The 137,616-nt window shown below is 45.1% G+C and overlaps 6 protein-coding genes across 14 annotated transcripts; 5 read left to right on the forward strand and 1 right to left on the reverse strand.

Moving 5' to 3' along the window:
• The first annotated feature begins 27,781 nt into the window (after positions 1-27,781).
• Positions 27,782-29,568, forward strand: MRPL17 (mitochondrial ribosomal protein L17). Of its 2 annotated transcripts, XM_025357950.1 has the most exons (3): positions 27,782-28,269; positions 28,577-28,645; positions 28,987-29,568. In XM_025357950.1, the coding sequence occupies exons 1-3, from the start codon at positions 28,096-28,098 to the stop codon at positions 29,269-29,271; spliced, it is 528 nt and encodes a 175-aa protein (XP_025213735.1). In that variant the 5' UTR covers positions 27,782-28,095; the 3' UTR covers positions 29,272-29,568. The 2 variants fall into 2 exon arrangements, with proteins under 2 accessions (XP_025213735.1, XP_025213736.1); XM_025357951.1 differs by lacking the exon at positions 28,577-28,645.
• Positions 29,569-55,019: 25,451 nt separating this feature from the next.
• On the forward strand, positions 55,020-88,745 carry DCHS1 (dachsous cadherin-related 1). The gene is made up of 21 exons (XM_025358276.1): positions 55,020-55,309; positions 69,170-71,077; positions 75,745-75,933; positions 76,031-76,262; positions 76,403-76,639; positions 76,982-78,007; positions 78,229-78,422; positions 78,630-78,726; positions 78,827-78,984; positions 79,191-80,055; positions 80,142-80,381; positions 80,476-80,601; positions 81,223-81,432; positions 82,400-83,278; positions 83,402-83,515; positions 83,687-83,898; positions 83,988-84,142; positions 84,336-84,466; positions 84,581-84,864; positions 85,205-85,343; positions 85,683-88,745. The coding sequence occupies exons 2-21, from the start codon at positions 69,290-69,292 to the stop codon at positions 88,292-88,294; spliced, it is 9,888 nt and encodes a 3,295-aa protein (XP_025214061.1). The 5' UTR covers positions 55,020-55,309; positions 69,170-69,289; the 3' UTR covers positions 88,295-88,745.
• A 1,874-nt stretch (positions 88,746-90,619) lies between these two features.
• On the forward strand, positions 90,620-97,309 carry TPP1 (tripeptidyl peptidase 1). Of its 3 annotated transcripts, none has more exons than XM_025357408.1 (13): positions 90,620-90,691; positions 90,808-90,879; positions 91,160-91,299; positions 92,309-92,459; positions 92,657-92,784; positions 92,932-93,110; positions 93,204-93,402; positions 93,555-93,743; positions 93,995-94,064; positions 94,506-94,626; positions 94,739-94,897; positions 95,077-95,202; positions 96,808-97,309. In XM_025357408.1, exons 1-13 carry the CDS (start codon positions 90,648-90,650, stop codon positions 96,847-96,849), a joined length of 1,620 nt encoding a protein of 539 aa, XP_025213193.1. In that variant the 5' UTR covers positions 90,620-90,647; the 3' UTR covers positions 96,850-97,309. The 3 variants fall into 3 exon arrangements, with proteins under 3 accessions (XP_025213193.1, XP_025213192.1, XP_025213194.1); XM_025357407.1 differs by having other exon boundaries at positions 95,382-97,302; XM_025357409.1 differs by lacking the exon at positions 92,309-92,459 and having other exon boundaries at positions 90,636-90,691; positions 91,160-91,262; positions 92,667-92,784; positions 95,382-97,302.
• A 106-nt stretch (positions 97,310-97,415) lies between these two features.
• TAF10 (TATA-box binding protein associated factor 10) lies at positions 97,416-99,265 on the forward strand. 3 transcript variants are annotated; one of them, XM_025356256.1, is made up of 5 exons: positions 97,416-98,121; positions 98,260-98,414; positions 98,630-98,694; positions 98,779-98,893; positions 99,071-99,265. In XM_025356256.1, exons 1-5 carry the CDS (start codon positions 97,890-97,892, stop codon positions 99,158-99,160), a joined length of 657 nt encoding a protein of 218 aa, XP_025212041.1. In that variant the 5' UTR covers positions 97,416-97,889; the 3' UTR covers positions 99,161-99,265. The 3 variants fall into 3 exon arrangements, with proteins under 3 accessions (XP_025212041.1, XP_025212040.1, XP_025212039.1); XM_025356255.1 differs by having other exon boundaries at positions 97,416-98,136; positions 99,071-99,240; XM_025356254.1 differs by having other exon boundaries at positions 97,416-98,414; positions 99,071-99,240.
• Positions 99,209-106,337, reverse strand: ILK (integrin linked kinase). 4 transcript variants are annotated; one of them, XM_025356241.1, is made up of 13 exons: positions 106,231-106,337; positions 105,663-105,797; positions 101,869-102,034; positions 101,591-101,686; positions 101,292-101,388; positions 101,118-101,201; positions 100,929-101,014; positions 100,677-100,786; positions 100,446-100,573; positions 100,233-100,354; positions 100,047-100,146; positions 99,804-99,934; positions 99,209-99,620 (listed from the first exon to the last, which is right to left on the reverse strand). In XM_025356241.1, the coding sequence occupies exons 2-13, from the start codon at positions 105,749-105,751 to the stop codon at positions 99,471-99,473; spliced, it is 1,359 nt and encodes a 452-aa protein (XP_025212026.1). In that variant the 5' UTR covers positions 105,752-105,797; positions 106,231-106,337; the 3' UTR covers positions 99,209-99,470. The 4 variants fall into 4 exon arrangements, with proteins under 4 accessions (XP_025212026.1, XP_025212027.1, XP_025212028.1 ...); XM_025356242.1 differs by lacking the exon at positions 106,231-106,337 and adding an exon at positions 106,149-106,220; XM_025356243.1 differs by lacking the exon at positions 101,869-102,034.
• Positions 106,338-106,409: 72 nt separating this feature from the next.
• RRP8 (ribosomal RNA processing 8) lies at positions 106,410-110,034 on the forward strand. The gene is made up of 7 exons (XM_025356245.1): positions 106,410-106,648; positions 107,829-108,192; positions 108,443-108,896; positions 108,990-109,119; positions 109,270-109,376; positions 109,463-109,559; positions 109,780-110,034. The coding sequence occupies exons 1-7, from the start codon at positions 106,550-106,552 to the stop codon at positions 109,897-109,899; spliced, it is 1,371 nt and encodes a 456-aa protein (XP_025212030.1). The 5' UTR covers positions 106,410-106,549; the 3' UTR covers positions 109,900-110,034.
• The last annotated feature ends 27,582 nt before the right edge of the window (positions 110,035-137,616 follow it).

Raw genomic sequence — 137,616 nt, forward strand, 5'->3', positions numbered from 1 at the left:
GAGGCCTTAGTTTGGCTTCTGGCTAAAACTACATGGAAGTTGCAGGCAGTTCTCTCACCACCAGATGGTGATAAAGAGCCTATGAGGATAATGAAGTCTGAGATTTCCCAACCGCGGCATAGTTAACATTTAGAGCCAGATAATTTATTGTAGGAAATTCTCTGTGCGTTACAGGATGTATAGCAGCACCTCTAGCCTCCATCCATTAAATGTGAGTAGCGCCACTCACAGTTATGGCAACAAAAATGTCTCTAGACATCGTCAAATGTCCCTGAAACATTTGCATTGCCCCTGTGGAGAACCACTGTGAAATGAGGTGGGTGTTTAAGAGTTTTAAATGGGAGAAAGAAAATGAATGCAATTTTGATGAAATTTTTGAAAAGCTTTGTTATTTTTTACAATACTACATTTATTGAAAAAATTCAAAGGTGTGGAAAAACAAGAAAATCAAAGACACCCAAAATCCTGTCACCCAGATTAACTTTGGTGAACATTTTTATACTCATCCTTCTAGGCATATGGACACATAGTGAAAAACATACAATTTTGTATACATGGCAATGTATAATATACATACTCCTAAATTTCACTCATAAATAGCACTGCATTTAACATACATCTCTGAACTTTTTTTTTTTTTTTTTGAGATGGAGTCTCACTCTGTCACACAGGCTACAGTGCAGTGGCGCAATCTCGGCTCACTGCAACCTCTGCCTCCTGGGTTCAAGCGATTCTCCTGCCTCAGCCTCCCAAATAGCTGGGATTACAGGTCCATGCCACTATGCCCAGCTAGTTTTTGTATTTTTAGTAGAGACAGGGTTTCACCATGTTGATCAGGCTGGTCTTGAACTCCTGACCTCAGGTGATCTGCCCACCTCAGCCTCCCAAAGTGCTGGGATTACAGGCATGAATCACCCTGCCTGGCCTGAACATACATCTTTGCACAGCTTGAGTGTGACAGTTTTTCATTCCACACTTCCTGTATATCTACAATTTTGCCACGACAGGACCCAGAGCTTTACAAAGTAATTTGGACATAGATATTCTTCCAAAGATGTACAAAAACTGCTGGAAAGAATGTGAACATACCCAGTGCAGTGGCTCACGCCATCTCTACTAAAAATACAAAAATTAGCCAAGCGTGGTGGCAGGTGCCTATAATCCCAACTACTCAGGAGGCTGAGGCAGGAGAATCATTTGAACTGGGAGGTGCAGGTTGCAGTGAGCTGAGATTATGCCACTGCACTCTGGCATGGGCAACAGAGCAAGACTCCATCTCAAAAAAAAAAAAAATGTGTGAATAGAAGATAGAATAAATATAATTTGTGACATGGAAATGCACGGTGGAAATTTTGGCAAAAATTGAGCAATAACTGATTAGATGTCAGGGATATCTTCACAGACATGGGCCTAGATATAAGCAATATAAAAGTTAGTCTCAGCCAGGTGTGGTGGCTCACATCTGCAATCCCAGCACTTTGGGAGGCCAAGGCAGGTGGCTCACTTGAGGTCAGGAGTTTGAGACAACCCTGGCCAACGTGGTGAAACCCCATCTCAAAAAAAAAAAAGTCTGAGCTCCTTTTTCTTCAACCACAGTACTTAGAAAAATTATTTATTTGTTTAAATATTCGCTGGACACAGTGGCTCTCACTTGTAATTCCAGTGCTTTGGAAGCCTGAGACAGGAGGATCACTTGAGGCCAGGAGTTTGAGACCAGCATGGGCAACATAGCAAGACTCTATCTGTACAAAAAAAAAATTTAAATAAAGAAAAAATGCATATTTCCCCTGCACCCCTGCATACAGGCTAGGGCCAGCTTTCTCTTCTTATATATCCTGTGTTTATTACAGGGCCTCCCATTTATCAAACCTTTAGTAAACATTCACTGAATGGAGGTATTTATTGGAAACTTTCCTGCTTGAAGAGCATTCGTCAAAACAAAGAGAAAGGTGGATCCATGTAGGAGACAGAGGGTTATGGATTTAAGTTCAAATTCCCTCCAACTTCCCACACTCAAAACATGAACTCATGGATAAGAAACAGAGGAGAGAGGAAGCGAAAAAGGTAAATTGATATGCACTTCTGTGATCTCCTGCTCTTTCTGTGATTCTCTTTCCTTTTCTGGCAACCTTATCCAAGGAAAAATCTCAGTGACCTTGCAGTAGGGCAATTGGGGATGATCCTAAGTCTTACACTACACTCAGATGATGTACAGAAACATTTTACTCTCTTTATTTAGTCTACAATCTGATCTCCCTGCCAAACCCCTATCTACGGGTTAGCAGGAGGAAAAAAAAAACCTAATAGTTCAATCTAATTTTAATTTAGTCTAACCTGACACAATGTAAATATGCCTTCAGAAATTATTATTTCTATTGGCTAAAATAATGCTTGATCATTCAGAAAGCCTCTACTTCCCCTGCTTCTCTCCCAAGTGTATGATGGAGAGACTATGGTTATGCAATCCCCTGGCACAGAGAAGGAACCTCAGGCTGGTTTTTATGTTGTGGCAACTCCATCTGCTGGTCTCTGGGGAACTGTCCTTTGGGCACCAAATTATTCAACATTCTGCAGGACACCACTGCTGAATTGGCTAATTCACATGTACTTTCTGCAGGGACAATGTTCCTGAGTTGCTAAGGCTGTTAAGAAAAAATTTGCTGTCTGCAGAACCCTGAGTTGATTGCCACATCCTCCAGCCTGCAAGTTGGTCCAGCAGTCCACATTACCTTATTGTTGAGTCAACTCATTCTACTATTGTAGGCCTATGACAGTCCACTGGGTTTCAATTCGGTATCCAAACCACATAAAACTCAAGGCACCTTTGTAAAATTAAGCCTCCTTCTATCTGACCATGATGTGCTACATTTCTGTGAATGACCCTAAAGTTGATGCATGGCATAATCCATTTGGATGTCAAAAGACTAATATTACCTCAGTCTTATATTTTTGGAAAAAATTCTAACCTCCTCCAGACAAATGAATGCCTCTGATAGACTAAGGAGAAGCCCTAATCATGACATTTTTATCTACATCCTCATCTTCAACTTTGTTTTCTGATGAGTTCAAAGCCTGTGCTCTGTTCACTTCACCTCCAGACCTTGGTCTGGAAAGGTCCTTGAGGTCTGGGAGATTAGAGGAGAGAGACAAAAAAAATTGCCTGGTCACACTACACAATACCGGTCTTGAATTCTCACAGACAAAAACACCTTTATTTATTTCTAAAATTCCTTCATCATAATTAAGAATCAGACATGTTGGAAGCTTGGCCATTCATTCAATACACACTCACGGAATACCTATTACATGTGATGTATTCTGATGGGCACAATATGTAACCCACTGTGTTAGTTTCCTCTTCCTACTATAACAAATTATCACAACCTTGATGACTAAAAACAATGAAACAACAGATTCATCTTACAGTTCTAGAGGTCAAAGTCTTACGGAATTAAAAACAAGGTATTGCCAGAGCTTCATACCTTCTAAAGACACTCAGGAAAAAATCTTTTTTTTTTTTTGTTTTCCTTTTCTGCTTCTACATTCCTAGACTCATGACCCCCTTCCATCTTCAAAGCCAGCAACGAGAAGTCAAGTTTTCCGATGCCTCATTCCAATGCTTGACCCTACTGACTCCTTCTTATAAGGACCCTTGTGATTACATTGGGCCCACTGGATAATCCAGGATAATCTCCTCGTCTCAAGATTGTTAATTTAATCACATCTGCAAAGTCCTTTTTGCCATCTGAAGTAACATTCACAGGTTCTGGGGAGTAGGAGGTGATATCTTCAGGGTACCTTTATTTATCAGTATTAAACTCAAAGAAAGGATAACTCTCCATCAGTTGGACAGCTATAAAAGATGTGGCTAATCTTTTTTAACTTCTTTTTTATTGAAATATAACAGTTACACTAAAAAGACTATACAGATTTTATGTGTACAGCTCAATGATCTGTAACAAAGCAAACACACTCCAGTAACCAGCATCCAGATCAAGTTACAGAGCATTGCCAACACTCTAGAACTCATCCCTCATGCCCTCCTCTAATCACTGTACCTTCTCTCCACTCCCCAAAGCAGTTTAATACATAGATTAGCTCTGTTTTCAGACAAGCAGTCGGAATGATACAATGTGTACGTTTTGTACCTTACTTCCTTTACTCAACATTATGTTGGTAAGATTTATCCATGTTACTATGTGGAGCTGTATTAGTTCATTTTCATTGTTGTATAATGCATTATATGACCAAATGACAATTATTTTATCCTTTCTGCCAACAAACATGTGTGCTGTTTCCACCTTGGGAATGTTTTAGCTTTGCTATAAGCATTGTTGCATACCTTCTAGTGCACATATATACACATTTCCATTAGGCATGTGTGTATATACTAGGAGTAGGATTTCTGGGTCATAGCATATACATTTTCAACTTCTGTAAAGAGTACCAACCAGCTTTCAAAGTGTATGTTGCAATTTATGCCTTTATCAGAAATGTATGAGAATTCCAGTTGCTTCTCATACTCACCAAGACTTAATTTTATCAGATAGTCTTTTTAAATTTAGCCATTCTGGAGTATATAGTACTATTTCAATATGGTTTTAATATGCGTTTCCTTAATTAATAATGAAATTTTACATTTTTGTCCTTTATTGGCTATTTGAATATTCACTTTTATAAAATGCCTGCTCAAGTTTTTCACCCATTTTTATCTTGTGTTGATTTTATAGGAGTCCTTGACATATTCTGTCCACAACCCCTTTTTCAGTTATAAGAGTTGCATACATGACTTGGGCCACAAAATATCTGTATAAATTTGAAATGTAAATTTCAACTGATTTCTTACAGGTTTAGTTACCATTTCAGTTTTATAGTATAGAACTAAGCTATACAAAGTATCTTACAAATCTGTGATAAATAATTCTTGAACAGAAAGAGTACACTTTTTATTAAAATACGTCTTCTAAAGACAAGAACAGGGCAAGTTTTTTTTTTAATTCGTTCACTTATCCTTAAATGAATAAAATACCCAGTGTTAAAATGTGACTGGATTTAGTAGAGATTAAGAGCAAAAAGTAAAGGTACTGGACCGCTTAGAAGTGCAGGGGCTTAAAATGTGTATTAATTATTGTTACAGAAGGGTTTTTACAATAGGATTAACAAAATATTCAAATAAAGCTACTCTGAATTTCTTAAACCAATGGTAAGAATGAATAAATTACAAGAAAATTGGTTGAAGAGTAACAGGTAAGTCATTAGTCAGGGTAAAAATAAATGTGTATTTATAGGACCCAAACCTTTATCAAAAGCTAATGAAAGAATCTTATGGTATGTGAATTTAGTTCAATAAAGCTTTACAATAAAAATGTTTCTCCCATGAGTTTGAATAAATGTACATGGTTAACTTACTTCCGATATATATTGTATTTTCTCTTACATGCAACATTAAGGTGGTAGAAGCAGACCAGGCGCAGTGGCTTACGCCTGTAATCCCAATGCTTTGGGAGGCTGAGGTGGGCAGATCACCTGAGGTCAGGAGTTCGAGACCAGCCTGACCAACATGGCCAAACCCCGTCTCTACTAAAAATACAAAACTTAGCCAGGTACGGTGATGGGTGCCTGTGATCCTAGCTACTTGGGAGACTGAGGCAGGAGAATTGCTTGAACCTGGGAGGCGGAGGTTTCAGTGAGCGGAGATGGCACCACTGCACTCCAGCCTGGGCAACAGAGCCAGACTCTGTCTCTAAGTAAATAAATAAATAAAAATAAAGTGGTAGAAGCAAACATAAAATTTCTTCTTCTAATTACTGAAAGTATATGAAATATGCAACTAGACCTACGTGAACAAAAATACTCATTAAGCTTTTTCTCATTTATGAAAGTAATGAAAATGCAAAGGATATATGTTATAGAATGTATATTATACTTCCCAGCATGATTTTTATAAATCTTGAATATTCTAATTATGGGTAAGTGATGTTGCCAAAAATATGTCATATGAATTAAATTAGTATCACCTTCACTACTTCTTAACAGTAATCTCTATGATTTTCTTAACAGAACTTTCCTTTAGGAATCATGTTTTTGTTTGTTGGTTTGGTTTAGCAATTGTCAGGAGTCAAAAGAGATGAAATCGTTCAACAAAAATTATTATTCTTGCTGTCCTTACTACAATATATCTGGTTTTAGTATAGTCTATCGTGAGCCAAAAATACCATTTCTTTTTTTTTTCTTTTTCACACAAGAAGATTTAGAAGAGACAAAAATACCACTTCTAATGCCACATTTTTTTTCTTAACAGAAATTATGTATAAGCAAGGAAAAGGAGGCTTCATATACACCAATATTTTGATTTGTTCCTCTGTTTTACCCCTTGGATATTTTATTCAGGACAATATACCATAAATTCAAAATGGGCAAGAGGAATAACCTTCTTTTTTAAAATAAGTGAAGGGTCAATGTGTAAGGGGAGGTGGGAAAGAAGAACAACAATGCTATTTCTACTATAGACATATTCTTGGGCAGATCAATTTTGGAAAAGAAATATATGGATGTTGAGGACTTGAAAGAAATTACTGTAAAACTATCTATGCAGGCGTATCTCCTAGAAAGTCCCATGAACCCCCCGGGTGTGCATACCTAAGTTTGAAGAGAACTTTCCTAAAATATAAGCCCTATGAATGTAGGGGATTGGTATGGTTTTGAGATGGAGGCTGGAGTAAAGTGGTGCCATCTCCGCTCACTGCAACCTCCGCCTCCTGGGTTCAAGTGATTCTCCTGCCTCAGCCTCCTGACTAGCTGAGACTACAGTGGTGTGCCACCATGCCCAGCTTTTTGTATTTTTAGTAGAGACAGGGTTTCACCATGTTGGCCAGGCTGGTCTTGAACTCCTGACCTCATGATCTGCCTGCCTCAGCCACCCAAAGTGCTGGGATTACAGGTATGAGCCAACATGCCTGGCCGGTTTTTTTTTTTTTTTTTAATTGTTTGTGGCAAATATTTTCTGTTTGTGTCCCAGATACACTCTCCATCCTTTTGTGTCCTGTTGTGTGCCCTGAAACTGGGCTCCATTGCCCTCTGGTTTCTGAGTGGGTGAGGCCACAAGGAAGTACCAGCAAAAGATCAAAAGGAAAAAGGAGAGTGAGTTCTGGCTACCGATTCCCCTAGGTCCCTTCCCACACTTCCTTCCCTCCCCCTGCATCACTCCCACCATGCAGTGACCGTCCCCCAGGGAATTGTTCCCCCCCCCTTGCCTCTTCAAGCCTCAAGGTTGTAATGGTTCTGATACTGCTAGCCTGAGGTCTTGCACTATTGTTTTTGTTGGCTTTCCTAAATCCAGTCCATATCTTACAAAATTTAAATGTGTCATCTGTTGCCTATCAGGACCCTAAAAATACTATGTAAGCATTTGTTGAATGAATGAATGAATGAATCCTTACGCCTACCAAGTCACCATCTTCTTATCTGCACTACAACAAAAACTTCCTAACTGGTTTTCCTGACTCTGCTCTTGCTCCCTCTCTCCATTTTCCACAACCTAAGCTAAAGAGACCCACAATTGTGTGCTGCTTAGTGACAGGAATGTGTTCTGAGAAATGCGTCATTAGGTGATTTAGTAGTTGTTTGAACTTCATACAGTGTACTTACACAAACCTAGATGGTATAGCCTACTACACATGTCGGCTATATGGTATAGCCTATTGCTCGTAGGCTACAAACCTGGATAGCATGTTAATGTAGTAAATACTGTAGGCAAAAGTAACACAATGGTAAATATTTGTGTATCTAAACACATCTCAACATTTTTTTGTTTTTTTTTTTTTTTTTGGTGACAGGGTCTCACTCTGTCACCCAGGCTGGAGTGCAGTGCAGTGATGCAATCATGGCTCATTGCAGCCACTACCTCTTGGGATCAGGTGACCCTCCCACCTCAACCTCCTGAGTAGCTGGGATTGCAGGCGTACGCCACCATGCCCTGCTAATTTTTTTTTTTTTTTTTTATCTTATAGAGATGGAGTTTCACCATGTTGCCCAAACTGTTATCAAACTCCTGGGGTCTAGTGATCTGCCCACCTTGGCCTCCCAAAGTGCTGGGATTATAGGCATGAACCACCGTACTTGGCCAACCCACAGTATTATCATTTTATGTGACCATCAAGTTATGTCATCATTGACTGAAAGGTGTATTGTGAGGCCTGTGACTATATTTAAAATGGAAATTGATCATGTCATTTCTCTACCTAAAATGCTACAGTGGCTTCCCACTACCTTTTAAGACAGAGTTCAAAATCATTAAAATGATTTACAGTATATATTTATACACAATGGAATCCATGTCTCACTCCAGCCTCAATGCTCACCCCTTTCCATTCACTCCTCCAGCCACAGTGAACTTTTCTTCAGTCCAGAAAGGATTTTTCTTCTAGGCCTTCAAACATGCCATTTCTTTCATTCAGAACACTCTTCCCCTACTTTTTCATCTCGACTACTCCTATTTTCTTTAGGTGCCAGCTTAGACATCACTTCCTCAGAGAAGCCTTCCACAACCTACTAAACTGGACATACTTTAAATGTCCTCCATTATCTATTCCAGAAAAACTCATATTGTTCCTTTCTAAGCATGTAAATCCACTTCTACATATCTGTTTAATGTTTAACTCCTCACTAAATTATACACTTTATAAGAACAGTTATCCAGTGAATTCCAAACGGCTAATTCAATGGTTGGTGCATAGTAAGTTTCAACACATATTGAATGAATGAAAGAAACCTAGGCCGGGCACAGTGGCTCATGCCTGTAATCCCAGCACTTTGGGAGGCTGAGGCGGGTGGATCATTTGAGGTTAGGAGTTCAAGACCAGCCTGACCAACATGGCGAAACCCCGTCTCCACTAAAAATACAAAAAACTTAGCCGGGCATGGTGGCAGGTGCCTGTAGTCCCAGCTACTTGGGAGGCTGAGACAGGAGAATTGCTTGAACCTGGGAGGCGGAGGTTGCAGTAAGCCAAGATCATGCCACTGAACTCCAGCCTGAGCAACAGAGTGAAACTCCATCTCAAAAAAAAAAAAAAGAAAAAAAGAAAGAAACCTGGGGTGGGGTTGAAGGTAGTGACTTGATATTTACTGAGCTTTACTGGAATTCAAATATAGTTCTTCTCTTTCAAGGAATAAAACCTCTCTTAACTTTTTTCACAAGGGCTTTCCTCAGTTTCTTCACCTGCACAATAACTCAGGTGTTCTTAATCTGGAGGTCTGATACCCAAGGGGTCAATGAATAAAATTCAGGAGGTCCATAAGCTTGAATGGGAAAAAAATATATATGTCTTTATTTTTATTCACCTGTTACTGCAATGTAGCATTTTCTTCCATTTGTATGTAGGTGGCAAACCACAATAGTCTCAATTATTCTAATTCTAAACAGCACATATTATGATGTCACCAAATGGAGATTTTTTAAAAATATTTTGAAAACAACATAATTGGCTTCCTTTGTATTCCTTTGTATCTTCTTTCATGCATTTAAAAGCATTATTCTCAGAAGATTAAGATTTCTCAGTCTTGGTCAAAAGGCACAACAAAAGTTAAGAGCCCTTTGACTGGATGATCAGTAAGTCTCCCTCCAAATGAATCCAGTTTATAGCTATTATCTCCTCCGATGTGCCTATTGCCCAACTTTTATCTGATTCAAAGGTTTCCAAAGTAGGTAAGTAGGGAATAAAGAAAAGAACCAATTTCTGGCGGTGCAGAAATATATGAGTGAGGATGAGAGAAAGGACTCAAAGCAAAAACAAATCAGATGCTTTGCAAATAGTACAGTAAGAGGTAAGCTGGAGAGATCTTTTTGATAATTTAAACCCAGTAGTGAAAGATCACAGATAATGGGAAATACCACACAGAGGCACAATCAGAGAGATAGTTGGTGTTGAGGTATAATGAAAGCTAGCTGACAAGAAATGGGCCTAGCCACACAATAAATTCTCAATAACAGGCCAGGTGTAGTGGCTCATACCTATAATTTCAGCACTTTGAGAGGCTGAGGTGGAAGGACTGCTTGAGCCCAGGAGTCTGAGACCAGCTTGGGCAACACAGTGAGACCCCATCTCTACCAAAAAAAAACAAAAATTAGCCGGGTATGGTGGCGCATACCTGTAGTCCTAGCTACTCAGGAGGCTGAGATGGAAGGATCTCTTGAGCCCAGGAGGCAGAGGTTGCAGTGAGCAGAGATCTCACCACTGCACCCCAGCCTGGGCAACAGAGTAAGACCCTGTCTCAAAAGAATAAAATATAAATTAAAAATTCCCAATAACTAGCAAATGAAAGAGAAAGGAGAGGATAAATAATTGTGCTTAGTAAAGGTAAAGTCATCAAGAAACACAAATAAATCAAAGTTTTATATTTTTTAAGATTTTTTAAGGTTTTTTTCCTCTTTTATGAACTCGTAAACTTGTAAACTTTTCTTTTTTACAAACTTATAAAAGCACAGTGCTAGCTTGGGTACAAAAGGGAGGGGAGAGGAAATGGGATACATGAGTCAGAGTCCTTCTTTGACCTTGAAAGACCTTATAATTTCTGCAGCAGACATTTCATCTCACTAATAATAGAAGGAAATAAAGCAGGGAGGGGAAAGAACACCACATGAAGAGAATAAGCCAAGTTGGAAACAGCTAGTCACCATTTCCAGAATGAAGTCACTGTAGAGGATTGTGCTGATTCTATCCAAATTCTGCCCCTCTATCACCCTGGACCATCTCAACTTTAGTTACATGTAAATCAGGAGTTAATTTTCCTAAATTCAATTGCTTACAAGGCTTATTGTTTCCGCTTGGGGTGTGTTTTGATTTGTTGTTATCCTCAATATCCTGGTGACTCTGAAAAAGTCATTTTAACTGATCACCTAATATGATCATCATTCCATAAGATACTAGAGATAGGCTGTGTCTTTGTCCAGTGCCTCCCAAAACATTGGATTCAGAGAGGGGTTAAGACCCTGCTCTGAGGGTAAGAATTAATATATATCAAGAAAGAGCCAGTTCCTAGGATATTTGACATTCAGGATTCTAGAGACAGAATCAGAACTTGGCTTGGGATTTAATCAATAATTGCTTCCTACCATCATCACTAAACCCCTGATCGAACACTTTGCTGTGCTCCCCTAAACTGGCTCCCCAAACACTGCTTCACAGAGGCTCCTGCAGAATGGGATGCAGGCATTTAAGGGTTCTCTGCAGTGATATCAGCAGATCCAACCCCCTTCTTCCAGTAGAGGTTACGGACAATACTTCTTTTAGAGGCTGGGATCTCTTTTCTTCAGCTGCCTCCCAAAACATTGATTGGGACCACTTTCCTCAATCCTGCCAGACTGACTGTGGTCACTACCAACACCTCCTCAGGGGCTCCACCTGGACTCTCATCAGAGTCACTCCAAGTCCTGTCCCAGGCAGAATACTCAGATCTATTCCAAGCACCTTCCCTGGGATCTCAGGCACATACTGAGGACCAGTGGGTAACAGGGTTGAGAGGTAAGAGCAGCCTGGCCCGGGTGCAGAAATAAGGGGTGAATTGTCTGTAAAAAAATGTTTAAATAGTAATAAAACTAACTAAAAGTCAATCTGATTTTTATTATCACCTTGTACAACAATTCTAGGCAATGTTAGTGATACAATAACCCTCACCAAAAAAAAAATTGTTAATCTAAGTTCCAAGCAATTGCTACAGTTACTGTTGCATTATAATAATATGTATGTAAGCTTCAAATTATCACTTTTTAAATTTATTCACTAAAAAATATTTTATTCTACATGGAAGTTAATTTGGAGAACTACTAGTTACACAAACTCTGCCACATATATTTTTCTCTCTTTTTTTTTTTTTTTTTTTTTGTCAGGAGACCAGAGTTTTATTATTACTCAAATCAGTCTCCCTGAGCATTCATGGATCAGAGTTTTAAGGATAACTTGGTGGGTGGGGGAAAAGTTAGTGAGCTGGGAATGCTGATTGGTCAGGTCAGAGATGAAATCACAGGGAGTAGAAGCTGTCTTCTTGCACTGAGTCAGTTCCTGGGTGGGGACCACAAGATCAGATGAGCCAGTTTATCCATCTGGGTGGTGCCAGCTGATCCATCAAGTGCAGAGTCTATAAAATATCTCAAGCACTGATCTTAGGAGCAGTTTAGATAGGGTCAGAATCTTGTAGCCTCAGCTGCATGACTCCTGAACCATAATTTCTAATCTTGTGGCTATTCTGTTAGTCCTACAAAGGTAGTTTAGTCCCCAGGCAAGAAAGGGGTTTGCCTTGGAAAAGGCCTGTTATCATGTTTGTTTTAAACTATAAACTATAAGTTAAGTTCCTCCCAAAGTTAGTTCAGCCTATACCCAGGAATGAACAAGAACAGCTTGGAGGTTAGAAGCAAGATGGAATTGGGACTGTCTCAGTTACAATTTTGCAGTGGTGGTTTCAATATCTCCCTTTGGATTTTACAACACTTTAATCTTAAGGTGTCAGCTAATGAAGATGGAAAAAGGGCAAAGACCCCTCTAATTTCTTCCTGCTGACCAGGGGTGTAGTGGGGGTAGGTGTTGACCCCAAGGTGAGAGGAGTGAAATCACTTTGCAACTGTCTGAGCATATTCAAACAGTCCTGGCTGGGATTCTAAGGCTTATATGACAAAGGCATTAGTATTGCCATCTATAATTTTAGTTCCATATTTAAGGGAACGGCATACTATAAGGTAAATAATGAGTACTAAGATAAGGAGTGTGATTTCCAGTTTGAAAAATAAAGATTTGAAAGCTCTAGTTTTCAAAATGGGGACTTGCAGCCCACAAAGAATTTAAGATTTAGTCCAAACTGCAGAAAAAATCTGAAGAACAACTAACCACAGGTGTACTATAGTTTTTTTGAAGCATAATTTTTCTCTCTCCAGTCCCTATTTTTATCCAAAACACATCATGATAGAACTGATTTGTTCACAAAATAAACTTTAGTCTTAGCATACTTGGCCTGATTATTTGCATAAAGTGCAGCAAGAACAATTATTTTTCACATAGGCTCTTTTTAATATTGGCTTTTGAAACTGTTCTACAAGGAATCTCAATTTGTACTTTTTAAAAGCCTTGAAGCCCAGCCATGGATTTATCTTGTCTACAAATTACCTGTGAATTCCTCACCTCAAAGTCTCAAGATAACTTGGGGCTCCTGGGTCTGTCAGAAAGTGACATTCTTTACTTACCACTGGTCAGGAACTCTGTACAAGGACTATGAGACCTCAACTCTGTATGAGGCCAGCTTTCCCAAGGGGCTTTATTGGCTGTATAAGTCAACTTTGATTCCTTAAAGAAAGCATGTCATTTTAGTCAAAGCCTTGGTAAAATAACCAGTTTCTCCAATTGTGTCTTGTTTCAAAAGAGAACAGATTCTCATTGCACTTATTCAAATAACTATACTGCCATAAGTTGAGAATACTCACAAATAGTTTCTAAATTCCATAGAAATCACATAAAGAGAAAGCAATATGCTTCAAATTTTGTTCTCAGGAGTATACTTTACTCACTTGCTAAAAGTTGTAAATAGCTCAAAAGAAATAAGTTTCCTTAACTCTGAAAACAAAAGGATTAGCAATGTTTAACACATCAGCTCTCCATGAGAGTCCCAGAAGTTTCAGTTTTTCTCTATTCCAATTGCAGAATTTTTAAAGTTATCAGAGGCCTGCACTCAGAGTCTATATCTGACTATAAACTGCCTTTTGAAAAGAACCAAAGCCAGACAAAATGTCTGGTGATGATGAAAGTCTTACAACAGCCACTATTAAAGCTACAATTGACTAGAAATTTTGGTTACTTCTGTGGCATACAACAATTTTACATAACAATTATAATTATTAATAATGTACCCTAAATCATTTCAGAATTATAGAAGTTTCCCATAATTTTGGAAAAATACTAAAAACATGTTTATATAAATACAGCCCAAAGATAGCCAAACACCATTTCATATTTGACAATGCTTCCTATATGATTGTTATACCAAATAAGCCAAACACATCATTTTTGGACTTCAGAGGACCTAATGTCTAAAAGGATTGATAAGGTCAGAAAATGATATACTTCATAATTTAATTTTGGAAAGTTTATCAAATATCAAAGGTTTCGAACACTATATCACAAAATGGGATCACAGATTGCTCATTTATCTGAAGTGGTAACTCAAAAAAATTTTTTAAGATGAAAACCTTTGCTCTGATAGAATAGACTTAGCTTTCCAAACAAAAACCCAATGAAGATAGCATGAGGTCAACTGAATCTGTCTCTTCTCTCTCCTCCTCAGTTTCCCCTGCCATTTACCCAAAGGAGAAAACAAAAACCTTTCATTATCTTTTAATATTACATAAAAATATTTTTCAAAAGAGAAATCCAGGAAAGAGCAAGACTGTCTCAAAAAATAGAAATTAAAAAATTAAAATAAAAACCTTGATTTATTGGAAAAAAAGAGAGAAAACCAAACTTCATGTTTGCATTATTGCATCTTTAATGCTATAGCTAGTTTCTAAATAAAAGTTTATCAATCTATTCAGTTTTAATTAGTTTGACCATAAGGTAATATTTTTATAAATTTTTTAAAACTCTTTACAATTTTCTGTTAAACAGCAGATCAGTTTTCTAAGAAAACTCTGTTATTCAGACACATAGGCCCAGATTCTGGCCCTGCATTAATGTGCTTTTATTTTAATATTCAGCATATGGAAAAAAATTAAATAATTCCCTTCAAATGTTAGCCAAGTTACTCATACCCACAGAACTTTCCTCATAAGACCAAGCCTTCACAAACCCTTTTCAACTTGCTTAAACCTTCAGTTTCATCCCAATACTCTTTTAGGATAAGACAATCTTTAAATTCCTCTAAACTAGACAAAATTACATTCTCTTTAACAAAAGCCACATTTCCATGCCGACTTATCATCTTTTACCAAAAACACATCCTACTGTCCTTACACACTTTGGATGTAAAACCATTTCTCCAGTAGTCTCAATCACATGTAACAATGTTAACCCTTAGCAACTTTCATTTTTGGTGAAAAGCATGACATGTAAGAGATTTTAATTATGTACTAGGTGTGGGGCCTAGGATGTCAGACAGAAATGAAGATAAGATCTGACTCTTTCTAGCATAGCTATGGGGATGGCTAACTCCACATGTCCCCAGGCCTTATCTAGAGTCGAATGCTCCAAAGTAGGTAAACTGAACAATTTTCAAGTCAAAGAAGCAGTTTACAACCTTAAAGAATTTAGCACATCTGATATCTGACCTTTAGACCAAATGTCTACATTTTGAAGACATTTTTATTTTACCAATAATCTTTAAAACTGTCTTTATTTCCAAAAGATTACTAAAGTCACATGAACAAAAAGGCATTAAAGTTTCTATTTTTCTAACAAAATATTTTATTTAAGTGCTTATTTTTCTAAGTCAATTAATCAGAGCCCTTTTTATATAAACATTACACACATAACCCACATATAAATAGACAGACAGAAAGAAGGTTCAGCACTTGTAAGGTTTTTCATTTGTCAGTTTCTTTTTTTTTTTTTTTTTTTCCTCGCTCTGTCACCCAGGCTGGAATGCAGTGGTGCGATCTAGGCTCACAGCCAGCTCTGCCTCCTAGGTTCATGCCATTCTCCTGTCCTGCCTCAGCCTCCCAAGCAGCTGGGACTACAGGCGCCTGCCACCATTCCCAGCTAATATTTTGTATTTTTAGTAGAGGTGGGGTTTCACTGTGTTAGCCAGGATGGTCTCGATCTCCTGACCTTGTGATCCACCCACCTCAGCCTCCCAAAGTGGTGTGAGCACTGGCTTACAGGTGTGAGCCACTGTGCCCAGCCCCTCATTTGCCAGTTTCTTAACTGGAGTACTAGCTGCAGGGTGGAGCCCTTGGAAGTACAGGGCCAGGAAAGCATGCAGTTTCTAGAGTCTAATAAGCAGGCACTGCTGGAAGGCAAAGACAGGTCCCCAAGATTAAGGGTGCCATCTTATACTGTATCCTAGATCCCCAAAAGAGAGGGAAATACTACAGGAGAAGATAGTGCAGTACTTTTACCATGCATTTCATTGTAAGGCAGCCCAAAGCCAATCAGCCCATTTTACACTCAGCCCATTCCCCATGGGAGTCTCATCTCTCAGTGAGGGTTGGAGATGTTTCCATATCTTCCAGGGGGCCAACAACATGCTTCTCTAATTAAAACATCAAAGAGCCAAGTATCCCCCCATAACTGCCGTTAGCCATCCCCAAAGGTAATTTCCTACCTAGTTATTACACACCAAATTTCTCTCATAATGCAAAGTAATTTCTGATACCCACAAAAGTCAAAACTTACAGCTAATGCAATACAAAACAGAATACAGCCTTAGATTTTGAAAGGGATCTATTCTCTTTCAATTCCTGGGCTTCTGTGAGGAAAGCAGAGCTTTATCCCAGAATAGCATCTGTGGTGCCTCCTCTGCTTTTCCCCAGGAGTCCCAGGCTGTTAGAATGTATCTTAGATTCTCTCATGTGGGCATCAAGAGTGGCAAGAAGACAAAATGGAAAAGAACAATTCTGTCTACTGAGAAAAAAAAAACTTTTTTCAGAAAAACACAATTCAAGAAGAGGAAGAAGATAAAGTCCTCTTAAATACATGTAGCTTGGATATTTCTTTTTAATTCAGCTGATTTTAGCCATAGAGCTCTTTTTTAAAAAAAATAAATAAATCCTTTTAAATCTCTTATTACTAGACTCTAGCCAGGACAGCCAATATTTCTGGCTTTTGATTTCTACCACAGGTAACTTTCCACATGAAATTAATAAGTTTTAGCTAAGGTTATAACTTAACCATGGACATATAAGGTGTCTCAAAGAGATGATAAGCAGTTTCTTTTTTTTTTTTTTTTTTTTTTTTTTTCTTGCAAGATTTACAATCTCCCCAAGGGTAGTTTAGAGAAAGGAAAATCCCAGACAGGAAATCAGAAGTTATCCATGGGGGGAAAACCCTCAATAAATAGCAAAATTACACAAATAACAAACCAGAAAGGAAACATTCCAGAAGCGAAGAATTGAACCCAGGCCACCACTGTCGAAAGAAAAAGCTTCAGTTACCGAGCCACACAGCATTGAGCAGTTTCTATTGCTCTTCCCAGAAGCAGTCTAGAGCAGTCAATTTCAAGCTTGCAAAGGCTCTTAACTCCTTAAGATAATTTTTAGGGCTAACATGAACCCCAAAATTCCTGTCCTCTGCATGGCAGAAACCAAGAGAAAATATCTTCACATGGTCACAAGGTTAAGCTCTTAAGGACACTAAACAAGACAGAGAAATTTCATCCGGTATTGGTTTCAGGGACCCTCAACAAAGTTTGTTACTGACCAGTCTGCTGGGCTGGCTTGTAAAGCAGGCTTATTGGGGTCCTAAGCCTACGTTCTATCCTGTGATACCCCTCTCTCCATTACAGAAAGACAAATTCTTAGCACAAAGTCAACCAGATTTCCTACAGCCTAAGACTAGACTCACAAATGCTTTTTTCTAGTAATCAAACCATTGCAGAGAAGGCAAATAGTGATGTTTACCATTTACACACACACGTGCACACACACACAGACGGGGAGGTGCAGAAACCCAGCTGGTAAGAATTTCTTACCCTTTTTGCCAGCACACCAGGTTTTGAGATTCCCTTTCTCTGCAGCTTCCAGAAGAACAGAGCAGATTTTGATGACCCTGCTAGTTGTGCCATAGCACATGTAAAGGTCAAGCCACTTTACAAAAGAAAATCACCCTTTTCTCTCTTATGGAACCATAAGCAAAAGATTCTCAATTTTGCAAGATGCTGCCTAAGAGGCTGCATAGGGAACCAAACTAATATTTTCCGTCCCCGTAAAAGCAAAATATACATAACAAAACAGACACTAGTCACCTCATTCACCACCCAGTATTGACCTGGCAAGGCTCAAACTTTCTCACATTGGTCACATTGTCTTTGATCCACTCCAGGTGGGGAGGGATGACCTCTGACCAGTAATCTGATGGGTGGTCTCTGGGAAAGACGAAGAGCAGATAGTCGCCCGAGCCAGGTCTGTTGAGCTTTCTTTGGGGCTCACCTTGTGATAGGGCTACAGTTATAGGACATCTCCCCAAGACTATTTCTCTATTGCAATTAAACCCATGCACATTGGGTCGCCAGTGCCCCATCAGTGGAGACAGTACCAGAGTCAGCCCCCAGTCCAAAACAACTAGGCAGCTGCTTGGGCTGGCATCTGAATCCATCACCAGAGGGGGACTACCAAACTATGGGCAGGTAGCCACATGGGAAATCCTGGACAAGACTCCAAATTTGTAACCACCCAATGGGTTCACATTCCCTGCTGCCTAGACAGAGCTGATTTATCAAGACAGGGGAATTGCAATACAGAAAGAGTAATTCACACAGAGCCAGCTGTGCAGGAGACCGGAGTTTTATTTACAGTTAGAGACATAAATTCATAAGAGTTTAATTAGCTTTCAGGCACACTTCAAGTACATTTCATGTCTCCAACTCCTGTTGTACAATATATCCCTGCTTTTAAACAGTAGATTTAAAACAAACAACTTTGGTTTTGTGGGATTTTTCTTTTATGAGTTTTTTTAATGAATGTGAAGTTTCAAAGAAGGCCAATCAAACACAAAAATATCTGCAAAGAGCCAGAATAAGCCTTGAACAACATACAGTGAATAAAACATCAAGGTTTATTTTCTTTTAATTTATTTATTTTTTATTATTATTATACTTTAAGTTCTAGGGTACATGTGCATAACGTGCAGGTTTGTTACATATGTATACTTGTGCCATGTTGCTGTGCTGCACCCATCAACTCGTCAGCACCCATCAACTCGTCATTTACATCAGGTATAACTCCCAATGCGATCCCTCCCCCCTCTCCCCTCCCCATGATAGGCCCCGGTGTGTGATGTTCCCCTTCCCGAGTCCAAGTGATCTCATTGTTCAGTTCCCACCTATGAGTGAGAGCATGCGGTGTTTGGTTTTCTGTTCTTGTGATAGTTTGCTTAGAATGATGGTTTCCAGCTGCATCCATGGCCCTACAAAGGACACAAACTCATCCTTTTTTATGGCTGCATAGTATTCCATGGTGTATATGTGCCACATTTTCTTCATCCAGTCTGTCACTGATGGACATTTGGGTTGATTCCAAGTCTTTGCTATTGTGAATAGTGCTGCAATAAACATACGTGTGCATGTGTCTTTATAGCAGCATGATTTATAATCCTTTGGGTATATACCCAGTAATGGGATGGTTGGGTCATATGGTACATCTAGTTCTAGATCCTTGAGGAATTGCCATACTGTTTTCCATAATGGTTGAACTAGTTTACAATCCCACCAACAGTGTAAAAGTGTTCCTATTTCTCCACATCCTCTCCAGGACCTGTTGTTTCCTGACTTTTTAATGATTGCCATTCTAACTGGTGTGAGATGGTATCTCATTGTGGTTTTGATTTGCATTTCTCTGATGGCCAGTGGTGATGAGCATTTTTTCATGTGTCTGTTGGCTGTATGAATGTCTTCTTTTGAGAAATGTCTGTTCATATCTTTTGCCCACTTTTTCATGGGGTTGTTTGTTTTTTTCTTGTAAATTTGTTTGAGTTCTTTGTAGGTTCTGGATATTAGCCCTTTGTCAGATGAGTAGATTGCAAAAATTTTCTCCCATTCTGTAGGTTGCCTGTTCACTCTGATGGGAGTTTCTTTTGCTGTGCAGAAGCTCTTTAATTTAATTAGATCCCATTTGTCAATTTTGGCTTTTGCTGCCGTTGCTTTTGGTGTTTTAGACATGAAGTCTTTGCCCATGCCTATGTCCTGAATGGTATTACCTAGGTTTTCCTCTAGGGTTTTTATGGTATTAGGTCTAACATTTAAGTCTCTAATCCATCTTGAATTAATTTTTGTATAAGGAGTAAGGAAAGGATCCAATTTCAGCTTTCTCCTTATGGCTAGCCAATTTTCCCAGCATCATTTATTAAATAGGGAATCCTTTCCCCACTTCTTGTTTCTCTCAGGTTTGTCAAACATCAGATGGTTGTAGATGTGTGGTATTATATCTGAGGACTCTGTTCTGTTCCATTGATCTATATCTCTGTTTTGGTACCAGTACCATGCTGTTTTGGTTACTGTAGCCTTGTAGTATAGTTTGAAGTCAGGTAGCGTGATGCCTCCAGCTTTGTTCTTTTGTCTTAGGATTGTCTTGGAGATGCGGGCTCTTTTTTGGTTCCATATGAACTTTAAAGCACTTTTTTCCAATTCTGTGAAGAAACTCATTGGTAGCTTGATGGGGATGGCATTGAATCTATAAATTACCTTGGGCAGTATGGCCATTTTCACGATATTGATTCTTCCTATCCATGAGCATGGTATGTTCTTCCATTTGTTTGTGTCCTCTTTTATTTCACTGAGCAGTGGTTTGTAGTTCTCCTTGAAGAGGTCCTTTACATCCCTTGTAAGTTGGATTCCTAGGTATTTTATTCTCTTTGAAGCAATTGTGAATGGAAGTTCATTCATGATTTGGCTCTCTGCTTGTCTGTTACTGGTGTATAAGAATGCTTGTGATTTTTGCACATTAATTTTGTATCCTGAGACTTTGCTGAAGTTGCTTATCAGTTTAAGGAGATTTTGGGCTGAGACATTGGGGTTTATACAATCATGTCATCTGCAAACAGGGACAATTTGACTTCTTCTTTTCCTAACTGAATATCCTTGATTTCTCTCTCTTGCCTGATTGCCCTAGCCAGAACTTCCAACACCAGGTTGAATAGGAGTGGTGAGAAGAGGGCATCCCTGTCTTGTGCCAGTTTTCAAAGGGAATTTGTCCAGTTTTTGCCCATTCAGTATGATATTGGCTGTGGGTTTGTCATAATTAGCTCTTATTATTTTGAGGTACGTTCCATCAACACCGAATTTATTGAGCGTTTTTAGCATGAAGGGCTGTTGAATTTTGTCAAAAGCCTTTTCTGCATCTATTGAGATAATCATGTGGTTCTTGTCTTTGGTTCTGTTTATATGCTGGATTATGTTTATTGATTTGCGAATGTTGAACCAGCCTTGCATCCCAGGGATGAAGCCAACTTCATCATGGTGGATAAGCTTTTTGATGTGCTGCTGAATCCGATTGGCCAGTATTTTATTGAGGATTTTTGTATCGATGTTCATCAGGGATATTGGTCTAAAATTCTCTTTTTTTGTTGTGTCTCTGCCAGGCTTTGGTATCAGGATGATGTTGGCCTCATAAAATGAGTTTGGGAGGATTCCCTCTTTTTCTATTGATTGGAATAGTCTCAGAAGGAATGGTACCAGCTCCTCCTTGTACCTCTGGTAGAATTCAGCTGTGAATCCATCTGGTCCTGGACTTTTTTTGGTTGGTAGGCTATTCATTATTGCCTCAATTTCAGAGCCTGCTATTGGTCTATTCAGGGATTCAACTTCTTCCTGGTTTAGTCTTGGGAGAGTGTAAGTGTCCAGGAAATTATCCATTTCTTCTAGATTTTCTAGTTTATTTGCATAGAGGTGTTTATAGTATTCTCTGATGGTAGTTTGTATTTTTGTGGGGTCGGTGGTGATATCCCCTTTATCATTTTTTATTGCGTCTATTTGATTCTTCTCTCTTTTCTTCTTTATTAGTCTTACTAGCGGTCTGTCAATTTTGTTGATCTTTTCAAAAAACCAACTCCTGGATTCATTGATTTTTTGGAGGGTTTTTTGTGTCTCTATCTCCTTCAGTTCTGCTCTGATCTTAGTTATTTCTTGCCTTCTGCTAGCTTTCGAATGTGTTTGCTCTTGCTTCTCTAGTTCTTTTAATTGTGATGTTAGACTGTCAATTTTAGATCTTTCCAGCTTTCTCTTGCGGGCATTTAGTGCTATAAATTTCCCTCTACACACTGCTTTAAATGTGTCCCGAGATTCTGGTATGTTGTATCTTTGTTCTCATTGGTTTCAAAGAACATCTTTATTTCTGCCTTCATTTCTTTATGTACCCAGTAATCATTCAGAAGCAGGTTGTTCAGTTTCCATGTAGTTGAGCGGTTTTGATTGAGTTTCTTAGTCCTGAGTTCTAGTTTGATTGCACTGTGGTCTGAGAGACAGTTTGTTATAACTTCTGTTCTTTTACATTTCCTGAGGAGTGCTTTACTTCCAATTATATGGTCAATTTTGGAATAAGTGTGATGTGGTGCTGAGAAGAATGTATATTCTGTTGATTTGGGGTGGAGAGTTCTGTAGATGTCTATTAGGTCTGCTTGCTGCAGAGATGAGTTCAATTCCTGGATATCCTTGTTAACTTTCTGTCTCGTTGATCTGTCTAATGTTGACAGTGGGGTGTTGAAGTCTCCCATTATTATTGTATGGGAGTCCAAGTCTCTTTGCAAGTCTCTAAGGACTTGCTTTATGAATCTGGGTGCTCCTGTATTGGGTGCATATATATTTAGGATAGTTAGCTCTTCCTGTTGAATTGATCCTTTTACCATTATGTAATGGCCTTCTTTGTCTCTTTTGATCTTTGATGGTTTAAAGTCTGTTTTATCAGAGACTAGTATTGCAACCCCTGCTTTTTTCTGTTCTCCATTTGCTTGGTAAATCTTCCTCCATCTGTTTATTTTGAGCCTATGTATGTCTCTGCGTGTGAGATGGGTCTCCTGAATACAGCAGACTGATGGGTCTTGACTCTTTATCCAGTTTGCCAGTCTGTGTCTTTTAATTGGAGCATTTAGTCCATTTACATTTAAGGTTAATATTGTTATGTGTGAACTTGATCCTGCCATTATGATATTAACTGGTTATTTTGCTCGTTAGTTGATGCAGTTTCTTCCTAGCCTAAATGGTCTTTACATTTTGGCATGTTTTTGCAATGGCTGGTACCAGTTGTTCCTTTCCATGTTTAGTGCTTCCTTCAGGGTCTCTTGTAAGGCAGGCCTAGTGGTGACAAAATCTCAAGCATTTGCTTATCTGTAAAGGATTTTATTTCTCCTTCACTTGTGAAACTTAGTTTGGCTGGATATGAAATTCTGGGTTGAAAATTCTTTTCTTTAAGAATGTTGAATATTGGCTCCCACTCTCTTCTGGCTTGTAGAGTTTCTGCTGAGAGATCTGCTGTTAGTCTGATGGGCTTCCCTTTGTGGGTAACCCGACCTTTCTCTCTGGCTGCCCTTAAGATTTTTTCCTTCATTTCAACTTTGGTGAATCTGGCAATTATGTGTCTTGGAGTTGCTCTTCTCAAGGAGTATCTTTGTGGCGTTCTCTGTATTTCCTGGATTTGAATGTTGGCCTGCCCTACTAGGTTGGGGAAGTTCTCCTGGATGATATCCTGAAGAGTGTTTTCCAACTTGGTTCCATTTTCCCCCTCACTTTCAGGCACCCCAATCAGACGTAGATTTGGTCTTTTTACATAATCCCATACTTCTTGCAGGCTTTGTTCATTTCTTTTTCTTCTTTTTTCTTTTGGTTTCTCTTCTCGCTTCATTTCATTCATTTGATCCTCAATCGGTGATACTCTTTCTTCCAGTTGATCGAGTCGGTTACTGAAGCTTGTGCATTTGTCACGTATTTCTCATGTCATGGGTTTCATCTCTTTCATTTCCTTTATGACCTTCTCTGCATTAATTACTCTAGCCATCAATTCTTCCACTTTTTTTTCAAGATTTTTAGTTTCTTTGCGCTGGGTACGTAATTCCTCCTTTAGCTCTGAGAAGTTTGATGGACTGAAGCCTTCTTCTCTCATCTCGTCAAAGTCATTCTCCGTGAAGCTTTGATCCGTTGCTGACGATGAGCTGCGCTCCTTTGCCGGGGAAGATGTGCTCTTATTTTTTGAATTTCCAGCTTTTCTGCCCTGCTTTTGCCCATCTTTGTGGTTTTATCTGCCTCTGGTCTTTGATGATGATGGTGACATACTAATGGGTTTTTGGTGTAGGTGTCCTTCCTGTTTGATAGTTTTCCTTCTAACAGTCAGGACCCTCAGCTGTAGTTCTGTTGGAGATTGCTTGAGGTCCACTCCAGACCCTGTTTGCCTGGGTATCAGTAGCAGAGGCTGCAGAAGATAGTATATTTCTGAACAGCGAGTATACCTGTCTGATTCTTGCTTTGGAAGCTTCCTCTCAGGGGGGTACTCCACCCTGTGAGGTGTGGGGTGTCAGACTGCCCCTAGTGGGGGATGTCTCCCAGTTAGGCTACTCAGGGGTCAGGGACCCACTTGAGCAGGCAGTCTGTCCCTTCTCAGATCTCAACCTCCGTGTTGGGAGATCCACTGCTCTCTTCAAAGCTGTCAGACAGAGTCGTTTGGGTCTGCAGAGGTTTCTGCTGCGTTTGTTATTGTTTACTGTGCCCTGTCCCCAGAGGTGGAGTCTACAGAGACAGGCAGGTTTCCTTGAGCTGCTGTGAGCTCCACCCATTTCGAGCTTCCCAGCGGCTTTGTTCACCTACTTAAGCCTCAGCAATGGCGGGCGCCCCTCCCCCAGCCTCGCTGCTGCCTTGCCGCGAGATCACAGACTGCTGTGCTAGCAATGAGGGAGGCTCCGTGGGCGTGGGACCCTCCTGGCCAGGTGTGGGATATAATCTCCTGGTGTGCCTGTTTGCTTAAAGCGCAGTATTGGGGTGGGAGTTACCCGATTTTCCACGTGTTGTGTGTCTCAGTTCCCCTGGCTAGGAAAATGGATTCCCTTTCCCCTTGCACTTCCCAGGTGAGGTGATGCCTCGCCCTGCTTCAGCTCTCGCTGGTCGGGCTGCAGCAGCTGACCAGCACCTATTGTCCAGCACTCCCTAGTGAGATGAACCCAGTACCTCAGTTGAAAATGCAGAAATCACCGGTCTTCTGTGTCGCTCGCACTGGGAGTTGGAGACTGGAGCTGTTCCTATTCGGCCACCTTGCTCCGCCCCCTCAACATCAAGGTTTAAATTGTTGCTTTAACTTCCTTTTGGCTGGAAACTCCATATTCTGGTAATTCACCAAAATGACCAACACAAGGAAAAGAGGAGAGACACCCAATGTATGTTTTCTAGACCTTTTAGAAAACATGGAGTTGGCCACATGCATGGGAGTCTATAAAAAAAGTGATACTGTAGACATCAAGGGAATGGGTATGGTTCAAAAAGTAATGCCTCGCAAGTGTTACCATGGCAAAAGCTGGAAGAGTCTATAATCTTACTTAGCATGCTGTTAGCATTGCTGTAAAAAAAAGAAAAAAAAAAAGTTAAAGGCAAGATTCTTGCCAAAAGAATTAATGCGCATATGGAGCACATTAAACACTCTAAGGCACAAGGTAGCCTCCTGAAATGCATGAAAGAAAGTGATCAGAAAAAGAAGGGAGCCAAAGAGAAAGGTACCTGAATTCAGCTGACAGGCCAGACTGCTGCACCAAGAGAAGCACACTTTGTGAGAACCAATGGAGAGGAGCCAGAGCTACTGGAACCTATTCCCTATGAATTCACGACATAATAGGTGCAAATAATAATAATAATAAAAGACCCTTGGACTGTTAAAAAAAAAAATTGTTCCGTTAATATCAGCCCACAGAAATTGCAGAGAAAGCCAGTAGTGATGCTGCAAAAACAAAATATAAGGAAATTGACATCTAAAAAAAGAATCAAATTTTGAAGACTACCAGAAGAGACAAGAGATGATGGTCTTGTATTGCCAGAAAAAGTCAAAAAGGACAATGTTTGATGCTACAATTGTTTTTACCAAGTGTAAGCGTCTTCTGAAACAATGGATCAATCTTTTTATCTACTTTTTTGCTGAGGAAGAGACTCTTCCCAAGTTTTTACCAACAGAAATTTGTGATAAATTTTCTGGTGGGCCGGGCATGGTGGCTCACACCTGTAATCCCAGCTCTTTGGGAGGCTGAGGCGGGCAGATCACCTAAGGTCAGGAGTTCAAGACCAGCCTGGCCAACATGGCAAAACCCTGTCTCTACTAAAAATACAAAAAAATTAGCCAGGCGTGGTGGCGGGTGCCTGTAATCCCAGTTTCTTGCCAGGCTGAGGCATGAGAATCGCTTGAACCCAGAAGATGGAGGTTGCAGTGAGCCAAGACCGCGCCATTGCACTCCAGCCTGGGCAACAACAATGAAACTGCGTCTCAAAAAAAAAAAATTCTGGTGAAAATATCTTAGTGAAATTTTTCAACTGCAAAGACAATTGAAAACTACAAGAATTGTTCCCAAAGAAACAAAATATGAATGGTAATTGTAATTTCTGTAATTTATTGTAAATTTCTTTGTGAAGTGTGATTTGTATAAATCTCTGTCAATGTATTTATATGTTCATGACTTTTCCTCTTTGCCTATTTGTTCCTTCATATTAAAGAAGCTTTTCAAAATTAAAATTAGCAAAGAGATGTTCTTTGGTCACCTAGAAGCTGACAGAGTGACAAATCTATACGTCTACTGCATATGTACATGTAAAGAGGAGTGAATTCATTTCCTAAGACTGCTGTAACAAACTATCACAAACTGTGGAACTTAAAACAGCAGAAATTTATTGTTTTGTGGCTCTGGAGGCTAGAAGTAAGAAAGCAATGTGTTAGCAGCAGGGTCATGCTCTCTGACGGATCTGAAAAAGAATACGTTTTATACCTTTCCCTTGGCTTCAGGTGTGCTCCAGCAATCAATCTTTGGAGTTCATTCACTGATTTGCAACTGCTTAACTCCATAATCTCTGCTTTCAAGGTCACATGGCTTTCTCCCTATATGTCTCTGTCTTTACCTGGTCAGCATTACCCTGAGTGTCCATCTCTCTCTCTTCATACGCTTTTTTTTTTTTTTTTTTTTTTTTTTTTTTTGAGTTGGAGTCTGACTCTGTCGCCCAGGCTAGAGTGCAGTGGCCTGATCTCAGCACTCTGCAACCTCCCCTCCCGGGTTCAAGCTATTCTCCTGCCTCAGCCTCCCGTGTAGCTGGAATTACAGGCATGAGCCACCACACCCGGCTAATTTTTGTGTTTTTAGTAGAGACGTGTTGGCCAGGCTGTTGGCCAGCATGTTGGCCAGGCTGGTCTCGAATTCCTGACCTCAGGTGATCCGCCCGCCTCGGCCTCCCAAAGTGCTGGAATTACAGGCGTGAGCCACCGTGCCCGACCTGTATATATGTATGTACGTATATATGTATCTATCTATCTATCTGGACACTAGGCATTTTGGATTAGGTGCCCACCTATACCCATATGGCTTCATCTTAACAAATTACATCTGCAGTAACCCTATTTCCACATAAGGTCACATTCTGAGTTACTGCAGGTTAGGACTTAACACAGCTTTTTGGGGAGGGGAAGAATCACGAGGGAAGACACAATTCAACCCATAACAAGGAATAATTTTGACAGTAATTGCCAATTTGCAGATGTTAAGGCTCAAAAACAAACTACAATATTATTGTTCATTAACACACAAATGTGTAGGTATGTTTTTTCCCCTTAAAAAAACACACTGGTGTAATTAAAAACAATCCACTACTTTTCCCTTTAGCGCTGTAATTTTTTTAACTGGAATGATTACTTCAACAAAAGAAAAATTTCACTATCTGCGTTTCTTTTCCGGTCATCGTTATTATCCGTTTTACTATTACTACTGAAAATCACTGTGTTAAAAACGATGCGTACAGGTGTCAACCAGGCTAGCTGTCCACTGCTGGACCGCGTAGGGCCCTCAGCGCTGGGCTCCGACCCCTCCGGGTGCCTTTCTCCTCAGACGCTCTCTTTCCCAGGAGGCTCCGCGGCGGAGCGTCCCATCGCCCTAAAAGCCACTGGCTGACGCAGCCAAAAAAAAAAAAACTCGATGGCCCGCTTATCCCACACTAGGGGGCGCCTGCTTCTCCGGCCGCCACAGAGCGCTCTGGATGCCTGAAGCCCGCCCAGCTCGCCGCCTCTGGAAAAGCTCAACACCATTTCTCCGCCCTTCCCGAGATTGCCAACGAGGCAGGCTCTGATGCGCATGCGCAAACACGTTCGCCCCGCTCGGAGCTAAGGCGCATGCGTCCCCTGAAATTGCCGCCACCCGGTCTACCTTCCAGTTTCCAGTTCCGGCCTCCAAGGGGCGGGCAGAAGCTGGAAACATGCGGCTGTCGGTCGCTGCAGCCATCTCCCATGGCCGCGTATTTCGCCGTCTGGGCCTCGGTCCCGAGTCCCGCATCCATCTGTTGCGGAACTTGCTCACAGGGCTGGTGCGGCACGAACGCATCGAGGCACCATGGGCGCGTGTGGACGAGATGAGGGGCTACGCGGAGAAGGTGAGGAGCGGGGCCCTCTTGTCCACTCTGCGGGTCTAGTCTGAGGGGGCGGGGCCGGCTGCAAGTGGAAAGGGACTGGGACCAACCTGGTAAACCATTCCCCAAGTCTGAGTCTTCTAGGACCCTCAGCTGAACCCGCCCCTCCATCGCCTCTAATGGAAGACTGGTTAGGGCTGCGGAGTTAGAGATGGCGTAGATTGGAGATGCTTTGCTAGTGGAAAGAATGCATTGCAGTCCGGCATTAGAGAAATTAGATTGGCACCTTGTTTTCTTGCTCGGTTGGATCCATGATGTTATGTCCTCACAGCTCATCGACTATGGGAAGCTGGGAGACACCAACGAACGAGCCATGCGCATGGCTGACTTCTGGCTCACAGTGAGTGCGTCCTATCGGCCTTCAGAATCCCACCCTTTACTCCCTAGGGGTGGGGGTTGGAAGGAGGAGAACTGTGCAGAATTAAGCTTGGGTACTCACTTATGGGCCAATGTTGTTAACTAAATTAGAAACTGTGTCTTAAGTTAGTTGAAGTCGATGTCAATATACCTCTGCACAACTGCCTATAGACTCCTTTGTGTAACATTGACTCTACCAGATTGGTGAGGGGCGGGGGAGGTCTTTCTATGTGTGGATGGACCTTATCTTTGGGAGTGGCCTAAAGTTAAATGCCTCTGCAGTTTTGCCTGACTCTTCTGTCTCTTGGATAATTCTCCCTCTAGGAGAAAGACTTGATCCCAAAGCTGTTTCAAGTTCTGGCCCCTCGATACAAAGATCAAAATGGGGGCTACACAAGAATGCTGCAGATCCCAAATCGGAGTTTGGATCGGGCCAAAATGGCAGTGATCGAGTATAAAGGGAACTGCCTCCCACCCCTGCCTCTGCCTCGCAGAGACAGCCACCTTACACTCCTAAACCAGCTGCTGCAGGGTTTGCGGCAGGACGTCAGCCAGAGCCAGGAAGCAAGCAACCACAGCTCCCACACAGCTCAAACACCAAGGATTTAACTGGATCTAAAGAGTCTGCAGCCCTTAATCAGTGCCCATGATCACAGGCCTTTGGAGCGCTTTTACTCTCTGAGAAGAACTGGAGCTAGAGATGTAAAATGGACAGTCTTAATGGGATTGAGAACCTTCTGGGAGCCAGATGACCCTCTCTTTGCACAATAGATAAAAGTCTTTATATGAATATATATAAGTTCATTTCTTTTTTCCCTCCTGTGGGATTTCTGGAGAATGAGAATTACCCAAATGCTCAGTCTACCTGGGATAGTAAATTCCTGGCTTATGCTTCTGGTCCTTAAATTTGGGTTATTTTTGGTTAGTGCAGTTCTGTTTTTCTTAATGCCAGTTTACATGGGAATGCATCCTGTAATTCCAAATGTTGCCAGAGGTGGTTTTGTTTTGACATCTGGTCTCCTAGAGACTGAGTGCTTGGGATTTCTTAGAGAAGATTACTTCCTGACAGGGGTAGGGGAGTGACAATCTGCAAGTGAAACTTCCTTAAACAATCTTGTATCCTACGAACCTTCAGGGGATACTGTAATCATTCCTCTGTTTTGAGGCAGGATCACACATTACCTTCATGTGTTCCCTTCAGCCCCCTAAATGGGCCTGGGAGGAGAGGACCCAAGAACTCAGATGTTCTACCAGTTTGGCCAAAGGGGTGGAAACATTCAGCAGAGGATGTTGGTCTCCAGGATAAGCTCCTTCCTCTTGGTGGGGGGAAGGGTAAGAAAGAGGGTCTATGCCTGAGAAGGATTAGGATATTAAACCTCCTAGGAATTTCCTGGAAATTTTTATTGTTGTCAAATCTGGCCTCTCTGGGAACCCAGAAAAGGGAAATCCGGCTTCAGAATGTGAGAAGCTGGGAACCCCTTTCTTGGCACAGCCAGGCTGCCGTTCCCTTGGGTTCAGAGGCTTTAGTATGGTGGTAGTTATGGAAAGACGGAAAGGAGCCATCACTTTTGGTCCAAACACTTGATAGCAGTGCCTGATAATTGCCGTATCTCCAGTAGAGTAGGTAGAAGAGGTTTTATCTTAGGCTCTATCTTCTGAGTGTATTTGGCCCACTGAACCCATCCACTGTCTGAGACAATAAGTAAGAGTAAAGGTAAAGGGATCACTGGTGTAGCAGACATGGCTTCAGTGACAGAACGAACTATTCTGGTGCTAATTTAGCTGTAGCTTCGTTAGTCTGATACTCATCTACTCCTAACAGAGCTCTTTATCTCTTTTTCTCTACTCTGGTTTGTTCTTCACACTAGCCAGAAAGCTCTTACATTTCAAATGAAATATAGTAGACACTCAAAACATTTATGAAATAAAGCTACAACTCTGCTTCTGCTAAAAAATATACCCCTCTTCTGTCTTAGCGTGAACATCCACCCTAGCTAGATATCTAGGAGTCATGCCTGACTTCTAGAAAAACCACTTTCCTTAAAACCACATCTTTATTTTGAATAGATGGATTGTGGCTCAGCTCCTGTAGCTTTTCTTCTTAGACCCCAGAAATATATCTCCCTGTGGGACTTCCAACAGTTCCCTACATGCGCTTTGAGCATCTGCTGGTTCCCAGCATCAATTTAGGCAGAAGGGATACAATATCCACTGTTTGTCTAATAGAGACTAGAGATAAGAAACAACCTGTACCATCAATGAGCTCACAATAACAGGCCACTGCCACTACCACAGTGGCCTCAAGGGACACTGCTTCCCCTGTAATGTTTTGGTCCAAATAAAAGTAGATGAATCCTAAAACATTTGCTAAAGGCTCAGGGATAACACAAGGAAAGTAACAGCATCAAGAATTTTACTGCCGGGCCTGGTGGCTCATTCCTGTAATCCCAGCATTTCAGGAGGCCAAGGCGGGTGGATCATAAGGTCAGGATATCAACACCATCCTGGCTGACATGGTGAAACCCGGTCTCTACTAAAAATACAAAAAAATTAGCCGGGCATGGTGGCGGCACCTATAGTCCCAGCTACTGGGGAGGCTGAGGCAGGAGAATGGCATGAACCCGGGAAGCGGAGCTTGCAATGAGCCAAGATTGCACCATTGACTCCAGCCTGGGCAACACAGTGAGACATCTCAAAAAAAAAAAAGAATTTTACTAATCGAGCTTATAAATAACTTTTCTTCAACTAGTGGACTGCTCCCCCCAAGTCCATCTAAGCACCTCTTAAATACATTCCAAATCCAAGAGTACCACTCTCAAAGGTTCCCACCATCTTGGGCTCCAGTTCTTTACATAAGGTTGACAAAGTAATGATCACTCCTTTCTCAAAAGGTAACAAGTTTAGGCTTTACAGTTAAAACACTGCAAGCCTGTTATCTTGGGGAGATGACTAGAAAAGTCAGAGATTATTTCCTTACACTAATCTACACTGAAATTAACAAGTCATGTTTTTATTTCCACAATGTTCCTCAAATCTGCAATCAACTCGCTCCCTAATATGAAACCCAAGATACCTCTATCCTGGATTACTGCAACAACCTCCTAGCTTACCTCCCTCTACACTTTGGCTGTAGTGATGGGAATCCGATCATCTTACTTCCCTGGTGATGGTCGCCAGTTGCTTATTTCCTATGGGAAAGAGTCCAGATTCCTTATCATGACTCCCTTCCTAGTTCAGGCATCTACTCATCACTCCAGCTACTTCTTTTGCCTTCCTTTGCTATGCTCTCTAAGCATAAAAGTTCCTATTTTGGATGTTTCCCTGTGCACATCTCCCCTGTCCACAACCTTTTGTTAAAGCAGTCCCTGCCGCACAGAGAGCCTTCTCTCTTTTACCTGCTTAACTTACACACAAACTTTTGGCAGCACCTAGGTGGCTCCCCGACCATCCCCACACCTAAATTCATGACTTTGTCAACTGAGGTGCTCTATTTCCATAACACACTGAATTTGCCACATTGCATTACAGTTTCCTACAGTGGATTTGTTCCTGAATGGGTTGTAGTGGACAGGCCTAAACTAAGTTAAAGCAGTGAGAATCTAGGCTCTATTCTGCCTAGATGAATAAATTGGCATGTTATTCTAAGTGTCAGTGGGGAACTGGCTTTAGGCAGAAGATAACACTGAGAGTAGCAGATTAGAACAACTAAAACTACAGCACCAAGAGCTCCCAAACTAGAGTCCTGGTTACGTTGGAATAATAATCTTTTTTAGTGATTATTCCCATTTGGGTCTGAATTTTCTGTTAATTGCTACTAAAAGTAATCTGATAGTTTGTGTACCATTGAACCTTTAAAGAAGTGCTTCTCAAAAATTGTGACTGTGACCTACAGGTCAAAAAACATTTTACATCAGAACAGATTAGTCATAAACATAAATGATTGAAACAAAATCTTCGTAAAAGGTTATTTACCTTTACAAATATGATCTACACTCATATTTTCTACTTGTTCACCTTTTATATGCTGGCCCCAATTCACTAAATTGATTTTACAACCCACTAATGGATTATAACCTACTCTTTGAAAAACACTTTTCATAGCCAGTATTCCAGTGACTAATCATTGCCTTTGCTGGATTAAAATCCAGACATTTAATGACACAAAGGTTATCTCTGACCTGGTCCCAGCCACTTCTCAGCCTCCTCTCCTACCACTATTTGCAGCTACCCTTCGTGAGAAACTGCTTGTTATTCCCTGACTGTATTACTACTTGGTATATGATGTTCCCTCTACTATAATGTTTGCCGTCTTTCAAGTCCACTCCTACTTGTCATTCAAATATTTGCTCAGAAGTCACTTTTTTGAGGCCCCAAACTCCATATCACCCTCCAAATGGGCTCAGGCCTCTCTTGTGTACTGTTATGTATAATCCTGTGGGCATACTCCTAACTAGTTGCCTGTCTACTTAACTGATCCCTTCATTCAGCCAAACTGCTGAAGCCAGAGACTGGGACTCATTCTTGGTAACTCTACCATAAGGCCCAATACAAAATCGGTGCTCAATATATGTTCATTAAATAAGGAGGAGTAAGCTACATCCATGCCATATTCAACTCTCTGGCTGAGCTTTACAAACAATAAACATGGTACCACATGCAGAGACAGGGTTAAGCTACACTACTGAGTATACCAAGCAAAATAAATGGTCTCCTGCCTCTTCTGGAACTTAAATGCTAATAATGATTGTCAGGAATGTGAGCATATTTCTAATTCATTTCCCAGACATTTTATATTACAATTTTTTGGAATATTTCTAACCAACCCATAGATAGAAAACACCTATAAATTTTCCAAGACTAGCCAAAAGCTGAAAGATTGCATTTTTTGTAAAGTGTTGACAGAATTACCCAGGCAAAGCTCAGCACTATTCCAGTGATCCAATTTCTTTCTTTCTTTCTAGTTAACACATCCATCACCACCTATGCTGTACATTATTTCTCCAGAACTTGTTCATCTTATAACTGAAAGTTTAGACCTTTGATCAACATCTCTATTTCCCTCACACCTCAGACCCTGGCAACGACTGTTCTACTATGTTTCTATGAGTTCGATGTTTTTAAATTTCATATATGAATGAGATCATACATAATTTTCTTTCTGTGTCTAACTTATTCACTTAGCATAATGTTCTCCTGGTTTATCCATGTTGTCATGAATGGCAGGATTTCCTTTTTTATGGCTAAATACAATTCCATTGTATATAAATATACTACATTCACTTTATCTATTTATGTGTTGACAGACAGATTTTTTCTGTATCTTGGCTATTGTAAATAAGCCTGCAGTGAACATGGGAATGCAGATATCTCTCTTCAGGATCCTGATTTTGTTTCCCAGAAGTGGGATTGCTGGATCATAGGGTAATTCTATTTTTAATTTTTTGAAGAACCTTCATACTACTGTTTCCCATAGTGGCTGTACCAATTTACATTCCCACCAAGAGTGTAAAAGTGTTCCCCTTTCTCCACATCCTCACCAACACTTGTCATCTCCTATCTTTTTTTTTTAATAGCCATGCTAACAAGGGTGGGATGATATCTCATTATGGTTTTGATTTACATTTCTCTGATGATTAGTGGTGCTGAACACTTTTTCATGTATTGCTTCTTTAGAAAATATTCAGATCCTTTGCTCATTTTCAAATCAGATTTTTTGTGTTTTCTTGATATTGAGTTGTATGAGTTCCTTATATATTTTGGATATCAGCCCCTTATCAGATATGGTTTGCAAATATTTTCTCCCATTCGGTAGGTTGCCTTTTCGTTTTGTTGATTGTTTCCTTTGATGTACAGAGCCTTTTAGTTTGATGTGGTCCAACTTGTTTATTTTCATTTTGTTTGCCTATGCTTTTCGTGTCATATCTGAAAAATCATTGCCAAGGCTAATGTCAAGGAGCTGTTCCCCTATGTTTTCTTCTGAGAGTTTTACAGTTTCACATCTTACATTTAAGTCTTGAATCCATTCCAAATTCATTTTTATATGGTATAATACAAGGGTCCAATTTTGTCATTTTGCATATGTCTGTCCAGTTTTCCCAACACTATTTATTGAAGGGACTTTTTGTTCCCCATTGTGTATTCTTGGTGCCTCATCAAAGATTAGTTGACCAGCTGGGCATAGTGGCTCACACCTATGATCCCAGCACCTCGAGAGGCAGGGGCAGGAGGATCACTTGAGCACAAGGGTTTGAAAGCAGGCTGGGCAACATCTGGAGACCTCATCTCTACAAAAAAATCCAGAAAATTAGCTGAATGTGGTGGTGTATGCTTATAGTCCCAGCTCCTCAGGAGGCTGAGATGGAAAGATCACTTGAGCCCGGGAAGTCAGGGCTGCAGTGAGCCAAGATTGTGCCTCTGCACTCCAATCTGGGAAACACAGTGAGACCCTATTTAAAAAAAAAAATCAGTTGATCATATGACCATATATGCATGGATTTATTTCTGAGTTCTCGATCCTGTTTTATTGGTCTGTGTGTCTATGTTTAGGATGTACATGCAAAACAGTATGGTACATAATGTTTTGATTGCCGTAACTTTGTAATGTAGTTTGAAATCAGCAAAGGTGATGCCTCCAGCTTTGTTCTTTATCAAGATTATTTATTCTATTTGGAGTCTTTCATGGTTCTATACTAATTTTAGGATTTTTTTCTACATCTATGAAAAATACTATGGAATTTCATAAGGATTGAATTGAATGTGTAGATCACTTTGGGTAACATGGACATTTTAATATTATTAATTCTTCCAATCCATAAACATGGAATGTATTTCCAGCTATTTGTTCTTTTTCAGTTTCTTTCATTGGCGCCTCATAGTTTTCAGTGTATAGATCTTTTGTGTGTGTGTGTGTGTGTGTAGATTTTTCACCTCCTTGGTTAAATTTATTCTTAAGGTTTTATTCTTTTTGATGCTGTTATAAACAGGATTGTTTTCTTTGTTTCCTTTTGCAGTCTAGTTTTACACTATACATTCTTCATTACAACAATGGTATAATTATATTGTTCAGCACTCATTACTAAATCGTGGACTACTTAAGAGCATATGCATCTAATTCACTTTTCCCACCACCCTGTAAAGAACATGAGACAAAATAGGCATCTATAAATGTCTGTTGAATGAATCAATGTGTTATACTGAGTTCTTCTGCTTAGCTCTGTCTTTTGGACTCACTGACTCCTCCCTTCTCCTGTTTCCTCCTTTTTCATCTAAAAAAGAACTTCCTGCAAAGCTGATTCCCTATTGTTCATGCCTGGGTAATGTTTGTACCCTTAAGGCTTTCCTCTATGTGCTCTTAAATGCATGGGCATAGTGTAGCTCTCCTTTAGTGCTGGGATATAAATGTGTTATTGACATTTTGGTTTTGTTTTTGTTTTTTGAGGCGATTCTCCTGCCTCAGCCTCCCAAGTAGCTGGGATTACAGGTGCCTGCCACGAGGCTTGGCTAATTTTTGTATTTTTAGTAGAGATGGATTTTCACCATGTTGGCCAGGCTGGTCTCGAACTCCTGATCTCAGGTGATCCGCCTGCCTCGGCCTCCCAAAGTACTGGGATTACAGGCGTGAGCCACTGAGCCCAGCCTTAAATTTGGTAGTTAAATCTGAGATATCTTAATAATAGAAATGGTTTGTGTGGTTACATTTCCAGGAAAGGACTTTAAACTTTTCTGATATTTTTGCATTCTGTTCCACAACATATCTATTTAATATAAAAATAATGTTTTAATTCTCACAAGTTAAATATTGTACATTACACACACACACATGAATGCACACAATTTTCTATCAAAATTAATGTCTTGGGAAGACAAGCCTTGTTTACACTGTGGTTTCATATATACCTTGGCACACCACTGTGTAGCCCAGCATGGGAAGCACAGCATTAAAGAGTTTTTCTGCTCTTCACTTGAAAACACAAAAGGAGATGAAAACACAAAAGCTGTACCTAGGGATGTCACGGAAGACTTAATGACATTGTCCTGGCTTAATTTCTAACTACTTTTCCCTAAAATGGTTTCAGAACCTTTCCTACAATTATCTTCTCCTTTTATCCCAGAAGGAATAAAAAGAAAAAGAAGATAGTTCAGCTTCATATGTGCTGCATTTGAGATTCCTGGGAGCATCTGGAGCTTGAGGAAGAGGTTTTTGCTGGAAGAACAGATTTGGGAGTTGTCAGCAATTAAAGCTAAATAAATGGATAGAGTGACTCAGAGTATATACGTAGAGCGAGAGGAGGCTGAGGTCAGACAGTAGGGAACAGACAGGATAGAGAAATTTTGAAGGAGACAGAAGTTTTTAAGAGAGGAAAGGAAACTGCAAAATTCACCACAGTACCTAGCACGTGTCTTCTTTGTCATAGGAGGCACTCAATAAATAATCAGTTAACTTAGCAAGCATATTTCTTCTCCGTCCAAAGCACTATGCTTTGAAATATAGGGGTGGCCCCTCAAAGGCCCAAAAGACCCGTTAGAGAGACAGATCATAAATAACTACAACATAGTAAAACAGGTACTATGTACATGGTTGTACCTGAGGCCTACTGGAGTACCAAGAAAGGAGGCGGTCCATGCAGAACTTCTCAGAAGAAACAATGCTAGGGCTAAATCTTGAAGAATGATTAGGAAATCATCAAGCATTGGGGAAAGAAGTCAGTTTGGAGGGCATTCCATGCAGCAAGATCAGCAGGTATTAATGCATTGAATTATGAAATCGTATAGAGTGGTTGAGAAATTCCAAGTAATTTTGCACAGCAGGGATTTAGGATTGGAGGAAAAAGTAAAGGAAGTGAAGCAGGAAAGCCAGGCAAGACCAGGTTACAAAGTACCCTGTAAGATAATGATAAAGTGTTTGGATTTTATCCTGAAGACTAAGGGAAGCCACTGGTATTTTAAAATGGAGAAAAGAGGGATAAGAGTAACATTTCAGAAGGATCATCCTTGCATCAGATTGTAAGATAGGTGAGAGGGACAAGATTAGAAGCTGGTAAACCAAATAGGAAGCAAATTAAGGAGTCTAAGGGGAGTTGGAAACCCAGATTAGGCCAAAAACAGGGAAGACCTAGAGAAGCTGACAGAACAAACAGCCAATAGAAAAGGTAGAATAGACTAGACACATTGTATGTGATTACATGAGGTGGAGGAGAAACTAAGAGTCAAGATAACACCAGGTTTCTGTTTGGGTAGTTGGGTAGAGAAATTCTATTCATATATTCACAGAGAATGAGCATAAGTAAGAGGGGAAGTAGATCAGTAGTTACAGTGATGAACTTGGTTGTAAATATACTCATGTTAAGGAACTGTCTTGTCAACAATTGTTCTGGAGCTCAGAGGATAGATGTAAGCTAGCAATTCAAACTTGAGAGTCATACACACATACATGGGAAATGGAGCAATTGGTTTAGATGAGATTTCTCAAACAGGAAATATAGGGGAAGAAAAGAAAGAGTCCTAGCTGTCTCAGAATCCAGAGGAACAGAGTGTTGAAAATGTCAATTTGAGTGTATCTCCCCCAGTCGATTGTGAGTTATTGGGGGGCAGACAATAGTTAATTTTGTATTCTCAGAACCTAACATTGGCCAGGCTCCAGAGTATTGGTTTAAAGACTATCTTTGGCCATTGGACTTGGAAATTAGCACATTCACTGTTGACCTCTGATAGAGTTGTCTCTTGAGAAAGGCAAAAGCAGAAACCATAAAGATAGCTCAAGAAGTTTGGTGACCATGGAAAGGGAAGATGAGACAGAGACACATCAACAACTTGAAAGGGAGGCACATTTAAAAATCCATTTTGGGGATTTTTTTTTTTTTTTTTTTTGCAAGGTCATTTAGCTGTACAGATAGACACTTAAAGGGTATGTGTAAATTGAGGGAAAAATCCAAAATGTTGGGTTGAGAGCAAGAACAAAGGGAGCTTTCTTCTCATTCCTTATTGTTGCTTCCATAGCTCCTTCATTTTTGTGCAAAGTCCCTTATCTTTTGGGACTCAGAACGTTGGTGGTACCACTTCCTCTTAATGGTCTTGGCCTTAGCTGCTAAGGGATAAGGATCCTAGGGCATCTGTTAGCCCAACCGGCAGGAAGTCAGTTGGCAAGCTTGCAGTTTAAGCATGTCTACCTCTCAGGAGAAAGCATGCACAGTATATACTCCAGAGCTAGTAAAAAAAAAAAAAAATTATATATATATATATCATTAAATTCGGACAATCAGAGACCTAACAGGATGGTCTAGAGAAGATTGAGAGAACATCATGAATTCAAAACCTGACTGGGTAGTCAATATGGAGCTGGCAGAGATAGAAGCAAATACAGGAAGGTAAAGACCTCTCTACAGAAGTTCTGCAAACACTTGAGAACAAGATTGCCTTCCCCATCCCACCTTTTTAATGACAGGATGGTTCATTCATGCTGGGCTAATGGAGTTTGGGGTTGGGAGAAGACAGCTCCTAATCACTCACAGATTCAGTGAGGTCTTAGTCTTAGAGTCTTGCTCACCATCCCAAGACCTGCTATCATTCCATCCATGTGCTTGCCCCATCCATTTAGTTGCTCCATCCAAGTCTCTGGCCCCACTGTTCTACATTGTCCTCACCTCCAGTAACCCATCCAACTAGCCCACTCTGTTTACCAGGCCTCTAGCCCTTTCGTGATGAGATCTGCTTTACCCCTGAAATTTTGCCCTCCAGAATCTCACTCTGTAAACCCAGCTTCTTGTCTCTGGTTCCCTCATCCCCTTACACAGAGATGTTAAACCTCTAACTTCTTGAAACTCCAGTCCTTTGGACTCTCTCTTTTATCCTTTCGTGTACCAAGCCTTTCTTCCTTTTCAGCCCAGCCTGGATGTCATGAGCCAACACCACCATTCTCATGTCATGCCCTGTTGAACCTCTTGTCTTTTTCTCCCACCTACCTACTAATCACCAGATTTCTCTACCCCTGTGCCTTCTTCACTGAACGCTCCTAGAAACAAGAAGCATCAACAACCATTAGAACTGGCACCAACAGAGCTGGGTCCTGAACACAACTGAGCAAGCTTGGGTTGCCCAGTTCCATCACCTCACTGACTCCTGCAAACTTTCTCCACCTTTTTTTTCTTTTCTTTTTTTTTTTTTACCAAGATGGAGTCTTGCTCTGTCACACAGCCTGGAGTGCAGTGGCACGATCTCAGCTCACTATAACCTCCGTCTCCCAGGTTCAAGGGATTCTCCTACCTCAGCCTCCCAAGTAGCTGGGACTACAGGCATGTGCCAGCACAACTGGCTAATTTTTTTTTTTTTTTCTTTTTTGTGGTTTGAGTAGAGATGGGGTTTTCCACGTTGGCCAGTCTGGTATCAAACTCCTGACCTCAGATGATCTGCCTACCTCAGCCTCCCAAAGTGCTGAGATTACAGGTGTGAGCCACCCTGCCCAGCCTTTCTCCACTTTTCTTAAACCCTCTACTTCACCTTCACCTCACTGACTATTTTGGAAAAAAAAAAAAGGAGTCTGTAGGCAAAGTTCTCTCAATTCCCTGTCCTTGTGATCCTTATCTGTACCCACAAACTAGGCAATTAGTTGAAAGAGTTTTTACTGAAGACAGTTCACCCAATGACCAAGCTACCCAAAGTCCAATTCACCAAATTTTCCAAATTTATCAACTTAGAAAAATCTGCTTTTGGACACCAAAATCTAATTTGGTGAAATTATCAATCAAAAATTTGTTTATATCAGCAATTTATAAAGTTTATGGCAACTGTGTTGCATGGAAAAGTTTAACAGTTTTATGGATTCTGTTATTTAAGATTTGCAATTGATTTCAGTTTGACTTAGTTTAGTTTTAGTTTTACCAGTTTCTTCATTAGACTCATTGCACAGTGGATCTCAGTCAAGCTCCACTGAATGTCAGTTTTGTGTGTGATACACATTTCAGACACCTATGATTCAAATGCCTAAAACAAACAGATAATGCTCATTTGATCAAGATGATAAAAGTCTCTGAATTTAAAGCGTTGAAATGAGCACTTTCCAACTCACTCTATGAGGCAAGTTAATTACCCTGATACTAAAACCAGACAAAGATGTAACAAGAAAACAAAAATACAGATCAATATTTCATGTGAATATGCAAAATTCCTCAACAAAATACCAGTAAACTGAATCTAACAGCATATAAAAAGAGTTACCACCATGTCAAGTGGGGTTTATCCCAGAAATGCAACATTGGTTTTCCATCCTAAAATCAATTAATATAATACACCATATCATATCAAGAGAATAATAAATGAAACCACATAATCATCTCAGTATACACAGAAAAGGCATTTGACAAAATTGGACACCTTTTCATCATAAAACACCCAGTTAACTAGGAAAAAAGGGAATTTTTTCAACCTGATAAAAGGCATGTATGAAAAACTGTACCTATCATTATACTTAAAAGACTGGATGATTTCCCTCTAAAATCAAGAATAACACAAGGAGGTCCACTCTTGCCTCAACATTGTACTAGAGGAAAGAGCCACTGGAAAAGAAAAATAAATAAAAGACTTTTATATTGAAAAAGAAGAAGTAAAACTATCTACTTGCAAGTGACAAGGTATTGTATATAAAAAATCGTAAGGAATTTACAAAAAAAAAAAACCCTATGAAAACTAATAAGTTCAGCAAGATGGGAATACAAAAATCAACTGTATGCAAAAATCAACTGTATTTCTGCAGAGTAACAAGAAACAACTCAAAAAGGAAATTAACAATTCTATTTACAATAGCATCAAATAGAATAAAATGCTCAGGAATAAAGTAAAGGGCAAGACTTATACACTGAAAGCTACAAAACATTGTTGAGAGAAACGTTAAAATGCCTAAATAAATAGAAAGACATTATATGTTCAGGAATTAGAAAATATCACATTATTAAGATGCCAAATTGATTTACAGATTCAACATAATGCCTATCAAAATCACAGCTATGTTTTTGTAGAAATTGCTAAACCAATCCTTAAATTCTTAAAACTTACTACAACATAATCAAGACTGTGTGGTACCAGCATCTGTAGACGTATAGATCAGTGGAATAGAACTGAGAGTCCAGAAGTAAACCATTACATTTATGTTGTTCATTTTTGACAAAAATGATAAGAAAATTAAATAAAAGAGAAGTCTTACCAACAAATGATGCTCAGACAACTAGATATCCACATGCAAAAGAATAAAATTGGACTGCTACCTCACACCATATACCAAAACTAACTAAAATGGATCATTTACCTAATAAATATAGGAGCTGAAGCTATTAAACTCTTAGAAGAAAACACAGTGGTAAATTTATTGACCTTGGACAATGATTTCTTAGATATGACACCCAAATCACAAGCAACAAAAGGAAAATCAGATAAATCTAACTTCATTAAAATTAAAAATGTTTCTGCTTCAAAGCACACTATCAAGGATATGAAAAGTCACAAAATGGGAGAAAATATATGCAAATCACATATCTGATAAGGAACTTGTATCTAGGTATATAATTCTTGTATCTAAAGATTCCTTACGGCCTGGCGTGGTGGCTCATGCCTGTAATCCTAGCACTTTGGGAGGCCAAGGTGGGTGGATCACTTGAGGTTAGGAGTTCGAAACCAGCCTGACCAACATGATGAAACCCTGTCTCTACTAAAAATACAAAAAAATTAGCCGGGTATGGTGGCTGGTGCCTGTAATCTCAGCTTCCTGGGAGTCTGAGGCAGGCACATCCCTTGAACCTGGAAGGCGGAGGTTGCAGTGAGCCAAGATCACACCACTGCACTCCAACCTGGGTGACAGAGTGAAACTCCATCTCAAAAAAAAAAAAAGAATCCTTACAACAACTCAACAAGAAAAAAAAAAAAAAAAAGATTTAATGGGCAAAGGATTTAAATAGAGATTTTTTTCCAAAGAAGATATACAGCCAGTTTTTTGCTTTAGCAAGAACTGGAAGCCCCACCAGGTTCTCACTGTAAAGACTGGAGAAAATTTCCTCATGCATCCAGCAGGGGGACAGAAAAAGTAACAAATTTGAAATATACCCAGAGCTCTCTGTTCTCTTTAACAAGGCCTACTCTCAAAGAAAACTGTTTTACTACAGCCTAACCAACTTGAGTTTTACCAAAGCCTAACCAACATAGGGGAAGGGAAATACCCAACCTCAGCCCCATCCAGCCTTCCTATCTCTCTACGGTGGACTGGACAAGTGCTGAGACGCACTTGTCAAGGTCATAGCCCAAGGACATAGGCTCATTAAAAGACTGAGACATAATTATAATTATAAGACTATATAATGCTTCCCTTATCCACCCCAACCTTCTCACTGCATCAGTGGGCTCCTGAATAATGATAACAAGTGTTACAGCTAAAAGAACTGCAAGCCTCAGACCCTATTTAAGAAGGAGTCTCTAGGAAAACCCAAAGGCAAAAGGCAAGACAAAAATAAGGACACTAGGTGTTAGCTTCTGACACCACGGCTACAATAAGTAATAAACACAACCTGACTCCTAGCCAGATAAACATAAAATCTCACATTAAAGGCGTGTCTACCTCAGTTCCTTTTACCTGATACATCATATCTAGTTTCCAAAAAAAAAAAAAAAATTGCAAGACAGGCTAAAAGGCAAAAAATAAAAAATAAAAAAAAATCTGAAAATACAAAACAAGCATCAGAACCAGACTCACATGGTACAGATTTTGGAATTATCAGGCTGGAAATTTAAAATAAGTATGCTTATATGCTAAGGGCTCTAATGGGAAAACTGGATAGCATACGAGAAAAGATGGAAAATGTAAGCAGAGTAAAGGAAACTCTAAGAGACGATCAAAAGGAAATGTTAGAAATTTAAAACAGTGTAATAGAAATAAATAATGTATCTGATGGACTCATCAGTAGAGTGGACAAGGCTGAGGGAAGAATCAGTGAGCTCGAAGATATATCAATAGAAATTTTCCAAACTGAAAAGCAAAGAGAAAAAAGGAATGGGGGGAAAAATGAAACAGACTATCCAAGAAGTGTGAGGCAATAACAAAAGGTGTAACATACATGTAATGGGAACACCAGAGAAGAAAAAGAGAGAGAGAGAGGAAGGGAAGGGAAGGGAAGGGAAGGGGAGGGGAGGGGAGAGGAGGGGAGGGGAGGGGGGAAGGGAGGGGGGAGGGGGAAGAGAAGGAAGAAGAGGAGGAGGAAGAGGAGGAGAAGAAGGAGGAGGAGGAGAAAGAGAGAAAGAGAGAGAGGGAGGGAGGAAGGGAGGAAGGAAGCAAGAGAGAGGGAAGGAAGGAAGGAAGGGAAGAAAGGAAGGAGAAAAGAAAAGAAAAAGAAAGCAAGCAAGCAAGAACATATTTAAAGTAATAATGACTCAGAATTTTCTGAAATTAATGACAGCAAGCCACAGACCCAGAAAGCCCAAAGAATACCAAGCATGATAAATATTGAAAAAAATCTATGCCTTGGCATATCATATTGAAACTACAAAGAGAAAATCTTGAAAGAAACCATAGAAGAAGATATACATATAGTCAATAAGCATATAAAAAGATGCTCCGCTGGGTGTGGTGGCTCATGCCTGTCATCCCAGCACTTTGGGAGGCCAAGGCGGGTAGATAACTTGAGGTCAGGAGTTTGAGACCAGCCTGGCCAACATAGTGAAACCCTGTCTCTACCAAAAATACAAAAAATTTAGCTGGGCATGGTCGTGCATGCCTGTAATCCTAGCTACTTAGGAGGCTCGGGTGGGAGGATAGCTTGAACCTGAGAAGCAGAGATTGCAGCGAGCTGAGATCGTACCACTGCACTCCAGCCTGGGTGACAGAGTGAGATTCTGCCTCAAAAAATAAATAAATAAATAAAATAAAAAAGATGTTCAACATCATTAGTTATTAGGGAAATGGGAATCAACACCACAGCAATATACCACTTTATACCCAGCTGGATAACAGCAAAATGATGAACAGTAAATGAGGGTTCCAGTTTCTCCACATTCTTCTCAACAAGTGTTTGACACTTGTTTGACCAGTAAATGAACCCTCATTTACTGGTGGTGGGAGTGTTAAATAGTGCAGCTGCTTTAGCAATAGTTTGGCAAATTTTCTCAAATATTTTCTAAAAATGTTAAACATAGAGTTATAACCATATCAGCAATTCCACTCCTAGGTATCTACCCAAGAAGAGAAAAGATGTGTCCACACAAAAATGTATGTACAAGTGTTCATAGCAGCATTACTTATAATAGCCCCAAAGTGGAAACAACCCAAATGTCCATCAACTGATGAAAAGAAAAACAAAATGTGACATATAAATACAAGGGAATATCTTCAGCCAAGAAGTGAAGTACTGATACATGCAATGACATGGATGAATACTGAAAACATGCCAAGTGAAAGAAGCCAGATGCAAAAGGCCACGCGTCGTATGATTCAGTTTATATGAAACGTCCAGAATAGGCAAATTCATAGAGTCAGGAAGTAGATTATTGGTTGCGAGGAGCTGAGGGGACAGCGAATGGAGTAACTGCTAATGGGTGTGGGGTTTCTTTTTGGGTGATGAAAATACTCTGAAATGTGATAGTGGTGATAATGCACAACTCTGTGAATATACTAAAAATTACTGTGAATTGTACACTTTAAAAGGATACACTTTATGGTATATATAGGGTATCTCAATAAAGCTGTTACTTTAAAAAGTAATAAAGCCAAAGTAAAAACCTGACTACTTAGAAGTAGTAACAACTACATAATCAACAGTAAGGAGAAGCAGGGATGCTCCTAAAGTGCAGTATTCCTACTGTGATACAAATGGAACTGACAGAAATTTTGCAAATGTTTTTCAGATGTCACTATAGCAGGAGACCTATTTATCAACGGCCATGATGGTATCTTAGAAAAATTGTCTTTGACTAATTAGTTTATAATATAATTTATATTATTAATTTTATCACTTGTTGTAGTCCCTATTATACGATTTACCAACCAACAAGTGTGGAAATACAGTATGGCTATATTTCAGCCCACATCTCCATTTCTATTGAAAGCACAAATGCACAAAAAATATTAAAGAAAAAGGAAAAGTATTGGATTGAAAATATTTTGGAAGAAATAATTCCCCCCCTCCCAGATTGTATATGAAATTTTTGACATTTGAGTCATTGTACAACACTTGCAGAGTAAAATGCACAAGAAATTCCCATTCCCCAAAGTCACAGATCCAAAATAAGGAAAAACTTAGAATACACTGAACTTTGGCAAGCCATGGCAAAATGATTTCAGTGAAACAGCTGCAAATAAATTAAAAGTGCAACTAAACTAAACTAAACTCAAAATTGTCAACTGATAGTTTGTAGAAATCATTAAAAGTAGTTAAAATCAGCCCAACCATGCAAATTGTTGTAAACTTCACACATAACTAAAAGAAACCAACTTTTGGTAAACTGACAAAATTGATAAGTTCCAAAAAATTGATCACTCTGTGATCGAAACTGAAATCCACAGGACTGGCTTTCCTTACTTCCCATCCCAGTGGATAGGAGTCCTTCCTCTTCTCCATATTTAATCCTCCACCTATGTTCTAGATTCCATTTCCTTCTACTTTCTCTGGCTCTTGCTCTGTGGGAGAGCATAGGGAGTTTCCTTTTCCTTTCCTAGAGCCTCTACAGGGAGTTGAAGTCCTTCGGAGCCTAGAAAACATCCTTACTTTTAAAAGATCCCAATTCAAACAGTGCTGGACTCTGGCCATTCTTTTTTTAATACTCCTGCTCACTTCTTCCAGGGCTGGGCTGTACCAAGGAGTTCTAATGACTTGTGACTTATAAGTATTTTGAACTAAGGCTTGGAGCAGTCTGAAACCAAGTACTAATGCTACCCAGTGCCTCCATCTCACTAGGAAAGAACAAAAGATTAACAGAACCACTGAAAACTGTCTGCTTTCCACCCTGTCACTCAGGATCATCATTCACAAGGTAGGCCTTTCAGGTCATCTCTCCTTTCTCATTTGGTCATCGCCACATTGATGTGCCCTTCCCTGCCCCTAGTTGACTGGCCCTCCCACTGCTTCCCTGCCTTTTAGCCCTTCCCATCATGGATTCACCCCTCAATCTTTCCTGTTCTGAAACCTCCATTTCATGGTGACAAATTCCTGAACTCTCAGCCCCTTCATATACCTCTGAGCCTCCACTTCCTGTGTAAGAGAACTGGCTTTGCTTAAGTACTGCCCTTCTGCACATATTTCCGTGTATCTTGGAAGGAAGAGGGAAGGAGTCACGACTCTCCAGGCTTCCCAAGGCCTAAATAGAGACAACTATTTCTCCATCCTCACCTCTCAGCCTTTGAAATTATGCCATCTTACACAAGCCTCTACCCTCCTCAGTGTTGTCATGAAATGACTTTCCCTCTTTTTCATCAAGGACTTAGGTGTAGGTGTGTCTCTATCCTTTGTTCTCTTGCCAGTATCCTCAACTACTTGGTCTTTTAGGCCTGTAAGGCCACCAGCTATCACTCCCCTTAAAAGTGTCTTCACTCCTCTAAAACTTTCAAGATTTCTAACATTATTGCCTCCCTCGTGCCCATTTTTCACAAAATCCCAACTCCTCTCTAGAGAGAATGAGATCATCAGGTATGATGGCCTCAAATTCCTGCCCTGTCCGCTTTCCTCCCCAACTACCACATACTTATACACATGCCCTTATCTGCACCCCACTCCTCTTCCTTTTCAGTCTTGAAGGAGGAGGTACTTCTTTTCCTGGCAAAGACCAATCCCTCTTTGTTGTGATGCTTAATTATTCAGTCCTTCCTCTCTCCTCTGGGGCCTTGCTCCATTCTCTCCATGAGCTCCTTACCTGGGATGTTAAACATCCTCTTGTTGCCTTCTTCCAAAGAGCTCTCTGTCAACCCTTTCTGCTCCCACTCCTCCTGCCAATACCCCACCCCATCCCACCCTCCCACCCAGGTTATCTATCCTCTCTCTTTTCTCTTGCATTCACTGAGTAACGGTACTTGATTCTGTTGTCTCACTAACATCCTTTCTTTATTCTGAAACAACCACCCCCTTCATGTCAGCCATTCACTTAACAAATATTGACTGAACATCACCTACGTGCATATATGTGCTACAGTGGTGAACAAACCAGCTTTACCATTTAGTGGAGTATATAGACATTTAACCAAATATTCACATACTAGAATGAATGTAAACTTGCCACTGTGATAACTGCCACAGAGGAGAAGTAACAGGCACTATGACAACCAGGCACTATGACAATATGGGGATTATTACTAGTATTATTATTATTATTATTTTGGAGATGGAATCTCACTCTGTCACTGAGGCTAGAGTGCAGTGGTACAATCACATCTCAATTCAGCCTCAAATTCCCAGGCTCAAGCAATCCTCCCACCTCAGCCTCCCAAGCAGCTGGGACTACAGGCACACACCACCACACTTGGCTAGTTTTTGTGGTAACAAAGGTCTCCCTTTGTCACCCAGGCTGGAGTGCAGTGGTGTCATCACGGCTCACTGCAGCATCAACCTACTGGGCTCAAGTGACTTCTCCCACTTTAACCTCCACACACCCCCCACCTCCCTCCCCTGAGTAAATGAGACTACAGACACCTGCTACCACCTGGCTAATTTTTTGTATTTTTTCTAGAGATAGAGTTTCAGTATGCCAGTACCAGGCACTATGACAATATGGGGATTTGCCCTAAAGAAGTCAAAGAAGATATCTGTGATGAAGTGGTGCTTCAGCTGAGATCTGAAGGGTAAATGAAAGGTCAATTAACAGAAGAAGGGACGAAAGTATGCCCTAAACAAAAGGGCACATGTATGCCAAAGCATTTTTAATAATCAGTCTGAATGGGAGCTGCTGTCTTTTAAGTGACCTGGCCCCCTGCTCCCAAGATTGATCTGGATGGGCATATAATCTCCCCCTCCCTGAGTATGGGACTTAGTGACTCACTTCTAAAGAACAGAATACAGTAAGGGGGAAAGTAGCCTTACAGGGAGAGATCTTAATGCAGTGACTAAGGTTAACATTACCCATGAAAATTCATTTATATCATGCACCCCGATATGACATATAGAGAAGGCACTTCAGCTCTGTGGTAGTCTCTCTCCCCAGTTTAATCACATGGAAAACAGCAGAGAAATCCAAATTGAGGGACACTCTACAAATTGCCTAGCCAGTACTCTTCAAAATTGTCAAGGTCATTAAAAAAAAGAGCAAAGATGGAGACACTGTCACAGACCAGAGGAAACTAACTAAACACGATGACTAAATACAAGGTATCCTGGATTGAATCCTGGGATAGGAAAAGGACATTAGTGGAAAAACTGGTGAAATCAGAACAAAGTCTGGAATTTAGTTAATAATGACGTACTGGCTCGGTGCAGTGGCTCGTGCCTATAATTCCAGTATTTTGGGAGGCCAAGGTGGGAGGATCACTTGAGGCCAGGAGTTCAAGACCAGCCTTGGAAACATAGTGAGACCCCCTACACTCTACAAAAAATTAAAAAATAAAAAAACTAGGCTGGGCGTGGTGGCTGACATCTGTAATGCCAACATTTTGGGACGCCAAGGCGGGCAGATTGCTTGAGCTCAGGAGTTCCAGACCAGCCTGGTCTGGAAACTGATGAAACTTTGTCTCTACAAAAAATACAAAAAATTAGCCAGGTGGTAGCAAGTGTCTGTAGTCTCATTTACTCAGGGGAGGGAGGTGGGGGGTGTGTGGAGGTTAAAGTGGGAGAAATCACTTGAGCCCAGTAGGTTGAGGCTATAGTGAGCCATGATGACACCACTACACTCCAGCCTGGGTGACAAAGGTAGACCTTTGTTACCATGAAAAGTAGCCGAGTGTGGTGGTGTGTGCCTGTAGTCCCAGCTGCTTGGGAGGCTGAAGTGGGAGGATTGCTCGAGCCTGGGAATTTGAGGTTGAATTGAGATGTGACTGTACCACTGCACTCTAGCCTCAGTGACAGAGTGAGATTCCATCTCCAAAATAATAATAATAATAGTAATAATAATAACAATATACCAATATTTAGAGGAAGCTCAGTGAAGGTATATGGGAACTCCCAGTACTATCTTTGCAACTTTTCTATAAATCTAAAATTATCCCCAAATAAAAAGTTCATAAAAAAATCAGTAGGAGAAAATGAAGCTGATAAACAAAATAAAATGAAATGAAAAACAGAAACCAGAGACACAGAGAAAGTCTTAATGGGCTTTCAGTTTCTGGTTCCATTAGCCAGTTGTCTCCCAACTTTAGCTATCTGGGCCAATAAATATACCTTTCCTTCCTAAATGAATTCAAATTGGGTTTCTTTCATGTGCAATCAACTTTTCACTCTTCCACACACAACACTATTGTTTTACTTCCACTTCACCTTTCCTCCCTGTGGCCTGGTGTCTTTCCCCTCCTCTCCTTTGATACGAAGATCATCGGCTGTCTCCTGATTCCAGAATCTAATGAAGACCTCTCAGACTCATCTTCCTGCAATATTTTTACTCTGATGAGAACTCTCATTCTAGTGGTTGTTTCTTCGTTTTCTTTCTATGATACCACATCAGATGCTACTTTTTTTTTTTTTTTTTTTTTGAGACGGAGTCTCACTCCATCGCCTAGGCTGGAGTGCAGTGGCATGATCTCAGTTCACTGCAACCTCCGCTTACTGGGTTCAGGCGATTCTTCTGCCTCAGCCTCCCGAGTAGCTGGGACTACAGGCACGCACCACTGCGCCCAGCTAATTTTTGTATTTTTAGAGACGAGGTTTCACCATGTTGGCCCAGGCTGGTCTCAAACTCCTGACCTCATGATCTGCTGCCCGTCTTGGCCTCCGAAAGTGCTGGGATTACAGGCATGAGCCACCGAACTGGCCAAGATACTACTTTTATTTAAGTATTACCTTGTTGCCTGCTTCTTCTCAATCTCTTTCATGACTCTTCTTTTTTTGCCCATGTCTTAAAGGCTGCCTAGATGCTCTTCTCACTTCATGCTCTCTGTGGGAGGCCACATGCATTCACACGATACCACTTATCACCTGCATACTAACTGCTTTGAAATGTCTACCCTCAGCTCAACTCTCTTCTGAGTTCCAAATTTTATACTCAATCACCTATTAGACATCTTTATTTGGATATCTCACATGCATCTTAAACTCATATATCCAAAACCCAACTCACCATCTTACCTTCTCCCCACAAACCTGCTTCTCTATTGCTTCCCCAGCTTCCTAAGTAGCATTACTAATGTACAACCCAAGAAACATGGAAGCCGTCTTAGAATCCTCCCATGCTACACCCTTTACTTCTAGTAGTTTTCTAAACTGTAATTTCTCTCTTATCTTACTCCTCTTTTCTAATCCTACTATCGCTACCTTAGTTTAGACCCTCATTATAAGCTGGGAAATAGCCAAAATTATGTTGATGACACATAACCTGTCCATTTCATTTATCTTATTAAATAAACCCTTCAATGGCTCCTCAGAGCCTGGACCATTTGCATGACATATATTTTCCGTGATTTGGCTCCATTTATGTTTCCTGTTTTTGCTTCCCACACTAGCCCACGTGCTCAACACTCCAGCCAAGCCGGTCTGCACAGGACCACCACCACTGAAGCCTGGATGCCACCCTGCATGGCCAGAGCTATTTTCTTTCATGCTTTTGTGATCTTGAACATGTCACTGTTCATTCTGCCTAAAAGTCCTTTCTCTAACTTTTCCCTCTGCTATGCTTCTAATCCTTCAAATCCAGTTCCATTGTCATCTCTGTGACACTATTTGCTGATGTCCTAGCCCCTGTCTGGATTAGGAAACCCCCTATATCCACAACCCCATGCTCTCCTCTACTGTACCTTCTGTTGTCAGTTGGCAGGTCTGTCTTTACAGCTTACCGTGAGTTCCTTAGTCATGTCTTAATTTATATATTTTAACTATAAAGCTGCACATAGCAGGCACTTAAATGTGTCTTCAATAAATGAAGGAAGAAAATAAATGAATTTAGATGCTCCTATTTGAAAAGCTTCCTGATCCCCTAAAACTCCTGTCCCTTACCCCAGTTATAGGTCTCTCTCCAGCCCTGTAGTTAGGCCTCCTTAAAGAATAAGCTCTACTCCAAGTCTTCAGTTTCTCACCTTCTATTCACTCCTTAATTACTGAGCGCTAATTAGCTTTCATCCTTACCACTCCACCTACCACACTGTCCCCAAGGTCACCAGCCTGCTCCCTAGGCCCCAGCCAAATCCAGTGGATACTTTTCAGTCCTTACCTCACTGGCCTCCTCTGTGTCATTCCACACTAATGACCTCTCCTCACTTCATGGCTTCTTCCGTGGCCATTCCCTGGGCTTCAATGGCACCACTCACCTCCCTTTCTTTCTCCTCCATGTCTGGCTACGCCTTCTCACTTTCCGTTGAGGGCTCCTCCTCTTCTCAACCTTTAGATGTTGGAGCTTCTCAGCATCTGTCCTAGACCTTCTTTTCTTCCTAATGTACATGCTCTCCCTCAGCAATATCATTCACTCCCTTACCTTCACTTATCATTTGTCACACTTACTATACAATATAGCTTACCATATACAAAGCAACCCAAATTGGGTTGCTGAGGACATTTCAGGTTAATGAGTCTTGCCCAAAGAGTAATTTTTCATTTTTTCCCAGTGAGAAGATCCAAAAAGCTTTTCAACCAACCTAGAAATGTAAAACTTTAAGGATGAGGATGAAACAATCAAAAGTGTAATTCTATGAGTTAATGGACTTTACTGTACATATATTTAAATTCATATATCATATAAAAATATATAATTGATATTGTCTTTTCCATTCTCATAACTTATTAAACAATTTTATGCATACTCTTAACACAGGCAGTGTCTTTCTCATCATTAGGATCACTTTTTCAGCCATCTTACATGTTTTCCCAGAACAGATGTCCTCTTCAGTCTAAGCGAAGGGCTTGGGAGAGGACACAGCACAGTTTGAATTTACAGATGATGCAGTCCTTGGAAACTTTATCCTAAGTCCCAAGTTTCATTTGCATCACACTAGGGCAGTTGGTTTTTTGCATGCACCCTGCCTGAGTATATTCATGACTTCAAAACATCACTTAATGTAATGCCTTTTAAAAATTATATTTCTGTTAACTTTTTTACTGAAATATAGCATCTATACAGAAAAGGCCACAAGTCATCATAAGTGCTCAGCTCAATGAACTGTCAGAGTGAAACATCACTCAGGTTCATATAACCACTCAGGTCAAGAAATAGAACATTTTCGGCATCCCAGAAACCTCTTCCAAGTACTACTGTATTGCTTTTTAAAGCAATCTTTAAAAAGCATATTTTGATACATCCAACACATGCGGTTATGAGGTCATACTACCAGGAATAGTTACCAAAGCTGTGTTAAATTTCTTTGACTACAATACATCCAAAATAGCGTTGTTGAGGACATTTCAGGTTAATGGGTCTTACCCAAACAGTAAAAATAGTTAGCATTTATTGGGAACTTACTATATAGTGCCAGGTATATAGTGCTTTATATATATTACATAATTTAATCCTTAGGCCCACTTTAAAGATGAGAAAACTGAGGCAGAGACAAGTTAAGTAACTTTCCCAAAGCCACACAGCTTGTAAATAGGAGAGTCTGGACCCCGAGCCAGGGAGTCTGGCTCCAGTTCACAAGCTTAGTCACCATACCATACTTCTCTATCCAGTGGTTTGTTGTTCAAAATAAAGTAAATGAGAGCAAACCCTGTAATATGAGAAACTTTGTAAGGACTCAAATATAAGGTTACTCCCTCTTTCCTGAGGGATGATTTTGGAAAAACAAAAAAGCAAAAACCTCACCCTATATTCAAGCTTATACGGCATTTGCAGATGAATCCCAAATATTTATGTCCATCCCAGACCGCTCCTCTAAGTTGCAGACCTACCTACCCAACCAGCACTTCAAAGTTAGCAGCCCCAAGTCACAGTCATCATCTCCTCATACCAACCCCCTGCAGCCTCCTCCTGCTCCTTTTGTGGAGCACAGCCAGCCTCACCACCATCCACCCAGCTGCCCAAGCCAGAGCCGTGGATATGATCAAGGACCCCAGCCTCTCCCTCACTCCTCTTCCAAAATCACACTCTCTTCTTCTTCAACTGAAACTTTGTTCCTTCTCCACAGAAATTCCTGCTTTCTTTGTGCCATTTGTACACATCTCAAGTCCAGAAAACCCGTTTTTCTCACAGTCTACTCGCAGTCCTAAGGAAGAAGGACAGGAGTCAGAACTCTCCCAGTTCCTTTAAGATTGCTTGCTCTCTGTCTTTGTATGATTTCCCCTCTCCCCATATTCTCTCCCAAGTTGGTTTTTTGAGCCCCTTCCCACTTCCCTGCCCGGTTTCCTCCTCACTTTATTTTTCTAGGGAGTGTATTGTGAGTGGGACCACCATCCCCGAAGCTCTTCTTTCCAATACCTCCCGATCTCTACCCTCAAATTTGGGATGAAGAGAAAGTGGGGAAAAGGGAGCCTGGGGGTGAAGGAGAGAAAAGAGATAGAAATCATGGGATAATGAAAAGTGACTAACAGGGGAGAAGGCTGAGGTTACGAAGGAAGAAGGGGAAGCAAAATCGGGTAAGGTAAAGGGCAGGGGTGAGAAAAGGGAATGGGGAGAAGTCGTGAGGAAAAGGGGATGATGAGGTGAGGCGAAAGACACAGGGAGAAGGGGATGGGGAGAAAGAGGTGGGGAGGAGAGACGGGGACAAAGGGATAGGAAAAAGAGGATAAGAGAAGAGGTAGGGAAGGAGATGGAGAGAATATGATGTGAAGAGGCTGGAGAGAGATCGAGCAGAAGGGATAAGGAGAAGAGAAAGGCGAGAAGAAGCGGGGAGAAAAGGATGGAGAAGCGGCGAGAAGAAGGGGATGGGAGAAAGGCAGAGGGGAATGGAGATAACGGTTGGAAAAAAGAAGGGGCGAGAGGGAGACCGGGGCAGTGAGGGAGAAGAGGGGAATAGGGGATGGAAAGAAGATGGAAGAGGAGGAGGTGAGCAGCAGGGAACGGAGAGAAGGGGAAGAGACGAGAGGGCGTAGAGAACCAAATCGGAGGAGAGGACGGGAGAAGTGACAGGGAGAAGGGAAGGGAACCGGGACGGGGGCGCGGCGCCGCGCGGCGCTGGGGCCGGATCCGGAGCCGGGGCCTGGGGCCGGGAAGGGGAGGGGCGGAGGGAGGACGGGCGGGCGCCCGGGGGAAGGGGGGGGACGGCGGCGCGGAGCGCGGGTGGGGGCGGGGGCGGGGGCTCCGCGGGCGGAGGGGCGGGGGCTCGGGTTACCGCGCGGAGGGCGGGGGGAGGGGAGGGGAGGGGAGGGGGCGCGGGGCCGCGGCTGCGAAGCTCGCATCCTCGGCCGGGCTGCTGTGCAGGAGGCGGCGCCCAGGCGTCAGCGGACGGACCGATCGACGGCCAAGGGCGCGCGGACGGACGGCGGCTGCCGGGAGGGGATCGCGGGCCTAGGAGACAGCGACTGCGGACGATGCGCGGCCCCAGGCCCCGCGCGGGCGGGCGCTGCCCGGGGGGCTGACCGCGGCCGGACGGCGCCCCAGCACCAGGCGAGGGAGCCGGAGTCGCGCGGAGGTCAGTGCCCGCGCCCGCCCGGCCCGTCCGGCCGCGCCCGCCCTGCCTGCCGGCCTCCCCGGGGCTGCGGCGACGGCTGCGGCGGAGCCGGGGGCTTTGTTCTGAGCCGGAGACAATGGGGGAGGGGGGGCCTGGGCCTGCGGGACCCGGGCGAGCGTGAACGTGAGCGTGGGGGCAGGGCCTGGGGGTCTTTGTGTGCGTGTGTCATCGAGTCGGGGAGGGTGGCGGCGTGAGCGTGCGCCGGGGTTGTGGGGTACGACAGTATTATGTGCCAGTGCATCGTCGGAGTGTGTCAGTGCGTGTCACTGTGAGGTTGTGTGTCCTTGGGTGTCTCTCTGACTGTATGTGCATGTGCGTGTCACTCAGGGTGTGAGGGTCAGAAGGAGCGTGTGTCATGGTGAGCGAGTCCCTGTGAGGGTGTGTTGCCCGCTTTGCGGGAGCCCATGTGTCAGAATGTGGAGGATGGGTGTGTGACAGAGACCAACTGAGACAGAGACAAAGAAACTGAGCGGGGAGAAGTACAGAGAAGCAGAGGAGAGGAAGGCACAGCCTGAAGTGGATGCAGGGGGGTCACCCAGACGTGTTCTGAGTGGGAGATTCGAGCAACTGGGAGTTTGTGTCCGGGATACCCAGCTCAGAATCCCGTGCAGGGGACAGAGCAAGGTCACCACAGGCTTGGGTCCCACGTGGAGGGGGTGGGGAGAGGGAGGTCTAGAAGCACAATGAACTCAGTGTGGCGGCTGGGCCCACAGCCACAAGGTCATAGGCCAGAAAAATATTGTCGCTTATGTCAACTTCTCAAATACCCATAGGGACACAGTCATAGCCCTACTCAAGCCACAAGAGGACACAGCCCCAGGGAACACACATCCTCGAGAGGTACCCTCACAGCCGTCACATGCTTCCAGGAAGCCCACCCCCAGGAAGCACCCGCAGTCAGAACCAACACATGCCCACAGCTGACTCTATCAAGCCAACACACACCTACGGAAAATGCTCTCATGACAACACACACCCACAGCAGAAATGTTGCAACCAACATACTCCCACCAGCTCATTGTCAAGGCCAACACATACCATGGAAGACACTGTTACTGCCAACACTCTCCAGAGACACTGTCACCAGCAACAAACAAGTAGACCAGCACCTCTCAGGAGACAGTGTCACTGCAATCCACATCCATTGGAAACACTGTCACAGCACATCTTATTAGGTTTACTTCCTTGGAGCTGCACATACATAGTGGATGCCCCAGAGGCCTGTCACTAACAGGAGGCTGTGCCACAGTTGCCCTTACCACACAGCCACTTGTACAACCCCAGGAGACAGTCATGGATGACATGCACACCACAGGAAGAACTGTCCCACCTGCTGAATAAACTGTGTTTAACTTATCATGCTCACACCATCACCCCTTCTCATACGTAGATCTCCCAGGCACACCCTCTTGTTCCCTGAAAACTTCAAGATCTGGATAGTGTATCCTGCCATGGTTTCTCAGTGTCCCTCAACACCACAGCCTCACAGATTCTTGACCTCTGTAGCTCCTGTTACCTTCTTCTTCCCTCCCAGGACCACTCTGTAGAACTATTCCACCTTTAAAATTCTAAACTCTTGCATTCCCCTCTCTACCCACAGCCTCCTATATCCTTCCAGCTTTCAGATGTTCTCACTCCTATTACACTCTTTAACCTCGTAATGACCTCTTGCCCTTGACCTCTTTTTTTCCTCCTACTCTATTCCTTTCTGACTTTGTGCTTTCTTTCCAGCTCATATGCGAGGGATCATCCCTTTAACCACTCCTTGGCCACTGTGTTTCCTTGTCTTCCAAACTCATCCCTCAAATTATTGCCCCTAACTAGAATGATTTCTCAACTACACGAGGGGATGCTTCTATAAATTCATACTTCTAAAAAATTCCAACCTCAACTGGGCCCTTCATAAATAAATAGATGAAATTTTTTCTATTTTCTTCACGCTCATTACCCCACATACCTCACACCATTGTTTTTCAGTAGATTAATTAATCAATACACTAATTCATTCATTTAACAAACACGTACTAGGCACCTACTCTGCTAGGCACTGTGACAGGAGTTGGCAGCACAAGGGTGAACAAAATGGACATGGTCCTTATCCTCATGGAGCTTACAGGCTGTGAAGTTAGTGTTGTAATATAGCAGCACACAGCAGAGTAACCTAGGCCAATATAGGGAAGTCAGAAGAGGCTTTCTGAAGGAAGTGGCATTTAAACTTAAACTTGATGGAGTGGGTGGAGAATATGCCAAGCCAAGGGAGCAGCATGTAAAAGCCCATGTAAAGAAAAATAGTGTGTGTGTGAGGGATAAAGCAGTTCAGTGAGCCTGACACTTACAACATGAGGTGATGAGAGGGAGAGAGTCTGTGGGAGAGGTAAATGGAGGCTTAGACCATGCAGGGTCTAGGAGGCCACAGAAAGAAATTCATTTAACCCAAGAATAATGGCGAGTTACCAAATCATTGGAAGCTGTGGAGCGATATGATCAGATTCATTTTAGAAATACCACTCTGACTGCCATGAGGCTACTGGAGAAGGACCCTGAGAAGGAGCACAGTTGGCTCTTGCAGAAACTCAGGAGAGTATAACACTGGCCTGAACTGGAGTAGTGGCAGTAGAGGAGAAAGTGGATGGTTTCAAGAGCTCTTTAGGCAGTGGGATCAGCAGGGCTCAGTGACAAAGCAGACGTGGGGCGGGGGTGGTGAAGGAAAGGAAGGATTTAAGAGTGGACAACCTGGTCTTCTGGCTCACTGAGGAAATTGAGGCCATCTGGTTTGAATTCCCTCAGATTTCTGCCTCCTCCCTCAACTTTTATCTGCATCCTCTTCAATCTTTTCTCCTTCCTTCCTATAAGAATGAAGTGGTGTCTCTTCTAGTTAAGGCCAATCCTCTACCTGTGTTACAGATCCCATCCCTTTCCCCTTCCACAGGGACCTCAACTGATTATTCCATGTGTTTCCTGTGTCTCCAGTTCCTTCCTTTCTCCCATTCCTCCTGGGAGGACATAAAGATCCTCCAGCCTCTCCTATCTTTCTTTAACCCTGTAATACCCCATTAGCTAAGAGGCTTCCTCACTTTTCTTCACTGTCACATTTTGTGAAAGAGTCTTCTGCATATAGCTGTTCCTACTTCCTCACTTCCCATTTGTGCCTGCCCCTCAAATGTAACTGCTTTCCCTAGAAGAAAGTAGCATCTCTTCTGCTCAATCTGGAGGATCTTTTCAAAAGTCCTTAACTGCCTGACCTCTCGGGAGGAGCTGATATTATTGACCATTCTTTTCTCTTTGAGTTGTTCTTGTCGTTTGGCTTCTGAGCCATGATTTTATTCCATGAACATTTAACAGGCAAATAAGCGGAAAGTTACAGTATGGTACGTATCTCCCCTGGAGCTCCTCCTAGCTATTCTGTCTCAGTCTGCTTTGAGGGATCCTTTGTATGCCCCCTGAATGTCACTGTTCCTTAAAGTTCTGGCTTGGACCTTCTTATTGTCTCACTGTATACACACCTCTAGGTAATCAATTTCATTCATTTTGCAAGGCTTTAATTAACATCTATAGGCTGATGACTCAAAAACATCACTCTTCTAGGCCCCATTTCTGCATACCTGCTGCATGCCTGCTGTTTACTGTATAGCTCGCAGACCCCTTATCATGTGCAAACCTGATCTCATCATTCCTTCCTCCCTCAAATGACCATCCCCACTCAGGTTGCAAGCTGGAATCCCAGAAATTAACTGTAACCATTCCCTTCTCCACATATCCCATAATCCAGAAATCCCTTGAAACCTGTTGGTTCTATCTTCTCTCCAGCAATCTCTGATATCCCATCCCCTTTCTCCATCACCTCTGCTGTTGCCCTCATCTACCATCTTTTCACATGAATTTTTGCAAGAGCCTCCTAACTTTTCTTTCTACACTTCTCTTCCTTCTTTCAATCCATTATTTTCATTGCAGTAATAGACACCTTCCTAAAGTACAAATCCAACTATGTCACTCCCTGCTCAGCATTATTCAAATGCCTTCCATTTTCCTTGAACAAAATCTTTTCTTTTTAATGAGGCTTATGAGATCATAGCCTGACCTCCCCAAGCCTCCTAGTCTCATCACCTGTCCCATTTCCCTAGCCCCCTCACATTTTGAGTTTCAGCCATATTGAATTTCCTGTAGTTCACCAAAGACACTACATTTTTCCATGCTTCTGGCCCTTTGCAAATACTGCTCTGCCTGCCTGAAAGGCCCTTCACTGCCTTCTCCTCCTGGCTTATCCCTTCCCTTCCTCATATCTGGTCTCAAACCCTGCCTTTAATGACTCCACCAGGCAGGCTTGAACTCTGTGTTTCATTGTTGTCATTACCTCTTCCCTGTCTTGTCTCCCCAAACCACGCTGGGACCTCCTTGATGGCAAGAGTGCATATTACTCATCTTTGTGACTCAGGGTCCCACACAGGTGCTTGGCTGTGAACAAAATGAATGAATACATGGGTACCTCACAGCACATCCCTCACCCTTGTTCACTCTTCAGAAGACTGACACCTAGTCTGAGCTGCCCACATAATTAAGAAATTTTCACACTACCCACTTACTCTGCTGGAGACACTTCCACTCCCCTCACCTACAACTTATCCTTCCTTCGTCTCACTCAAACCTCTTCCTCACCCTTATCTGTACTTTATCTTTCATTCAGTTAGCAAATATTTAAGAAGTACCAGAAGTTTGCAGACCCAAATCCATTGAGTCAGGTATCTACTGGGGCTCTGAGAAGGGATGAGAGAAGCAGAAACTGTGACCTGTCACAGAAGCTGTGCCAGGCTACAAGGCATTACAGTGCCTCACCAGATTCTTTCCCCAGAGGTGTCCTAGGCTGCTTCTTCCTTTAATGCCCTTTTACCCTGCGGACTCACCCACCCTGAGCCCTCCAACTCCTGGCATCCTGGCCTCAGTCCTCCCCATATTAGGTTCCTTGATTCTTGTACCTTTTTCCTCTTGCCTGTCCTGCCTGTCAGTGGTAACAGAGGCAAGACTAGACTCTCTCTCCTCTGATGCCCTGGTATCTGCTAGCAAAAGCCCCTCCCAGGGGTTCATGCTATTGTCTCCCAGCTTTTTCCCAGCTTCCTGCTGACTCTTCTTCCTTCAGCTCCCGTATCCATCTTCCCTAGGTAACCTTCTGACACCAGGGCACTTTCAACCACTGCCACTTGGGAGGGGCTTCCGTTTCCCTGTGTCTCCTGGTGAGAGGGCACCTCCTCCAGAAGGTCCACCTGGAACTTCCAAGCCCTTCTCTGCTCACTTAGTATGCTGCGATGTCCTTGTTATTTTTTTCTCTTTCTAAGCTACTGGATGGAAGAAGCTTGTTATCTCTCAGAGCCTAGAACACACTTCTCTATGGATGGTGAAAAAGAAAGAAGGAAAGGAGGAAAGAGAAAAAAGAAGGGAGAGGGAGCCACACTTTAGACTTTCCAGCCACACTATTTATGGCCTGGATGACTTAGCTTCTTTGAGCTCCCCTTTCATTAGGTGAAAATGGAGGTAGTAGTATCTCCTTAAGAGAGTTGTTTTGGGGATTCAGAAGGAAAATTATTAAGTGTTCAACTATTAACTTAGTTAATTTTACTTCTAACATCTCAGCCCTTCTACTATGCTGTCCTACCCTCAGCCTCCCACTTTTCCAAATTTGTTCTTCTATTTTGACATCTGTTTGCTACATCTCCAACTTTTCTGCTAGCTCTGGCCTCATTGACCTCTTCTACAGCCTAGACCCTGATTGTCAGGGTCAGAATTTGGGGCACCTTGCTGACTGTCACTACCCCGTGCCCCAGCTCCCTCACCCTGCCCTGCCTATCCCTGCCAAGTCTCCCTACCTGTGAACATCATGAAGGAAAGGACTTGATCTGTCTGTGTCACTTCTATCCCTAGTGCTTAGTATGGCATTTGGCACATGGTAAATCTTCAACAAGTATTTGTTGAATAACAGATTTATCATTGAATCACTTCACATGAATACCCAGGACCTCCTCTCCCCTCTCCATTTTTTCTTTGTCTCCTGGAGGCCTCCAATCATCCTCCATGTTCCGTCCCCTCTCTTGCCACCTGCCCCCATGCTCACCTGACCCTCTACCTGGACTAACAATTTCTCAACATTGAGCTCCTCCTCCTCTCACCCACCCTGCACACACTGCCAGATGTATTCTCCTAAAACAGAACTTTGATCATTCTCCTTCCCTGCTTTGCTGCCTGCCAGTTATATGACCTTTTATCTGGGCATCCTGAGCCCTCCAGCAGAGAAGCAATGTGGTCTAACAGAAAGCACTAGCTTTGGAGTCTGTCAGAACTGCATTCTAGATCATTCTAAATATCTCTCTGCTACCTTCTTTGAGCCCTCAGTTTCCTCATCTCTGAAATAACACTTATTGCAGAGTTACTGTGTGTGTGGCACACAACAGCAGCAGCTAACATTTAATGAGCATTCACTGTTGCTGGACATTGTGCTATGTTTATTGTTAGAATTATTTCATTAACTCTCATATCAACCATTTAAGGTAAGCACTTTAAACCCCAGAGGTTTAAGAGGAAACTAACACTTAGAATGTTTAGTAACTTGTCTAGACTCATGCTTAAGTGGTCGAGTCAGGATTTGAACTCCAGCCTGACAGTCAAGCCTATCTTCTTAACCACTATAATAATATCTCATGCTCACATACTTATGAAGTTTACTATGTGCCAGACACTACTCTAACAGCCAAATACAATGTAGTAGGTATTATTATTGTCCTTATTTATAAATGAGGAAATGGAAGCACTGAGAAACTAAGTGGCTTGCCCAAAGTCACACAGCCAGTAAGTGAAACTAGGAACCAAATCCAGCTGGCTTGGCCCTGGAGTCTGCATCTTAGCCACTATCCTGTCCTGCCTTGCTATGATATATTGTCTCCCTGTTCTAGGGGTGTAGCAAGCATGTATTGGTGAATGAATCCGTGCTGATGTCTGGTCTATGGCTAGCTACTGGTTGATCCATTCTTTCTCATTTCCCACTGCAAGAGGCTTGCACCCTTAGTACTCTTCTGACACAGTTTTCTGCATGATCACTAGAGACCGCCTCACTGCTAAATTCGGTGTCCACTTCTCAGCCCCTATCTTACTTGAATTCTCAGCAACATTGGACATTATCGATCCCTTTCTTTTTTTGAAATGTTGTCTCCCTTAACTTCTGTGATACTGTCCCCAGGAAGAATAAAAATCTCTTCAGCCTGCCGCTTAATGTAACTAGTTCTCAGGGTTCTATCCAAGACTCTCTTCTCACGCTACACATTCTATCTGATGGAGTCTCTAAGGCCACAGCTTTCAGTTACCCCATGACTTCTAAATCTCCAACCCTGGTCTCTATGCTAAGCTGCAGGCTTGTAAACCCAACTGTGCTTGAATATCTCCACATGGGGATCCCAACAGTCACCCCCCAAAATGGCTTTTCCTCTGCAGTGTCCGAATGGAACCACTTTAGTAACCTGGCCGGAACCCTGGTAGGTAGGCTGCAGTCTAGAGTCCTTCCACTCCCTCATCTTCCTGGAGAGCCAGTGACCAAGTCTTCTCACCTTCACCTCCTCACACCTGTATCCTCAGCCTTACCACTGCCAACCCAGACTCTCCCAGAGGCCTCATTCTTCACCTCCCTCCTCCAGATTATCTTCCTTTTCAGGCCTCTGTTGTCCTGCCAGGACTCTGTCCCCTCAACTTCCCTGTAATTTCTTATTCTCTCCATCTTTCTCTCCTCCCTGAGGAGGAGGGAAATCTCACGCAACATAGACTACATAGTCTTGGGACCAAATTAAGGCTGTGTTAACTCAGGAAAATTGTTTCACTCTGAGTCTCAATTTCCTTGTTTAAAAATGGAAGCCGGGATTCCTTCCTCACAGGGTTGTTATGGTGATTAAATGAGATACTGTCTGTGAATTGCTTGGCACAGGGCCCAGCACACCATAAAAGCTCAGAAAATAGACTTTTCCTCTGCCTCTTCTGCTCACATCTGTCCTCAGCATCTCCCTGGAGTACTTCCTGGGAACTAGTCCTCAGGAGGGACAGAGCCAGGCCTGGGCACTGCTCTGGCCACCGTCCTATGGGGCTGTCCCAGGGATATCCAGGGAAGCTAATTTGTCAGCTGTCTCCTCCTCCCTCCTGAGCCCCCTCCTCCTTCCTCCAGCTCTGGCCCAGCACACACCGGTGGGGCTGGGGCTGTTCCTGCCTCAACTCACCTCCCCTTTCTGAGTTAGCGCCGCTCCCTTTTTCCTCTGCCATACACAGTCACTCTCCCTCAGTCTTGCTCCCTGTCATCCCCCTACCGGAACCTCTTCCCGCTTCCTCTTTCCTTTATGCCTGGCCCTGTATCCTCACCCCTTTGCTCACTGAGGCTACCCTCTTCTTCCTCCACTTCTAGCCCATCTGCCTTTCGTGGCGCCCCTCCTCACCCCTGTTGTCTTTCTGCCCCTCGCTGGCCCTGGGACAGGAAGTTGAGGGAAGAGGCCTGGGTGGTGCCAGCTCCCCCAGCCTGCTTCCCCTTCAGCGTCTCGGGCCACTCGTCTACTTCCTCCTGGAGCACCCCCTTCCCTTGTAGTCCCCCTGCTCCTCCCCACCAGCCCACCTCTCTTTCCTCTCCCATGTTCACCCTGCTTCCAGGTCCTATAGACACACAGGCTGGGGGTGTGAGGGGGGCTCTGTTAGTGAGGGAGGGGGAATTGACATCACGTTTCAGGCCCCAATGAACAGTCTTGCCCCTCCCCTTCCTAATGAGAACCAGCTGTGGTTCCAGAGGCCCAGATGTGGGGATGGAGGAGGAGAGCAGGATGGAGTCAGAGGACCAAGTAGCAGGACTGGGGACAGGGTGAGGGCACGTAGCAAGGCAGAATCAGGTGGGAGAAGAGCCATGACAGATTTGGGGGAAGGAAGAAGACAGATCTAGGCAGGATGCAGCGCATACTGGGAAAGAGACAAGACGGAGGGGCAGGCCAGATCTGGGGGAAGCGACGGGACAGACCTGGATAGGGAAAGAGACAAGAGCAGGGAGGAGGAGCCAGTCTCAGGGAAGAGGAATGAGAAACACTGGACAGACTTGGGGAGATGGTGCAGAGGAGAGCTGGAGCGAGCATGAGACGGTCTCGGGAGAGAGTCTGGAGTTCGAGTTTGGAACTGGAAGCCTTGTAGCAGGAAGTGATGAGGCACAGTCCAGACAGAGGCCCCAGGGACCTGGAGGTCACAGCTGCAGCCGCAGAGCTGACCACGAGTGCCCTGGCAGCATGTGTGAGAGCATGCCTGCGTGTGGGTGGGTCTTCAAGTGTGAATGCATGCTCTCCTTGTCAGTCCGTGCATACGTGACACTGGGCCTGTGTGTGTGGAGGGGGTGTGTGTGTGTGTATGTGGGGGCATATCAGAGGGTGTGAACATACCTCTTGGTGTGAGGGCCGTGAGAAAGTGTCTTTCTGTGTGTGTGTTTCTCTGTGTGTGTGTATGTAAGCCTGCATATGTGTGTGGGTGGGTTCCATGTGAAGGAATAGGCTCATCTGTGTGGAAAATGTGCTTCTGCATATATATGGGAAGCGGTCTCTGTGTGTGTGCGCTGGCTGTGTATATGTTAAAGCAAGCCTCTGTGCATGTGTGTATGAGCATGTGTTGAATGTACCTGTGTGCATGTGAATCTGCCTGCATGAGAATGCATCTGCGTAAGCCTGACAGCGTGAGAGAGGGAGTGCCAGGCAGTGCATGGGGCTGTGGCTTTGTGATTGTGCACTTTTGTGTGTCCACTGTGAAAGTGTTCTGCAAGAGTTTGCAGTGGAAGGAGCACAGGTTGGGAGAAGGAGTTATTTTCATACAGGGCATCTGCCTGGACCTGAGTCTCTCCTCTTGAAGGCTAGTCTTTCACCTGAGATTTATCTCATACCATTCATAGATTCCTTCATTCAGAAAACGTGTTTATCATGTACTATATGCTATGCTCCATGCTACATACAAAGATGACTAAAATACAGTCTGGGCTGACAAACAGCTACTTGTCTGGGTAGGAAGACAGGTAACTATGATACAGAGTATGATAATCACATTGGCCTCACTATTATCTTCCCTCCCTCCAAACCATGACTGCTTTCTCTCCACTAACTGATTAAATCAATAGGGCCATCCTTACCCCTTGACCTGATCTGGGCCCTGGAACCATCTTTGTACTCTCATCCTCTCCCCTCTTCGAATCAGGCCTGGGTTCACCTGACCTCCTTGTTCTGAATCCCTCTGACCTGTTATTCCATGCGGCACACATACAACCCCAGGATTCTAAAGCTGGGATGAAGGCAGAGAGGAGGCCTATCAGGGGATGGTGCTGGGAATTCATGAAAGAGAGTCTAGCAAATACCCAGCTCTGTGTTCCTTTCTTACATTGTTTCTAATTTTCACAAAACCCCACAGGATAGGTGTCACCATAGCCATTTTACAGATTACGGACATAATGCCCAGCCTGGGGCTCAAACCCAGTCCAAGCTCCAAAGCCCCTGTTCTTTTTATTGTTTCTCACAGATGGGAGAGAGGAGGTGGGTCAGAAGTGTAAATAGGGGAGTCAGAAGCCCACCTCTCTTTGTGGAAAGGAAGTCCTACAGCACAGCAAATCTGTAAAGACCTGAGGACACATTTGTGTAGTCATAGGACTGACCAAGGTGCCTCAGGGTCCTGGGCTCACATGTGTTTGTGTGTGTTGTCTCAGTTGGCATGACCATGGATGTGTCTCTATCAGTGTGTTATGTGAGTATGATGGTGTGGAAGCATGAGATTGTGACCATTCATTTAGCACGGGCTGCCTGCTCTTGCTATAACTCTACTAAATGCTGGAGAATCAAGAGACTAACCAAGACCTGTCACTGCCCTCAAGGAGTCTTCAATCCAGTGCAGAGGGCAGACACATGAACAAATTGAGGCTGCTGTGCCATTTATTGTCAGTGTTTACCAAAAGTAATGGGAGCCCAGTAGTGTGTATAATAGGCTCTGCATGGGCAGGAGGGAGTGATTATGTGAAGAGGATTTTTAGAGGATATCTCATGACAAAACAGTAGCAAATACAAGGCAAGGAGTTAGGAAGCAGCAAGGAAGGAGCATGGTAATAGATTTCATGTTGGAGTGCAAGGTATGGTGGGGGAAGTAAAGGTGAGGGACTGTGGAGAAGTTGGCAGGGCTCAGATCATGAAGACATGTTAAGGAGGTTGGACTTTATCTTGTAGATCAGAAGTTCTATACCTAGTTAGTGTCCATGAACCTCTTGACACTGTAGACACAAGTTTGTGTGGTTGCCTTTCTTTCTGTAGAGGGGCATTTGTTTTCTGCCGTCAGTTATGGGAGCCAGTGGAAACCTTTCATCAGGAGTGGTTTGGTGAGAGTTTTGTGGGTATCTCCAGTCAAGTGGAGATGGATCAGAAGGCCCAAGCCAGGAAGCGGAAGACCAGTGAGGAGCTGTTACAGGAATCACAAGGAGAGATGTTCTGGGATGTGGCACAAGGACTGGGATGTGGCAGTTAGGAGAAACAGGAAAGACCTGAGACATGTCTAGTTGAAGTGGTGGGGTTTACGTGACTAATTGGAAATCAGGACTGAAGATAAGCAAGGACACAAGGAGAGCTTCTGGACTGCTAGTTGGACACCTGGATAGATGGTGGCCCTATTCACAGGAATAGGAATGGAGGAGAAGCAGTTTGAGGTGATGGCTGGGGATACTAAAGCCCAGTACATGGCTGGACATGTGTCTCCAGAGCTCTTCAGAGCTGGAGCTGGAGATTGGAAAGTCATTAGCAAATAGATGGCACATAAAAAATGATTGATATATTTGAACTGAAGGCATGGGAGTGGGTAAGATCACTCAAGCAGAGTGTGGAGAGTGGGAAAAGAGGCTGCCCAGGACTGAACCCCAAAGAGCACCAATTGTGAAGGAGTGGGCAGAGGAAAAAGAACTTGCAAAGGAGATGGAGGAGTGGGCAGGGAAGCATGATGGAAATAAGAGGTGGGGTCACAATGTGAAACCTAGGAGAAGAGATTTCGAGGAGCCAGTGATCAGTGTTTCAGTGTTCCAGAATGACCCAATAAAAGGAAGATAAAAAAGTGGCCGCCAACGTAGAACATGGAGATGTTTGGAAGCTTAGTGAAAGCAGTGTCACAAGAAAGGAAGCCTCATTGCATAAAGGGAGGAGAGTGTGAGAAATGAGAAAATGGGGGAAATGAAACAACCTTTCAGAAAGGGCTGTAGCTTCTGAATGTCCCTCTTCCCTCTGGTGACTACGTCCCATCTTCAGTCTTTGCTCTCACTTATCCACGGATTCTTCTCTCACTTACTCACTAAACTAAGGGGCTCTAGGGCGTTTCCTTCCTGATCTTAAGCATCATTTGAAACCCTGGTTCCCTTTGGACCCAGAGGCACCACCCCTCTTTGGTCCCTTGCCCTGCCTCTTTTTCTTTCTGAGCAGTTAAGGACATCTTTATCCAGCTGGTAGTTCAGGTCAGAAATGTGGGCATCATCCTTGACTTCTCCCAATCCTTCATCCTCTGCCTTCAAGCAGTCAGCAGGCCTGGCCTCTCTACCTCCTGAACCCCACCACAGACCTATCCACTTCTTGCCATGTTCATTGCTTACACTCATCCAAGTTACCATCAAAGCAGTGTCATCTCCTGGATGCCCATAAGTGCCTTCTCACTGTCCGATCTGCGTGATCTTTGCTTTCCAAAGGACTGCAATAGCTATCTTCACAAAATATAGGTCCTATTCTGGCACTCCTCCTTGAAGTGCTTTAGTAGTTTCCATTTGCCTTTAGGATAATGTCAGAATCTTCAATGCAGCTTACAAGTCCCTGTCTTGTTTCATACCCTCTGCCCCTAGCACTATGCTTCACACACATGCCCCCCCACCCCACCCCACCCCACCCTCAGACACTCTGAGCCCCACCTTGACTGTGGGTTCTAAGTCTTTCCACATTCTGCTCACTCTTCTAGAACGTCCTTCTCTCCTTTCTATATCCCCTTCTCTGGCCACCATTGCCTAGCTAGCGCCTAGTCATTTAGATCTCAACTTCAATGTCACTTCCTAGGCAAAACACGGACTCCCTGACTCTCTGCCTGTGTTGCTTCTCTTATATTCCTCCTTGCTCTATGTACGTCTTCTTCACAACTCTTATCACACTTGTAATTACTTGTTCAACTCATGGACTATAAGCTCTCTGAAGCCAGAGACCGTTTCTTTTATTTACTGTGGTATCATCAGTGCTTCCACATTGTAGGTGTTCAATCTCTTATTGAATGGAGAGGGGAGTAGGGAAGTAGAGCTAAGGGAACAACATCATTCCCTTCTAGCAGAGTTGGGGGTGGGGAGAGAGAGAGAGACTTGAGCATATGTAGTACTGATGGAAAGCTCCAGGAGAGAGGAAAAGGTTGACAGTTCAGGAAAGGTTACCAAATACATGGTTATAGAGGCTGGAAGAAGCGAGTATTAATTCTGGATGAGAAGAAAATGAGAAAAGAATGCCCATAGTTTTAAGCCTAGAAATAGGAAGAAGGGAGTTTGTGGGCATTCACACCTAAAAAAAATAGGACGCAGAAAAATCTGCTGAGGGTAGGAAAGGATGGGATCTGCCAAGGAGAAGACTGGAGTGGCCCCAAAGAGTCCTGAGGCAGAGATCCACGTGGCCTAAGATGAGTGTGAGGCAGCACAAGGGCCTGCTGGGGGCTGAGCATGTCTGAATATCGATGTGGCCTTGTCCAGGTTATCTGGACTGCTGATCCCTCCTCTGTCATGACCTGTTTCCTTCTGTTTTCTCCCAGGTCAAGGAGTCTGAGCTGGAGCCAGGGCCCCAGTGGGACCTGACCCAAAGTCTGAGGTCAAGCTGGGCCCAGAGCCTGGCCTGGAGCTGGAGCCCAAGGCACAGCTGGACTACCCTTGTCATGCAGAAGGAGCCGGGCATTGTGCCTTCCTGCCCTGGCATGAAGAGCCCCAGGCCCCGCCTCCTGCTACCATTGCTGCTGCTGCTGCTGGGAGCTGGGGTGCCAGGTGCCTGGGCTCAGGCTGGGAGCCTGGACTTGCAGATTGATGAGGAGCAGCCAGCAGGTACACTGATTGGGGACATCAGTGCGGGGCTTCCGGCAGGCACGGCAGCTCCTCTCATGTACTTCATCTCCGCCCAGGAGGGCAGCGGCGTGGGCACAGACCTGGCCATTGATGAACACAGTGGGGTTGTCCGTACAGCCCGTGTCTTGGACCGTGAGCAGCGGGACCGCTACCGCTTCACTGCAGTCACTCCTGATGGTGCCACCGTGGAAGTTACAGTGCGAGTGGCTGACATCAACGACCATGCTCCAGCCTTCCCACAGGCTCGGGCTGCCCTGCAGGTACCTGAGCATACAGCTTTTGGCACCTGCTACCCACTGGAGCCTGCTCGTGATGCAGATGCTGGGCATCTGGGAACCCAGGGCTATGCGCTATCTGGTGATGGGGCTGGAGAGACTTTCCGGCTGGAGACACGCCCCGGTCCAGATGGGGCCCCAGTGCCTGAGCTGGTAGTTACTGGGGAACTGGACCGAGAGAACCGCTCACACTATATGCTACAGCTGGAGGCCTATGATGGTGGTTCACCACCCCGGAGGGCCCAGACCCTGCTGGACGTGACACTGCTGGACATCAATGACCATGCTCCAGCTTTCAATCAGAGCCGCTATCATGCTGTGGTGTCTGAGAGCCTGGCCCCTGGCAGTCCTGTCTTGCAGGTGTTCGCATCTGATGCCGATGCTGGTGCCAATGGGGCTGTGACTTATGAGATCAATCGGAGGCAGAGTGAGGGTGACGGACCCTTCTCCATCGACGCGCACACGGGGCTGCTTCAGTTAGAGCGGCCACTGGACTTTGAGCAACGGCGGGTCCATGAACTGGTGGTGCAAGCACGAGATGGTGGGGCTCACCCTGAGTTGGGCTCAGCCTTTGTGACTGTGCATGTGCGAGATGCCAATGACAATCAGCCCTCCATGACTGTCATCTTTCTCAGTGCAGATGGCTCCCCCCAAGTGTCTGAGGCCGCCCCACCTGGACAGCTTGTTGCTCGCATCTCTGTGTCAGACCCAGATGATGGTGACTTTGCCCATGTCAATGTGTCCCTGGAAGGTGGAGAGGGCCACTTTGCCCTAAGCACCCAAGACAGCGTCATCTATCTGGTGTGTGTGGCTCGGCGGCTGGATCGGGAAGAGAGGGATGCCTATAACTTGAGGGTTACAGCCACAGACTCAGGCTCACCTCCACTGCGGGCCGAGGCTGCCTTTGTGCTGCACGTCACTGATGTCAACGACAATGCACCTGCCTTTGACCGCCAGTTCTACCAACCTGAGCCCCTGCCTGAGGTTGCGCTGCCTGGCAGCTTTGTAGTGCGGGTGACTGCTCGGGATCCTGACCAAGGCACCAATGGTCAGGTCACTTACAGCCTAGCCCCTGGCGCCCACACCCACTGGTTCTCCATTGACCCCACCTCAGGCATTATCACTACGGCTGCCTCACTGGACTATGAGTTGGAACCTCAGCCACAGCTGACTGTGGTGGCCACAGATGGTGGCCTGCCCCCTCTAGCCTCCTCTGCCACAGTTAACGTGGCCCTGCAAGATGTGAATGATAATGAGCCCCAATTCCAGAGGACTTTCTACAATGCCTCGCTGCCTGAGGGCACCCAGCCTGGAACTTGCTTCCTTCAGGTGGGTAGGCCTGGCACATAGCAAGATACAGTTGGGGGCATCTGAGAGCCACAGGGGACCTCGGAGCAGGAACCAAGTCTTACAAGGTCATCTACTGATGGTGACTTATGCTAGAGGGTTCTGCCCTATGTTGTAAGCTCCAAAATCTGTGCAGAGGGTGAGGGTTAATGAGAAGATGAGAAAGCAGAGTGCAAGAGCTGAGGCAGATGGTCTTGGCAGGTGAGGAAGTTAAGATTGAATCTAGTGGAGAAATGATTTGTGGTGTCAGGAAGTGAAAGTCTCAAAGCTGTTCTGCAGGGCAGAGATGGAGATTCTACATACCGATGTGGCTTCTGTTCCCCAAAGAAGACACCAGAATTTATGAGGCCCTCCATTTCTTGTCAAGTGCTGGGCTGTGCTGGAAGAAATCCTCATCCCTGCCCTCAGAGCTGAGCCTTAATAGGACACTTTGGATGAGACATGAGAATGAGAGATAGCAAGAATTATCTCGATATCCAGAGCAGGAAGTCCTCTCAGGGGAAGAGGCAGGAACCCCAGACAGGCTGAGAAGGACAGAGACTGGCTGCAAGTCAGGCCTGAAAAAGTGGAGGGAACATGAAATGGGAAAAGCACTCTGAGACCAGGCTGCAGAAGTCCCTGAACACCAAGCACTGAGGGGTTAGGACTACTTGGAAAGCAAAAGAGCTCACTGAACTTCTGTGTTTTTTGTTTGTTTTTTTGTTTTTTGGTTTTTTTTAAAGATGGAGTCTCACTCTGTCGCCCAGGCTGCAGTGCAGTGGCGTAATCTCAGCTGACTGCAAGCTCCGCCTCCTGGGTTCGCGCCATTCTCCTGCCTCAGTGTCCTGAGTAGCTGGGACTATAGGAGCCTGCCACCACACCCAGCTAATTTTTTATATTTTTAGTAGAGATGGGATTTCACCGTATTAGCCAGGATAGTCTTGATCTCCTGACCTCAAGGAGCTCACTGAATTTCTTTGAGCTGGGAAGGGAATGATCAGGTTTGGTTTTATTAATTTAGCTATCTGGCTTTAAGGGTGATTGGATCAGCAGGTGTGTGACAGATCGTTCCTTCATTTGTATGTTCAAGATTTTATTTACATATTGTAAGCCTGGCACTGTGCTAAGCCCAGAGAACAAAGAAAAGAGACAGTCCTATTCCCAGGGTGGTCACAGTCTAGATAGGGAGACACATCAGTAACTAATGCTGCAGCAGGTGGCATATAAATGCTGTGGAAGCCCAGAGGAAGGGCCTTGAAGGACTAATGAAACTTTGCCAAATGGATAATATGAAGTGTGCAGACCAGAGACTCCAAGCCTAAGGAAAGAGCTGCTGAACAAATACCAGGACACGTTCAGGAGATTGTATTGTTCAGGCTGGCATCAGCTGTACTGATGAGAAAGAGTCAGGGGAGATGAGACAAGACAGTAGACAGGAGCCAGGTCACAAATTCAACTTTATCTTTAAAATCATAGGGAGCAAGTGAAGGACTCTAAGCAAATCTGATATGTCTTTTAGAAAGATTGCTTTGACTGCACTATGGAGTATGGCTGCAGGAGAGAGGATAGCGGGCAGGGAGTCCTCTTAGGAGGCTGGTGCTTGGTGTCCTAATGTCACCAAACTCCACCAGACTCCTGGACATCTCCACACAGCATAGACTTCCAGGCTAGCTCTGGGCCTGGCTGACCTCTTGTCCTCTGGCCAGACTGTGCATATTTGCTCGCCTGCTGCTGTGCAGCTCCACAACTCACTCTTCCATGTGTTTACTCTCCTTCTTGGCCAGGACCAATAGGCTATGGCTTCCAGACTTCTCTCCTCACTAGTGCCTGAAGCAAGAGAGCAACTCTCCAGGTAGTTTCCTGGAGTTTTTACTATTAGCAACCATAGAGAATGAGGGGTAAAAATGACCATTTGGGGTTTACAACTGTTACAAGAAGTCTTAATGTTTGATTTATTCAATATAAATGTATTGAATGTTTACCATGTGCCAGTCACTGTATTAGAGACATGGAATACAGTCATGAAAGCATCACTCCCCTCATCTTAAGGAGTTTATAGAGGGGAGATTCATGTGCAAAGAAATAGTTTCATTCCAATAAAAACATTTCCATTTGGGGATATATATGAGGTACAGATAGGCTGTATGAGTGCTTTCCCGAAAGAAGGGACCCTTGAGTTGAGACTTAAAGAATGAGCAATTTATGAGAGTATCAGATGGGGTAAGGCTTCCAAGCAGCGGTGAGGTGCACAGAGGTGTGGGAGGGCCCAGCTTGTTCAAGGGCCTACTAGGGGTTCAGGATATCTGGAGTTAAGACCGGAGATGGGAGGGTGGCGGATGAGAGTGCAGGGAGGCTCAGTCAAGTCAGAGGGTTTGAGCTTTTTTCTATAGGGAATATTGAAAATTTTGAGTAGAGGAGCAATATTACCAGATTTGTTTTTGCAAGTGGTAGTCAATGTAGAGCAGTGGTTTATAACCATGGGAGACTTTGCCTCCCAGAAGGGATATTAGCAATATCTAGAGAAATTTCTGATTGTCACAACTGGTGGTATACTATTGGCATCTAGTGGGTAGAGGCTGAGAATGCTGCTAACCATCCTGTAATGCACTTGACAGCTCCCATAATAAAGCATTATCTGGTCCAAAAGGTCAATAGTGCCAATGTTGAGAAACCGTGGTGTAGAGTACAGATCAGAGGGTCAGACCTCTATAAGAAGGCAGTCAAAATAATGCAGGGGAGCAATAACTCAGGACAACTCAGGCCTAAGTCAGAACGATGATAATGGTGATGGAGAGGAACAGACAAATAGAGTTAATGAGGACTTACTTAATCCCTGGTTGATTGATATACCGGGTGAGAAAAAGGGAAGAACTGATTTCTGGCTTTAGCAACTGTGTGGATGGAAGAATCATTAGAGCAGGTTTGGAATGATCATGAGTTTAGTTTTGGGCTGGTTGGATTTAGGGTGCCTGTGGGACATCCAAGTGGAGGTGCTGAGCAGCCATCTGGATGTACAAGTTTGGAAATCTCAGAGGAGTGGTCTAGAGTGAAAGTATAGACGATGGTTGAAGTAAAAGACAAGGCCCTGAGTGAGTGTGTGAAGTGAGAAGGGGCCAAGGAGAGATTCCAGGGAACAGTGTGTAAGAACAGGCAGATAAGGGGAGATGGAGGAAGACTGGCAGTGGTGGTGGGGGAAGCAGTGGGTGGAGAAGCAGGAAAAGTAGTGTCAAGAAGTCATAGCAGGAGAGATGGGCATGGTGATGCATCCCTGTAATCCAAGCCACTCGAGAGGCTGAGGCAGGAGGATTACTTGAGCCCAGTAGTTCCAGACCTGCCTGGACAACATAGTGAGAGCCTGTCTTACAAAATAAATAAAGGCCAGGCACAGTGGTTCACGCCTGTAATCTCAGCACTTTGGGAGGCCAAGGTGGAAGGACTGGCTGAGGCCAGGAGTTTGAGACCAGCCTGGGAAACATACTGAAAACGGTCTATGCAAAAAATAAAAAAACTAGGCAGGCATGGTGGTGCACACCTGTAGTCCTAGTTGTTCAGGAGGCTGAGGCAGGAGGATTGCTTGAGCCCAGGAGTTCAAAGTTGCAGTGAGCTAGGATCACACCACTGCACCCCAGACTGGGCAACAGAGAGCCTGTCTCAAAAATAAAATTAAATAAATAATTTATGTTTTAAAAAGTCAAAGCAGGAGGTACACCTGGGAAGGAGGTTGGGATGGGCATATGGAGTAAGTTTGGAGGCTGGTAGAAAGTTTAGAGAGTTCACAGATAAATGTCTTTCTTTTCTCCTTGAAATAGTGCATCTGAAGAGAGCAAGGGATGGAATGGGGGCAAGAGGACAGGGATGAAGTTTATTATGGCTTTGGGGCAGAAGGGGAGAGGGAGCTGACCAAGGTCGGACTGAGATGCTGAGCTGAGAATCTGCTGAAAAAGGAGACTGTATTTGCAGTGAAACCTCTGAGCAGGGGTTGTACAGGCCAGGAAATTCACTTCTGCCTTGTTCATTTCCAGTCAGTGGCCCTTGTGCCTTTTGGGTCACTTCCTGACAACTTCCCCGGACCACTGTTTATTGCTTTCTTCCTGCAGCGAGTCAGAGGGCAAAGGTCATTAACAGCTTCTGGAGATGGTGCCGCAGCTGTACTGCTGCCTGCCAGGATTGGTGCAGGGGAAGTCTGTCTCCTGGGATATCCGGGCCCACAGCCACAGTAGAGAGTTGGAGCAGAAGCTGTTTCCAGGGTTCAGCCATGGCAGGGTCTTGGTGTCTCTCAGGAGGGTAAACAATGCACAGGTCATTTCTGTCAAGGGTCTGGGCAACAATCAGAAGTCCTTGGCCAGCTTTCTCTCTAAGCACATTTTCTGGCTGAGAAAGGGGAACTCTCCAGCTTCCTGTTGCAGCGTATCATGACCCTGAGGTCCTTATATCCACAAAGAGCACTTTGTCACAGGCTACAGTTGTCAGTACCAGCTAACCCACTATTGAGGGCCTAATGTGTACCCAATGTATAAAACTTAGTGTGAAAGAAGGTTTTGTTATAAAGCAGGATGATCAGACTGTCGATTTACTCAGTGAAAAAAAAATATGGGTAAAGCACCTACTGTGTACCTTGCACAGTACTAGGCAAAGAAGAGGGGACACCACTCACCCCAGCCTCTCCCTAGGTGACAGCCACAGATGCGGATAGTGGCCTATTTGGCCTCCTCTCCTATTCCTTGGGTGCTGGACTTGGGTCTTCCGGATCTCCCCCATTCCGCATTGATGCCCACAGCGGTGATGTGTGCACAACCCGGACCCTGGACCGTGACCAGGGGCCCTCAAGCTTTGACTTCACAGTGACAGCTGTGGATGGGGTGAGTCAGTAGACCATGGGTAGGTTGGGATGTTGGGGTAGGGCACTCACCGGGGCCAGACAAGGCTCACCTGACCTATGGCTGCATGTCCCACCAGGGAGGCCTCAAGTCCATGGTATATGTGAAGGTGTTTCTGTCAGACGAGAATGACAACCCTCCTCAGTTTTATCCACGGGAGTATGCTGCCAGTATAAGTGCCCAGAGTCCACCAGGCACAGCTGTGCTGAGGGTGCGTGCCCATGACCCTGACCAGGGGTCCCATGGGCGACTCTCCTACCATATCCTGGCTGGCAATAGCCCCCCACTTTTCGCATTGGATGAGCAATCAGGTGAGGATCCTCCCATTCCTGGGGCCTTCCCCCAGGTCTCCCTCCCTACCTGCCTAAATGATGTCCTACCCACCTCTTCCATAACCTTTCTGGCCCTATTAAGTTTCATTATATATCTCTGCTTCTATCTTTCCTCCCAGGGCTGTTGACAGTAGCCTGGCCCTTGGCCAGACGGGCCAACTCTGTGGTGCAGCTGGAGATCGGGGCTCAGGATGGAGGTGGCCTACAGGCAGAACCCAGTGCCCGAGTGAACATCAGCATTGTGCCTGGAACCCCCACACCACCCATATTTGAGCAACTACAGTATGTTTTTTCTGTGCCAGAGGATGTGGCACCAGGCACCAGTGTGGGCATAGTCCAGGCACACAACCCACCAGGTATCATTTAGCTTTATACCCACTTGGTGCCAGACCCAAATACCCCAGTATAACCCTCCAGCACCATCTGAAGGTACCTTAGAGTATCACAGCGCAGATAGCCCCTAAGTATAAAACACTCTGGTACCAATGCCCAGCACCTCCTTAGGCACGGTGCAGGCACACTGCTTCATGAGGCACAGGAATGTCACCTCAGTGCCAACCAACCTCTTTGCCAACCCCTGCCCCTCCTCCTATTTTGAAAGGCATGGGTGTGGGCACTGCCCATTCCTTCTTGGGATCAGAGTCTGGGTCCTGACTCAATAAGGGACTTTTTCCTGATCCCATTTTCGTCCTCCCTAGGTCGCTTGGCACCTGTGACCCTTTCCCTATCAGGTGGGGATCCCCGAGGACTCTTCTCCCTAGATGCGATTTCGGGGCTGTTGCAAACACTTCGCCCTCTGGACCGGGAGCTACTGGGACCGGTACTGGAGCTGGAGGTGCGAGCAGGCAGTGGAGTCCCCCCAGCTTTCGCTGTAGCTCGGGTGCGTGTGCTGCTGGATGATGTGAATGACAACTCCCCTGCCTTTCCTGCACCTGAAGACACGGTATTGCTACCACCAAACACTGCCCCAGGGACTCCCATCTATACACTGCGGGCTCTTGACCCCGACTCAGGTGTTAACAGTCGAGTCACCTTTACCCTGCTTGCTGGGGGTGGTGGAGCCTTCACCGTGGACCCCACCACAGGCCATGTACGGCTTATGAGGCCTCTGGGGCCCTCAGGAGGGCCAGCCCATGAGCTGGAGCTGGAGGCCCGGGATGGGGGCTCCCCACCACGCACCAGCCACTTTCGACTGCGGGTGGTGGTACAGGATGTGGGAACCCGTGGGCTGGCTCCCCAATTCGACAGCCCTACCTACCGTGTGGACCTGCCCTCAGGCACCATCCCTGGAACTCAGGTCCTGCAAGTGCAGGCCCAAGCACCAGATGGGGGCCCTGTCACGTATCACCTTGCAGCAGAGGGAGCAAGTAGCCCCTTTGGCCTGGAGCCACAGAGTGGGTGGCTATGGGTGCGGGCAGCGCTGGACCGTGAGGCCCAGGAGTTGTACATACTGAAGGTAATGGCAGTGTCTGGGTCCAAAGCTGAGTTGGGGCAGCAGACAGGCACAGCCACCGTGAGGGTCAGCATCCTCAACCAGAATGAACACAGTCCCCGCTTGTCTGAGGATCCCACCTTCCTGGCTGTGGCTGAGAACCAGCCCCCAGGGGCCAGCGTGGGCCGAGTCTTTGCCACTGACCGAGACTCGGGACCCAATGGACGTCTGACCTACAGCCTGCAACAGCTGTCTGAAGACAGCAAGGCCTTCCGCATCCACCCCCAGACTGGTGAGCACAGAGACCCAAATCCTGAGACCCCATAACCTTATCCCCAGCCTGGTGAACATCCAGACAGTATCCCCAACCCCCAGCTCCCATCTCACCCCTGAGAGTGATGATTTAGCCCTGGCATTCCCTCCCTCATTCCCCAAAACCCAGCTTCTTAGGTGCAGGCCTCAGACTCTGCATCCCTAAATATCTCATACATGATCCCCTTCTTGCACTCCCAGGAGAAGTGACCACACTCCAAACCCTGGACCGTGAGCAGCAGAGCACCTATCAGCTCCTGGTGCAGGTGCAGGATGGAGGGAGCCCATCCCACAGCACCACAGGCACTGTGCATGTTGCAGTGCTTGACCTCAACGACAACAGCCCCACCTTCCTGCAGGCTTCAGGAGCTGCTGCTGGCGGCCTCCCTATACAGGTATGTGAAGTGGCAGGACTTTGTCCTGAAAAGTGTGAGAGGGAGTGGGGATCTCCCCATAGAGCTGTAGACGTAGGTAAGAGACTGCCTCCTGGATCGGGTGTCGGAGCCCAAAAGAGGTTCTGCCTGCCCGCAGGTGAGGGAAGCTTTATCCTGAGTTGTCTGAAGAACAGGAAAGAGACAACTAGGTGAGTTGTGTTCCCACAGGTACCAGACCGTGTGCCTCCAGGAACACTGGTGACAACTCTGCAAGCGAAGGATCCAGATGAGGGGGAGAATGGGACCATCTTGTACACGCTAACTGGTATGGGAGTGGAGAGAAGAGAATTGGTGGGTGATGGCATGCCTTCACGGCCTGCCCAGCTCTGGGCCCCAAGCCCTCATCTTACTCTGCCTGTCCCCAGGTCCTGGCTCAGAACTTTTCTCTCTGAACCCTCACTCAGGGGAGCTGCTCACTGCAGCTCCCCTGATCCGAGCAGAGCGGCCCCACTATGTGCTGACACTGAGTGCTCACGACCAAGGCAGCCCTCCTCGAAGTGCCAGCCTCCAGCTGCTGGTGCAGGTATGGCTGCCCTTCCCACAGTCTGCCCACCTCCCCTTGGCTACCGCTGTAGGTCCCCTTCAGTAGCTCCAGCTTCATGGGAGTCCTTGGGCTCCAGTAGTAGTCAGGTTACTCTGACCACTCTTTCCTACCACCTGGGAAGCCAGCCCAGATCCCCTTTTACACCGGCCCTCACAATTCTGTTCTCCCTCCCCGGTCCACAACAGGTGCTTCCCTCAGCTCGCTTGGCCGAGCCGCCCCCAGAACTCGCAGAGCGGGACCCAGCGGCACCAGTGCCTGTCGTGCTGACGGTGACAGCAGCTGAGGGGCTGCAGCCCGGCTCTCTGTTGGGCTCGGTGGCACCTCCAGAGCCCGCGGGTTTGGGCGCACTCACCTACACACTGGTGGGCGGTGCCGATCCCGAGGGCACCTTCGCGCTGGATGCGGCCTCAGGGCGCTTGTACCTGGCGCGGCCCCTGGACTTCGAAGCAGGCCCGCCATGGCGCGCGCTCACGGTACGCGCTGAGGGGCCGGGAGGCGCGGGCGCGCGGCTGCTGCGAGTGCAGGTGCGCGTGCAGGACGAGAATGAGCATGCGCCCGCCTTCGCGCGCGATCCGCTGGCGCTGGCGCTGCCGGAGAACCCGGAGCCCAGCGCAGCGCTGTACACTTTCCGCGCGTCGGACGCCGACGGCCCCGGCCCCAATAGCGACGTGCGCTACCGCCTGCTGCGCCAGGAGCCGCCCGTGCCGGCGCTTCGCCTGGACGCGCGCACCGGGGCGCTCAGCGCTCCGCGCGGCCTGGACCGAGAGACCACTCCAGCGCTGCTGCTACTGGTGGAAGCCACCGACCGGCCAGCCAACGCCAGCCGCCGCCGTGCAACGCGCGTTTCTGCGCGCGTCTTCGTCACGGATGAGAATGACAACGCGCCTGTCTTCGCCTCGCCCTCACGCGTGCGCCTCCCAGAGGACCAGCCGCCTGGGCCCGCGGCGCTGCACGTGGTAGCCCGGGACCCGGACCTGGGCGAGGCCGCACGCGTGTCCTATCGGCTGGCATCTGGCGGGGACGGACACTTCCGGCTGCACTCAAGCACTGGTGAGGGTTAGGTTGAGGGTGAGGGCGAGGAAGGTGCTGAGGTGGAGTGTTGAGGTCCCCACCAACCTGCCTTACCGCTCACCTAGGAGCGCTGTCCGTGGTGCAGCCGTTGGACCGCGAACAACGAGCTGAGCACGTACTGACAGTGGTGGCCTCAGACCACGGCTCCCCGCCGCGCTCGGCCACTCAGGTCCTGACCGTCAGTGTCGCTGACGTCAACGACGAGGCGCCTACTTTCCAGCAGCAGGAGTACAGCGTCCTCTTGCGTGAGAACAGCGCGCCTGGCACATCTCTGCTCACCTTGCGAGCAACCGACCCCGACCTGGGTAAGACCTCGGGGGATGAATTATGAGTGGGATGGACTGGGGCAAGAAAGAGCGTTTTTACCCTCTGATCGCCCTCCATGCTGTCCCTCCTCAGGGGCCAACGGGCAAGTGACTTATGGAGGCGTCTCTAGCGGAAGCTTTTCTCTGGATCCTGACACTGGTGTTCTCACGACTCTTCGGGCCCTTGATCGAGAGGAGCAGGAGGAGATCAACCTGACAGGTACATGTTGACAGCACCCCAAAAGCCTGAGTGAGGTGTTGTAAACACCAGTATTACCTGGACAGAATACCCAAAGTACTACCTTCTAGAAGTTTTTGCCTAATGCCACAAAGCTCCTGTTACGTTTTTGGACCCTTTTGGGGAGTCAAGAGTTTGGCAGGGTGCAAGGTGAACTGACTTCTAGACTGCCACAACTGTGACCACACAAATTCTAAAATGCATAATGTCACAGCTATGCCCTCCTGGCCTCCCTCAGATACTGCAGTCATTTGACAGAGAAGCATATTGATACTGAATATTGGAGAGGTCAAGTGACTTGCTCAAGCTCATGCAGCTTGGAAGTGGCAGGGCTGGGACTTGAACCCAGATCTTTTCATACCTCATTTAGTGCCTTTCCTGTTACACCACCACTAGTCCAAGATATATCTTGCATGCACCAAGCATGGGAGGTAGGACACATGTATGTTTATGTATGCATGACACATGTGTGCCTGGGAGGTATGGAGAGATGGACATTTTCTGGTTTGTGTGCACTGAATGAACATATATGACCACTATGTGGTGTGGATTTCTCCATGTGATGAGAGCAGACTAGACTTCATTGATTTTGCTTTCCCACAGTGTATGCCCAGGACAGGGGCTCACCTCCCCAGTTAACTCATGCCACCATTCGAGTGGCTGTGGAGGATGAGAATGACCATGCACCAACCTTTGGGAGTACCCATCTCTCTCTGGAGGTGCCTGAGGGCCAGGACCCCCAAACCCTTACCATGCTTCGGGCTTCTGATCCAGATGTGGGAGCCAATGGGCAGTTGCAGTACCGCATCCTAGGTGAGAACCTTCCCACTCCCACTAACTCAGCACCCACTTGCCTGGTTCTTGCTCCTCCTTGGCTGCTGTCAGCCTCAGTGCATGTGTCTGGGTCTCCTTTTCCCTCATGATATCGTCCACCTTTTCTTTCATGCTTATACCCAGTGTATCTGGGTATCTCTTTCCATGCCCTTTATCTCCCTGTGTGTCTCTGTTTCTATCTTCCTATTTCTTTTCTTTCTCATTTATTTCTCCCTGTAGAGCAGTCGTTCTCAAACTTTTTGGTCCCAGAAACCCTTAACACTCTTAATTTTTGAGAACCCTAAAGAGTTTTTATGTGGATTATATTAGTATTTACTGTATTAGGTAATAAAACTGAGATGATGTTAAAATATGATTGTGAAACAAGCCAATGAAGTATACAGCTTGCCAGTATTTCTGTGTAAGCACAAGGAAATACTAAGATTTCAAGTAACAGTTTGTTGGACAGTAATTAATTTCAGAGATTAAAGCAGGTGTAACTGAAGATAGCCAGAGCAGACTGAATCTCTGAAGACACACACATTCATGCTCTAAACTTTCTATCTAGAAAATTCTAGAAAACACAGGAATACATAAGCACACATTGCATTAACCAAGACATTATATCATCACATGTCATAGAGCATCTGCAAATTCTACTGTACATCTGTGAGATAATGAGAATAAAAAGGCCATATAATGGCTTAGTAGTGCTATGAAATAATTTTGATCTTATGCATATGAAAAGGACCTGGGGGACTCCTGGGGTTCCCAGACCACACACAGATGATACCAGCTGCTTTATAGTATTTTCTGTTACTTTCCATTTCTTTTTTTCTGTTTTTCTTCCTTTCTTTCATAAGTTCAGTTGCTTTTGTGCACATGCTCACTCTCTCTGCTGTTGTCTGTAAATCACCCCCATCCCCATGACACATGTATATTTATATGTGCATGCCCTTCTCTGCAGATGGGGACCCATCAGGAGCCTTTGTCCTAGACCTTGCTTCTGGAGAGTTTGGCACCATGAGGCCACTAGACAGAGAGGTGGAGCCAGCTTTCCAGCTGAGGATAGAGGCCCGGGATGGAGGCCAGCCAGCTCTCAGTGCCACGCTGCTTTTGACAGTGACAGTGCTGGATGCCAATGACCATGCTCCAGCCTTTCCTGTGCCTGCCTACTCTGTGGAGGTGCCGGAGGATGTGCCTGCAGGGACCCTGCTGCTACAGCTACAGGCTCATGACCCTGATGCTGGAGCCAATGGCCGTGTAACTTACTACCTGGGTGCCGGTACAGCAGGAGCCTTCCTGCTGGAGCCCAGCTCTGGAGAACTGCGCACAGCTGCAGCCTTGGACAGAGAACAGTGTCCCAGCTACACCTTTGCTGTGAGTGCAGTGGATGGTGCAGCTGCTGGGCCCCTAAGCACCACAGTGTCTGTCACCATCATAGTGCGTGATGTCAATGACCATGCACCCACCTTCCCCACCAGTCCTCTGCGCCTACGCCTGCCCCGCCCAGGCCCCAGCTTCAGTACCCCAACTCTGGCTCTGGCTACACTGAGAGCTGAAGATCGTGATGCTGGTGCCAATGCTTCCATTCTGTACCGACTGGCGGGCACACCACCTCCTGGCACTACTGTGGACTCTTACACTGGTGAAATCCGTGTGGCCCGCTCTCCTGTAGCTCTAGGCGTCCGGGATCGTGTCCTATTCATTGTGGCCACTGATCTTGGCCGTCCAGCTCGCTCTGCCACTGGTGTGATCATTGTTGGACTGCAGGGGGAAGCTGAGCGTGGACCCCGCTTTCCCCGGACTAGCAGTGAGGCTATGATTCGTGAGAATGCACCCCCAGGTGGGTTTCCAGCCATTTCTCCCAGATTCGAACTCCCAAATGGGCTGAGGTTGCCCATTGAAAATGTCCCCCAAACTCTCCCAGTCTCACGCTCGCAGTCCAACAATACCATTCTTTCTGCAGGGACTCCTATTGTCTCCCCGAGGGCTGTCCATGCAGGAGGCACAAATGGACCCATCACCTACAGCATTCTCAGTGGAAATGAGAAAGGGACATTCTCGATCCAGCCTAGTACAGGTAAGGAATAGGAGCAGGGGCTCTGTGCGGGACAGGCTACTGGGGAAGCAGGTTCTTTGCATCAGAGGAGCCTTTGATGGGTGAAGGGCTATCCTTGAGTAACGGGTCTCAGAGAAGGAGGCTCCAGGGCAAGCAAAGGGAGCTGTCACTTATGCATTCTGCCTCCCCCAGGTGCCATCACAGTTCGCTCAGCAGAGGGGCTGGACTTCGAGGTGAGTCCACGACTGCGACTGGTCCTGCAGGCAGAGAGTGGAGGAGCCTTTGCCTTCACTGTGCTGACCCTGACCCTGCAAGATGCCAACGACAATGCTCCCCGTTTCCTGCGGCCCCATTACGTGGCCTTCCTTCCTGAGTCCCGGCCCTTGGAGGGGCCCCTGCTGCAGGTGCGGGGTGTGATGGAAAGATGGGGGAGCAGGGCTAGTCAGACTTGTCTGTGGCCAGACCAGTCCCAGCAGCCTCCTACCCTCACCAGGTGGAGGCAGATGACCTGGATCAAGGCTCTGGAGGACAGATTTCCTACAGTCTGGCTGCATCCCAGCCGGCACGTGGATTGTTCCACGTAGACCCAGCCACAGGCACTATCACCACCACAGCCATCCTGGACCGTGAGATCTGGGCCGAAACACGGTGAGTCCTGGCCCTGTGGACCAAAGACCCTATCTTGGGCCTGTCCAGTTTAAAGCCCTGCCTTGAACCCACCTCAGTGCCTTGGCCACATCCTGAATTCCCCAGCCCTAAGGTCTGTCCTGAGTCCTCCTGGCCCTGCCCAGAGTTCCCCCTTATTGCCATGCCCCACCCGATGATTGTGCTTTGTACCCAGGTTGGTACTGATGGCCACAGACAGAGGGAGCCCAGCCCTGGTGGGCTCAGCTACCTTGACGGTGATGGTCATCGACACCAATGACAACCGCCCCACCATCCCCCAGCCCTGGGAGCTCCGAGTGTCAGAAGGTGAGACTGGGTAAAGTGGGTGGCATAAAGGGTGGCAGAAAGACATTTTTCTCCACCCTGCGGCTCAAGGTGGGGCTGTGTCCATGCCAAACACATTTGTCTCGTGTATTTCAGATGCGTTATTGGGCTCAGAGATTGCACAGGTAACAGGGAACGATGTGGACTCAGGACCGGTGCTGTGGTATGTGCTGAGCCCATCTGGGCCCCAGGATCCCTTCAGTGTTGGCCGCTATGGAGGCCGTGTCTCCCTCACGGGGCCCCTGGACTTTGAGCAGTGTGACCGCTACCAGCTGCAGCTGCTGGCGCATGATGGGCCTCATGAGGGCCGTGCCAACCTCACAGTGCTTGTGGAGGATGTCAATGATAATGCACCTGCCTTCTCACAGAGCCTCTACCAGGTATTGACACCCCTGGATCCACCTTCACCTGGGCCTGGGTTGTTCTTATTGGAGGCAAGTATCAGAGCTAGCAGCTGCTGAGGTGGGCTGGATGTTGGAGCTGATCTGGGAATGGGAAGGTCCCAAGTCCTGTGAACTACATCCTGGTTTTGCATCCTGTACCCACAAAGGGGAGAAGGTGGGCATTTCCCATTCGAATACTTAGGAGTAGGGGCTCCGAGTATTCCAAGTATTGGAATGGACGCCAAGCAGGGCTCAAGGAAGCAAGCTCAAGAACAGGCTGCATGGACAGCAGGGCAAATGGGAAGCCTGGCCATAAGCACTTCTCCTCACACTTCAGGTAATGCTGCTTGAGCACACACCCCCAGGCAGTGCCATTCTCTCCGTCTCTGCCACTGATCGGGACTCAGGTGCCAATGGTCACATCTCCTACCACCTGGCTTCCCCTGCTGATGGCTTCAGTGTTGACCCCAACAATGGTGCGTCTTTCCCAGGATCTGCCCCTTGCCTTTGACTGTGTTAGGCTATAATCTGACCTCATTCCTTGAATTTGTTACTCAAACTCTGTAACTCCTAGATGTCTGGCCCAGGGAGGACATTTCCTCCCCTCTGTCTTCATTGTAAGCCCCTTGTTGAGTGCATGTCTAGAAGCTGTTCCCTAAGCTGTGAAGCCTTGAGGCCATCCCCTTGTCTCCCAGCAGATAGGCCATTCCCTGAGTCTGACTTTCAAAACCATTTCCTAGATCCTGAAGGGTCACTCTTCTGTTCACTCACAGCCTTTGTTGAGTTTGTTTCTTTCCCTTCCATTCTCATCTCAGGGACCCTGTTCACAATAGTGGGAACAGTGGCCTTGGGCCATGACGGGTCAGGAGCAGTGGATGTGGTGCTGGAAGCACGAGACCATGGGACTCCAGGCCGGGCAGCACGAGCCACAGTGCATGTACAACTGCAGGACCAGAACGACCATGCCCCGAGCTTCACATTGCCACACTACCGTGTGGCTGTGACTGAGGACCTACCCCCTGGCTCCACTCTGCTCACCCTGGAGGCTACAGATGCTGATGGAAGCCGCACCCATGCCGCTGTGGAGTACAGCATCATCAGTGGCAACTGGGGCCGAGTCTTCCAGCTGGAACCCAGGCTGGCTGAGGCTGGGGAGAATGCTGGACCAGGCCCCCAGGCACTGGGCTGCCTGGTGTTGCTTGAACCTCTAGACTTTGAAAGCCTGACACAGTACAATCTAACAGTGGCTGCAGCTGACCGTGGGCAGCCACCCCAAAGCTCAGTCGTGCCAGTCACTGTCACTGTACTAGATGTCAATGACAACCCACCTGTCTTTACCCGAGCATCCTACCGTGTGGCAGTACCTGAGGACACACCTGTTGGAGCTGAGCTGCTGCATGTAGAGGCCTCTGACGCTGACCCTGGCCCTCACGGCCTCGTGCGTTTCACTGTCAGCTCAGGCGACCCATCAGGGCTCTTTGAACTGGATGAGAGCTCAGGCACCTTGCGACTGGCCCATGCCCTGGACTGTGAGACCCAGGCTCGACATCAGCTTGTAGTACAGGCTGCTGACCCTGCTGGTGCACACTTTGCTTTGGCACCAGTGACAATTGAGGTCCAGGATGTGAATGATCATGGCCCAGCCTTCCCACTGAACTTACTCAGCACCAGCCTGGCCGAGAATCAGCCTCCAGGCACTCTCGTGACCACTCTGCATGCAATCGACCGGGATGCTGGGGCTTTTGGGAAGCTCCGTTACAGCCTGTTGGAGGCTGGGCCAGGGCCTGAGGGCCGTGAGGCATTTGCACTGAACAGCTCAACAGGGGAGTTGCGTGCACGAGTGGCCTTTGACTACGAGCACACAGAAAGCTTCCGGCTGCTGGTGGGTGCTGCCGATGCTGGGAATCTCTCAGCCTCTGTCACTGTGTCGGTGCTGGTGACTGGAGAGGATGAGTATGACCCGGTATTTCTGGCACCAGCTTTCCACTTCCAAGTGCCTGAAGGTGCCCGGCGTGGCCACAGCTTGGGTCATGTGCAGGCCACAGACGAGGATGGGGGTGCTGATGGCCTGGTTCTGTATTCCCTTGCCACCTCTTCACCCTATTTTGGTATTAACCAGACTACAGGTGCCCTATACCTGCGGGTGGACAGTCGAGCACCAGGCAGTGGAACAGCCACCACTGGGGGTGGGGGCCGGACCCGGCGGGAAGCACCACGGGAGCTGAGGCTGGAGGTGATAGCACGGGGGCCTCTGCCTGGTTCCCGGAGTGCCACAGTGCCTGTGACCGTGGATATCACCCACACCGCACTGGGCCTGGCACCTGACCTCAACCTGCTATTAGTAGGGGCTGTAGCAGCCTCCTTGGGAGTTGTGGTGGTGCTTGCACTGGCAGCCCTTGTCCTAGGACTTGTTCGGGCCCGTGGCCGCAAGGCTGAGGCAGCCCCTGGCCCAATGTCACAGGCAGCACCCCTAGCCAGTGGCTCACTGCAGAAAGTGGGCCGAGAGCCACCTAGTCCACCACCCTCTGAGCACCTCTATCACCAGACTCTTCCCAGCTATGGTGGGCCAGGAGCTGGAGGACCCTACCCCCGTGGTGGCTCCTTGGACCCTTCACATTCAAGTGGCCGAGGCTCAGCAGAGGCTGCAGAGGATGATGAGATCCGCATGATCAATGAGTTCCCCCGTGTGGCCAGTGTGGCCTCCTCTCTGGCTGCCCGTGGCCCTGACTCAGGCATCCAGCAGGATGCAGATGGACTGAGTGACACATCCTGTGAGCCACCTGCCCCTGACACCTGGTATAAGGGCCGAAAGGCAGGGCTGCTGCTGCCAGGTGCAGGAGCCACTCTCTATCGAGAGGAGGGGCCCCCAGCCACTGCCACAGCCTTCCTGGGGGGCTGTGGCCTGAGCCCTGCACCCACTGGGGACTATGGCTTCCCAGCAGATGGCAAGCCATGTGTGGCAGGTGCACTGACAGCCATTGTGGCCGGCGAGGAGGAGCTCCGTGGCAGCTATAACTGGGACTACCTGCTGAGCTGGTGCCCTCAGTTCCAACCACTGGCCAGTGTCTTCACAGAGATCGCTCGGCTCAAGGATGAAGCTCGGCCATGTCCCCCAGCTCCCCGTATCGACCCACCACCCCTCATCACTGCCGTGGCCCACCCAGGAGCCAAGTCTGTGCCCCCCAAGCCAGCAAACACAGCTGCAGCCCGGGCCATCTTCCCACCAGCTCCTCACCGCTCCCCCATCAGCCATGAAGGCTCCCTGTCCTCAGCTGCCATGTCCCCCAGCTTCTCACCCTCTCTGTCTCCTCTGGCTGCTCGCTCACCCGTTGTCTCACCATTTGGGGTGGCCCAGGGTCCCTCAGCCTCAGCACTCAGCACAGAGTCTGGCCTGGAGCCACCTGATGACACGGAGCTGCACATCTAGCTGTGGCCCAGGCTGGGCCCCGACCTGGGATGCGCATAGTGTCCCCAATGCAGGTCCCACTCTGAGCCTGCCCTGGGCAGCCTCGTACTATGACTGGCTACGGGGAGGCCACCACCAGGCCCCAGCTCTCCACCCTGAACTCCCCAGCCCCCTCAGAGCACTAGGACCATAGAAGTCCTGTTGGTCACTGACCTGTGACCAGATCCAATGTGGGGAGAAATATGAAGGAGGTAGCAGCCCTGGGTTCTCAGTGAGGGCTCCCTGCCCTGCACCAGCACCCTGAGATGGAGCTGAGACTTTATTTATTGGGGGTAGGGGGATGGAGGAGGTCCCTCCAACATGTTTGGACCCAGCTCCTTTGGGTTCCACTGACGCCCCTGCCCCTGCCCCTGCCCAGAACCAAGTGCCAATTCTCACTCTGGAGCCTTAATAAACTGCAATTTGTATCCAGTCTCCAGCTTTGTTCTATAGGGATGACTGGAAGACACCTGGTAGAGTATTGTGGATACCTCAGGAGGCACAGAGGGGTGGTGGGGTGGGGATGGCACTGGGAGCTCAGGAGCCTAGCCTGAGGCTGATGATCACATCTCTCTGCAGCTAATCTTTTCCTTCTAATATGGGCAAGAGGCCAGCAGGGCCTTGAGAGGGATCAGTTGGGTGTGAAAGGGGATCTTGGGGATGACCAGCTCTAGGCCCGAAATTCTTTTTTTAAAATAAGTCGGGGTGGGTACAAGAGCAGTCAAGGGGTTTATTTGTTTTTCTTGGGGCCACTAAATATCCACATTGTAATAATAGCTCAATTTGTTGAGCCTTTGTCATGTCAGGCTTTCTGCAGGTGGCTGTCTTGCTTCATCTCAGTGTAAACTTTCACAGTCATACAAAGGGATTTGGGAACCACTGTTGTAGACCATTCTTTGGGGGAGCCAGGCTGTGAGGGAAAGGCGATTGGCCAATATTTGAGAAGTTCATGGGACTGAGGAAATTAGAAAAAAAAAAAAAAAGTGGTCAAAGAGAAATGTTTCTGAGCATGATGCTAGTAAATACAGCTCTAGGATCCAAGCTTAGTGGGAAACTGGAGGGATCAATGGACAGGAGGAAGTCAGATTAATAGGAGTGAGGAAAAACAATAGCTTGAAAAAACAGAAGGTTACAGTCTAAGAAAGGATTCTATAATTATAATTTCAAAGGTAGAGCAGTTTTGAGAGATAGCAAGCCCAAGTGTAGCCATGGGACTGGTTTGCTTCAGTGAAGTGAAGGTAATGCTCCTTGGGTTTAATGAGATGAAGAAATGGAAGGTTAGGGTGTTGAATGGGTCTTTTACCTAGATAATTTGATCATCTAGGTCAAATGATCGCAGGAATTGGGATGGAGAGAAAAGTGAAGTGCCGTAATCTTCAGCGTGGGAATATGATCTATAGGTTAATGGATGTCAGTGGCCTGTAGGACAACAGCAAGAGTAGAGGGATCTATCTAAAAAGTATTGAGGTCAGAACAAGGGATTTTACATGAGTATAAGATTAATGGTTTTAGAAGTTAAAATGACACTGCTAACACCATCTTCCATATGGATTTTTTGGGGAAAAAAATACTTAGGAAGACTGGAAGGGAACTGAATCCTCAGGGTTTTAACTCTCATTGAAAATCTTCTTGTAATGACCCCAATTCGAAGCAGTAAACTCAGACCTTGTGGGCTTTGAGTTACCATTAGAAAGAAGCAAAGGTCTGTTTCCATTTTATCCACCTGAGCCCACTAAACAAGATGCAAGATTCCTCCGTGGCTCTTGGAACAAAGTTGATTTCCTTGAAAACCTTGGGAACCCGTAATAAACAGGACCCCAGCTGGTTTTAGATCTCCTGTGAAGCTACTTAAAACTGGAAACTGATTTGAATAAAAGGATCCTGATCTTGCAAAAGCTCTACTCTGTTCATAAATGTAGTCCTAAAATGAACACAAAATTGATAATATGGAGACATAGAGGATAAAGGAGGAAAAAATTTTTTCACTGCAATATTTCAAGGCAGATCACTTTTATATAAGTCTCCATATTGTAAATGCAGAAACCTAGGCTCTGAGAGGTTATTTTGCTGATATCATATAGCTTGGAAGAACCCCGGTCTGTGGGTCTCTAGAGCCTACTCACTTGTGGTGATTCCCAGGGGACCAAGCTCAGGATGCAGGTGGGGAGCACTGGGCTTACTCAGCACTTGACTGGCCAGAGGGGAGAATCCGAGTGGCGGCACCACCCTTGCCTAGCATTCAGGACCACCCACGCAAGGGAGGAGCCAGCACCGTCACTAGTTACTAGGCAGAGGGTTAGTGGTGGTGGACTATAGGGTTCATGTGATCTGTCACATGACAGCAGATCTGCGGAAGGGCAGAATGGGACTCCAAGCCTGGTGAGAAATTGAGAGGGCTGGGGAGAAAGGGATCACGTTGGGGGGAGCACACATTGGGAGGGTGGGAACACAAGGAAAATGTAGCTCCCACTGAAACCCACCTGCTGCCCTTACAGCCTCCTAGGGCTCTTTGCCCTCATCCTCTCTGGCAAATGCAGTTACAGCCCGGAGCCCGACCAGCGCAGAACGTGAGTTGACTTAGCACAGACCACCCCCTTCCCCATACCCTGTTCTGCCTCTCACTGTCCTGGTCCTAGCTTCTCTCACCCCCATGCCAGCTCCTAGTACACACTCCATAGTTTCATCTCTAGGTTCCTAGGCTCAGTCCCCTATCATTCACCTCATGTGATCTGTATCTGCTCCTAGGATCCTACCCAAGGTCTCAGCTCCTAATCTGGAACCTTCCACGACCAATATTTTCCATCTCTACCCTAACCAAAGCCATGTCCCTGACCCCTGACCCTACAGGCTGCCCCCAGGCTGGGTGTCCCTGGGCCGTGCGGACCCTGAGGAAGAGCTGAGTCTCACCTTTGCCCTGAGACAGCAGAACCTGGAAAGACTCTCGGAGCTGGTGCAGGCTGTGTCGGATCCCAACTCTCCTCAATACGGTGCCTTTTGGGACTGAGGACAGGATGTGGGATGCAGTGGAGGGACACAGGGCTGGGTTGGGCATGGGATGGTGATCAAGTCAGGGCCTGACAAGACACTTGTGTTCCTCAGGCTAGAAACCTAAAAGGGGATGTGGCTCAGCATATAGGCTTTATGATCAAATATGAACTCAAATTCTGACTCTGCTACTTACTAGCTACCAGGCAAACGGGAAAATAGCATCTAGTACAACTTAAGTTCCTTCCCCTACCCTCGAATCCATTCTAATTTCTTCTGTTCACATACTAAGGCTGCCAGTTCTAACTCCCAAAGAGCCTTTGGATTAGTTTACTTCTTGCTGTCCTTTGTTACTACCAACTCACTCATTTATTCCCACTCCTGGACTACTGCCCAGCTCCCCAGCTGATCTGCAGTCTCCTCCCTCCACCCCACCCCTCACTGTACTCCCCCACTCTGCTTCAAAAGTCTCTCCAACAGTCAGAATGGATTGGTTCCTTCTCCTGGTTAAAGCCCTTCACAGCAGGGGGAGTGTGCACATGTGAACTGCAGAGGCTGGGGACAGGGCAGTGTGACACTAGTATGCATGGCAGGAAACAGTGACTCACCATCGTGTTAAGCTTAAAATCAACAAGTATGCAAATTTGAGCTAAACTGGAAAACTAGTGCCAAAAGATTTGAAAACATTTACTGGACATAAGCTTAAAATTAAAATGGAAAATTTATATGTATTAATCTCATTGATTTTCATGATCATGGCAATACATGCTGTGGTGCGACATTTGCAACTTACTGGCCTTTAGGGTAAATCCATATTCTTGGCCATGGCATTTCAAGTCTCTCCAGCCTTTTCTTCTTCTGCTCCCCAAGTACACCCTACACCTGCAAGCACAACCCTCCTTTACCCTGATCCAGGCTTTGGGAAGTCCTGATGTCTTATAGTCGAGGTCCAAAACGGGGAGTTTGGGAAAGCAATGAATGAGGGCAAGTGCCTCTTCTGAATCCCTGCAGGAAAATACTTGACCCTAGAGAATGTGGCTGATCTGGTGAGGCCATCCCCACTGACCCTCCACACGGTGCAAAAATGGCTTTTGGCAGCTGGAGCCCAGAAGTGCCATTCTGTGATCACACAGGACTTTTTGACTTGCTGGCTGAGCATCCGGTGAGAGGAAATGATTTCTCCATGGAGGGCACCAGTCATCCCCTCAGTGAGATGGATGGGAGGGAGTTGAGAGCTTGCTGGGGCTTGTGGGTGGGAGCTGATGCATGGGGAGACAGTGACTGACTGCCCAGGGATGCTCAGAGGCAGCTTCTTCTGTTCCGTTTTGAGCTTTCTGACCTCTGTTTTCTGACCTCCAGGCAAGCAGAGCTGCTACTCCCTGGGGCTGAGTTTCATCACTATGTGGGAGGACCTACAGAGACCCATGTTGTAAGGTCCCCACGTCCCTACCAGCTTCCACAGGCCTTGGCCCCCCATGTGGACTTTGGTAACACCTATGGGGTGAATGGGGATTGGGGCAGACAGATCCAGGGGCTGGGGAAGTTTAGATGCCTTTGGAGACTGAGGGTAGGGTGAGTAGTAAGGTGGGCATTACAGTCTATAAGATCTCCTCAAGCCTGACTTCTCCCTACAGTGGGGGGACTGCACCGTTTTCCCCCAACATCATCCCTGAGGCAACGTCCTGAGCCGCAGGTGACAGGGACTGTAGGCCTGCATTTGGGGGTGACCCCCTCTGTGATCCGTAAGCGATATAACTTGACCTCACAAGACGTGGGTTCTGGCACCAGCAATAACAGCCAAGCCTGTGCCCAGGTGAGCCAAGCAAAGAGCCCCAGGGTCCTCAGTGCCTTGCCACACTGGGACTCACCCTCAGACCCACAACCTCTGCTCTGACTCCCTCCATAGTTCCTGGAGCAGTATTTCCATGACTCAGACCTGGCTCAGTTCATGCGCCTCTTCGGTGGCAACTTTGCACATCAGGCATCAGTAACCCGTGTGGTTGGACAACAGGGCCGGGGCCGGGCCGGGATTGAGGCCAGTCTAGATGTGCAGTACCTGATGAGTGCTGGCGCCAACATCTCCACCTGGGTCTACAGTAGCCCTGGTACTGCCAAGAGGACTGGACGGTGGGGAAGAGGGTGGGAGATGGGTATTGATCCCTGCCCCCTCAAGGGAATGCTGTAAGCTGGAGAGAGATCCTGACAACCCCCAATGACTATCTTTGTGCCCATCCCTCAAACAAAAATAATAATCCAGGCCGGCATGAGGGACAGGAGCCCTTCCTGCAGTGGCTCATGCTGCTCAGTAACGAGTCAGCCCTGCCACATGTGCATACTGTGAGCTATGGAGATGAGGAGGACTCCCTCAGCAGTGCCTACATCCAGCGGGTCAACACGGAGCTCATGAAGGCTGCTGCTCGGGGTCTCACCCTGCTCTTCGCCTCAGGTGACCTCCTACCCTAAACTTAGACAACGCTTCCACCCCTGCAACCTGGGAGCTTTGACCCCACAGTGACCCCTGAGCCTGGTCTCTGACTCATAATCTGAACTTAGACCTTCCAACAGGGACCACTGACCTAACCTCTACACTCTGACCTCCTGCAGTAATAGCTGACACATAAATTTCCTCTCTGACATCTGAACCCACATACTAAGCCCTGACCAATTAATATGAGTGCTACACTTGGTCTCTCTTAGGTGACAGTGGGGCCGGGTGTTGGTCTGTCTCTGGAAGACACCAGTTCCGCCCTACCTTCCCTGCCTCCAGGTAAGTACTCCAGCCTACCACTCAAGTATAACCACCACCTTTCACTTGTGATCTCATGATGTAGAACCTTTGTCTTGACCCCACCATGTGCTCCTGTGGTTCAGCCTTAAGCTTTGCCTGCCCTGGTTGCTGCACTCCTGTCTCTTCTTCCTGTAGGTCTCAGGCCCCAAATCTCTTGTGTGGGATACAGCTCCCATTGTTCCTTTTCCTCAGTCCCCAGGCATTTTAGTGGAAGATTTGGTGGATGTTCTGTAGAGAAACGTGTGCACAGTCACCTCGGACCATGCCTTGAAGGCTCAAAATCTCTTAGTCAATCCTATGTAGATGCTTCCCCATAGAGTCTAGTTCCTCCAGCAAGATCTGGGCTATACTCACCCCTCCCCACTATCTTGGAGGTCCCCTTGGGTCCACTACTATCTGAATGCTGTCTTCTCCCCTCAGCCCCTATGTCACCACAGTGGGAGGCACATCCTTCCAGGAACCTTTCCTCATCACAAATGAAATTGTTGACTATATCAGTGGTGGTGGCTTCAGCAATGTGTTCCCACGGCCTTCATACCAGGTACATGTGTTTATGTGCATAGATGCAGGGTAAGAGTGAGGATGGGGGATCCTCAGTTCAGCTGACTGCTGGGCAGGCCACATGCCAATACTCACTCAAAAATGCCTTTCAGGAGGAAGCTGTAGCCAAGTTCCTGAGCTCTAGCCCCCACCTTCCACCATCCAGTTACTTCAATGCCAGTGGCCGTGCCTACCCAGATGTGGCTGCACTTTCTGATGGCTACTGGGTGGTCAGCAATAGAGTGCCCATTCCATGGGTGTCCGGAACCTCGGTGAGAATCAGCCCATCTCCAAACTCTCACTCAGGAACTACCCTTACCCCCTAACACCTTGAGTACCTTGCATCCAGAACCCCTGACTCCTTAGAGATGTCTGATACTTTAAAGCATCACCGTCAAAAAGTCCAGTCACTCTGAACCCCTGACCTTTACTTGCACCTTCACTCTTGCAGGCCTCTACTCCAGTGTTTGGGGGGCTCCTATCCTTGATCAATGAGCACAGAATCCTCAGTGGCCGCCCCCCTCTTGGCTTTCTCAACCCAAGGCTCTACCAGCAGCATGGGGCAGGACTCTTTGATGTGAGTGTGGAAGGGAAGGGTGTGGACATTTTCATACAACTATGGGGAGTACTAAGGGGGACTTGGGGGCAGTTGGGGTGGTATGGAACAGCCTCTGAAATATGAATACAGGATGAGGAGGTATACTCTTTAAGTATTGGTACTAGCAGGCCCAGATCTGATGCCAGCCTCCTCCCTAGGTAACCCATGGCTGCCATGCATCCTGTCTGGATGAAGAGGTGGAGGGCCAGGGTTTCTGCTCTGGCCCTGGCTGGGATCCTGTAACAGGCTGGGGAACACCCAACTTCCCAGCTTTGCTGAAGACTCTACTCAACCCCTGACATTTTCCTATCAGGAGAGATGGCTTGTCCCCTGCCCTGAAGCTGGCAGTTCAGTCCCTTATTCTGCCCTATTGGAAGCCCTGCTGAACCCTCAACTATTGACTGCTGCAGACAGCTTATCTGCCTAACCCTGAAATGCTGTGAGCTTGACTTGACTCCCAACCCTACCATGCTCCATCATACTCAGGTCTCCCTACTCCTGCCTTAGATTCCTCAATAAGATGCTATAACTAGCATTTTTTTGAATGCATCTCCCTCTGCATCTCATCTTTCTCTTTTCAATCAGGCTTTTCCAAAGGGTTGTGTACAGACTCTGCACTATTTCACTTCATATTCACTGCCCAATTCACTGCAAGGAGACCTCTACTCTCACCTTTTACCCTTTCCTACCCTGACATCCAGAAACAATGGCCTGCAGTGCATACTTCTCAATCTTTGCTTTATGGCCTTTCCATCATAGTTGCCCACTCCCTCTCCTTACTTAGCTTCCATGGCTTAACTTCTCTGACCACTCTTGTCTTCCCCCCTCATCAGCTTCTGCTACTTCATGGAATGCTGACCTTCATTGCTCCATTTGTAGGTTTTTGCTCTTCTCAGTTTACTCATTGTCCCCTGGAACAAATCACTGACATCTACAACCATTACCATCTCACTAAATAAGACTTTCTATCCAATAGTGATTGATACCTCAAATGTAAGATGTGTGATATTCAACATTTCATCTTCCACCTTCCCAAACCCAAACAATTCCATCTCTGGTTTCTTTTTGGTAAATGATGCTATGCTTTTTCCAACCAAGCCAGAATCTGTGTCATCTTTCCACCGCATCTTCAATCAACAAGTCCTCAATCAACAAGTCCTAATGACTGCACCTCGTACCTCTTAAATATCTTTATCAGTCCACAAGTCCTTCCAATGATATTTCCCAAGTATATCTAGAACTTATCCACTTATATCCCCACTGCTACTACATTAGTTTAGGGCGACATTCTCTTGAAAAGTACAGTGTCCTTACTTCCGGCCAATCCCCAAATCATCTTCCAGAGTAAAATGCAAATCCCATCAGGCCACTTGGATGAAAACCCTTCAAGGATTACTGGATAGAGTTCAGGCTTTTTATTTTCTTCCCCCAATCATAGCTCACAAACCTTCCTTGCTATTTGTTCCTAAGTAACAAATCATTTTTCCTCCTCCCTCCCCAAACCCCAAGGAACTCTCACTCTTGCTCAAGCTGTTCTGTCCCCTTAATACCACCCCTGATACAAACTGCCTGGTTAATTTCCAGAATTCTTACAAGATTCAGCGCAGAAGTCACCTTCTCTCGTGAATGTTTTGATTCCCTGAGGCTACTTCATTTTGGTATGGCTGAAAAATCCTAGATTTTCTAAACAAAACCTGTTTGAATCTTGGTTCTGATATGGACTGGGAGAGAGACTGGGTCAAGCAAGTTTATCTCCCTGAGGCTGTTTCCTCGTCTGTTAAGTGGGAATATTACCTGCCTTTCATAATCACCAGGGAATAAAGTGGAATAATATTGATAAGAGTACTTGGCACCTGGAAGTAGGTGGCAGATGTTAATGCCCTTCCTCCCTTGCACTGCGACCCCTGTGTCTACCTCTAGTATTGTAACGACCACATAGTATTGAAATAGCCACTTTACTTGTCTGGCTTCCTTTCCAAGACCGTTGGTGCCTAGAGGACTAGAATCGTGTTCTATTTAACTTTGTATTCCCAGGTCCTAGCTCAGGAGTTGGCAAATAAGAATTAAATATCTGCTACATTGAAAACCTCACGCCTTTCACTCGTTGTGATTTTTGCATACGTTGTTGACTTAGGCTGAAACCCCTCCTCCTCCTACAGCAGCACTGTGGGCCGCCCCACTGCTGCCCCCACCTCTCGGGGCAGTTGGTGGAGAAGGGCGGGGGGCTTTCCAAATCCACTATGAATCCTTACAAGGCTGAATAAGGGAACTTGAAAGGATGCAGACAGGCAGGCAACCCGTAGTCGAGGGATGTAGGGCCCATAAACCTCGAAGCAAGGTCTTGAGCGTCAGACAGAATGAGGTGTCCCAGAGCGGCGGAAGAGTCCCGGACGCACGCTGCTTCTAGTCTCGACGGAATCGCCACCGAGCACCGCAGAGGCTAGGGCGGAATGGCGACGGCAGCGCAGTTCGCCAAGGCTTGGTCTCCGCCCTTCAGCCTATTTCCTCTAACCCGCAGACCCACTACCGGAGGAGGCAGGGAGCGGGTTGGAGAGCACTAACAGTGACAGGCGGGGCGAGTCGAGGGCGCGTGACGTCACCCCGGGGTGTGCGCGGCGCGAGCGGAAGCGGAAGCGGCTCTGTTCGCCGCCTCTCCCACCGGCCCGATGAGCTGCAGCGGCTCCGGCGCGGACCCCGAGGCGGCGCCGGCTTCCGCCGCCTCGGCCCCGGGCCCGGCGCCCCCGGTCTCGGCTCCCGCCGCGCTGCCCGCCAGCACCGCTGCGGAGAACAAGGCCAGCCCCGCGGGGACAGCAGGGGGGCCTGGGGCTGGAGCAGCTGCTGGGGGCACGGGACCCTTGGCGGCGCGGGCCGGGGAGCCAGCTGAGCGGCGTGGGGCGGGTGAGGGCCTGACGGGTGAGGGCGAGGGAAGCGTCTGGGACTGGGCCCCGCGGCGGGTGAGGGCAGAGGGTATAGACAGACCTCGCTGGGGCCCTGCGCCTCCCACCTCTGTGTCTCATTTTGCTGGTTCTCCTCCAGCTCCGGTGTCGGCGGGTGGCGCGGCGCCCCCAGAAGGGGCCATGTCTAACGGGATTTACGTACTGCCGAGCGCGGCCAACGGAGACGTGAAGCCGGTGGTGTCCAGCACGCCGTTGGTGGACTTCTTGATGCAGCTGGAGGATTACACGCCTACGGTGGGCTTCCGCCCGAACAAGGCCACCTAGCCTGCTGTCACAACTTTCAGCCACATCTCCGTGCTTTTCAGCACCCTCTGATGTTTGCTTCCGTAGTCGCTCTTGTTTTTGCCCTCTGCTCACCCAAATCGTGAGCTTCCTGATAACCAGGTCTGTCCGACATTTCCCTCACCCTCATCCCACTCTGCTGACAGTTCTCTCAATTGATTTCTTAGATCCCAGATGCAGTGACTGGTTACTACCTGAACCGTGCTGGCTTTGAGGCCTCAGACCCACGCATGTGAGTAAACCCAGGGCAGGTTAGTTTTGGGTGCTTGTGCAGTGTGTTGTCCATCTCCTTCTCATCTAAGTTTTTTCTCTCTAGAATTCGGCTCATCTCCCTAGCTGCCCAGAAATTCATCTCAGATATTGCCAATGATGCCCTACAGCACTGCAAAATGAAGGGCACAGCCTCCGGCAGCTCCCGGAGCAAGAGCAAGGTGTGAGGGGAGGCTCATTGAATCACTAATTACCTTCCACAACAGTGGAAGCTTATCCTGCCACCCCTTTGGGGAAACTGAATCCTAGGGGAGGTGTAAAACTTACTCAGGGTCACCCATCTGGGATTGAAGTGTGGGATTCCTGTGCTCAGTTGGTGCTCTTCCCTCTTCCCTCAGGACCGCAAGTATACTTTAACCATGGAGGACTTGACCCCTGCCCTCAGCGAGTATGGCATCAATGTGAAGAAGCCGCACTACTTCACCTGAGCCACCCAACCTAAATGTACTTGTCTGTCCCCATGTCCCCACACCAGCCTGTTTTCATAATAAACTTTATTGTGACAGGCGGGGCTGATCCCTCCCATGTTGGGAGACACCATGTGGCAAGTGACAAAGCTCTGAGCCCGCCCCTTTTGGGGCCACAGTGGTAGGGATGGGGGAAGGGGATGGACCCCATGGCTGGGGTAGTACCATGACTGGAGGCAGGGGAGGCAACCAGAGGTCTGCTGCTTTGGGGAGGTGCATTCCCCCAACCATGTCCTGACACCTCTGGAGTTCAGGCAAGGACCTTCCGGTCCTACTTGTCCTGCATCTTCTCCAGGATAGGCACAATCATGTCAAATTTGGGTCGCTTTGCAGGGTCTTCGTTCATGCAGATCTTCATGAGCTTACACACATGAGGGGAAATACCTGGTGGGATGGTAGGCCGAAGGCCTTCCAATGCCACCTGTGAATACAAGAAAAAACTGAGCCTCACAATTTGAGTCTGTCATGTAGAGAGAAGCCACTGGCCCCTGGGACAGGATAACTGTATATCCGAACAAATATGAGAGGAGCCCAGGCCCACTACAGTTATTTACACCATAACCAACCACTCCCCCAACACAAATGTATGCTGTTCTGCTCTCACCTTCATTCCAATCTCCATATTGGAAAGATCAGCAAAGGGTACCTCCCGTGTCACCAGTTCCCACAGCAGCACTGCAAAACTCCACATGTCTGCTGAGCGTCTGTTTGTGTCTTCAGGCTTCTTCTGCAGAGCTAGAGGGATAGGGCTTGTCTGTTCTGGCCCCCTGGCCTTTCCTGTCTCTGCCCCCTTCCACTACTTCTGAGGTGATCCTTTTTCACCTCCCAACATGATGACTTCACCCACCTTCAGGGGCTACCCAGGCAGGTGCATACATGCGACCAGGACATTGGAAAGAGAACTTGACATCAGCCATACTAATTCGGGCAGTCATGTCCTCATCAATCTGAGGAAGAGAAAACAGAAGGAGGTAAGTCATAGATAGGCAAAGGACTTTTGGGGCCTGGGCCAGGAGTGAGCTTGTGGCCTCACCATTACACTACGGCTATTGAGCGCATGTCGTGGGATGAGGGGCTCTAGTGTGTGTAGGAAGGCCATGCCCCTTGCCATGTCCAAAGCAAACTTCACAGCCTGGCTTTGGTCTACGACGAAATCTGAGAGGAAGCAAAAGTTCAAATAGTTCAGAGAGGCTCATGCACCCTCTCTCCCATTTCCTCCCCAAGAAAATTCAACATCTCTACTCACTGGTGCCTTCATGTAGTACATTGTAGAGGGATCCATATGGCATCCAGTGTGTGATGAGAGTAGGATGAGGAGCAGGTGGAGACTGACAGGCACCTAGCACTGGAAGCACATTTGGATGCGAGAAAATCCTGGAAGAGGGAGGGAGTGGTTGAGACAGAGTATAAAATATCTCTTTCAGTGCTATTCAGGGTTCCTTGGAACTAGCAGCTTCCAGGTTACGCCTTGCACTACCTGAGCCGGGGACACTCTTCATTGAAGTCCCTGCTCTTCCTTGTACTCCAGTCTCGAACCTTCAGCACCTTCACGACAATGTCATTGCCCTGCCAGCGGCCCTTCCATAGCTGAAGAACAGGTAGAGGTTAGGAGGCTTTTACTGTTGCTACCACTTCCTTGCCCTCTAACTGGAGGAAAAACTTAAACCAGGTACAAAGCAGGTAATTTACAGGGGTTTAGTGAGGGAAGGGCAAGAAGGGCAGGGGTCACCTCTCCAGAGTGATTCTCGTTGAGCTTCGTCAGGAAGTTAAGCTGTTTGAAGTCAATGCCAGAGTGTTTGTTCAGGGTTCCATTTCCTAAGAGTGTGGGCAGGTCAGGTACCCAGCTTCACCCTAACCCAGCCCCAAGAGGCCAGGATTATCTCCTTTTACAACCCTTCTTCCCACAGTGGTGACTCACGGGGCCGAGTGCGGGTGGTCCCCTTCCAGAATGTGTCCTTGTATGGAATACGGTTGAGATTCTGGCCCATCTTCTCTGCCCGCTCTAGGGAAGAAAACCAACGTGAGCTGTGGTACAGAGGGAGAAGACAGGTGGGAAGGGACAAGAGACAAGCTAGGGGGTGGGGAGATGGACCTCGGAGAAGCTCTCTCAGGGGTGCCTTGGCTTTGTCCACAGGCATCTCTCCATACTTGTTACAGATGCTGACAAGGGCCCCATTTGCCACCAGGTCCTGGAATGAAAAGGCCATTATGATGAGAGCCACTGCTGCCTCGCTGGCAGTCAATGAACCAACCATGAATGCACAAATGTAGTTCTTAATCCTGTGAGTGTCACACAGTAGTACTGGCAGAATGGGTTGAGGGTTCCAAAATCTCCCACCCAGGCTGACTTTACTTCCTACCCATCTCAGGACTTGAGGGCTGAGTACTCACCTCTGCCACTTGGTCTTGTCCCCAAAAACAGGCATAGTGCAGGGGCACATTCCCATGTTCATTCACTGCATTGATGTCTGCCTTGTACTGCAATAGCTGGACCCCATGGCCAGACAAAAAGAAGAGGCAGAAGGTACAGTCAGCCTCAAATGAAATACTGGTGTCAGGGCACGGGAAAAGGGGGAAGAGTACACATACTTTCTGCTGTATGTTACAGTGCCTGTGACTGACCCTCATGGCATGTATGTGATGTGGATGACGAAAGGGTTTGTACGTACCTTCTGTACAATATCACGGTGTCCATGACTGGCTGCCAGATGCAGGGGGGTGTCATCCCCACGGTTCATTACATTGATCCGTGCCCCCCGCATGATCAACATCTCAACCACAGCAGAGCGGCCCTCTCGGCAGGCCCAGTGCAAGGGGGAGAAGCCATGATCGTCCCTTTGAGGAAGGGGCAATGGTCATTGAGCTGGAGGTGGGATGGGGCAAAGGTTTTGATTCCTGAAAAACTGATAATTACATACTCTCTGGGAAGGCTTACCTCTCTAGGACTTTGATTCTCATTCATGCCAGCAACTCCCAAAACTGTCCATTTTGGACCTTCCCCTGAGCTTCAAACCAAACCGACCACCTACATACCTCAACGACCTCTATAAAAAATTTTGTTATCTTCACCATATCCCACATCTCATTTCATTAGGTGGTAGCGCTCTTCCCCTGGTTTCTCCTGCACCCCTTCTGCAACATCTATTGGTTCTTTCTGTTTTCCACCACATCTTATATATCCCCCTACTTCAGCACTTGTCGCACTGGATTGTAAAAATCTGTTAGTGGACTGTCTTGTCTGTTAGATTTTAAGTTTTGTGAGGGAATGGATTGACAGCAGCTGTTCGGTGCATGTTAGTGGGGAAGAAGGGTGTCTTGGACAAGGCAGGCCACAACTTATAAGAGAGGGAACAAACTTACTATTTGGCTCTGGTACTGAAACTAACATCTAAAAATGGAATGGAATTTAAATGATGTTTTGGAAGGGTTTATATTGAAAAGGAGAAATCCTTTTGACTACTGATGAGGCAGATAACAAACCACCATGCAAAGCAGGATTCCCCTACTTAGCAATCCTGTGCACAGAAAACAGAAGAAAATGAGAATGGCTGTTTTGGGATGAAAACGATACCTTATTTTTTTCTTTTCCAAGAGATATGTATTTTATAAAGTAAAATAAGTATACAAACAAAACAAAACAATTGGTTTGGAGCTGAGCCTGCCTGACAGCCTGGGGCCATAAAAGGAAATTCCCTCTAGTTCGGGGCTGCAGATTCAAGGGGTGGAGCAGGGGGCGGTCCGTGGTCTGGGCCAGCAGCCTCCGGATGCCTTAGTGCTGTGGTCACTTCCTGTGTGCGACTCTAGGCAAGGCCTGGAGCTGATCAGGGGTCTGGCCATCCAGATGCCCCTACAGCTGAAGGGGTTGGGGGTGTGGCCTTTTACTTAATCATTTTCCTCCACAACTTGCTGGCATCTGCTAACACAGAAATAGCCAAAAGCTTTCCCTAGAGGTGGGATATCCCCAGGAAGCATTACACCCACTGTTTATCAGCTGGTCTTGCCTCCTAGACCTTTAATTTGTGCCCTGACTTATCAGCTTCCAGTACTGGGCAGGCCAAACTCTGGGGGCAAAAGTATGGGCACAAGGGTTCTGTTCACTATCAAGCTGCCTGCCACCTCAGGGCCTGGACTTTTATCTCAAGGAATCCTGCTAGGAATTAACCCCTTCTTCATATCCAGCATACAGCCAACTTAGGCCCCCATACTTTACCCCTCAAACCAGCACCACAACCATCCAGTTTCATTAATGCCACCCCTTTTCCTTCTGGCAACATCTTCCTAGAGTCTTCCTAGATGCTAGGTCAACTGGACAACTGCCTAAGCCTGTATTTCCTCACCAACAAAATAGTAACAGTGCTTACTGTCTTTATCAGGGTACCCTTTGAGAATTATGTGAAAAATGGAACAAATGACTTTGCAAAGTATTAAAGATAAATAGTGTAGAACCTAATGGGAACCAGTGAAGTCTAGACTAAGATGACAGGTGATCCTGACTTGTCAAACCTAAAAACTAAACTCTATCAATCTTAAAAAATAAAGAATTTGAATTTGCCACCCTGAGTCACCACCACTACTGCTCTTCCTGCCTTCCTATCTCAGCCAACCTTGTAGAACTGGTCTACATTCCCTTTCACTATTTGCTTACCTCTCAACTTTTCTTTTTTTTTTTTCTTTTTGAGACAGTCTTGCTCTGTGGCCCAGGCTGGAGTGCAGTGGCACAATCTTGGCTCACTGCAGCCTCTGCTTCCAGGTTCAAGAGATTCTCCTGGCTTAGCCTCCCAAGTAGCTGGGATTACAGGCGCACACCACCACACCTAGCTAATTTTTGTATTTTTAGTAGAGACAGGGTTTCAATATGTTGGTCAGGCTGGTCTCGAACTCCTGACCTTGTGATCCACCCGCCTCGGCCTCCCAAAGTGCTGGGATTACAGGCATGAGCCACCGCAACTGGTCTACTTTTCAATCTGCCACAAATCTGCTGTCTTGAGAGCAGAGATTATGTCAGATTCTGGACTCTAGCACCCAGCACAGAAGGTGTTCATCATAGTCTCTTAAATGAAGGAACCCAGTGTAGTCTGATTTCTTCACCCATTATTCTGAAACAATACTCACAGATCATCAAATACATCCTAACTGCACATTGAGGGGAACAACAGACGCTGGGGCCTACCAGAGTGGGGTGGATAGGAAGAGGGAGAGGATCAGGAAAAACAACTAATGGGTACTATGGCTTAATACCTGGGTGATGAAATGATCTGTACAACAAATCTCCATGACACGAGTTTATCCATATAACAAACCTGCACATGTACCCCTGAACTTAAAAAAAAATCCCAATTGTAAATTCAATGGCTACTTTAAAATATTAATGTTCTTTGATCTCTCAGTAGCCTGAACTGCTGTTGACCACCTCCCCTTCATTAAAACATTCTCTAAGCTTTACTGACACATTTTCCTATTTCTTTTTCAACTTACAGCTGCTCCTTTTCAGTCGTGCAGGCTTCCTGTCTCCTGACCTCTTGCCTTCCACTCTCCTGAGACATTCTCCTTCACACCCATGGCTTCAAGTATCATCTATACGCTGATAGCTCTCAAATCTGTATCTCCAAGTCAGATTCCTCTCCTGAATTGCAAATCTGTGTAACCAACAACACACTCAACATTTCTACCTTGCTGCATTGTCACCTTAACTTTAACACGTCCAAAATAGAATGCCTCATCCTCCAGTTTTCTCCATCTCAGTAAAAACAGCCACCATCTATCCAAGTTCCCAAGCCAGAACCCTGGTCCTCATCTTTGCCCTTACTCACTCCCCACCAAGTTCCACAATTCTTTGTCCTAAAGACTTCTGGAATTTGATCACTTCTCTTTTTCACTCACCCTAATTCTAGTCCAAGACATCATTACTTCTACGATGAACTAGGCAACTGCCTCCTTTCCACCTGCTCTTCACAAAGCATCCAAGATGATACTGAAAAATGGACAATCTCATTATGTCACTACACAGCTTTAAAACCTTGCTTTTAAAATAAAGACCTTCTTATAGCCTAAATATGCTTGCATGATCTGGCTGATCTTTGCAGACCTCTACAGTCTTATGTCCTGTTCTTCTCCTCTTGTACCCAATGCTCCGACCCACAGAGATCATCTATCCTCCAGCTATATGGAACTCCAGACAATTTCCTGTTCTCTCTGCTCTGTGCCTTGCCTCCTAGCCTTTGCCCATGCAGTTTACTGAGGCTGGAAAGCTCTCTGCAGCCTCTGCCTGTGAAACTCTCATTCAGCAGTCAAGATTCAGCTCAAACTGCCTCCTCTGTGAAGACTCTCTGCCCCCCACAGGCTGTGCTTAGCACTCATTACACTGGCTAGCAAAGGCAGCCGCCCCCACCAGACATGAGCACTCCACTCCCCGTAGCCAAGAGATATCTAGCCTTCCTCTCATCCACCAACCGCTTCAGCTCACCCCTGGTTGAGATCGTTCTCCGTGTTGTCCAGCCACAGGCGAACGGCGACTGCGTTGCCCTCCCGGCACTGAGTGAAAATGTCGTCCATAGCAGCGTCCCGGCGCCGAGTCCCCTGGATTAGGGTAGCCTGAGGACTGTGGGGTGATCCAGGGAAGGAGGATGAACCCCAAGCTTTATCCTCCACAGGAGAGAAGTGTTTGTGTTGGGGGTAAGGGGCCTGAGCTGCGTCCCCGGCTATTGGGGGTCTGTGAAGGAGTTTGTGGCTGCGGGATGATGCCCGGCTGTGTCCTCTAGGCGCGAGGTAAACGGGGGTCAGGGGAGGCAGGTAGTGTCTCCTAAGAGGTAGTGTCTCCCGAACGGATGTCCGAGAGTAGGCAACTAGACCCTATCCGCGAATAGAGTTGGGGGAAGTGGGGAGGTTCAGGATCCGTATACGCTGGGGGAGGGGACTGGGGGTCCTCCCCAGGGTTGGCTCCGTTCCTTACTTGGAACTCAGGAGAAGTGAGGGGTGACAGGTTGGCAGGACCCCTAGTCGTGGGCAGGGGGCGCGGGTCCTCTCGCACTCACCGGGACTCGGGCTGCAGGCTCCTTCTCCGGGGAACTCCCGTCCGGCCGCGCCCGCAGCCCGACGCCGGCCCCGCCCCGCCCCTGGTGCTCTTGGGCAGCGCGGGCCTCCGTCCTTCCCTCCCACCGCCTCCGTGCCCTTCTAGCCGCGGCTGGCTGAACTCGATGGTTCGCTGCGCTGCGCCGGCCGCTCTAGCAACCCCTGGCTGTCACGCTTTGGTTTCCGGCTCCGTTCCGGCGGGTCTGAGCGCTGCGACTCCCAGAGAAGAACTCTGCACGTGGAGAAGATCGGGGACTCCGCGACGCTGCCCTCCGGTCCCTCATGTTCGAAGAGCCTGAGTGGGCCTCGGCGGCCCCAGTAGCCGCGGGCCTTGGGCCCGTAATCTCACGACCTCCTCCTGCGGCCGCCTTGCAAAACAAAGTGAGTGACCCTCAGAGGCGATGGGAGCTGTTTCAGGCCGCGAAGCAGACGCTGGTGGATCCCAGAGCTGTGTGTATTGCAGGGAGGGACACCTGTGGCACCGTTGAGGGCGAGTCCTGATCTAAAGATCCGAGAATTTCCAAAAGAAACTGACGTTGGGTCAGAGAGAGTTGTTGAGTAGAAGCTGGGGAAGCGAAGAGGGTTCTTCAGACAGGGAAAAGTACGTACAAGGGCCCTGGGGCAAGACAGCATGTTCTGTTAGAGTCACACACACAAGTGATCCTTGTGGTTGGAATACAGAGTAAATGAGAAGGGATGCTGTTCAAGTTCAAGAGGTAGATTAGAAGTTTTGCATATATTAGAATAGAAGCCAATGAAAGGTTTTAAGCAATGGAATTATTTCTTCAGATTTGTATTTTGAAAGGGTCATTGGTTACAGTGTGGAGGATGGATTGGAGAAAGTAAGAGTTGTCAGTATCATTGTTCAAGGGAGGGTGTGGGAAACTTAGAATCAAGGTAAGTGCCTGGCCTAGGATTACCCAGTAGGACTGCAACACAGAATCAGCCTTCTCGACAGTACACCTTCTCCTTTGAGCCTCTCAGATGTGAGGGCCGTACTTCCTCAGGCTTTTCTTAGGCTTCAGTCTGCCTCCAACTTGGAATCGACCTACTTTGTTTCCTCTTTTTTCATCCCCTAGCCCCATTACCATTGTCCAAGCCGCTGGCCTCTCTGCAATTTCTCCCCTTCCGTTTTTTTTCTACACTGCAGCTAGAGACATGTTAAATATTTAATATACGTGTGTGATCATGTACCTCCTGTTCAGAAACCTCCTTACCTCTTTTGGGAATGTATCAACTGGAGGCAAAAGCTCAAGGTGAAGGGTTGGAACTCCTGGTCTCTGGCCTTGGTCTTGTTGCTTGTGGCCTTAGCACTTTCCTTTGGGAAAACCTCTGTTAACTCATTTACACATTGAAGAAAGTGGGATAGGTGGTTTCTCTGCTCTCCAGCTTCCCAGAAGTTGGGGTGGTGACGTGAAAGTTCTTCTGGGTTCTGGCAGGCTTGACTGGGAAGAATTCAGCTGCTTCTGCTAGTGTGAATCAGGTCAACATCTCTCCCTTCTTATTCTCCAGGCCTCATCCATTCTCTTTAGGCCCACTGTCACCCCTTGTTTTCCCCCAGGGCTCCAAGTGCCGCCAGCTCTTGGCCACATTACGGGCCCTAGAGGCAGCATCTCTTTCCCAGCATCCCCCCAGCCTACCTAGCAGTGACTCTGAGGAGGACGAGGAGGAAAGGAAGAAGAAATGCCCCCAAAAGGCATCGTTTGCCAGTGCCTCTGTTGAAGTAGGGAAGAAAGGGAAGAAGAAATGTGAAAAACAGGGCCCACCTTGCAGTGACTCTGAGGAAGAAGTGGAAAGGAAGAAGAAATGCCACAAACAGGCTCTTGTTGGCAGTGACTCTGCTGAAAAAGAGAAAAGAAAGAGGAAGTGCCAGAAACATGCCCCTATAAATTCAGCCCAGCACCGGGATGGTGTTGACCAAACAGGTACCATTGGATGTGTATATGTCTGTGTGTCGGGGGCAGGGGTAGGGAGTAGGTCAACTGATTCTACATACAGCAGAGGTTATTGACTGCCATTAGGATTGAGGTTAATGGTGTACTCAGGCAATAAGAAGTACTTTTATGCAGGCCACAGTCACTGTTTCAAAGACAGAGGTATGGCTGGGATGACTTGCCATGACCTGAATGTAAGAGATTTTGCCTCAGGTGCACCTTCCCATCTCCCTCCCTGCAGGTCCCAAAGCCTGGAAGGGTAGTACTACAAATGATCTACCGAAGCAAAGCCCTGGGTCCATTTCCCCTAAACCCCCTCGTACATTAAGCCGCAAGCAGTGGCGGAACCGGCAAAAGAACAAAAGAAGACATAAGAACAAGTTTCGGCCACCTCAGGTGCCAGGCCAGGCTCCAGCTGAGGCCCCCACAGAGAAGACAGAGGTGCCTCCTGTTTCCAGGACAGACAGCCATGAGGCTCGGGCAGCGGATTTGCGAGCCCGCATGGCACAGCGGCTGGATGGCGCCCGATTTCGCTACCTCAATGAACAGCTGTACTCAGGGCCCAGCAGTGCTGCACAGCGTCTCTTCCAGGAAGACCCTGAGGCTTTTCTTGTCTACCACCGTGGCTTCCAGAGCCAGGTGAAGAAGTGGCCACTGCAGCCAGTGGACAGCATCGCCAGGGATCTTCGCCAGCGGTGAATGGGGGTCAGGCACTGTGAGAAGCCATGTGGTGGGTCAGTAATAGGCTCAGATCAGACCAATATGTGACCCTTGCCTTCCACTCTCAGGCCTGCATCCCTAGTGGTGGCTGACTTCGGCTGTGGAGATTGCCGCTTGGCTTCAAGTATCCGGAACCCTGTGCATTGCTTTGACTTGGCTTCTCTGGATCCTCGGGTCACTGTGTGTGACATGGCCCAGGTAAACTTATATGTTATCTGGCTTGTGCTCTAGGCCCAACCTCCATATGCTAATCTCTAACCCTTCCTTCCCCTTTCCCATCCTGGTGTCTCAGTGCTGGCTTTCTTCTTCTGCACTGTGTGTCATATACAAGACTCTCACTCTCCACAGGTTCCTCTGGAGGATGAGTCTGTGGATGTGGCTGTGTTTTGCCTTTCACTGATGGGAACCAACATCAGGGACTTCTTAGAGGAGGCAAATCGAGTACTGAAGCCAGGGTAAGAGCCCCCAGGACACAGATGTATGTATGTATGTGTGCATGCATGGGTCTGTGCATTTACACAGAACTTTCTGTCCTTCTCAGGGGTCTCCTGAAAGTGGCTGAGGTCAGCAGCCGCTTTGAGGATGTTCGGACCTTTCTTCGGGCTGTGACCAAGCTGGGCTTCAAGATTGTCTCCAAGGTGAGGGCCCCAAGAAGTCTGTACCTGTTTTTGTCTCATGTGGCCCTTTTCAGGATACTGGTGTTCAGGAAGGAGGCTTCATGCACAGGAACAGACATTTTGCTCCCCAATGGAGGTGGGAGCCCTGGGAAGCTTTCTGAGCAGAGGCAGTACATAGAGGGAGGTGTTTTAAGGAGTTGGGATGAGGATTTGGTTCTCACTGGGTCTTTTCTGCCCCTAGGACCTGACCAACAGCCATTTCTTCCTGTTTGATTTCCAAAAGACTGGGCCCCCTCAGGTAGGACCCAAGGCTCAACTTTCAGGCCTGAAGCTTCATCCATGTCTCTACAAGCGCAGGTGACCTCTGGATCTTCCTTGAAAGGGGAGGCAGAGCTCAAACTCCAGGCTCACAACTGTGAAGACTATTTCCAGCCTGGCTATAAGCCAAGACCTGGTTCCTGGTGGACCCCGAGGACAAAGTGTGATAAAACCTCTGACTCAGCCGGGCACGTTGGCTCATGCCTGTAATCCCAGCACTTTGGGAGGCCAAGGCAGGCGGATCACGAGGTCAGGAGATCAAGACCATCCTCCTGGGTAACACGGTGAAACCCCGTCTCTACTGAAAATAACAAAAAATTAGCCGGGCTTGGTGGCGGGCGCCTGTAGTCCCAACTATTTGGGAGGCTGAGGCAGGAGAATGGCGTGAACCTGGGAAGCAGAGCTTGCAGTGAGCTGAGATTGAGCCACTGCACTCCAGCCTGGGCGACAGAGCGAGACTTTGTCTCAAAAAAAAAACAAAACAAAAAAAACCTCTCAGACTTGCTGTACTGAAGCCTTCTTGGTTATAATATGCATAAAGTCACTGGGGCTAGCTAAACGATAAAGAGTTTATTGTGAGAACATGGGGATATCTGTCTGTTTCATGACACTTTAGGTGTCATGAAAATTAGATGGTTTGGAATTCAAGGCATCTTTAGGTTTGGCTTCTCTTTCCAAGTAAGAAGCCACATGGCCTTTCTGTCCTGCTATCTCCACTCTGCTGTCATCTGATCTGTCTACAGATCAGCTTCCTCTGCTCACTCATAGTTTCTGCTCCTTCAGCTTCAGTTTGCCCAGGCCTTTAAGGTTGCAGACAGGCAGCTGTTGCTGCTTGACTCTGAGGCAACTGGTAGTCCGCCAACATCCTGGCTCAACACGTCAGTCTGAGCCACTAACTTGAGACTGTTTGGATGTCCCTGTACTGAGCATTTCTAGTGGTTTATCTTTCCCCTCTCCCCTCATCTCCATCTTTGGAACCATATAGCATCAAGGCACTCCCAACACGTATTATCCTGTGGGACTTTGGAATGTTTATGGCTGAGAGCACGGATTTTTGGAATCAGGTAGACCTGGATTTAATATCTGGCCTGCTACCTAGAGGCACTTAAAGTCATTTAATCTCTGTGTATCACATTCCTCATTTGGAAAATGGTAGAATTTCTATCTTGCAAGGTGGTTGTGTGGATTAACTGGGAAAATTTGTAGCCAGGGCTGGGAACATAGAAGGTGCTCAGTAAACTAGCTATGACTATTATATGTTGTAAGCCTTACTGTTTTTTGAAGATGTTCCCTAGGCTAGTTGGAGGCTGAGGGGTAAAGAATGGATTTGTTGACTAAGGAAGCCTCTGGGAGAGGCTAGGCCTTTCAGCAGGCTTACTTCATAGGCTATTTAATGACTCTTAATAGATTCTGAGCTTCTGTCCTTGGAGGGGTAGTGAGGGAGCTGGGTCTCTGTTCGTAAACAACTTGTTGATGCCGTGTGGGGTTCGGGGCATTGGGCTGTTCATTGGTGGAAGAGTCTGTCCATTGTTTCTGCCTTGCAGTGGACTCAGATCAGCATGTCCTGGGAAAGCTAAAGGCAAGGTGCTGAGGGAAGGTGAGTTTGAATGATAGATTCTAGGCCTCCCTGAGAAGATATCTGCCATGTGTCTAGGTGTAAAGATATGGCCTCTTGTACTTGCTTCCAGGAATACCTGACAGCACCCATCGGGAGATCATAGGTTCTATGGCCCTAAAGCCAGTTGAATGCCTTTAGTAAGGGGATGGAGGTTTTGAAACAGGCTGTAGGCCAGAGGGCATGTTTGGAGGCTGGGCTGTGAATCATTAAACAGGCACTGCACAGTGCCTCTACACATACTGTTCTTTCTGCTGAATACTCATCTGACTGGCAATTTGCTCACCTTTCCAAATAACCTAGTTGTTTCCTATTCTACTCCCAAAGCAAAATCAATTCTTCATCTGTACTCTCAAAGTACTATGTGAAGAGTGCTACTTCAGCTTCTAAATATTGCATTGTGATTCGTTTGTGCATTTGGCTGTAGTTTTCTCAAGCCGTATTTATCTTTATATTCCCAAAGCTTGTCATTTGAGATATAGCCAGTGTACTTATTCACCTAGGGAGAGATAAGGAATGACAGGGTCCAGCTGAGTGGGATGGATGAGAACAGGGGTGTTATAGAAACCCAGATTCTAGGGCACAAGATGAGGGCACTGTTGACTAGTCATGATGGAAGAAGTAGGCAGACAGGAGAACTTCATTAGGTAGAATTGGTGGGATGCCGAGGATGGTAAGAGAGGAATCTGAAGTAAGTTCCAGGGTTCTGGCTTGAGCAACTGTGGGTAGGCTGGTGATGCCATTCAGAGTGTTGGATTTCAAGAAGTGGGACATGCGTGAGATCTGTACTAGGGGTCTGGGAATCAGCAGCCTAGACGTGGTAATTAAAGTCAGAATAGATGAGATATTCAGGGTAAGACAATAAGAAGAGAAAATGGCTCAGAATAAAACTGAGGAACCTGTCATGGATGGATAAAGGAAAATGAACCAGTAAAGGTGATGGAAGAGGAGAAGGTTCACCCAGAGATGTAGGAGTAAAACCAGGAGAGTTATTGTTATTATTTTTTTTAAGACAGAGTCTTGCTCTGTGGCCCAGGCTAGAATGCGGTGGCATGATCTTGGGTCACTGAAACCTCTGCCTCCTGGTTCAAGCAATTCTCCTGCCTCAGCCTCCCGAGTAGCTGGGAATACAGGCTGAAGTCACCATGCCCAGCTAATTTTGGTATTTTTAGTAAAGACGGGGTTTCACCATGTTGGCCAGGCTGGTCTCGAACTCCTGACCTCAAGTGATCGGCCTGCCTCAGCCTCCCAAAGTTCTGAGATTACAGGCGTGAGTCACCACGCCCAGCCGATTTTTTTTTTTTTAATATGGGAGGATGGGCAGGTTGTTAGCTGTCGAGTGCTGTTGAGATGAGAGAGAACTTAGAATGTAGTGGGGTAAGGATTGCTGAGTAATGTGGAGGGCGTGTTTGAGGTAAATGGGAGTGGTAAGAGGTTGCTCCATTGTGAAAACCCTCTTCCAGAGTTCCTGATAGGGCCCCAGAAGTTCATTTCTGGTTGCTTTGATTTTTTTTTTTTTTTTTTTTTCCCAGGAAGCAGGAAGCCAATTTATCATTTGAGAGTGAGAATGGGGGAGAGGAAGTATCTTCCAGGCCCACAGGGCACAGAAATACCCAGTCAGGCCAGACTGATTTATCTCCTTACCTCTCCTCATCACTTGGGCCCAGAGCAATCAGCAGTGATTAGGTAGAGAGGAGCTGAGGAGAGCAAAGAGCATACCAATCCCTCCTCCCTTTCCCAGTGCAGGGTTCTAGACTTAACTGGGGCAGAGCTGGGAGGGGAAAAAAAGATTTAAACCTGCAACAGGTGCAGATTATTGTTACACAGGATTAGACATTCTAATTGAGATGCTTGCTCCTTAAACTGATCACAGGACTATCAAGAACATCACAACCTAGCTGCAACTTTTCTCCATAGCAGGGAGAGTACCTCCCAGTGAATAAAATCTGGAGGGGTGGTAAGAGACAAGAATAAAATTGGGTTTGGTTATCCGTGCCTCATGCTTGTTCAGCATCCCTTTTAGAGTTCTCCGAATAACTAGTTATTGCTTCTGCAGTTACTGGTGTGCTCCAGCTTCTGTTCCCATAATATAGTCCTAAGGGAACACAGTTCTAAAATAAACAACATGATCTTGGCAGAGACATCGCTCAGCTCCAAACCCAACCATTTATGTAATTGCACAAAACTCTCTAGAGCTTTTCACAGATACCAGTAATTAGAACCTTTCATCCGTAAGTCATCCTCCTTCCAGGTGAATTCTCATCCAGGTGAATTCTCTGACCAGCCATCTGGTTTTAGGATACCCAACTCCTGCAGTAACTGCCTTACTGGTCTAATTGCTTCTACTCCTGTCCCCAAAGCAAGTAATTTTCCACACAGCCATGTGATCTTTTTAAAATGCAAATCAGCTTATGTCACTTCTCTGCTTGAAGTCCTTCAATGGGTTCTCACTGCCTCGAGAACAAAAGACAAACTCTTCAGGCCCTGTGTGATCTTGCCCAGGCCTCCATCACCATCACCATCTGCATCTTAACCCACTCCTCCCCTTTCACAAAACTCCAGCCACACAGACTTGCTTTTTATTCCTCAAGCTTTCCAAACTGTTTGTACTGAGAGTCTTTGCACGTGCTCCATCTTCCTTGAATACTGTTTCCCCAGTGAGCTCATTTTCATCTTCCTTCATACCACTATTACCTTTGCTTCTGTGGAAGAAACTGGCCAGATGCTCACCGAAATGTCCTCTTTGTGGACACAGGTAAACTGCGTTTCCCAGTTCCATGCATCTAGGTATGTGTGAGTAGTTCTCACCAGTGGAAAAGAGTGGAAGTGATGTTTCAATACTAGACCCCTTTAGGGTGGCTGAGCCGTTTCCATATTCTCTTCCTCCTTCCTCTTCAAGGTAACCTTGAAGCACATGTTTTGACAGTGTTGGAGTCATAGCATAGAAGAAGTCTGAATATCTGAGTTACTATTTAGACCGTAACAGCTACTTGACCAAGAACATCCATGTTGGACTTTGAACAAGAAAATAAACCTGATTACATTCTGCTCGTGAGTTTTGAGGGTGTTTTAGCAGTTATTATATACACTGGATATATCTTCTATGGTATCCTGTCCACCTTACTCTTGACCACAATACCCTCTTTGTTTCCTTCAGGGTGTTTCAAATATTTAATTATCTTGCTAGATGCCAGTCAACACTTTCTATTTGTCCCATGAATTTCAAATCAGGGGAAAACATATACTCCCAATAGGGAGTTGAGATACTCTTTTAAAATCAGTCATTGTGTCTGTGACCGGAAAAACAAATCCCACTAAAGAATGTCCTAAGCAGATTTTTTTTTTTTTTTTTTTTTTTGTCATATAACCTGGAGTTAGGTGACTTGGCATTGGTTCAGGAGCTGAAGGATGTTAGGGATGAGGTCTCTGTAGTTTTCTTGTCTCACAGTCACAAAATGAAGTGTTATTGATTAAGCAGGGATGCCCTACTTAGTATTAGACTTCTTGGAAGTCTCCCTAATTGCCACAGCCCCTATCTTTTTGGCTTCATTTCAAGGGTCCTTCTACATTGTTAATACTCTGGTATAAATAAGTTCCATTATTCCCTATAACATGACTGAAACCAATCTAAAGTATTAACATTTTAAATATGTTTTTGGGAGCTACTCAGCTACTAGGGAGGCTGAGGTGGGAGGATTGCTTGAGCCCAGGAGTTTCAGGCTGTAGTGAGCTATGGTTGTGCCACTGTACTCCAGCCTGGGTAACTGAGATCCTGTCTCAATAAATAAATAAAACAAGTATATGTATAATATATAATATTACAGATACATACATATGTATGTATGTTTTTCATCCCCACCCTTTGCCACATCTCGGGGACCTGCCAGCAGCTCATCCAGTTTAAAGCTGCTGTTCCTCTACCTCAGTGGTTTGGGAGAACATAGTCATTATTTCACTCATTCTTTACCTCCTCTGTCTCTTCTAGGATTGGAATGGGGGAGGGCATATTAGAGGATAAAGTCTCAACTTATGTGATTAATGTACCATTGGTGTGTTCTGTGCAGACAAGCATTTAAATGTTGACTCCTGTTTGAGCTATTGGGGTTCTCTGGAGCTCTCCATGAGGACTGGAGCACTAACTGACTTTGATTGCCTCTTTTTGATGCACAGCCCACACTGCCCTTCAGCTCTTCAGCCCCTGACCCTGACAATGTATCCACAGCCTCCTTGTGCTAAAGTGCCTCACCCTCGTACACAGCCCTCCTGGGAATGGTCCCAGCAAACCCTCAAGACTGGTTACTTTTCATGGAACCCACAGGAAATGCATACATATTTGTCCTGCCAAACTATAAGTGCAACCCAGCCAGCGGCTTGCTTTTCTCACACTGCCTTGTCCCAGCCAGCCTGACTCATATATGTGAGAAGTGCCAGTCTCTATAATTCACATGGCTCCAAATCCTCATAAGTGATTCAGGTTATGTTCTCCCAAGAATCCTCTGTGCCACATTCCACTCTGGTGGCCAAATGGAGATGGGTCTGTACATTTCTGAGCTTAGCAAGTCTCTATCTAGAGAATGTAATGCTGAATGAATGTAATGCCTCTCCCTCACATGGAAACACTAATATCTACAAATGGTTCTGTTGGAGCCCTCCTCACTCAGGAGGGCTCTACTAGAATGAAGGGAGCATACTACTCCTTTGTCTTGCGGGGAGAAGTTATCCCTATTCCTAAAGATTCCCATCAATGAATCTTTTATTTCTAATCTCATATACAATAGAAAGTGTAGCAGTCTTCTGGATCAGCTTTACTATCTTAGAATAAACTTCATGTGGATGTATCTAGTACCTTTATTTGGAATGTGTTGGTTCCTATCACCTCTTGTCATCAGTTTCGATATGTTATCCAAAGATCTTAGGCAACTGAAAAACTCTAACTTCCTCTTTTATACAGATATTCTTATTAAATGTGAAGTTTCCTTTTTTGTGTGTGCTTTATTTCTATGGAGTATTGTCTACAAATCTTGTCTTCTTTTTAAAATCACTCAACTGTGTTTTTTAATATTCATTCATGTTACCAGTCAGGACCCAGTCAGGAAAATAGAAACCACACTAAGTATTTCAAGAGGAGGGCTTTTAATACAGAGACTTAATTACAAGTATTAGAAGACTAAAAGAGTAGAAAGAAGTTGCTGTTGTAATTCAAAAATTAGTAACTGCAGAAATCAGAATATTCCAAGGCCTGGGAAAACAAAAGGGAAGAGGTGATGTGATTACCAGAAACTAGGAGCTCAGAGAAGGGGCCGCCTTTGACTGATATTGACTTTTATGGGAGAAGCTCCCTCTGGGTATCTTGGTGCTTATACAAACTCTGAGGAAAGGCATGGCCCTGAGGGTGGGAAAGCAAGGGATGACTGATCTCAGACTGCCAAGTGGGTAGTCAGACTGCTGCTAATATCTCTGAGATGTGTGGCAAGCTGATGTTGAGTCCAGAACTAGCTAGTAGAAGCCAGATGTCTGCAGCTGAGAACATGTGACAACTGGAAAACAGGAAAGAAGTCTCCTCTCTTTCAGGTTTTCTTTAGGGCATCCTATTGGCAGACCCTAACAGGAAATTTGGCAATGGATTCTGGGAAATGTTTGTAGAATCCCGGCTACAGCAACACAGCCAGAATGTTGGGGTGGGGGTGGGTAGGGGAGGGTATTGGGGGAGTTGCGGGGGGAGATATGGAGAGGCTAGCAGCTGGGAAAAAAAAAAAGATAAAAAACCAGTGTAATCCATGTAGCTGGTCATCTAGTTTGTTGCTTCCATCAGCTGCAGGAGTATTCCATAGTATGCATCCACCATAGTAAATGTATCCATTCACCTGGTTGCCTCAAATTCTTTGCTACCTGGAGAAATTAAAACCCTTGAAGCTAGGGTTCTGAGTACAAGATCAGTTCCACCAATTAGATTTCTTCATTTGAGATTTGGGAGGTAAAGGCTGTCTTTCTGCTGTTGTGGTTGTTGCTGCTGGAAAGCAAGTTTATGTAGATACTGAGCTTTCTGCAACAGCTTTCCAGCTTTGAAAACCTGCAGCATTCCCACTGAGGCCGAGAACAAAATGAGGATGCCTACTGTGATGGGTTAAGTTCAACCTAGGACTGGACATTCAACAGGTAAAATAAATCTACTCTGTAATAGTATAAGTTTGACTACAATAAACTGGTTAAGAAAAAAAATTGACCAGGCGTGGTGGCTCATGCCTGTAATCCCAGCACTGTGGGAGGCCAAGGTGGGCGGATCACGAGGTCAGGAGTTCGAGACCAGCTGGCCAACACGGTGAAACCCCATCCCTACTAAAAATACAAAAATTAGCTGGGCTCTGATGATGCATGCCTGTAATCAGGAGGCTAAGGCAAGAGAATTGCTTGACCCCAGGAGGTGGAGGTTGCAGTGAGCTGAGATCGCACCACTGTACTCCAGCCTGGGTGACTGAGCAAGACTCAGTCTCAAAAAAAAAAAAGAAGAAAGAAAAGTTATTGGAAGGATAGCAATAAGTAATTCACAGAACTGTGAAGTCTGGAGGTGAGGCGTGAAACAGACGGGAATCAACAGAGGATGAACCACTGCAAAATCTAAGGTAACATATTAGAATCAGTCTAGTAAGCATGGCACTGCTGGCACCACTGCTATTGGTCTTTTCTCTTGCTCTTGGTACACAGATTAATGAGAATTCTCAATTAATGAGAATTGAGTTAATCCTCCTCCTAAGTTCATGACACTACGTTAGGATCAGTCCATGAAAGGCCCCTCTCCTGTTCTTTTATTTGTTCCCTTCATTCCTGATTTACACATCAATCAGTTCCTCTTGTGTTCCCCCACAGTGCATTTGTTATATGTCCCTAGACACATACGCGTCTTTGGCAACATATATGGTGGTTTTGATGCATGTATGTTGTGGCGGAGACTTGCCAGCTGTTTCTAATACCCATTTTCTTCCTAGGAAATCAGCTGGACTGTATTCCCTAGCTTTCCTTATAGTTAAGAGTGGCCATGTGATTGAATCTAACCAGTTGGATGGTAGTGAAACTAATGTATGTTATTGCCAGACTTGGTTCCTTAAATTTTCTTATGCATAGCCCCTCATATCATAATCAAATTGCTGAGAGCCAAAGATAAAACACTGAAAATAATAGAAAGACACATGTACAGAGAACAAGGGTATGACTTACAAGCCAATGTCTCATCAAAAAACAATGGAGGACAGATGATATTGGAATGACATATTCAAAGTGCTTAAAAAGGAAAAAGTATGTCAAACAAGAATTCTATATCAAGCAGTTTTGTTGCCTGGACTCAACATGAAGACAAGATAAAGACATCTTGAATAGGGCGGGAAATAATAAAAACAAGACATTTATTGCTAACAGACCTGCATTACAAAAAATTAGGTTCTTTGGGCTAAGGAAAAATGGTACCAGATGGTAACTCAGATCCACAGAAAAAAATAAAAAGCACTTGAAATGGCAAATATGTGAACAAATACAAAATTTCTCTATTTTATCTTCCTATTTCTTTAAAATACATAGGACTATTTAGAAAAAGTATAACACTTTTGTATTGGACTTATATATTGATTATATATGCAAGGCAATAGCTCAGAAGGTGGGGTGGGGTGGGGGAATTTATTGGAGTCATATTGCTGCAAGTTTACTATATTTTACCTGAAACAACTTATATTATTACCCCTAAGTGGACTGCAATGAGTTAAAGATTTATAGTGTAATTCCATTAAAATATAATGTGGGAGGATTGCCTGAGGCCAGGAGTTTGAGACTAGCCTCAGCAACATAGTGAGAACCTGTCACTACAAATAATAATAATAATGATCAGAGCTCTCACCTCAATAACCTAGGAAAAAAATAGCAAAATAAATCCAAAGCAAACACAAGGAAGGAAATAATAAAGATAACAGAAATCCATAAAATTAGAAACCGAAAAACAGTAGAGCAAGCCAATGAAACAAAGGGCTGGTTCTTTGAAAAGATCAATAGAATTACAAACCTCTAACAAGACTGAAAAAGAAGAATAAGAGAAAAGACAAATTACCAATACCAGAAATTAAATATCACTGTAGACTGTACAAACATAAAAAAGTAAGGGAATACTGCAAAACCTCTATGCACATGTTTTTGACAGTTTAGATGAAATGAAACAGCTCCTCCAAACACAAAGTACCACAACTTATGCAATATGAAATAAATAATTTAAGTTGCCCTGTAACTATTCAGGAAATTAAATCTGTAATTTAAAAATTCCCAAGAAAAAAAACTCCGGGCCCTGATTGTTTCACTGGGGAATTTTCCCAAATGTTTAAAGAAGAAATAACACTAATGCTATAAAATATTTTTCAGAAAATAGAGGAGAACACCAACAATTCGTTTTATGAAGCCAGTATTACTCTGATACCAAAACCAGAAAGAGATGGTATAAACAAAGAAAACTGCAGACCAGTATCTTTGATGAATGTAGACACAAAGTTCTTAACAAAATAGAATGCAACAATATGTAAAAAAGAATTATACGTTATAACCAAGTGGTGTTTATTCTAGGGATGGTTCAATAATAGAAAATAAATCAATGTAATCCATCATATTTTAAGGTTAAAGAAGAAAAAAAATTACAGGATTATATCAATAGATGCAGGAAAAAGTACTTAACGAAATATAATACCCATTTATGATGAAAACTCTCAGAAAACTAGGAATAGGGGAAAACTTTTTTAACTCCATAAAGACCGTCTATAAAAATACATACAGCTATTATTACACTTAATGGTGAAAAACCAGATGCCTCTCCATTAAGATTAAAAAGAAGGCAAGGATTTTCACACTCATCACTCTTACTGAGTTTAATATAGTGCTAGAAGTTCTAGCCAGTGCAATAAGGCAAGAAAGAAATAAAAGGTGTATAAATTAGAAAAGAAGAACTAAGCTGTCCCTATTTGCAGATGACATGTTTGTCCACATAGAAAATCCCAAGGAATCTACAGAAAATTTTTAGAATTAAGAAGTCAGCCGCACACAGTTGCTCCCACCTGTAATCCCAGCACTTTGGGAGGCTGAGGCGGGCAGATCACGAGGTCAAGAGATCGAGACCATCCTGGCCAACATGGTGAAACCCCGTCTCTACCAAAACTACAAAGATTAACGAGGCGTAGTGGCATGCACTTGTGGTTCCAGCTACTCAGGAGCCTGAGGCAGGAGAATCACTTGAACCTGGGAGGCGAAGGTTGCGGTGAGCCGAGATGGAGCCATTGCACTCCAGTCTGGGCAATGAGAGTGAAACTCTGTCTCAAACAAACAAACAAAAATAAGTCAGTTCAGCAAGATTGCAAAATACAAAATAAACATAAAAACAAAATACAAAACTGTATTTCTATATACTGGAAGTGCACACATAAAATTAAAAATAAAATTCCATTTACACTCACTCAAAAAAAATACTTGCTGTAAATCTAACAAAACGTATAGAACTTCTATACTGAAAACTGTACAACACTGATGAAAGAAAACAAAGATCTAAATAGAGAAAAACAAAGATCTAAATAGAGAGAAACAAAGATCTAAATAGAAAACAAAGATCTAAATCCGTGTATATGGATTGTAAAACTCAACATAGTAAAGACATCAATTATCCTCAAACAGATAAAGAAGTCTAACAATTCATAATCCCAGACAAGATTTTTTTGTAGATTAAGAAAAGATTATTCTAAAATTTATATGGAAAGGTAAGGGAATGAGATAGCTAAGATTTTGAAAAATAAGAATAAAGGGAGGAATGAATCTACCCAACTGTGAGACTTACTGTAGTTATAGTAATCAAGATTGTGTAGTATTGGTGGAAGGAAAGAGACAGATACATAAATCAATAGGATGGAGAACTCAGAAATAAAGCCACACAAATATGTCTAACTTATTCCTTTTTTTTTTTTTTTTTTGGACACAGGAGATTCTAAAACTTTTAATTAACTGAACTGAATGGGTACACATTTATTAAAGCATTATAAAAAACTAGAACAATAATCATGTCATAATCTACAAATATGAATGTTGTTTTTAGAATGGCTACTCCATATCCCTTTATTCGGATATATTATAATCTAACTAATACTATATTTTGGATATTTGTTTTCTCTGATTTTTGTAAATGTTCATGGTCTCTGCAATCAATATCCTTTATACATACATGTTTAAGGACTTTTTTTTTTTAATCAATTCTTTAGGGAAAAAAATCTTATAGGTGGATTTACTGGATCAAAGGCTATGTACAATGTTAAACCTTTTTTATATGTGTCGCTAAATTGCCTTCCAGACTAATTGAACAGATTTAAATTCTCATCAGCAGTGTCTGAGACTGTCATGGGAAAACTTTTCAATGAAGTAAGGCCAATTGATCTATAGCACTTTTGGTTCCTGAGAATGTCTAATAAAAGCAAAATAACAAACAAAACAAACTATTTCCCAATGCAGTGCTTCATAACCCAGATGCACCCATTTCCTACTCCTTATGTTATTTCTTACTTTCTTCCAATGTCTACTTTCTTTTTAATTTTTAATTTTTATGAGTATGTAGTACATGAATATATTTATGGGGTACATGAGATATTTTATTACAGACATACAATGCATAGTAATCACATCAGGGTAAATGGAGTATCCATCACAGCAAGCATTTATCCTTTCTTCTTTGTGTTACAAACATTCCAGTTATACTCCTTTAGCTATTTTAAAATGTACAATAAATTTTTGTTGACTGCAATCACCCTGTTGTGCTATCAGATACTAGATCTTATCATTCTAACTATGAATATATTTTTGTACCCATTATCCTCATTTGTCTGTCCACCCCCTGCACTGACCACCACTATCTTTCCCATTTTTCTACTCTTTATCTCCATGAGTTCAATTGTTTTAATTTTTAGCTCCCACAAATGAGTGAGACTGTATGTTACGGGATCTTTGGGGTGTTGTTTTTCTGTCCAGAAACTTTTGTGGCCAGTAGCTCCTTTGCCCAAGTTTTGCTCGGGCCCTCTGGGCTCATTTCACCCACTCAGCCTGGCAGGTTGCACTTGGCTCACGCTGCTGGCCTGGGTCCCATGCCTGTCAAGAACAAGTCAGGCATGGAATGGCAAGGGGTGTGCGAGCAAGCACAGGGTCTGGCTACTGCACACAGTCAGACATGCTGGCTGCTGCAGCAAGACAAGCAGCTCCAGTTGCCAGCACAGGTGCTAGCTCTCTGCGAGTCTGCAGCCAGACCAGATGCACCGTCAGCAGCTTCCACGGCTGGCACCAGGGAACACATTGGTGCCCGGAAGCTTGGAGACGCCAGGAATTGCAGGGTCCAAGAGAGAGGGTCACAGCCCTGGCTTGGGGAGCTCCCAGATCTGGGCTTTTTGAAGGGCTGCAGCTCTTCTTTCCTTCTCTTTGCCTCCAGTGTGGTGAGCCAGGGGCATGTCTGAGCACTGTTTGTGTTACAGCTCTTTTAGCCTCGCCCTTTGGTGGGTCCCGAGTTTTTGTCCTGCGACCAGGAAGAATGAGGTATGCAGACAAGTGGGGAGTGAGCAAGACAAAGAGGAGCTTTATTGAGCAATAGAACAGCTCAGAGGAACCCCGCAGCGGGCAGCTCCTTTCTGTAGCCAGGGTATCCCAACCTCCTAGCAGAGAGGGTAGCTCCTCTCCACTAGGCCAGTCATCCCAACAAATGTTCAGCTCTCAGCAGAGAGGTGACCCCCAGTTGGTCCATAGTGACCATGGGCTGGCCGGGAAAAGCGCCACGAGTTCCCACTCCTGTAAGTGGGACTGGCAACCCAGACCCCAGCCTTCAGGCCCTCACCCAGGACCTACCCACTTCTGCCCAGGAACCTGTCTGCCTCCTGCTACCGTTCATGGCGCCCAGGCTATAGGTGCCAAGGGGCGCCTGCAGGCCAGCACCAAGCTGCTCTCAGCCCCTCCCTCAGCTTCCCTCCTATGCTTGTTGGTGCCCAAAGCCCAGAGGGGGGCCGAGGAAGCAGGGGGCTGGCGTGGCAGCCCTGCCCTGAGCATGTGCACACCCGGCCGGGCCATGACATAACAATGTCTGGGCTTGGCCCCGACTGTGCTGTGAGATGGGAGAAGTGCCGACAGCAGGGAGAAGCCACGCAAGGAGACCAGGGCTCCTGCCTGCTCTGTGGAGCGCGAGGCCCAGATCTATAGCCTTGGTTTGGGTGGTTGCAGCTGTGCCCAGGAGGGCGGGGCTCCCGCCTGCTCCTGGTCCCGAGAGCACAGGGATGCCTGGGTCCACAGCTGTGGCTTGGGCGGCTGCAACAGCACCTGGGGAGCTTCCGCTGGCTCCATGAAGCATGCAGCCCTGGCTGTGCCTCCCTGTGCAGCCAGAGTGATGGCAGCGGCCGCTCCAGACGGCCTGCCGCTGCTATCACATGCAGTTTGTCTTTCTGTGCCTGGCTTATATCACTTAATATCTGTCCTCCCGGTGACAGGATCTCATTCTTTCCTATAGCTGAATAGTATTTCATTCTGTATATGTGCCACATTTTCTTTATCTATTCGTCTTTTGATGGACACTTAGGTTGCTTCCGTATCTTGGCTATTGTGAATAGTGCTGCAATAAACAGGAGTGTAGATACATTTTCCATATACTGATTTGTCTTTTTTGGGGAGAGGGGTATATACCTAGCAGTGAGATTTCTGGATCATATTGTAGTTCTTTATTTAGTTTTTTGTGGAACCTCCATACTGTTCTCCACAACGCTTGTATTAATTTACATTCCCCCCAACACTATACAAAAGTTTATTTTCTCCCCATCGTCACCAGCATTCATTATTGCCTGTCTTTTGGATAAAAGCCATTTTAACTGAGGTGAGATGATATCTCACTGTAGTTTTGATTTGCATTTGTCTAATGATTAATGATGCTGAACACCTTTTCATTTACCTGTTTGCCATTTGTATCTCTTCTTTTGAGAAATGTGTATTAAGATCTTTTGCCTGTTTTTAAAATCAGATTATTAGATTTTTTCTTTTTTTTTAATTTTCTTTTTGAGATGGAGTCTCTATCGTCCAGGCTGGAGTGCAGTAGCGCGATCTCAGCCCACTGCAGCCTCCACTTCTCAGGTTCAAGCAATTCTCATGCCTCAGCCTGCCTAGTAGCTGGGGTTACAGGTGTGCGCCACCATGCCTGGCTAATTTTTGTATTTTTTTTAAGTAAAGATGAGGTTTCACCATGTTAGCCAGACTAGGTCTCGAACTCCTGACCTCAGGTGATCTGCTTGCCTCAGCCTCCCAAAGTGCTGGGATTACAGGTGTAAGCCACCATGCCTGGCCTAGAATTTTTTTCTATTTTTTTTGGGAGGGATGGGACAGACAGAATCTTGCTCTTGTCACCCAGGCTGGAGTGCAGTGGCACAATCTTGGCTTGCTGCAACCTCCACCTCTCAGGTTCAAGCAATTCTCCTACCTCATACTCCCAAGTAGCTAGGATTATGGGCACCTGCCACCACGCCTGGCTAGTTTTTGTATTTTTAGTAGAGATGGGGTTTCACCATGTTGGCCAGGCAGGTCTTGAACTTCTGACCTCAAGCAATCCACCCGCCTCAGCCTCCCAAAATGCTAGGATTACAGGTGTGAGCCACTTCACCCGACCAATTTTTTTTTTTTCTTAGAGAGTTGTTTGAGCTCCTATGTATTCTGATTATTAATCCTTTGTCAGATGGATAGTTTGCAAATATTTTTTCCCATTCCATGGTTTGTCTTTTCACTTTGTTGATTGTTTCTTTTACGGTGCAGAAGCTTTTTAACTTGATGTGATCCCATTTGTCCATTTTTGCTTTGATTGCTTGTGCTTTTGGGATATTACTCAAGAAATCTTGGCCAAGACCAATGTCCTGGAAGGTTTCCACAAAGTTTTCTTTCATTAGTTTCAAAGTTTGAGGTCTTAGATCTAAGTCTTTAATCTATTTTGATTTGATTTTTGTATATGGCAAGAGAGAGGAGCCTAGTTTGATCCTTTTGCATATGTATATCCTGTTTTCCCAGCACTATTTATTGACGAGACTGTCTTTTCCCCAATGTATGTTCTTGGCACTTTTGTCAAAATGAGTTTACTGTAGATGTATGGATTTATTTCTGGGTTCTGTATGCTATTCCATTGGTCTATGTGTCTGTTTTTTTTTTTGTTTTTTTTGTTTTTTTTTTGCCAGTACCATGCTGTTTTGGTTATTATAGCTCTGTAGTATAATTTGAAGACAGGTAATATGATTCCTTCAGTTTTATTCTTTTGCTCAGGATGGCTTTGTCTCTTCTGGGTCTTTTGTGCTTCTATATGAATTTTAAGATTATTTTTCGATTTCTGTGAAGAAATGTCACTGGTATTTTGATAGGGATTGCAGTGAATCTGTAGATTGCTTTGGATAGTATGGACATTTTAACAATATCAATTCTTCTAATCCATGAACATGGAATATCTGTCAATTTTTTGTGTGTGTCCACTTCAGTTTCTTGCATCAATGTTTTCTAGTTTTCATTATAGAGATCTCTCACTTGTTTGGTTAAGTTTATTCCTAGGTATCTTATTTTATTTGTAGCTATTGTAAATAGGATTACTTTCTTGATTTCTTTATCAGATTGTTTGTTGTTGGCATATAGAAATGCTACTGATTTTTGTATGTTGATTTTACATTCTGCAATTTTATTGAATTTGTTTTTCAGTTCTAATAGCTTTTTGGTGGAGTCTTTAGGTTTTTCCAAATATAAGATAATATTATCTGCAAATATGGATAATTTGATTTCTTCCTTTCCAACTTGGATGCCATTTATTTTTTTCTCCTGTCTGATTACTCTAGGTAGGACTTCTAGTACTATGTTGAATGACAGTGGTGAAAATGGGCATCCCTGTCTAGTTCCAGATCTTAGAGGAAAAGTTTTCAGTTTTTTCCCCATTCAGTATACTAGCTGTGGGCCTATAATAAATGGCTTTTATTATGTGGAGGTATGGTCCTTCTATACTCAGTTTTTGGAGGGTTTTTTTTTTTTTTTTTTCACAAAATGATGTTGAATGTTATCAAATGTTTTAAAAGCATCAATTAAAATGATCCTATGGTTTTTGTTCTTCATTCTGTTGATATGATATATCACATTCATTGATTTGCATATGTGGAACCATCCTTGCATCCCTGGGATAAATCCCACTTGGCCATGATGAATGATCTTTTTAATGGGGTGTTGAATTAAATTTCCTAGTTTCCTAGTATTTTATTGAGGATTTTTGCATAAATGTTCATCAGTGATATAGTTTCCTTTTTTTGATGTGTCTTTATCTGATTTTGCTATCAGGGTAATACTGGCTCACAGAATGAGTTTCAAAGTACTCCCTCCTCTATTTTTTTTTTTTTTTTTTTTGAATAGTCTGAGTAGGATTCATATTAGTTCTTTAAATGTTTTGTAAAATTAGTCAGTGCAGCTGTTGGGTCTCATGCTTTTCTTAGCTGGAAGACTTTTTATTATGGCTTTGATTTCACTACTTGTTATTAGCCTATTTAGGTTTTGGATTTCTTCATGATTTAATCTTAGTAAGTTGCATATCTCTAGGAATTTATGTCTTCTAGCTTTTCCAGTTTATTGGCATTTAGTTGCTCATGGTAGTCTCTGATGATCCTTTGAATTTCTGTGGTATCAGTTGTAATGACTCCTTTTTTGTCTGATTTTATTTGGGTCTTCTCTCTTTTATTCTTAGTCTGGCTACACATTTGTTGACTTTGTTTATCTTTTCAAAAAACCTGTTCATTTTATTGATCCTTTGTATTTTTAAAATTTGAATCTCATTTATTTCTGCTTGATATTTATTATGTCTTCTTTTAATTTTCTGTTTGGTTTGCTTTTACTTTTCTAGTTCTTGAAGATGCATCATTAGGTTGTTCATTTGAAGTTTTTCTACTTTTTTGATTAGGTGCTTATTGCTATAAACTTTCCTCAGTACTGCTTTTGTTATATCCCATAGATTTTGGTCTGTTATATTTCCATTTTCATTTGTTTCAAATATTTTTAATTTTTTTTCGTATTTGTTGATCCACTGGCCATAAAGCATATTATTTAATTTCCATGTGTTCATATAGTTTCCAAAGTTCCTCCTATTATTGATTTTATTCCATTGTGGTCAAGGAAGATACTTGATATTATTTCACATATTTTTTGAAGTTATTAAGGCTTGTTTTATGGCCTAACATATGGTTTATCATTGAAAATAACCCATGTGTTGAGGGGAAGAATATAATATGTATTCTTCAGCCATTGGATGAAATGTTCTGTAAATATTTATAAGATCCGTTTACTCTATAGTGCAGATTAAATCTGATATTTCTTTGTTGATTTTCTGTCTGGATGACCTGTCTAATGCTGAAACTGGGGTAATTAAGTCTTCAGCTGTCATTGTATTGGAGTCTCTCTCTCTCTTTAGTTCTAATAATATTTGCTTTATATATCTGGGTGCTCCAGTGTTGGGTGCATATATGTTTACAATTGGTATATCCTCTTGCTGAATTTATCCCTTTATCATTATGTAATGACCTTCTTTGTCTTGAAATCAATTTTGTCTGATGCAAATATTGCTACTCCTGCTCTTTTTTGGTTTCAATTCGCATTGAATATCATTTTCTCTTTGTTTATTTTTAGTCTATGTGTGTCTTTATAGGTGAAGTGTGTTTCTTACAGGCAAAAGATTATTGGGTCTTGTTTTTTCATCTGTTCAGCCATTCTATGTCTTTTGATTGGAGAGTTTAGTGCATTTACATTCAATGCTATTATTGATAAAGACTTACTCCTGTCATTTTGTTATTTGTTTTCTAGTTGTTTTGTGATGCTTTCTTCCATCTGTCCATCCGTCTTCCTTTTTGTGAAGGTGATTGTCCCTGGTGGTATTTTTTTTTTCTTTTTTTTTTGAGACGGAGTTTCACTCTTGTTGCCCAGGCTGGAGTGCAATGGCATGATTTCAGTTCACTGCAACCACTGCCTCCCAGGCTCAAGTGATTCTCCTGCCTCAACCTCCCAAGGAGCTGAGATTACAGGTGCATGACACCATGCCCAGCTAATTTTGTATTTTTAGTAGAGATGGGGGTTTCACCATGTTGGCCAGGCTGGTCTTGATCTCCTGATCTCAAGTGATCCACCCACCTCAGTCTCCCAAAGTCCTGGGATTACAGGCGTGAACCACTGTGCCTGGCTTTTAAATTTTTTTCTTTTGTTTCCTCTGTGTATTTTCAAATAGCCTATCTTCAAGTTCACTAATTCTTTCTGCTGCTTGATCCATTCTGCTGTTGAAAGACCCTATTGCATTTTTCAGTTTGTCAATAGAATTTTTCAGCTCCAGGATTTCTGCTTGATTCTTTTAAATTATTTTACTCTCTTTGTTAAATTTATCTGATAGGATTCTGAATTCCTTCTGTGTTACTTGGATTATTATTATTATTATTTTTAGCTTTCTCAAAACAAGCTATTTTGAATTCTCTGTCCAAAAGGTCACATATCTCTCTTACTCCAGAATTTGTCACTGGTGCCTTATTTAGTTTGTTTGGTGATGTCATGTTTTCCTGGATGGTCTTGATGCTTATGGATGTCCATCAATGCCTGGGCATTGAAGAGTTAGGTATTTGTTGTAGACTTTGCAGTCTGGGTTTATTTATACCCATCCTTCTTTGGAATGCAATTCAAATATTCAAAGAGAATTTAGTATTGTGATCAAAGTCTTTGGTCACTGCAGCCATATCTGCATTAGTGAGAACCCCCAGCCCAGCAATGCTGTGGCTCTTGTAGATTCATAGAGGTACCACTTTGATGGTGTTGGGTAAAATTCATGAGAATTCCCTTGATTACGAGGCAGAGACTCTTGTTCTCTTCTCTTAATATCCCGCAAGCAAACAAAGTCTCTCCCTCTGTGCTGAGCTGCTTGGAGCTGGAGAAGAGGTGACACAAGCACCCCTGTAGCCACCATCACTGTGATTATGCTGGGTTACACCTGAAGCCGGCACAGCACTGGGTCTTGCCCAAGGTCTACGGTGACTACTGCCTGGTTACCGCTGATGTTTCCGCAAGGCCCAATGTCTCTACAGTCAGCAGGTGGTGCATCTAGCCAGGTTTATTGTCTTCCCTTCAGGGTGGCAAGCTACCCCTCAGTCCAGAAATACCATCCAATGGCTGGGGCCTGAAGTCAGGAATCTTAGTAATATACTTGGTGGCCTGTTCTACTATGGCTGAGCTGGCACACAAGCCATAAGACAAGTTTTTCCCACTCTTTCCTCTCCTTTCCTGAAGCAGAAGGGGCCTCTCCCTGTGGCCACCACTACTCCAAGCCTGCAGCAAGTACTGCATGGCTAACACTGTTGTTCATTCAAGGTCCAAAGGCTCTTCAGTCAGCTTGTGGTGAATGCGCCAAGCCTGGATCTCTCCCTGCGGGGCAAAAGACTCCCCTCTGGTCCAGGGCAGGTCAAGAAATGCATCCAGGAACCAAGGCCTGGAATCAGGAACCCCAGGAACCCGCTTAGTACTCTACCTCACCCTGGCCAAGCTGTACCCAAGTCACAAGACAAAGTCTCCTTTATTCTTCCCTCTCCTTTCTTCAAGCAGGAGTCTCTCCCCATGGCCACCACAGCTAGAAATGTGTTGGGTCACCCCTGAAGCCCTCACAGCACTGGGCCTCACTGAAGGCCCCTGGGTAAGTACTGCCTGGCAACCACTGAGGTTTATTCAAGGCCCAAGAGCTCTTTAGTCAGCAGGTGATGAATTCTTCCAGGGCTGGGTTCTCCCCATGAAGGATGTGGGTTCCCTTCTGGCCCAGGGTGTGTCTAGAAATGTTGTCTGGAAGATAGGACATGAAATGGGGATCTCGGGACTCCTCCTCGTGCTCTATTCTACTGTGGCTGAGCTAGTGTTCAAGTTGCAAAACAGAGTCCTCTTTACTTTCCCCTCTCCTCTCCTTAAGTGGAAGGAAAGAGTCTCTCCCAGATCTGCAAACTGCACTGCCTGTGGTTGGGGAACATGTAATGCAAGCACTCCTTTGGTTGCCTCAGCTGGTGTCTCACTAGGTCATGTACACCCCAAGTCCACTGGCTCTAAGCCCAGCACAGCACCAGGACTTGCCCAGAAATTGCAGTCCTTGTGGCCTAGGCGGCCTTTCAAGTTTGTTTAGGATACAGGGCACTTTAGCCTATGGTCGTGGGGCTTGCCAGAACTCAGGTTCCAGCCACTGGGATGGACAATTCCCCTCTGACTGGGGCTGGTCTAAATTCTCCCTTCATGGGCACTGGCTGGATTCTGTTTGTGCTGTTTTCCACCCAGATTGGCAGCACTGAGTTCCAATGAAAAGTCCCACAATCACTCTGCTCTCCTTCCACCAAGTGCGCAGATTCTCTCTCTGTGCCAGCTGGCCACAGAAAAATAAATAGAAATAATGAAAATACAACAAAGCAAAAGGTGTGAGATGCAGCTAAAGAAATGTTAGAGAGTAATGTATAACTTTAAATGCTTATATGGGAAACAAAAAACACCTAAAATCGGCCAGGTGCAGTGGCTCATGCCTGTAATCCCAGCACTTTGGGAGGCCAAGGTGGATGGATCACCTGAGGTCAGGAGTTCGAGACTAGCCTAGTCAACATGGTGAAACCCCATCTCTGCTAAAAATACAAGAATTAGCCAGGCATGGTGGCACACGCCTGTAATTCCAGCTACTGGGGAGGTTAAGGCAGGAGAATCGCTTGAACCCAGGAGGTGGAGGTTGCAGTGAGCCCAGATCGCATCACTGCACTCCAGCCCAGGCAACAGAGAGAGACTCTGACTCTGTATTTAAAAAAAAAAAAAAAAAAAAAAAAAACCTGAAATAAATAATCTAAGTTTCCACATTAAGAAACTAGAAAAAGAGAAAATTAAAACAAAAATAAGTTAAAGAAAGGAAATTTAAAAAGATAAAAGTTGAAAGCAATAAAATAGAAACTGGAGAACCAATAGAGAAAATGAATGAAATACAAAGCTAATTTTCTGAAAGGATCAATAGAATTGACAAATCTTCTATTTAGATTGATCAAAAATATGAAGACTGAAAATATGAATGATAAGTAGGGACATCCCTATAGATCCTACAGATATTAAAAGGATAATAAGGGACTATTATTAACAACTTATACCAGTAACTTCAAAAACTTAGGTTTCATCTAAGATAAAATTTTTGAAAATACCACAATGGACTCAGAAAGAAGTAGAAAACCTGATAGCCTTGTATCTACTAAAGAAATAGAATTTGTAATTAAAAACCTCTCTCTCTCTCTCTCTCTCTCTCTCTCTCACACACACACACACACACACGCACACACATCAAAACAAAAAAACTCCAGGCCCAGATGGCTTTACTGGCAAATTCTATCAGCCTTTTAAGAAACGTCACTCCTACATAAACTCTTAGAAAGTAGAATAGGAGAGAACACTTCCCAAATCCCTCCCTCCCTCCCTCCCTCTCTCTTTCTCTTTCTCTCTCTCTTTTTTTTTTTTTTTTTTTTGCAACATGGTCTTACTTTGTCACCAAGTTTGGAGTGCAGTGGTGAAGTAGTGCAATCACAGCTTACTGCTGCAGCCTCCACCTCCTGGGCTCAAGCAATTATCCCACCTCAGCCTCCTGTATAGCTGGGACCACAGGTGTACACTACCACATTGAGCTAATTTTTTTTAAAATTTTTTTACAGAAATGGGTTCTGTCTATGGTGTCCAGACTGGTCTTGAACTCCTGGGCTCAAGCTATCCTCCTACCTCAGCCTCTGAAAGTCTCAGCTCATTTTGTGTGTGACCATCTGAGACATAAACCTGAGAGTGGAATTGGTAGAACAAAGTATATTTAATTTTACTAAGTGCTGTCAGATTGCTCCCAAGAGTAACTACACCAGTTTCTGCATCCGCCAACAATACTTGAAGATTCTTGTTTTCCACTATCTCACTAAATCTTGGTATGATAGAGGCAACAGAATGCTGCAGAGATCATGGATTCTGGAGACAAATGCTTGGGTTCCAAAACAGGTTCTACCATTTTCTGGCCGTGTGACCTTGGACAATTTACTGAATGTGTGTCTCAGTTTCCTCATCTGTAAAATGGAATAATAATAGTACCTATTTTACAGATACTGGGGCTTCATAAGCATTAGTCGATGAAACTGTCATTTTTTTCTGTTTCAGACATTTCCCCCATTTATCCTGTTTCTGGATATGGATTTCAAATTCAACTGTAAAGCTGAAAAACTAAATGAGTTTTTAGGTGAGCTGCAGAGCACTAGTCAGACCTTTTTTGTCTTTGGATTATTAGTATATGTAGTATACAGGGCAGGATCACATTTTTTCTTACTAAGTTGGATACATAAATAAAATGTAGCTTTTTTCTCAGTTACTGATCTGATTTTCCTCACAAATCTTACTCCTTCCTCTTCACTGGATAGTGGAAGAGGCTGGAAATAAATTTGGTTTCATTTCATTAGGTTTCATTTATTCTCTTTGAAATAAATGATCAGAATTTTAAATTCCTCCCATTCTACTGCTGCTCCTCTCTAAAGTGGCATCTGGGTGTAGAGGGCAGGGCTTATATGACCTTTTGATGTTAGACTGAAGGGATCCTCAAGCCTGACACTGGTTTTGATAGTGCACAAGTTGGAATCTTCTGGGTAGTTGGCTCAGTTTCATACCTGGGCATTGTGCCAACATTTGCCTCTAAAGCTGATAAATTTGTGGTCTTGTGCCCCCTGTTCCTCCCCACTTCCCCCAGTTTGGCCATCTCTCAACAACTGCCTTTGGTGCTGGAGACCCCAGTGATTCTCTGCCACATTCTCCTGTGGGCCTAAAGGCTCTCTAGTCAGTATCTCTGCCATATAGGGATCAAGAGACACCTCTTCCTGACCATGCTGCTCTGCTCTCTTAATGCTTTTGGGACCACAGTTAGTCCATCCATGCTACAGAACAGCTTCCTTCCACAGTCCCAGTAGGGAAAAGGCAAAAGCCTCTTTGCCCTTGGCGTTGCTGCTTCCTTCTCTGAGGCTTCGCAGGCCCAGGTCAGGTTGATTACATCATATTCTTCCCTCTCTTGTTTCTACTCCTTTATTTACCCCTGTTCATCGGAATGGGAAGAGACATATTTCTCCCCCTTGTCAAGTCTCTTACTTCTTCCTTCCTTCCATTGTTTGGGATTTTAACTTCCTAATGGGATTTTAATTGCTCTAGTAGAACTTAATAGTGCAATTATCAAATCTGGAACATTTTTACATAGCAGTCATTGTATTTGGGCTATGCTGTCATATGGAACTCATTTAATAATCTCTACTTGACAAAGTTTAACAACTTGGCTGGGCATAATTCAAGAATGACTTCAGTCTAGAAAACGGCATGAATTTGTAGAAAATATTCTAAACAATTTCAGATGGTTTTACAGATATCTCACTATTGTTCCCTGCTCCCACTGGAGGGCAAATAGTGGTAATAGTAAACATAGACAGATGGTTCATTTTTCCAAAAGGACTTCTTTTAATACTCTACTTATTTCTTTTCCTGAAGGCACAGCCATGCACCCTGGTTGACTGTAGAAAAGAAAAGGGCCCTGAGGAAAGTGGGAGTTTTTGCCTCTCTGCTAAGCCTTTTGTTAAAGGACATCAGTTGCACCACACTCACTGGTGAGTTACCATTTTGAAGAGGTTGTGAAGAGTGATGCTCAGTACAGGCATACCTCATTTTATTTTGTGCTGTGCTTTATTGCACATCATAATGTGTTTTATAAAAATTGAAGATTTGTGGCAACCCTGTGTTGAGCAAGTCTATTAGCACTATTTTCACAATAGCATGTGCTACTTTTTGTCTCTGTGTCACATTTTGATAATTCTTACAGTATTTCAAACTTTTGCATTATTATTATATCAGTGTGATCAGTGATCTTTGATGTTGTTATTGTAATCATTTGGGGGCACCACAGGCTGCACTCACATGGGATGGCAAACTTAATCGAAAAATGTCGTGTGTGTTTTGACTGCTTCACTGACCGCCTGTTCCCCCATCTCTCTCTCTTGTTGGGCCTCCCTACTCCCTGAGACAAACAATATAGAAATTAGTCCAATTAATAATCCAACAGTGGCTTCTAGGTATTCAAGTGAAAGGAAGAGTCACATGTCTCTCACTTTAAATCAAAAGCTAAAAATGACTAAGCTCGGTGAGGGAGGCATATCAAAAGCCAAGGTAAACTGCAAACTAGGTTTCTTGTGCCAGTTAGCCAAGTTGCAAATGCAAGGAAAGTTATTGAAGGAAATTAAAAGTACAATTCCTGTGAACATGTGACTGATAAAGCAAAACACATCCTTATTGCTGATATGGAGAAAGTTTTAGTGATCTGAATAGTAGATCAAACTAGTCACAACATTCCCTTAAGCCAAAGCCTAACCCAGGACAAGGCCCTAATTATCTTCAATTCTATGAAGGCTGAAAGAGGCAAGGAAGCTGCAGAATAAAAGTCTGAAGTTTGCAGAGGTTGGTTCATGAAGTTTAAGGAAAGCCATTTCTATAACATGAAACTGCAAGGTGAAACAGCAAGTGCTAATGTGGAAGCTGCAGTGAATTCATGAAGGTGGCTACGCTAAACAACAGATTTTCCATGTAGATGAAACACCCTTCTGTTGGAAGGAGATGGCATCTCCGACTTATTGTAGCATCAAAGCTTCAAAAGACAGGCTGACCTTCTGTTAGGGGCTAATGTAGCTGGTGACTTTAAGTTGAAGCCAATGCTCATTTAACATTCCGAAAATCCTAGGGCCCTTAAGAATTATGTTAAATCTACTTTGTCTGTGCTCTCTTAATGGAACAACAAAGCCTGTATGATAGTACATCGGTTTACAATATAGTTTACTGAATATCTTAAGCCTACTGTTAAGACCTACTGCTCAGAACAAAAAGATTCTTTTAAAGATTTTGCTGCTATTGGCAATACACCCAAGAGCTCTGATGGACATGTACAAGGAGATTAATGTTGTTTTCATGCCGGCTATCACAACATCTATTGTGCAGCTCATGGATCAAAGAGTAATTTTGACTTTCAGATCTTATTAAGAAATACATTTCTAAGGCTATTGCTGCTATAGTCTTATAGTCTTATTAAGAAATTCATTTTGTAAAGAAATGAAAATTAAAAAAAAAGAAATACATTTTGTAAGACTATTGCTGCTATAGGAACCACTATAGATAGTGATTCCTCCAATGGATCTGGGCAAAGTAAATTGAAAACCTTCTGGAAAGGATTCACCATTCTAGATGCCATTAAGAACATTTTTGATTCATGAGAGGAGGTCAAAATATCAACATTAACAGGAGTTTGGAAGAAGTTGATTCAACTCTCATGGATGACTTTGAGGAGTTCAAGACTTCATTGGAGGAAGTAACTGCAGATGTGGTGGAAACAGCAAGAGAATTAGTATAAGAAATGGAGCCTGAAGATATGACTGAGTTACTGCAATCTCAGGTTAAAACTTTAATGGGTGAGCAGTTGCTCTTATGTATGAGCAAAGAAAGTGGTTTCTTGAGATGGAATCTATACTTCTGATGCTGTGAACATTGTTGAAATGACAACAAATGATTTAGAATATTATATAAACTTAATAAAGGAACAGCAGGGTTTGAGAGGATTAACTTCAATTTTGAAATAAGTTCTGTAGGTAAAATGCTGTAAAACATCATCACATGCCACAGACAAATTCTTCATGAAAGTATGAGTCCATTGATGTGGCAAACTTCACTGTTGTCTTATTTTAAGAAATTGTCGGCCGGGCGCAGTGGCTCAAGCCTGTAATCCCAGCACTTTGGGAGGCCGAGACAGGTGGATCACGAGGTCAGGAGATCAAGACCATCCTGGCTAACACGGTGAAACCCCGTCTCTACTAAAAAATACAAAAAACTAGCCGGGTGAGGTGGCGGGCGCCTGTAGTCCCAGCTACTTGGGAGGCTGAGGCAGCAGGAGATTGGCATGAACCCGGGAGGCGGAGCTTGCAATGAGCTGAGATCCGGCCACTGCACTCCAGCCTAGGTGACAGAGCGACTCCGTCTCAAAAAAAAAAAAAAAAAGAAAAAGAAATTGCCACAACCTTCAGCAGTCACCACCCTGATCAGCAGCTATCAATATTAAGGCAAAAAAGATTAATAGCAAAAAGATTACTATTTGCTGAAGGCTCAGATTATTAGCATTTTTAGCAATAAAGTATTTTAAACTAAGGTATGCACTTTTTTTTTTTTTTTTTAGACAGGGTCTTGCTGTGTCACCCAGGCTGGAGTGCAGTGGCGCAATCTCAGCTCACTGCAACCTCCACCTCCCGGGTTCAAGAGATTCTTCTGCTGCCTCAGTCTCCTGAGTAGCTGGAATTACAGGCGCCTACCACCACACCTGGCTAATTTTTGTATTTTTAGTAGAGACAGAGTTTCGCCATGTTGGCCAGGCTGGTATACCTTGTTTTTTTTTTTTTTTTTTTAACTTAACATAATGCTATTTCATGCTTAATAGACTACAATATAGTGCAAATGTAATCCATATGCAATGGGAAACCAAAAAGTTCATGTGACTTGCTTTATTGCAATATCCGCCTTATTGTGGTGGTCTGGAACCAAACCCACAATAGCTTCAAGGTATGCCTGTATAGACTTCTGTTTGCATTTCCTCCCACCATGTAGCTGGTACCTAGCCAAAGAGCAAGGGAGCTAAGTTTCATAATACTATATAAGTTTTGGTGCTTGGGGGCAAGGAGTGAAGCTCATATAGGACTTTAGTACTGCCATACTCTAACTCAGGTTTTGTCAGACAGGCTCGCCCTGGCATAGCATGCAGTCATGCAACTAATAATAACAGAAAATATCAAAGCAGCAGAACTCTTGATTCCTTAGCTCCAGCTGCTTGCTCCCTCAAATTTCCCATCTCAGTTAATGACACATGATACACCTAGTTTCTCAAGCTTACAATCCAAATCACCCTAGATTCTTCCTCTTCCTTTATTCTCCACATCCATTCCATCAGTCCTGCTGGTTTTACCTCCAGAATATTTCTTTTTTTTTTTTTTTTTTTTTTTTTTTGAC

The sequence above is a fragment of the Theropithecus gelada genome, chromosome 14, assembly GCF_003255815.1.
Source record: "Theropithecus gelada isolate Dixy chromosome 14, Tgel_1.0, whole genome shotgun sequence".
NCBI lineage: Eukaryota > Metazoa > Chordata > Mammalia > Primates > Cercopithecidae > Theropithecus > Theropithecus gelada.

Coding starts and splice junctions, on each gene's coding strand:
- ILK (XM_025356240.1), bottom strand. CDS start 105,751: ATGGACGACATTTTCACTCAGTGCCGGGAGGGCAACGCAGTCGCCGTT. Junction 100,574..100,676: donor GAAGAGTGTCCCCGGCTCAG/GTAGTGCAAGGC, acceptor TCCCTCTTCCAG/GATTTTCTCGCATCCAAATG. Junction 100,147..100,232: donor TCAATAGCCGTAGTGTAATG/GTGAGGCCACAA, acceptor TCTCTTCCTCAG/ATTGATGAGGACATGACTGC.
- TAF10 (XM_025356254.1), top strand. CDS start 97,890: ATGAGCTGCAGCGGCTCCGGCGCGGACCCCGAGGCGGCGCCGGCTTCC. Junction 98,695..98,778: donor GAGGCCTCAGACCCACGCAT/GTGAGTAAACCC, acceptor TTTTCTCTCTAG/AATTCGGCTCATCTCCCTAG. Junction 98,894..99,070: donor GCTCCCGGAGCAAGAGCAAG/GTGTGAGGGGAG, acceptor CTCTTCCCTCAG/GACCGCAAGTATACTTTAAC.
- RRP8 (XM_025356245.1), top strand. CDS start 106,550: ATGTTCGAAGAGCCTGAGTGGGCCTCGGCGGCCCCAGTAGCCGCGGGC. Junction 106,649..107,828: donor CGGCCGCCTTGCAAAACAAA/GTGAGTGACCCT, acceptor GTTTTCCCCCAG/GGCTCCAAGTGCCGCCAGCT. Junction 109,377..109,462: donor AATCGAGTACTGAAGCCAGG/GTAAGAGCCCCC, acceptor TGTCCTTCTCAG/GGGTCTCCTGAAAGTGGCTG.
- DCHS1 (XM_025358276.1), top strand. CDS start 69,290: ATGCAGAAGGAGCCGGGCATTGTGCCTTCCTGCCCTGGCATGAAGAGC. Junction 71,078..75,744: donor CTGGAACTTGCTTCCTTCAG/GTGGGTAGGCCT, acceptor GCCTCTCCCTAG/GTGACAGCCACAGATGCGGA. Junction 83,279..83,401: donor TCGTGAGAATGCACCCCCAG/GTGGGTTTCCAG, acceptor TTCTTTCTGCAG/GGACTCCTATTGTCTCCCCG.
- MRPL17 (XM_025357950.1), top strand. CDS start 28,096: ATGCGGCTGTCGGTCGCTGCAGCCATCTCCCATGGCCGCGTATTTCGC. Junction 28,270..28,576: donor TGAGGGGCTACGCGGAGAAG/GTGAGGAGCGGG, acceptor ATGTCCTCACAG/CTCATCGACTATGGGAAGCT. Junction 28,646..28,986: donor TGGCTGACTTCTGGCTCACA/GTGAGTGCGTCC, acceptor TTCTCCCTCTAG/GAGAAAGACTTGATCCCAAA.
- TPP1 (XM_025357407.1), top strand. CDS start 90,648: ATGACAGCAGATCTGCGGAAGGGCAGAATGGGACTCCAAGCCTG. Junction 92,460..92,656: donor ACTTGCTGGCTGAGCATCCG/GTGAGAGGAAAT, acceptor TCTGACCTCCAG/GCAAGCAGAGCTGCTACTCC. Junction 95,203..95,381: donor ATGGGGCAGGACTCTTTGAT/GTGAGTGTGGAA, acceptor CCTCCTCCCTAG/GTAACCCATGGCTGCCATGC.